This window comes from Haliotis rubra, unplaced genomic scaffold (assembly GCF_003918875.1).
Source record: "Haliotis rubra isolate DU_JTF1 unplaced genomic scaffold, ASM391887v1 Scf1243, whole genome shotgun sequence".
Lineage (NCBI taxonomy): Eukaryota > Metazoa > Mollusca > Gastropoda > Lepetellida > Haliotidae > Haliotis > Haliotis rubra.
Genome location: NW_025765163.1, coordinates 127,501 through 243,497, shown reverse-complemented (window position 1 = coordinate 243,497; position 115,997 = coordinate 127,501). Strand labels below are relative to the sequence as shown.

General features: G+C 40.6%; 4 protein-coding genes and 2 long non-coding RNA genes across 7 annotated transcripts; all 6 read left to right on the top strand.

Annotated features, from left to right (window-relative positions):
* Window positions 1-2,279: 2,279 nt before the first annotated feature.
* Window positions 2,280-81,524, top strand: LOC124266289 (scavenger receptor class F member 1-like; the record flags this gene model as incomplete). Its single annotated transcript, XM_046701106.1, has 3 exons — window positions 2,280-2,315; window positions 10,172-10,229; window positions 80,821-81,524. Coding segments are annotated over exons 1-3 (798 nt in total), but the record flags the coding sequence as incomplete, so codon positions are not given.
* LOC124266277 (scavenger receptor class F member 1-like) lies at window positions 28,900-76,072 on the top strand. Of its 2 annotated transcripts, none has more exons than XM_046701098.1 (3): window positions 28,900-28,973; window positions 29,445-30,392; window positions 30,732-30,882. In XM_046701098.1, the coding sequence occupies exons 1-3, from the start codon at window positions 28,940-28,942 to the stop codon at window positions 30,836-30,838; spliced, it is 1,089 nt and encodes a 362-aa protein (XP_046557054.1). In that variant the 5' UTR covers window positions 28,900-28,939; the 3' UTR covers window positions 30,839-30,882. The 2 variants fall into 2 exon arrangements, with proteins under 2 accessions (XP_046557054.1, XP_046557055.1); XM_046701099.1 differs by lacking the exon at window positions 30,732-30,882 and adding an exon at window positions 75,115-76,072 and having other exon boundaries at window positions 28,902-28,973.
* Window positions 48,421-51,042, top strand: LOC124266285. Its single transcript, XR_006895719.1, has 3 exons — window positions 48,421-48,432; window positions 50,265-50,320; window positions 50,783-51,042. It is a non-coding gene; the product is annotated as an uncharacterized LOC124266285 (long non-coding RNA).
* A 52-nt stretch (window positions 81,525-81,576) lies between the features above and the next one.
* On the top strand, window positions 81,577-83,193 carry LOC124266283. Its single transcript, XR_006895718.1, has 2 exons — window positions 81,577-81,759; window positions 82,104-83,193. It is a non-coding gene; the product is annotated as an uncharacterized LOC124266283 (long non-coding RNA).
* A 4,857-nt stretch (window positions 83,194-88,050) lies between these two features.
* On the top strand, window positions 88,051-89,791 carry LOC124266288 (scavenger receptor class F member 1-like). The gene is made up of 3 exons (XM_046701104.1): window positions 88,051-88,581; window positions 89,294-89,420; window positions 89,548-89,791. Exons 1-3 carry the CDS (start codon window positions 88,059-88,061, stop codon window positions 89,789-89,791), a joined length of 894 nt encoding a protein of 297 aa, XP_046557060.1. The 5' UTR covers window positions 88,051-88,058.
* Window positions 89,792-100,769: 10,978 nt separating this feature from the next.
* On the top strand, window positions 100,770-113,544 carry LOC124266287 (platelet endothelial aggregation receptor 1-like; the record flags this gene model as incomplete). The annotated part of the gene is made up of 7 exons (XM_046701103.1): window positions 100,770-101,068; window positions 101,538-102,456; window positions 108,601-108,826; window positions 110,806-110,882; window positions 111,184-111,284; window positions 111,991-112,414; window positions 113,501-113,544. Coding segments are annotated over exons 2-7 (1,560 nt in total), but the record flags the coding sequence as incomplete, so codon positions are not given.
* Window positions 113,545-115,997: the final 2,453 nt, after the last annotated feature.

The following is a 115,997-nucleotide window of genomic DNA, read 5'->3' as shown; positions in this document are numbered from 1 at the left end:
ATATCGTAGAGCAGTTCGTGCAGAACGTACGTCGAAAAGCATTGGCTAAATGGACATTAATTAGATGGTCTACAAGACCTGCACTCCAACTTAACACTCACCTTTGTAATGACTTATAATTCCTGCTGACACTTGCAATCAACAGTGCACTTGCTATTTGTTTAGTCAGTCCTGCAGCAATCTCCAAACACCCTTCGTTGTATCCTCAGGGACGCGGCTCGACGGTGTCCCAGGGGTTTCTTCTTGAAAACAAACATTGAAGCTGGGTTGATTACAACTGATAAGTTATAAGGTTACTTCATGACACAATCTTTGACATATAGAGCTCTAGTAACTATAGTATGACCAGAAATTATTGAGAATTTTAGGAATATGTTTAATTGGATTTCTAGTATAAACAACCTTGACCAGCTATCAAGTGCTTGGTTTCATTCAAGAGAGACAACTCCGTTAATCCTTTTTCATTAGTTTGTGAAGAGTTATCCCCCTTTGTTTACTTGCTAGCAGACGACATTTTCAGTGATCCTCAGTATGGATGATTTAGAGAAGAGGAAGTTGATTTTAGAGTATTATAACAAGGACATCAGATCAGCTAAAGTGATTTCAAGTAGAACAGGCATCCCTTTGTCCACTGTTTATCGTGTTTTGAAAAATATTGCAAATGGATATGGCATTGAGCACCAGGGAGGCGCAGGTAGGCCCAGAAAATTGACTGTCGGTGACAGGAGGCGGCTTGGTATTCTTGTTTCTAAAAACAAACGAAGGAGTTTAGAAACTTAAGGCTGGATATGATTGATAGAGGAACTGTGGCTGTCTGTAAGGAGACAATTAGAACTGAGCTGCATGCAATGGGTTGGCAGAAAAGTCGAGGAATTCCATCACCGATCATGAAACCTGAAACAAAAGGAGCGAAGGTTGAACTGGTGCTTACAGCATAGAAATTTTAACTGGGACAATGTGATTTTCTCAGATGAAAGTTCTGTGTGGCTGTTTCCTAATACACTGAAATTCTGGACCAAACAAACTGAAAAACCTTTGTATCAGCGCCCAAAGTACAGTCCGAAATTTAACGTGGGGTGGCATATCTCGTGTTAGGGCAACGCCCCTCTGTGTATTTGAAGGGAATATGAACAGTGAGCGGTACACAGATATTCTCGAGGGACATTTACTTCCATCTGCTCACGTGTTCTATGGAAATGTTTTGATTTTCCAGCAGGACAACGACCCAAAACATCGTTCAAAGCATTCACAGGCCTGGTTTCGACCCAAAATATGACATTATTAGATTGGCCAAGCTTATAGCCCTGACCTAAATCCAATAGAAAATGTTTGGGACTTATATGAAGGAAAGTGTCAATAAGAAAAATCTGACAAATATTGCTGAAATGAAAGAAGAGGTGGTCCGATATTGGGACAGCATGGACCACGACTTTCTAACTTCTTTGATCAGTAGTATGCCCCGCCGCATTGAAGCCTGCATTGCTGCCCATGGTGACTTGACAAAATACTAACTGTTCACCTTGTCTTTGAATCTGAGTTATGTTCTGCTAATATTCACATTTAATACGTGAGTAATGAGTGAAAAAATAAAAAATTACAATCTTTAAATTCTCAATAATTTCTGGTTGTAGAAAACTGCCAGACGGCTGTGGGGAGACTCGGCAGGAGAGGAAGTGCCGTGCGGATGTGGAAGACACAACCCTGCTACTTGGGACGGTCGCGCTAGAGGATGCAGGATGGCTGGGCTGGTGACAGTTGCATTTAATTCAGGTGTCTATGGGGTGTCACGGTGACATGTGAGAGGGGGTAATGGCAAGCCATAAGTGCACACAAGGATGTAAACACGGTGTCTACGGACATCAGTTTACAAGCAGTGTAACAGACACTGTAGATGATCAGGGACTGTTTCTCGCCAAATTCACGGTATGAAGCCCCACGTCTGCAAACAGGGCTGCGGATGGCTGATGTCTTTCGACCGCAAGATGAGGTGTCCTGCAGACTGTGAGGCATGTTCAAGAGACTGGGAATGTACTCCAGATGCAAGCCAGGCTATTTCGTGGATCTGACTGCACTAATCATGTAGTGACACGTGTTTAAATAGGACATGTGGACCAGATGGTCGATGCAGCAGATGCCAGCCTCGGTTAAAGGCCTGCGCGGGGGACAGGCGTGAAACATATTGTGATGCTGATCGTATCGGGTGCCTGGGATAAGAGGGAGGATGTAGATGGTAGTGGGCGTGCACTCCATCCCGTCTGCATCACATGCTACCCGACACGATGGCGCCCACGGTAACCGAAGGAAAAGTCACACAGGTACGAAGCCCACCTTCAGCACCTCTTGTGTAACCGTGCCCAATCAGATCACTAGGTGACGATTGTTACTGAATAGCACTCTAAGTCCAGAAGTCTCTGACATTTGACTTGATATGTACTTAAAGATGTTTCCCTCAAATCATGGCTATACGACTTACATATTAACAATAGTTTTATATATTATACCTTGACAGAAGTAGAACATGTATTTGAGGTCTCCATTCTTTCCCCAGAAGTCTGCTATGGGATCAGTAATTGTTGATATCATTGCTGCTGTTGGCGGGTTTTCTCCAGCCCATGGGCGAGATATTTTAATATCGCTCTAAATTAGCCGAATTAAGCCAAAATGAGTTGAAATTGTGTCATGATGCTTATAAACATACACTCATATGCCTGCAACCTCCAAAACATGACCCTGCATGAAAAGTAAACATTCTGCCCATGCCGAGTTTCAATTTTGAGGCCTCAGAAAACAATTTTAAATTTGTTTCATCCTTAGTATATATTCATAAATAACTGCATGCTTGAATTTGTCGAAATCCGTTGTCCAGTGTCCACGGTGCGGAGGAGTTTTGACTTTTAGAGTCCAGAATTAAATTGTGACGTGTTTATTGTATCTGTACTGATGGAGGAACAAATTATGCTTCAGATGACAACATCCACGAAATGACATCGAGGAATGGATCCAGCTTTTTGATTTACTCCATCGGGGTCTCTCTCTATATATGTGTTATAATCAAAAGCCGAATTCTTTTCACCCACCTCGCTGGATGCCTCATCTATTCATTCATTGTACTGTAAATATTCATATGTTATTGATACTGTTGTGTATGGAAGAACTAGTGTTATATGGCGTGTGCTCTCTTAATCCGTATCTCGTCAACAATTTGTCCTTATTACACTCGCAGGATTAGGGGCTAACAATACACCCATATAAATATGAAAAGATATGAAAATGGCGAAAAAATGCAGAATTATCTTGTTGTACCGCAGGTTTGTACTCGAGACAAACAGGGAAGGAGCTGGTCAGCCTAAGGTAAAGGTCACCTCTGCAGCACCTCAGCCGTATAGCGAGGGACATAACGCGTAATAGATAGTTCGTTTGCGGTACTCAATCGCCCTCTCATCTGCAACCACCTTCCCCCGTTTTAGTGTCGCTCAGTGTGTGTGTGTGCTTCTGTGTGTAAAAGTGTGGCGTGTGTCTGTGTTCATTGAAAGTACACCGGCATATGTACAGATATACGACAAGAATATACTACAATAAAGGAAAAAGAAACTTCCGTGATATTATGCATCGGTTCTGAGCATTATTAAATTCCTTTAATTGCTCAGGCCTTGTTTTATGTGTGGGCTGGAAGAAAGCTGATTCCCAATATAATTGGCGTCTTAACACATCCTAGGTTTCCGACAACTCGCCATCAGTGAAAGAATTACGATATGCGTGGACAAGCAATAAATTGCGGGAAGCTACTTCAAAACAAAGCAGTAGAGTTGAATACGTCGAGCCATGCAGGACATGACAGCGCCAGATCTACTTGAGGGGAACCTCGAGGGGAACCTTCTAAGTAGATCTAGCACTATCACTTCACGGTTACAGATTTCCCACCTGCACTCGATTTATGGCGGCATATGCTGTGTGGCCTTGTCAGTTGGAAAGCCAGCATAATTAAGGGGTTGCAAAAGCAAAACCTGAGCTGGACATACTGGCCATGGGCCAAAAACTAAGAGATGAGTGTTTTCGCCATTAAAACATCATCTAAATGGGTAATATATTGTATAATCAGGTCATATCGTATGTTATATAGACATGTTCAGATATGGATCAACCCCAAGATTGTCCGAGAAAGCGGTGGTTAAAGAGTGCTACATGCTACTGCTGACCCTGGTTTGAGGAGAGTATCGACCAAACTCTTGATAAGAGGTGGACATTAGACCCATAAGTCCTCGGTATTTGTCCCTGTATTGACTTCTTCTCCAACGCCGAGATGGAACGTTCTGCGTTCGACAAATAATTTGTTGGAGAATGTGTAGAAAGTGGATGATGTGGGCAGCCATATCCTACACAGGGAATTTGATACGGGTGGTGGTTCAGGGAAACTGATATCAAAAGGGTAAACGAGCACGTTATCAGCGTCTCCATCTTCCGATCTTCAAGTGATAGAGGGAGCTATAGTAGCATGACACAAATACACACCCACACACAGCTCGTATCTTGTTGACTTGACTCATGACACAAATACACACCACACACACCTGTATTTTGTTGACTTGACTCATGACACAAATACACACCACACACAGCTCGTAATCTTGTTGACTTGACTCATGACATAACCGGCACAATTGGCCACGGTATTCAAGATCTCTGATCTGAAACCGACAGAGCTTCCTTTGAATGAAATCCACAGACGTGTACGTCAACGTCAACATTCTCCACAGACTGTTAAACAATGACCCAACTCGAGGCAGGAAGTATGGAGAAGGTGCTCAACATGTTGAGTTCATCCTGGTATCAGTGAAAATACAAATGAAATATGAACGGTACATATAAAATAATCAGTTTTGCTAGTTGCAAGGAATATCTTAGTTATGCCAAAGGAAGACATATGTCCACTAATGAATTTAAATGGAATATATATGTTTAATATGTCACCACACACATATACACATCTATTTTCTGTGATATGACTCAGTGCCATTATAGGCGAAACAAATTGTTTGAAAACGACCTTTGAAAACATCACAGATATCGCTTCTTTTGGCATAATTATTACCAAGTTACCATTCACTCCGTTGTTTTCGGCTTTTTTCGAAGAATGCAATCACATATTATTAAAATTCAACGGTAAGCGTCGCCAATGGTAAACGTAAACTTCGCCATAGCGTAGAATCGTTTTAGAATCTTTCAAAATACCTCCAAACATGAGGTGAATGTTCCCTCATAGTGGGCTCTGTTTACAATATACACTTATATGTCAGCTATGCTTGCCATGTTACATCTCATTTATTTCAAACCCAACTGTGATACTTACATCTGTAATTTCTCACACATTTTAGAATCTACGCAATACAAACTAAACGATACGCTATTTACAGACTTATGATTTGATTAAAAACTTACTGTAATACAACTGGCCAACGTTCGCCCTGTTCCGTCTTCCATACACGCCTACAGACAAAATTATGGTAATTTATAACAATTGGCTATATAAAACCTCAATAGAAGCAAGGTCCAGTTTTGCATGCTGCAAAGGGTTAACATAAGGATACATTTTGGACTGACTGATCAAGCGAGCGAGGTAGGGGCTGAGGCGAAGTTGGGGTGACTTCACCCTAACTCACTCCATGTCGTTAACAGTTTTCAGTTTACATGCCGTCTTGTCTTATAACCATTGTCTCTGGCCATCCTCATCATGGGTTTGTATAGCTAGTTGTAAACGCTGGTAAGGTGGCGACTGTAGTTCTTTCTGCGGCTGTATTTTTCAAAGTAGAGCCAAATGCACTGTGAGTAGGAAAGCTCAACTCAAACTTCTCATAAGGGTACATTTATAGGACCACCGCTGACGTTTGTGTGTCTGTCTGTCTACGTGTTGTAGAGTATCCCTGGGTATAGGTAAGTGGAGTCGGTAAATGACAACACTACATATTAGTCAGTGAGTAGAAATGCAGGCAAGTGAAACAGAGTTATTTCCCTTGTATTGCAGCTCAGAACTTTAGGTATATGTACCTCGTGTCGGTAAATGACAACACTACATATTAGTCAGTGAGTAGAAATGCAGGCAAGTGAAACAGAGTTATTTCCCTTGTATTGCAGCTCAGAACTTTAGGTATATGTACCTCGTGTCGGTAAATGACAACACTACATATTAGTCAGGGAGTAGAAATACAGGCAGGTGAAACAGAGTTATTTCCCTTGTATTTCAGCTCAGAACTTTAAGGGATATGTACCTCGTGTCGGTAATTGACAACACTACATATTAGTCAGTGAGTAGAAATACAGGCAAGTGAAACACGTTAGTGGTCGTCACTGAGTTATTTCCCACGTATTTCAAGTTAATATGTGTCTTTGATCCGAGGCGATATGATAACAAATTGGGTTTTCTTTTGTGATGGGATAAACGTGTTTGTAAAACTTTCACGCCTCAGACGTAGCAGATTTACGAACTGTAAATACAAGACAATATCATGACGTACCCATGGAAGAAATACTCGTCCCTATTATAAACCCATATGTTGGTGCCAAACCGGTCCATACATTTGTAATGGTGTCAAGTACGAACAGAATCCTTAAACGGTGACAGGTTTTATCGAGGCATGGTTTGTCAGTGGCCAGTATAATGAATATATGTAGGTGTGTTTCACGCCGGATAACCTGGCTCTAGGTGACCAGTTGTAGTCGTTTATGATGCTTCTACAACAAATAATAACAATGAATAAACATATGGAAATCAAGTACAATCCATAAAAGTGCTCATTTGAAACATTTTAAAATTACGAGGATATATTTTGTGTTGGTTAAAAAGAACACAAAACACAAGGTAACAATGTTATGCAATGAATGTCCCTGCGTGTTTTGCACCTAGTTGTTAATGGGTTGTTTGTAGTTTAACAATATTTTCATCAAAATGTTTTCTACTGTAGCGGAGTCATGAACAACGATAACCCGAACAACTACATATCAACATCGAAGTGAAATGATAGAAGGGAACCATTTCGTTATATAACAATCATTCATATCATGTCCGTCTGTGAAATACATGTTGTATACAACACACACATGTCACTAAGACGTTGGAGTTGTTTCCCCTTCATTACACGGAGCTATGAAAGGACGAGATTGCTCAGCTGATGGTGACACGAAGTAACGCATAGTCCAGGAAGTATTGTCCGATTTCACAACAGTTTACACAGCCTTGTGTTTAGGTGGTATCGTCAATACTCATTGTGAAAATATATTTTGTAATTAAATTTGGACTATGCTCACAGTCATTTTTGTATTCATTTATTCATATTCGGGCTAAAATCCTTCTTGCACATTGATATTAAGATGTTTCAACACCAGTTATATTACAACGTGTTAGTGACAGAGGGGAGGAGAGGTGAAAGTCTCAACAAGGAACACATGACCACGTTGACGAAAAGCATGGGTGATATCAACCCAAGGTTCATAATACAGACTGGCTACCAGTGACCCGTTTTGATTGGAGCAAGCAGATTCTATGTCTTTCTGAAATACGTCTCTATGATTCCACTAAATGCCATGACATGACCTGCGAGATGAAGTTATGACGCACGTTAAGACGGTGGTAGAACATACTGTCCACTTGGGGATTTGAACGCACCATCACAGATACATGATGCGTATTAGTCAAATACATAACTACATGCATTTGTTACGAACTTTTTTGGTATATTTGTGAGATAGGTAAGGTTCTTTTGTAACCCTAATACTACACTAGTAACATACACTTACGACAGTCGTAGAGCTAGAGGTATTTCGACAAGGACACCCAGGACTGTGTCTATGACAGTATGAAGTCTGCAGACATGGTTGTGTGGATGGACGTCTGTCGACTATAAGCAGATATGCCTGGTAACTGTGTGACAAGTTCAGGATAATAGTCGAATGTTGAGAACAACGTCATAATTGTGTACAGTGTTCAACGTCAGTACAGACAGAACATGTCATCAAATGAATGTCATTCAACAGTATTTGTATTTATTTAAATAGGCAGTAGGATATAGACGGAAGCATTAGTCTTAGTGACGCACTATTTATACTTATATGTATTACTCTATACTATACTACCCATCAAAAGTTTAGACTCGCTTAAATCAATCACTATAAGTTATGTATGTACATATGGTTACAACGAAGATGAATTTCTCCACTAACTTGGGGGAAACATCTGCAAACCTTATGCAGATTAATTGCACGAGGATCATGCATCAAATTGCTGAAAAGCATGTGCAAATATCGTGCATGTGAACAGCTGCGTTTTGGTGTAAAGTTTTGATAAAAATCGCCATTTTTCACCGAGTTTCATCATTTACTGAACAGATGCCAATAAACTTTTCAACGTCACGAATTTGTTTTACAATACACCAGCTCATTTATAAACAGTACCTTTAAACTGTATGGATTATTTTACAAAATCTAGTTCAGAACAGTTGACTGAAGTAAGTGGCTACGCATTTACACTAGTGAGTCTAAACTATTGATGGGGAGTATATTTGAGACCGCTTCTTAGCGTCCTCGACCCGTGAAGATCCGGGTTAGAATTGATCTTCAGCAACCCATGTTTGTCGTAAGAGGCGACTAATGGGATCGGTGTGGTCAGGCTCGCTGACTTGGTTGACACATGTCGTCGTATCCTAATTGTATAGATCGATGCTCATGCTGTTAATCACAGGCTTGTCCGATCCAGACTCGATTATTTACAGACTACTTCCATATAGCTGGAATATTGTTGAGTGTGGCTTTAAACAATAAGCGGACCAAATCGTTGCGTCCCTCTGATATGACTTGAACATCCTTTAAACACACGCACATATTTGTACAACATATTGTGTAACATACGTACTGTATTTCCTAAAATATCTGCAATGAATACCTACTTCCTGATTGATATTGCATTTCGTTGGAAACCAAATATATATACGTTTGCACATCTATCTTATACACTGTGAATATCCTGGGTGAATAATCCCAGATATTGATTGCTACACGAACAAATTAAACTTACAAAGATTCATGTCACTGATGAAGCTACGATTACTTATATGCATGCCCCCTATGTTGTCGTTTCTTTGCGTAACATGCACGATACAAGCCCTTAAGTAAATAGTGTTATCAAGCTCTATCCACTTATCGATCTTTGTGAGGACATACCTGGGGCCACTTGCACAAAGATCTAGCGCTATGACCATCTTAGATCTATTTTACAGTATGTGAGTTTCGAGCGTTGTAGCACTAAGATCGCTTTGTGCAAGTGGGCCCTGGTCTGTTTTGTAGATACAGGTGAGATAACAGTGTAACAGATATAGACACCAAGCACATGTCTGCTCTGACAAGCTTGGGGTCAGAAGGGCTAAAGTCCCTGTTGCATACCTTGATTGCATTAATCTACACCATCAACAAAACGTGACATAATCTTTTAGAAACCTTTTGTTTCATAAATGAGGGCAAATATACTTGGGCGTGGTGGGTGGGTGGTTTGACGGAATATTTTCTATATCATGAACGAAAATATATCTCAGTAGAGAGGATTGTGTATGAATGTAATTGTTTTCGTGAAAAGTATTGATACATGGACAACACAACATTAATTCGATCGTTAACTGACCCCATACTCAGCTTAATTACCTTGTAATGACTAAGCTTATAATTCCTGCTGACACTTGCAGTCAACAGCACTGTTATTTGTTTAGTCAGTGCTACATCAACTTCCAAACACCCTTCGTTGTATCTCCGGGGCACTTGGATTGACGTGCGTCTCAGGGATTACCTTCTCCTCGGAAAACAACACGGAAGCTTTGAGTTGATTACAACTGCTGATAAGTTATAAGGACACTATCATTGACATAGTAACTATATACAAGATATCCCCATGCAAAGTTGACGCTTACAGGAATATGAATCACAACAGATAATTTAGCATCGTGGGTACTTGGGACGAAGTGGTGATTTCCCTTGATCATTGTCTCACTGCCTATATATTGGACGGACCAATTCTAATCAACGAAAAAAGAAGGCAAGGTAATTGCGGAAATTTGTTCTTAAAATTCAAGTAATATAGGAGATGATGATGATGATGATGATGATGATGATGATGATGATCCTTTTTTCATTCTAGGACGAAATGACCTTGATCATGTCAACAGTAACTCTTCTACTACAGCTGCTATGTTCAGGTAAGCACTTTTATACTTTTGAGGATATATCTATTTCTATTTGTATCTATATATCTATATCCCATTGAACACTTTACAGTTTCAGGTATACCTGAGCGTCCCATTGCCTCTGGCCGTCTGTGTCAAACCCCTGCCCTGCCTGCGAGATAGGATGGTATGGTGATGTCTGTAACTTCAACTGTTCCTTCTGCGACAGCGGCGGCTGTCACAGGGACACCGGGATATGTAAACAGTGCCGAGCCGGCTACTTCTCTCACACCTGTAACGTGACATGTCCCCCCAACTGTAGATACAGTCACGGTGACAAGCCCCACTGTAGTCGGGAGGCAGGGCACTGTCTGGAAAACTGTCAAGACGGCTGGTGGGGAGACTGGTGTGAGAGGAAGTGCCGTGGTGGATGTGAAGACAACTCCTGCTACTTCTGGGACGGGTCGTGTGTGCTAGAGGATGCACGGATGGTTGGGCCGGTGACAGTTGTGACACCAGGTGTCCAGGGGTGTCACGGTGACACATGTGAGAGGTACGGCAGCCATAAGTGCACACAAGGATGTAAACACGGTGTTCACGGACATCACTGTGACAAGCAGTGTAACAGACACCGTAGACATCAGGACTGTTTCTATGACCACGGTATGAAGTCTACACTCTGTAGACAGGGCTGTGTGGACGGCTGGATGTCCCTCGACTGCAAGATGAAGTGTCCTGATAACTGCGAGGCATGTTCTCAGGAGACAGGGGAATGTTCCAGATGCAAGCCAGGCTACTGGGGATCTGACTGCACTAGACCATGTAGTGACACGTGTTTAAATAGGACATGCGGACCAGATGGTCGCTGCAGTAGATGTCAGCTCGGTTACCATGGGGACAGGTGTGGAACATATTGTGATGCTGACTGTATCGGGTGCCTGGAGGCAGAGGGAGGATGTAGATGTAGGAGGGTGTGCACTCAATCCTGTCTGCATCACAAGCTGCCCGACACGACATGTCTCCATGTAACTCAGAAGGAAAGTCACACAGGTACGAAGCCTTACTTTCAGCATTCCTTGTGTAACGGTGCCCATTCAGATCAGGTGACGATGGTTGTTGAATAGGACTCTAAGTCCAGAATATGTATGTATGTATGAACTTGATATGTACTTAAAGATGAGCCTTTCATCTTGGCTACATGACAATGTATTTTTATATTTTATACCTTGGACAGGTACAGCATGTAAGGTCTCCACATTCTTTTCCCCTGGTAGTTTAGTTGTTGATATCATTGCTGCCTTTGGCGAACGTTGAATATGTTTCATATCTGTTTTCAAACGTACAAAGAGAATGCAGTGGAAAATGTATGTGTGTTGTATCTGTACTGATGGAGAACAAAATATGCTTTCAGATGCCAACATCCACGAAATGACATCGAAGAATGGATCCAGCTTGTGTAGATTTACCTTCTCACCCTTCATATATCTAGCCATCGTGTTGACGTTGTCACCCACCTCTGATGTTATCTGTTCTTTCATTGCACTGTAAATATGTTATGTCATTGGCTGTTGTTGTGTATGGAAGGACTACTGTTATATGACGTGTGTTTCCTAATCTGTAGCTCATCAAACAATTTGAACCTATTACACTCGCAGCATAAGTTAACAATACAACCATATAAATGTGACAAAGATATGAACATGGAGAAATTATACCCAGATAAATTAGATTTTCTTATTGATAATCACTGCCATTATTACTTTCCTTCACAGTATTTATTGTTTTGTACTCAAACGTTTTAATTGTTTTGTTGTACTGTGTTTGTACTAAGGACAAGTAACAAGGGAGGAGTCAGTTCGGCTTGCGGTCACCTCTGCAGCTGTATAGCGAGGGACAAAACACGTAATAGATAATGTTTGCAGTACTCAATCGTTTGTTCTAATCTACAACTGCCTTCCGCGTTTTAGTGTCGCTCAGTGTATGTATATATAAATATATATGACAAGAATCTAAAAATAATAATCACATATAGTTCACAGGAATTGTCAACTACAATAAAGGGAAAAAAAAGTCCCGTTACATGAAAGACGTTCTGAGCATTATAAGAAGTAGCATAATAACCCTCCCTTGGACCTGGTAAGTCTGTGAAGGTATCCTCGCTTGTCAGTCAAGGCAACGTGTGTGTTGAATCTGGGATGATCTTATATTTGTGTTGCTGAGCGGTGACTGCAGTCGGAAGTCATAACTAATGAGATTTCACATGATGTGAACTAAATGTACAGGTTACACTCGAGGTAACGTCCTCTGAAAGAACATGTGTTGTCAGTTAACAAGTGTTTGAGAGAGGGCTAGGACATGAACATGTATGTTTCAGTTTGAATACTGTTGTGGATACTGTGGAATATACTGCTCACAAAAAGTAGGGGATATTGAAAAGTTGAGACTAATAAAAGCAAACGTATGTTCAATTGTCATTTGAAAACAATGTTCATGTGGAAATAGGGATGTCTAGCATCAGTTGTCAACCAATTAACTTGATAACAATGCCGATGTTCTTTGTGGATATTGCGAAGTTCTTAAGGGGTGATAACCCAAATGTCACAAACCTGTCAATAACGGGCGGGCCCACCATTAGTTGCTTAACAAGCATGGCATCGACGTCTCATACTCCTAATGAGGTCACCAATGTCAACTTGAGGAATCCTCTGCCATTCCTCTTGAAGTGCCACGCCCAGTTCTGCCAAATCTAGGGTGCCGCCCCTCCACTCGTCGTACGAGCATATCCCACAGATGTTAAATGGGTGAGAGATCGGGGGACATCGCTGGCCATGGAAGAGTTTGGATTTGGTTCTGCCAGAGATGATCAATGACAACGCGAGCACGGTGAGCCCTGGCGTTATCATTATGGAAAATAAAACCTTGCCCGTGGCGGGGTGCACACGGCAGGACGTGTGGCGTGATGATGTGGTCACGGTAGTAGACAGCGGTGACTCTCCCTTGGCAGATGTGGAGATCAGTCCTGCACGTCATCATGATTCCATCCCACACCTTACAGACCCCCTTCCATATCGATCATGAGGAATCATGGCGACTGCCTGGTGGCGTTCACCAGGGCGTCTGCCAGACACGATGACGTCCGTCACTGAAGTCCAAGGTGAACCGTGACTCATCGACGAACACCACATGGGACCACCGGGCATTGTTCCACCGCTGGCAACGGGATGAAACGTCGCCTTGCTCGAAGGTGTGCAGCATGGAGACGGTTCCGTATATAGAGAATACTACACGAGGTCTCATTACATACGAATTATACAGAGCAGTGTCCTTCCTATGGTATCTGACCGAGCGAAAGCGAGTCGAATAACTATAGGAAGGTCACGAGTTCGTATAATTCGTATGTATGAACCGAATGTGTATATTATTTATTACCTACGTCTTACATGCATTTAAATTGACAAAATAGCGTATTTTTGTTATGTTTTTGGTTTCAAACCGAAACCGGTTTCATAAAGAGGTTGCGGAAGAGTTTTGTACTGTAGTACAATATTTGCATGACGTCACACTAATGACGTCACTGACATGGTAACCGACGTCACGATGCATGTCAGTTGTAATCGCCTCGTACAGCCTCCTACAGTAAACTACTCCGTTGCACCTCGTTTCTTGGTTTCCAGTTGCTTCATTCGGCTAACATCACTGGTGGAAACATTGCGTTTATGTTTTTCGACGGATATAATGTCTGAGTTCAGCTCACAATTAAACAGCGACACGGCAACGTTCGCAATGTTTACATTCCACAATGCATTTAAGTTGTAGAATGAATGAATTCACGTGTTTGTTATGAATGAAAAAATAGTAACGTCAGAATGTGACCTAATTGAGAGGTCATCGGTTATCCAATCAAATCGTTAGAATTTCAGGTCAAGTCGTTACGACACAGGTCAACGCGATACGACACTCGTGTGACGTACGAGATTAATAATGCAACTACCCATACGTTGACCACGTGGGTAATAAAGAGATGCGGCTCCCAGTGGCCTGTCTGTGTACTTGCTGCAGCTGTGTCGCATTTTTCGTCGATCACGGAGGGCTCCAGTGATGATCCGCCGGTCATCGCGTCTTGTGGTACATCCTAGGCGACCACTTCGAGGCCTATCCTGGACTCTTCCAGTGGCTGTGTAACGTGCCCACGACCTGCTGACTACAGACTGCGAGACACCCGGTTGTGCTGCTGTGTGGGCTTGTGTTCTTCCGGCCTGGAGCATTCCTATGGCTCTCAATCTTTCGTCTTCTCGTAATCTTCGCATGGTGGAAAGTGGTGAAATGGTGGATGGCCATGGTCTTAACCCCACATGGAAAGCAAACCTTGCATTTTGCCACTTGCACGTGTGAAACATGGTGGGATGTTTCATACCCACCCCCTGGTGCGTTTGAGTTCAATGTTTTCGGATCTATGGACACCTGGTGGTCACCGTGCAACATGCTAAGGTGGACCAATGGTTATACTCAAACATACTTAAAGTAATCGGAGGAATCTTTATTCCTGTGTCTTTGCCCCTGTGTTTAACTTCAGTACCCGCTACTTTTTGTGAGCAGTATATGAATGCTGAAAAGACCGGAATATGATGTGATGCGATTTGATATCATATCATATCAATATCACGATGGGAGAGACCAGAAATAGACTTTATACATTGTACTCATGTGGAGAATCGAACCTGGGTCTTCTTCGTGACGAGCGAACGTTTCAGCCATCAGGCTAACCAACCGCCCAGTAGAATATAAAAAAGAGCTGAATGAACTATATGTGGATGTATTTAATCTAACTACAGCTGTAGAGCTGTGTCTTATTGATTATTCAGAAACATCTCAGGACTCAAATCAAATACTGTTTAGGGACTTACGAAAATGAAAGATCAAACTGAAACTGATCTCGATACTTAAGTTTGTTTCCGCCTAGATTACTCATGTGACTCCCCTCCCCATATTGGGCAGTTAGAGGTCCCAAGGTTAATGTCACTATCTAACCCAGGTGGCGTTACTGACACGCACGTACATGTGATGGTACGTGCAACTGAACCTACATCTATCCAGACACAGTAGAGGCCAGCGGAGGCCCAGTCGCAGTTCGAGTTACGTCCCTTTATCACAGAATCACATATTTAACCATCCTTGGTTTACAAATACGGTCACTGTGGTGGACATCTTAGACATGCATAATCTAGGAATTTCCTCAAACATTACACATTGGACACTCATACATTATGCAGTTCAGTGGAGACTAACATCAGTAATTTGACGATCCATTACAGTTCAGAATGAGCACCTGTTAAATGTTGCTGATGCCCTGATGCCCTGATGCCAGACAGGACGCCAAGTAGCACATCATCCTGCATGATCTGAGCTTTAGGTTGGTTTGAAACATAAGTTTTGGTAGCGTGTAACAATACAAGTATGTGTTTCAACCGGCACCAATTTACTCAACTGAATTAATATACAATTTACATCAGTTCATAAACACCAATTGTTAATATCATAATATTTTAGATGAATACGTTGCTCAAGTCCCAAGTCTGAAATTGATACATTTCATTTTCTGATCACAAAGAGACCATTATTTATTTACCACCTCCATCACATCATCAATATTACTACTGCTATCAGACATTATACAAGTGTAAATGTGTTCAAATTATTGAGAAATGTTTACTTATTGCATAAGAAAATATCACCCCAATTACTTTTGACGATCATATTGAGTACTCCTTGCCACCGGTAACATTTCTTTAACTGTCACGTGGTATTTTATAGCATACATAGTGCTCAATGGGTGCATTAGTGACAGGAACTGTGGAGGTGTCTCTGGTAAGTACGGCAATCCACCTGTTTCTACATCATTCACTTGGAGGTAATAACGATACCTATGTACAACTGAGTATTTGTCCGCATAGTGTTAGGATAAGGTTGTATATTCGTAGTTTTGTTTGAGGCACGAGTCGTCCAATCGTTTAGTGCACCGCTGTCGGTATTGCTGGGTCCCATGTTCCTGCTTTGGTAAAACAATTCCTTGATTCACAACTACCGATTTTGCTTCTCAGTCATCAGTACCATGTTATTGAGCTTTACCAAATGGGAAAACTTCCAAGACTTGTATCACTTTGGGGTTTCGGAACACATTGTGCCAACACAGCTCCAAATAACTGAAATAATGGTCAACGTTAAACTCAACTCACTCCACAGACACTACGTTGTTTCAGTTGTGACATCGACGATCTAGGAATGGACATGACGTATATGTTGGTGGCGTTCTTCTGTGTGTCAGGCCTACGAGGAGGTACGTCCATTTTGATTTAAAATGGGTTATCGCGAGAAAAACAGAACACAAAAATAGAAAATTAATAGAAATGTTGTACAACTGGAGCATTATGAAAACGTACTTTTTTATATGTCCAAAAGCAGTTATTTGTTACATAAACAATAAAGCTCTTTTTAGAAAAATAATCAATAAAACAAAATACGTGTCAACATGTTTCACTTATTACATATTCATAAGGAAATATAATAATACTCTCTGCACAGTATTATTCAGACAACACTCTGTGGTATAATGTCACTACTTCCAGTGCTCTTGGTGCCATGCTGTGACAACTGTGAGGGCCAACCTACAGACGCTGACTGTCAAATATGCGTGAATAGAACCAGGACCTGTTCTGAACCTTCGCAGGTTGGTACAGTTTAACGTTCGATTTCTGTTTCCTTACGATAGAGATGACTGCTAAACATCATTGTAGCAAAACAGGACATGTGTGTTGCAGTACAAGGCTTATTGGAGAACATGTATTTCCCTTGCCGTTGAGCCAATCATATCTTACATGTAAAATATTTTTGCTTACAACATTCGACTAATTTGTAAACGGTTCTTTCTGTTCTTTACGAAATATTTAGTGTTTGACAAATTAGGAAACAAAATCGTGAAACCCAATTTTCAGTAACCATTACCATAGTCAAGAGTGAGTAATGCCATAGCTGCATCAATCATTCACTCACAGGCCTACAGATCTCTGAGTGAGTGACTATGACATAGCTGCATCAATCATTCACTCACAGGCCTACATATCTCTGAGTGAGTGACTAATGACATAGCTGCATCAATCATTCACTCACAGGCCTACAGATCTCTGAGTGAATGACTAATGACATAGCTGCATCAATCATTCACTAACAGGCCTACATATCTCTCAGTGACTGACTAATGACATAGCTGCATCAATCATTTACTCACAGGCCTACAGATCTCTGAGTGAGTGACTAATGCCATAGCTGCATCAATCATTCACTCACAGGCCTACAGATATCTGAAACATATTCGGATTGATGTAAACATAGCAAAGCCCTCCAATTAAACTACATTTGCATCAGGATGTTCTTGTAAAACGAGTGTAAACAAGTTCACACCAAAATGTGCACATTGAGCTACGAGCACAACAATGTCTTTTCACCGAACCAAAATCTTTATTCATATATGGAGAGACTGTTGCCTCGTCTTTTATATTTTACGTATTTTAATCCTCAAGTTTGGAAAAAATGTATTTCTCTTCCTCTTACAACAGACAACACCGGGTGAAATGGTACAGCCTTACGTATTTTCATCCTCAAGTTTGGAAAAAATGTATTTCTCTTCCTCTTACAACAGACAACACCGGGTGAAATGGTACGGCCTTACTTGTGTCCAGATCCGCGTTTCATTGGCACAGATTGTGACAAGAACTGTTCTGATGCATGCGTGAACTCCCGCTGTGAACTACAGGAAACAACCCTGGTCTGTACAGACGGATGTATTGGCGGTAAGAAGGGAATATACTGCCAGGAAGATTGTCTGTCGACATGCTCCAAGTGCGAACGCTACGGTAGTGTTTGTCTACAGTGTCAGGAGGCACTTAGCTATGGAAAGAAGTGTGACAAACGTTGTCCTCCAAACTGCAAAGGTGGATGCGCGTCATCATGATTCCATCCCACACCTTACAGACCCCCTTCCATATCGATCATGAGGAATCATGGCGACTGCCTGGTGGCGTTCACCAGGGCGTCTGCCAGACACGATGACGTCCGTCACTGAAGTCCAAGGTGAACCGTGACTCATCGACGAACACCACATGGGACCACCGGGCATTGTTCCACCGCTGGCAACGGGATGAAACGTCGCCTTGCTCGAAGGTGTGCAGCATGGAGACGGTTCCGTATATAGAGAATACTACACGAGGTCTCATTACATACGAATTATACGAAACGAGTGTCCTTCCTATGGTATCTGACCGAGCGAAAGCGAGGTCAGATAACATAGGAAGGTCACGAGTTTCGTATAATTCGTATGTAATGAGACCGAGTGTGGTATTTTATTTATTACCTACGTCTTACATGCATTTAAATTGACAAAATAGCGTATTTTTGTTATGTTTTTGGTTTCAAACCGAAACCGGTTTCATAAAGAGGTTGCGGAAGAGTTTTGTACTGTAGTACAATATTTGCATGACGTCACACTAATGACGTCACTGACATGGTAACCGACGTCACGATGCATGTCAGTTGTAATCGCCTCGTACAGCCTCCTACAGTAAACTACTCCGTTGCACCTCGTTTCTTGGTTTCCAGTTGCTTCATTCGGCTAACATCACTGGTGGAAACATTGCGTTTATGTTTTTCGACGGATATAATGTCTGAGTTCAGCTCACAATTAAACAGCGGCACGGCAACGTTCGCAATGTTTACATTCCCACAATGCATTTAAGTTGTAGAATGAATGAATTCACGTGTTTGTTATGAATGAAAAAATAGTAACGTCAGAATGTGACCTAATTGAGAGGTCATCGGTTATCCAATCAAATCGTTAGAATTTCAGGTCAAGTCGTTACGACACAGGTCAACGCGATACGACACTCGTGTGACGTACGAGATTAATATGCAACTACCCATACGTTGACCACGTGGGTAATAAAGAGATGCGGCTCCCAGTGGCCTGTCTGTGTACTTGCTGCAGCTGTGTCGCATTTTTCGTCGATCACGGAGGGCTCCAGTGATGATCCGCCGGTCATCGCGTCTTGTGGTACATCCTAGGCGACCACTTCGAGGCCTATCCTGGACTCTTCCAGTGGCTGTGTAACGTGCCCACGACCTGCTGACTACAGACTGCGAGACACCCGGTTGTGCTGCTGTGTGGGCTTGTGTTCTTCCGGCCTGGAGCATTCCTATGGCTCTCAATCTTTCGTCTTCTCGTAATCTTCGCATGGTGGAAAGTGGTGAAATGGTGGATGGCCATGGTCTTAACCCCACATGGAAAGCAAACCTTGCATTTTGCCACTTGCACGTGTGAAACATGGTGGGATGTTTCATACCCACCCCCTGGTGCGTTTGAGTTCAATGTTTTCGGATCTATGGACACCTGGTGGTCACCGTGCAACATGCTAAGGTGGACCAATGGTTATACTCAAACATACTTAAAGTAATCGGAGGAATCTTTATTCCTGTGTCTTTGCCCCTGTGTTTAACTTCAGTACCCGCTACTTTTTGTGAGCAGTATATGAATGCTGAAAAGACCGGAATATGATGTGATGCGATTTGATATCATATCATATCAATATCACGATGGGAGAGACCAGAAATAGACTTTATACATTGTACTCATGTGGAGAATCGAACCTGGGTCTTCTTCGACGAGCTTAACGTTTCAGCCATCAGGCTAACCAACCGCCCAGTAGAATATAAAAAGAGCTGAATGAACTATATGTGGATGTATTTAATCTAACTACAGCTGTAGAGCTGTGTCTTATTGATTATTCAGAAACATCTCAGGACTCAAATCAAATACTGTTTAGGGACTTACGAAAATGAAAGATCAAACTGAAACTGATCTCGATACTTAAGTTTGTTTCCGCCTAGATTACTCATGTGACTCCTCCCCCATATTGGGCAGTTAGAGGTCCCAAGGTTAATGTCACTATCTAACCCAGGTGGCGTTACTGACACGCACGTACATGTGATGGTACGTGCAACTGAACCTACATCTATCCAGACACAGTAGAGGCCAGCGGAGGCCCAGTCGCAGTTCGAGTTACGTCCCTTTATCACAGAATCACATATTTAACCATCCTTGGTTTACAAATACGGTCACTGTGGTGGACATCTTAGACATGCATAATCTAGGAATTTCCTCAAACATTACACATTGGACACTCATACATTATGCAGTTCAGTGGAGACTAACATCAGTAATTTGACGATCCATTACAGTTCAGAATGAGCACCTGTTAAATGTTGCTGATGCCCTGATGCCCTGATGCCAGACAGGACGCCAAGTAGCACATCATCCTGCATGATCTGAGCTTTAGGTTGGTTTGAAACATAAGTTTTGGTAGCGTGTAACAATACAAGTATGTGTTTCAACCGGCACCAATTTACTCAACTGAATTAATATACAATTTACATCAGTTCATAAACACCAATTGTTAATATCATAATATTTTAGATGAATACGTTGCTCAAGTCCCAAGTCTGAAATTGATACATTTCATTTTCTGATCACAAGAGACCATTATTTATTTACCGCCTCCATCACATCATCAATATTACTACTGCTATCAGACATTATACAAGTGTAAATGTGTTCAAATTATTGAGAAATGTTTACTTATTGCATAAGAAAATATCACCCCAATTACTTTTGACGATCATATTGAGTACTCCTTGCCACCCGGTAACATTTCTTTAACTGTCACGTGGTATTTTATAGCATACATAGTGCTCAATGGGTGCATTAGTGACAGGAACTGTGGAGGTGTCTCTGGTAAGTACGGCAATCCACCTGTTTCTACATCATTCACTTGGAGGTAATAACGATACCTATGTACAACTGAGTATTTGTCCGCATAGTGTTAGGATAAGGTTGTATATTCGTAGTTTTTGTTTGAGGCACGAGTCGTCCAATCGTTTAGTGCACCGCTGTCGGTATTGCTGGGTCCCATGTTCCTGCTTTGGTAAAACAATTCCTTGATTCACAACTACCGATTTTGCTTCTCAGTCATCAGTACCATGTTATTGAGCTTTACCAAATGGGAAAACTTCCAAGACTTGTATCACTTTGGGGTTTCGGAACACATTGTGCCAACACAGCTCCAAATAACTGAAATAATGGTCAACGTTAAACTCAACTCACTCACAGACACTACGTTGTTTCAGTTGTGACATCGACGATCTAGGAATGGACATGACGTATATGTTGGTGGCGTTCTTCTGTGTGTCAGGCCTACGAGGAGGTACGTCCATTTTGATTTAAAATGGGTTATCGCGAGAAAAACAGAACACAAAAATAGAAAATTAATAGAAATGTTGTACAACTGGAGCATTATGAAAACGTACTTTTTTATATGTCCAAAAGCAGTTATTTGTTACATAAACAATAAAGCTCTTTTTAGAAAAATAATCAATAAAACAAAATACGTGTCAACATGTTTCACTTATTACATATTCATAAGGAAATATAATAATACTCTCTGCACAGTATTATTCAGACAACACTCTGTGGTATAATGTCACTACTTCCAGTGCTCTTGGTGCCATGCTGTGACAACTGTGAGGGCCAACCTACAGACGCTGACTGTCAAATATGCGTGAATAGAACCAGGACCTGTTCTGAACCTTCGCAGGTTGGTACAGTTTAACGTTCGATTTCTGTTTCCTTACGATAGAGATGACTGCTAAACATCATTGTAGCAAAACAGGACATGTGTGTTGCAGTACAAGGCTTATTGGAGAACATGTATTTCCCTTGCCGTTGAGCCAATCATATCTTACATGTAAAATATTTTTGCTTACAACATTCGACTAATTTGTAAACGGTTCTTTCTGTTCTTTACGAAATATTTAGTGTTTGACAAATTAGGAAACAAAATCGTGAAACCCAATTTTCAGTAACCATTACCATAGTCAAGAGTGAGTAATGCCATAGCTGCATCAATCATTCACTCACAGGCCTACAGATCTCTGGTGTGAGTGACTATGACATAGCTGCATCAATCATTCACTCACAGGCCTACATATCTCTGAGTGAGTGACTAATGACATAGCTGCATCAATCATTCACTCACAGGCCTACAGATCTCTGAGTGAATGACTAATGACATAGCTGCATCAATCATTCACTAACAGGCCTACATATCTCTCAGTGACTGACTAATGACATAGCTGCATCAATCATTTACTCACAGGCCTACAGATCTCTGAGTGAGTGACTAATGCCATAGCTGCATCAATCATTCACTCACAGGCCTACAGATATCTGAAACATATTCGGATTGATGTAAACATAGCAAAAGCCCTCCAATTAAACTACATTTGCATCAGGATGTTCTTGTAAAACGAGTGTAAACAAGTTCACACCAAAATGTGCACATTGAGCTACGAGCACAACAATGTCTTTTCACCGAACCAAAATCTTTATTCATATATGGAGAGACTGTTGCCTCGTCTTTTATATTTTACGTATTTTAATCCTCAAGTTTGGAAAAAATGTATTTCTCTTCCTCTTACAACAGACAACACCGGGTGAAATGGTACAGCCTTACGTATTTTCATCCTCAAGTTTGGAAAAAATGTATTTCTCTTCCTCTTACAACAGACAACACCGGGTGAAATGGTACGGCCTTACTTGTGTCCAGATCCGCGTTTCATTGGCACAGATTGTGACAAGAACTGTTCTGATGCATGCGTGAACTCCCGCTGTGAACTACAGGAAACAACCCTGGTCTGTACAGACGGATGTATTGGCGGTAAGAAGGGAATATACTGCCAGGAAGATTGTCTGTCGACATGCTCCAAGTGCGAACGCTACGGTAGTGTTTGTCTACAGTGTCAGGAGGCACTTAGCTATGGAAAGAAGTGTGACAAACGTTGTCCTCCAAACTGCAAAGGTGGATGCGCCAAAGAGACTGGTATTTGCGCAACGTGTGCATCGGGATTTAAAGGAACCAAATGTGAAACACCTTGCAGGCCAGGTTGTGAGGTATGTCCTCTTTACACGGACGGATGTTTCACGTGTTTGTCTGATCGCTATTACGGCAAGGACTGCAGGTTTCCTTGTCCACAGAACTGTCTTCAATGCAAGAAAGACACGGGAGACTGTACTGAGTGTGTGCATGGATACAGCGGGACAAGTGTAAGGGTTACTTTATACATCCCTGTTTACTGCATGTACTCTATTCTATTGGGATTTCAACATTTGTGTAGAAACTGGAATTTAGAACAGCTTCCTCGTGTGATGGATTTTTGATACTGCTGAAGTTGTACATTGTGGGTGTTTTCATATTAAATTTCATGAATTGAATACATATTACAAACAGTAGTTGTACATTTGATTTTTATCTAATTTTGGTTTGTGATGCATACAAAGTTTAAGTTATACAATGAACTGACAAGGAAATATTGTAATTTATAATATGAATAATCCTGCTAATGAGAGACTAAGGAATAGAATGAATGCACCAGGCAATAAATAAATACACACGTGAGCAAATACGAACTCATAATGATAAAAAAGAAACTAAAACACAGTAGGTTGATATTCAAATGTGCAGAATATAGTAATTGAAATGTACTGGCAGTCATCGCTTTCCTGTTGTCGTTTGTCACTACACGTATGTGAACAACTATTTACATGAATATTTCATTTGTATTTAGGCACCGAACATGTACAGAAACTGGACCCTAATACCGTCCTCATCACGTATTCGGTCCTGGGAGTTGTCTTGTTCGGAGGAGTCTTGTTGTTCCTCCACAGACTGTGCACTAACAGACACCACAGGAGGTAAGTTATCGTTACTGAACATCTGTGTACTGAAATAAACGGCAGACACTTTTGACTCAAACAAATGTAAGCGGTTAAATCAATGACATACGGATATGTATGCAATAATCCTAACCTTATATTTCAGACCGGAGACAAATCCACCAACTGGCAATCAGAATACGTCAACCATGGACGTGAGGGCGAGACATGGAACGCTGAATAATGAATCCAGAGATTATGATGTCCCTCATAAATACTGGGAGATCCATGATACTGACCTAGACACAGTTACACAGTCAACTGCATCTGTACAAACTGGAGACATGGGTGGAGCATCTAATACAATGAGGTATCACCCCAAACCAGATATCCCCAAGAAACGACGTGAAGATGATTGGTTTCATCCAGTAAAGAGTCCAACAGAACGAGCTGCTTCAGGAGATGCAGATAATCATCCTATGGCTGCCCATTTTGGCAACAGCAAGATGGATGGAGATGCATGGCCTTCTGATTTGGACAGTTTGTCTGAAGATCGTGCGATTTCCAATTCCAATGGTGGTTTACAACTGTCAAGGTGTATTCAAACAATACATGTGGACATGGACAGCTGTGAAAATTCTAGAAGTATGCCAATGTCTGTAAATAAATACTTAACAGCAATAGGTTCAGACATCTCCCATGTTGAGAAAAGCGTTGATGTTGAACATGTGTATGAACTGGGATTGTCCACGGTGTGAACACTGAACACTTGTTTTATTTTGATGATTTTGTGCTGTGAACTGCGTGCTTAAGCCGGACAAACTAAAAATGATTCAAACTGAAGGACGCCCTATTGTGTACAAATGTGCAATGAACAAAATGGCTTTTAGTTAGCTTGTGTGAGGTTACTATTACAAGAATTATAATAGATTATAATAATTATCATAACACATCTTCGTAAAGTACACACGCTGGACATTATCACGGTGGGTATATTACTTATGCGAGTTAGACACCTGATGAAAACACACTCTAGATTCTTGGCCAGACGCTTGGCGTGAATGACTAGCCGAGCAGACACTTGCTGCTTCAATTTTGTCGACCCGTTGTAGATTAGCTTGAGGAAAAGTTCCAGAACCGGACATGCAGTAGTGTGTACGGGAGCGACGCTTACCCCAGCATTGCCGACAGAAGTTGTTTACATAACGGGTGGTATGATCCGATATCTGTTAGACTATTCAGACAATTAATGCCTATGTGTATGTGTATTAATATCTGGGTGTCTTTGTACAACGCGATTTAGCGCTAAGGTGATCGTACCTCCCATACTTTATATTGACTAACGACAACTAGTAGCGCTTAGGTCGTTGTGTACCACAGCACCCTGGGCAACTGTACTGAACTGGCGGGTTGAAATCTGAGCTGCCAACCTTTGATGTATTCACGTACTTAGGTGTATTCAGGTTGTGAGTCCATGTTAAATGTACTTACAGTTCACATATGGAGGCATAATGGTCTCAGAACATAACTCATGTGTTGATTGTATGTGCAGTTTCTTTTCTATTGAGATAGAAGAACTAAGTTTGAAGTGAATATGGCTTACTTAAAAAGAGCGATTTTCATAAATATTTAGATGACTTCCAATCCTTGGTCATTAATACGTTAGTAGAAATAGAGGAGTGAACAGAACACCTCAGTCCCATTATTTGGAAGTGTTTACATCACAAATACCTAACTTATGCATGGCGAATCAGATGAACTTCAACATATCAGGTGACACAAACGTATTTGTATATTAACGTATGGCCCTTATTAAGATTTATAGCTTATCAATTACAGGACATGCAAGTTTCGGGTACAAAAAGTCTAGTTTCAGAAAAATGAAATACTTTCGAAATGTTTACAATACATTCTTTCGAATAGGTCTAATACACTTCCCAAACATGAAGATCCGAGTTAAAATTAAGCTTTAGTAACCCCTGCTAGTCGTAAGAGGCGAATATCGGGATCGGGTGGTCAGGCTCGCTGACTTGGTTGACACATGTCACCGTATCCCAAAGGCGGGGATCGATACTCATGCTGTTGATCACTGGATTGTCTGGTCAAGACCCGATTATTTACAGACCGTTGCCATATAGCTGGAATATAGCTGAGTGCGGCTTAAAACGAAAGTTTAACTCACTCCGTAACTAATACACTTCAATATGCTTTTGTGTTGTTAAAAAATGTGCAGATCGAGAAGTGGACAATCACAAACATAGACACTTTCTAAAGTCAATACTTACTGTGTACATCAGCACATACACGTGGCGAAATAGATGATTATGTATAGGACAATACCACGCATTATATACCTTCGGAACTATATGTAAGACATTCCTATTTTAGGTCAATACTTCCCTGTGTGTTACATATGCAGGTCGAACACATTGAGTCGACAACTTCTTTTAAACCTCAGGCAATATTTAATTCAACGATCGTGTCTTGCACAATGTGCACGTTAAAAGCATCTTTGTGGTGTCGTGTAGTATACACCACCAGTTGTTGTCCCTGTGAACGAACACTCACTGCGTGAATCTTACCTGAAGAGTCACATCACGATTTCCTTAAGGTGGTGAGTTATACATTTAGATATTTTCTCCACCTTTCCTTTTTGGTTCCCTCTCACTCACTCACTCACTCACTCACTCACTCACTCGCTCGCTCGCTCTCGCTCACTCACTTATCAGATATATTACTTCCTAATAACTTTTATATGAAGAACATAATATCATAATAAGTTGACAAAAACTATGCATTTACGGCATATATTCAATCATTATAAATAAATTTGAACAAATTAGAATGAATGACAAAATTTGTTGGGGCATTTTGTAGCTGGGGCAGTTCGAGTTGTACACATGAGATATATATTATCAAAATCAGTAAGATATTTCACATGAGCTTGAAAATGTTTCGCTATAACGTTCTTTTCGGTTTGGAGCCCTAAATGATGCAGTCAACTCGAAACATTGCCGAATACAAAGGCAAATCATGAAGTATTTGTTGCTTTCATTATTTTCCATTGTGTCCAATTACGCACGTCGGCATCAGACTCGCTATTTGTCAGTAGTGGTTGTCCTGACTAGTATTTTATAATTCACCAGTTTTCGGGGAATAACTTATCTGCGTCGCGAATATTATCTCTGCTCGACCAGGCTGGGATCTTGTATCGAGACTTGATACGTTATTAATGAGAACTAGGATCCTAATTTTTTCAACAAAATAATTCCAGTGTAATTTTTGAAGCAGATAATTTTATTTTCCCTCGTCTGAAGCATAATTATTTTGTTTTTAAATCCCAGACACCCTACAGTCACCCATTTGACACAAAATGAACTGTAATCACATTTTTTTAAAATAATTCTTAGTGACTGGTCATATATTTATAGGGGTGAGTTTGCTGGCTGGAACTGTATGACATTTTGCTGACAAATAGTAATCTTGTTAAATGATATGGTCTATTTTAAATTTATTTTGACCTCAAGCGGTGCCTCCGTTTCGCTTGATTCTTCTTCTTCATCTTCAGTGGAAGATTGTCTTGCAAGATGTAAAATCGGATCGTATTGATACGGTCTAACATCCATTTCAGAAATGACATCAGGAACATCTTTTACTGCTTCAGAATCCACGGACACTGTTAAGTTGTGAGGTAAAATCAAAGAGGAAGCCATCAGCAACAGGCACTTATGACGTCATGTCACGTGATACCCCTCTGCTCATTAACTGTCGGGTGTTTCCGTAATAGGCGGAAATACGAGTACGTTTTTGTGTTTTTATTGCTATTTTACAAACTTTTTGTTCAATTTTAATCACGGAATGTGACTTTTAGAATATCCTTTACAATATATCAAAAGTTTTGTTTTCGTTCGTATTCTCCTTTGGTGCTTTTGAGATAACAATAAAATCTCTTATGTCTTTTTTTAAAAGTGTAAATAAGTATGGTTTGTTTGTCCATTTTGAAGATATGCATTGAACAAAATATAACCGAGAGCGACGCTGACCGATAAGACCATGTACGTGTTTGAATGAAAAGGGACTCCTTCAAAAGGGAACCCATAGTGTCAAAGGAATACAGAAAATGCATTTAGAAAGTTTTAGCACACTGAAAGGGCTACTGCTGTAAGTAGGCGGGCTTTACAAACTGCTTTCATGCTGCCTATCCTGCATAAGAAGATATCACGATGTAATTACAACTGGAGATTACTGTTAAGTCATGATATGATTTCATGTGTGAGTTGTTCTCTGCCCGAAATACAATGAAGATATTTACAGTATCATAACTTCGTCTTCAATTCTGAAAGATTAAAACTACCTACCATATTACGATTGATAATCACTTTATTACAATGACAATTATTTCTACCTGATTCCTTGTATATGCACATGTGTTCGTCTCCATCCCTGCAACCGTTATAATGCATCGAGTCTATACGTACACTAGTGTTCTATTGCTGGTGTCATCAAGTGCAACTAAGCACGTGTTTCTTTTACTTTAATTTTAAGATGCCATGTTCGTAATTCGGCCTTGATTACATCATCAGAAGAGAATTTGATGGCGTGGGCGCATTTAGCACGGATGCACATCCAGACATTATAACTCCATAAACACAAATTACCATTTATTATCGATTACGATTATAACAATACCATCTCCATAGACTCCATGATCAAGACGTAGACATTCAATCATTGATGGAAGAAAACTTGACACAGCAGTACGACATCGATGACATACATGATTCAGGGCTATACTACAACACATCGAGTCAGTCAGTCGGGAAACAATAGTCCCAGAAACAAACGCCCCCAAACAGCCGCCCATATACATGTTGGTAAGTCACGAAATCACTTCCACTTGATGTTCAGTTTCAGTTGATGCTTTATCAAGATGGAAATGGCGAGAATCCCGCTATTGGTACTGTGTAAGTATTAGGGACTTATATTTTTACTTAATCCATTTAAGTGTCATTAAAGTAATTCATCAAATAATTCAACACGGTTTGGAAGGATTTATACAAACAGGACAAGCATATTCTTGTGTTAGGATAGGATGGTATGACAGGGTATAATGTGCACACAGACTGCATTATATCTGGACCGTGATTCGCCATGAAAAACATCCGAAATATCACGCTTGGGCGAATTAAGGTGATTCTAAAAAAAAAATAATCTTATATTATGTTACATTTATTGAAATACGACTTTAGAATTTCAACAATACAAAGACTTATACTTTATTGGGTATGGAAATGATGTGCACATCGTTCCCTGAGTAACATTTGTTCCATAATATGTCTGTCGCATAAGTTATATACCTTTATATGTAAAATAATAATCTCTAAATTAATCCATGCATCAAACCAATGTGAACAATACCAGTTTATCTGTTTCAGTATTCTTCATGCGTCAGTCATCAGCTGACCCCCACTGTTTCTGGTCATCAGACGACGGTCGTTGTATTGACTGTCACATGGGCTGGTATGGGGACTACTGCAACTACAAATGTCCCGGCAACTGCGACATCGGCGGATGTCACAGGGACACCGGGATATGTATACAGTGCAACGCTGGTTATCATGGCATCAACTGTACAGTAACTTGTCCCGCCAACTGTAGATACAGTCACGGTGATAAGCCATACTGTAGCCGGGAGACAGGGCACTGTCAGGAAAACTGTCTAGAAGGCTGGTGGGGAAAGAAGTGTGAAAACAGATGCAGTGACAGATGCATAAACAACTCCTGCTACTTCTGGGACGGGTCGTGTGCTAGAGGATGCAGGGATAGTTGGGCCGGGGACAGTTGTGACACCAGGTGTCCAGGGGGGTGTCATGGTGACACATGTGAGAGGTACGGCAGCCACAAGTGCACACAAGGATGTAAACACGGTGTTCACGGACATCACTGTGACAAGCAGTGTAACAGACACTGTAGACATCAGGACTGTTTCTATGACCACGGTATGAAGTCTACAGTCTGCAGACAGGGCTGTGTGGATGGCTGGATGTCCCTCGACTGCAAGATGAAGTGTCCTGGTAACTGTGAGGCATGTTCTCAAGAGACTGGGGAATGTTCCAGATGCAAGCCAGGCTACTGGGGATCTGACTGCACTAGACCATGTAGTGACACCTGTGCCAACAAGACATGTGACAGAGGTGGTGGAAGATGCTCTGGTTGTATACCTGGTTACTATGGAAACACCTGTGATACGGGTTGTGGGGCTGACTGTATGAGATGTCTCCAGGTGGACGACGGCTGTGGATGTAGGGAGGAATGCCACACGATGTGTCTGCAGCATCATCAACGGGGAGGGGCATGTGAGGATGTAGACGGAGGAGGGGAATGTAAGCAAACAAAATTTAATACTCGAGATACAGACACGTCCTCAGATATCCATAGATATGTGTTGTTAAAAAATGATGCTACAAAGGCATGTTCTACTATAAAATGCATTTTTGATACATGGCACAAAATGTAAATATGAACATCACGGGGTTTTTTTTTAGTCGCAATTTGTATAATATTCAAGCAGGTTATATTTCAGATCACTGTCCTCCCACGTCTACCTGACATGCGTCATATGACTGTCTGCAAGTGAATACTTTTTCAAAGTAGTATATAACTCACTCATGCCTGATTGGCAATTTGTATTGGTACTTCTTGATATTTCATTTCTCTTGCAGACAAAACGAACGGATCACAGAGACGTGAAGCTGAAGACATACTGTTTACATTATCTGTAGGTCTGCTGGTTCGACATGGATTTCTTCAAGCCTTGAACTTGATATAACCAACATGTGACATGTTCTGGTGACACCGGGCGGTTTGCTGATATTCTTCATCATGGCAGCAAGGATCTTTCGGTGTCTCCATGCATGTGACAATGCATTATTGTTGTACAACATCACTTGACTCTCCTCCAACAGCAAGCATATCACATAATATGCTGTATTACAGCAACCGAATAAATCGCAAAGGACAAAGAGTAGCTAGTCGTGGTATATTTCACTATAAAGCATTGTCCTATCATGAAATGTTGGTATCTCATGTAAGAAATAAAGAGTTCCTAGTCGTTGTTTTTGGTGTATTTAAACACTACAGTGAGAATAAACCACTACTGTCGTTTATATCATTAATAATTAACACCATTTGTTGACATTAAGTTTACTCTAGTCTGAGATAACAGTGCAGGCAGACACAAAAACCTGGACGTAGAACCTGACTGTCATGAACTTAAGACACGAAACACAATTGTTATTGTAAACAAAATAAGAAATAAGTAAAGTGCTCAACACAGGGAACGTCAGTTGCATTACATGCATTATCAAGTGGCATATTGTGATATCGCAATGTAATATACAGTAATAAAACTGTTCGTAGTGTTTGCTCATATCAGACATTTGTAGGGGTATTTAAACTGTTTATGCCATGTGTCCCTTTCTTGTACAGTTTGTTTAGTAGCCACAGACGTTATGTATTCAACATTATCAAACACTCACACAATTCGCACAATCCCCTTTGATCGACAAAACGTGGAAGATGAATGCATACAGCAACGTATAAAAAGAGCTCGGGTCATCCCCGTTCCACATGTTCTATTCAAGGACATACACTGAATAATGACACCGTGGTCAACGACTTTTGGACACTTACTACATTCTTCATTTACCACGTTGTTCCTGTTTCCTGGTACACTGATCAACATACAAAATGGCTGCGATATTAAACACAAAAGTTCCCTTTGGATACCGTTACCTCATTGTAGCCAGTCATTCTCCCTGATATATACACGATGGACAACCTGCCTGAATGGTCTTCTGCCGGTTGCATTGAATCCCATTAAGGTATATGTAACTGGAGTCGGTAATTGACAACACTACATGTCAGTCAGTGAGTAGAAATACAGGCAAGTGAAACAGAGTTATTTCCCTTGTATTGCAGCTCAGAACTTTAAGGGATATGTACCTCGTGTCGGTAATTGACAACACTACATATTTGTCAGTGAGTAGAAATACAGGCAAGTGAAACACGTTAATGGTCGTCACTGAGTTAATTCCCTTGTATTTCAAGTTAATGTGTGTCTTTGATCCGAGGCGACATGATAACAAATAGGGTGTTTCTTTTGTGATGGGATAAACGTGTTTGTAAAACTTTCACGCCTCAGACGTAGCAGATTTAACGAACTGTAAATACAAGACAATATCATGACGTACCCTTGGAAGAAATACTCGTCCCCATTATAAACCCATATGTTGGTGCCAAACTGGTCCATACATTTGTAATGGTGTAAAGTACGAACAGAATCCTTAAACGGTGTCAGGTTTTATGGAGGCATGGTTTGTCAGTGACCAGTATAATAAATATATGTAGGTGTGTTTCACGCCGGATAACCTGACTCTATGTGACCAGTTGTAGTCATTTATGATGCTTCTACAACAAATAATAACAATGAATAAACATATGGAAATCAAATCAATCCATAAAAGTGCTCATTTGAAACATTTTAAAATTGCGAGAATATATTTTGTGTTGGTTAAAAAGAACACAAAACACAAGGTAACAATGTTATGCAATGAATGTTTTGCACCTAGTTGTTAGTGTGTTTTTTTTAGTTTTACAATAGTTTCATCAAAATGTTTTCTACTGTAGAGGAGTCATGAACAACGATAACCCGAACACCTATATATCAACATCGGAGTGAAATGATAGAAGGGAACCATTTCGTTATATAACAATCATTCATATCATGTCCGTCTGTGAAATACATGTTGTATACAACACACACATGTCACTAAGACGTTTGAGTTGTTTCCCCTTCATTACACGGAGCTATGAAATGACGAGATTGCTGAGCTGATGGTGACACGAAGTAACGCATATGTAGGTCCAGGAAGTATTGCCCGATTTCACAACAGTTTACACAGCCTTGTGTTTAGTGATATCGTCAGTACTCATTGTGAAAATATATTTTGTAGTTAAATTTGGACTATGCTCACAGTCATTTTAGTATTCATTTATTCATATTCGGGATAAATCCTTCTTGCACATTAATATTAAGATGTTTCAACACCAGTTATATTTCAACGTGTTAGTGACAGAGGGGAGGAGAGGTGAAAGTCTCAACAAGGAACACATGACCACGTTGACGAAAGCATGTAAGCATGTGGTTATATCAACCCAGGCTTCATAATACAGACTGGCTACCAGTGGCCCGCTTTGACTGGAACAAGCAGATTCTATGTCTTTCTGAAATACGTCGCTATGATTCCACTAGATGCGATGAAATGACCTGCGAAATAAGTCATCACGAACGTTAAGATAGTGTTAGAACATACTGTCCACGTGGGGATTTGAACGCACCATCACAGGTACATGATGCGTATTAGTCAAATACATAACTACATATATTTGTTACGAGCTGTTTTGGTATATTTGTGAGATAGGTAAGGTACTTTTGTAACCCTAGGACTACACTAGTAACATACACTTACGGCAGCCGTAGAGCTAGAGGTATTTCGACAAGGACACCCAGGACTGTGCCTATGACAGTATGAAGTCTGCAGCCATGGTTGTGTGGATGGACGTCTATCGACTACCAGCAGATATGCCTTGTAACTGTGTGACAAGTTCAGGATAATAGTCGAGTGTTGAGAATAACGTCATAATTGTGTACAGTGTTCATTGTCAGTACAGACAACATGTCATCAAATGAATGTCATTCAACAGTATTTGTAGACATTTAAATAGGCAGTAGGATATAGACGGAAGCATAAATCTTAGTCACGCACTATTTATACTTTTATTTATTTACTCTATATTATTTAAGACCGCTTCTTTGTATCCTCGACCTGTGAAGATCCGGGTTAGAATTGGTCTCCATCAACCCATGCTTGTCGTAAGAGGCGACAAACGGGATCGGGTAGTCAGGCTCGCTGACTTGGGTGACATATGTCATCGTATCCCGATTGACCGATGCCTATGCTGTTGTGTATAAAATATGACATGGGATACATTTGACCACTTTTTAAATGACATTGTGTATTTAATTGCGGAGATCGGTGATCATGCTGTTCATCACAGGCTTGTGAATCTTTGTGTTCCCTCTGTGATTACTTGGACATTATTTAAACACACGCACATATCTGTACAGCATTTTGGAATCTTAACGTGCATGGAATGTATTCCCAAAAATATTTACACTGAATACCTACCTCGTGATTGATAGTTGTTTCATTGGAAATCAAATATATTTCGTCTGCATATCTACCTCGTACGCTGTGTATATCCTGGGTGAATAATGCCAGATATTGATTGGTACCCGGACAAATTAAACTTACAAAGATTCATGTCACTGACGAAGTTACGATTACTAGTACTTATATGCATGCACGAACCCTGTCTGTGTAACATGCACGATACAAACCTTAAGTAAACAGTGTTATCAAGCTCTACCAACTTATCGATCTTTAAAGGGACATACCTTGGGCCACAAAGGTGGTGGTGGTGTGTGGGTTAGTGTTAGTGTGCGTGATGATTTTAGGGGGAGTGGTGGGGTGGGGTGGGGGGTGCATCAATTTTGTACACGTGTACTAGTAGGTTGAGCTATTTTGAGGGCAAATATACTAGTTCTCTGAACTATATATTTTTCATATCGTAGAGTAGTTCGTGTAGAACGTGATATGGTCGTGAAAAGTATTGGTTAAATGGACATTAATTAGATGGTTCACACGACTCCGTACTCAACTTAATTACCTTGTGATGACTTAACTTATAATTCCTGCCGACACTTGCAGTCAACATTTGTCTTTGTTTGGTCACTCCTGCAGCAGCTTCCAAACACCCTTCGTTGTATCTCAGGGACAAGTGGCTCGACGGGAGTCTCAGGGGGTTTCCCTTCTTGGAAAACAATACGGAAGCTTTGGGTTGATTACAACTGATAAGTTATAGGGTTACTTCGCTTCATGACACAATCTTTGACATAGAGTCATAGTACCTATATACAAGAGATCTCCCATGCAAAGTTTACGCTTCCAGAGAATATGAATCACAATAGTTAATTTAGTATTGCGGGTACTTGGGACGAAGTGGTGATTTCCCTTATTCTGTGTCTCACTGACTATATATTGGGCGGACCAATTTAAATCAACGAAAAAGGAAGGCAAGATAATTGCAGAAATTTGTTTTAACATTCAAGTCATATGGGAGATGATGATGATGTTGATGATGATGATGATGATGATGATGATCCTTTTTTCATTCTAGGACGAAATAACCTTGATCATGTCAACAGTAACTCTTCTACTACAGCTGCTATGTTCAGGTAAGAACTTTTATACTTTTAAGGATAGATCGAGTATATATCTACTATTATCTATTTCTATTTGTATCTATATATCTATATCCATTGAACACTTTACAGTTTCAGGTATACCTGGAGCGTCTCATTGCCTCTGGCCGTCTGTGTCAAACCCCTGCCCTGCCTGCGAGATAGGATGGTATGGTGATGTCTGTAACTTCAACTGTTCCTTCTGCGACTGCGGCGGCTGTCACAGGGACACCGGGATATGTAAACAGTGCCGAGCCGGTTACTTCTCTCACACCTGTAACGTGACATGTCCCCCCAACTGTAGATACAGTCATGGTGACAAGCCCCACTGTAGCCGGGAGGCAGGGATCTGTCTTGAAAACTGTCAAGATGGCTGGTGCGGAGACTGGTGTGAAAACAGATGCAGTGATGGATGTGAAGACAGCTCCTGCTACTTCTGGGACGGGTCGTGTGCTAGAGGATGCAGGGATGGTTGGGCCGGTGACAGTTGTGACACCAGGTGTCCAGAGGGGTGTCACGGGAACACATGTGAGAGGTATGGCAGCCATAAGTGCACACAAGGATGTCAACCCGGTGTTCACGGACATCACTGTGACAATCAGTGTAACAGACACTGTAGACATCAGGACTGTTTCTATGACCACGGTATGAAGTCTACAGTCTGCAGACAGGGCTGTGTGGATGGCTGGATGTCCCTCGACTGCAAGATGAAGTGTCCTGGTTACTGTGAGGCATGTTCTCAAGAGACTCGGGAATGTACCAGATGCAAGCCAGGCTACTGGGGATCTGACTGCACTAGACCATGTAGTGACACGTGTTTAAATAGGACATGCGGACCAGATGAACGATGCAGTAGATGTCAGCTCGGTTACCATGGGGACAGGTGTGGAACATATTGTGATGCTGACTGTATCGGGTGCCTGGAGACCAAGGGAGGATGTAGATGTAGGAGGGCGTGCACTCAATCCTGTCTGCATCACAAGCTACCCGACACCACATGTCTCAATGTAACGCAGGAGGAAAGGCACACACGGGTAGGAAGCCTTACCTTCAGCATTCCTCGTGTAACCGTGCCCAATCAGATCAGGTGACGATGGTTGTTGAATAGGATTCAAAGTCGAGAAGTTTTGACATATGACTTGATGTGTACTTAAAGATGAGCCTCTCATCATGGCTACATGACAATGTATTTTTATATTTTATACCTTGGACAGGTACAGCATGTACGGTCTCCACATTCTTTTCTTCTGGTAGTTCAGTTGTTAATATCATTGCTGCCTTTGGCGAATGTTAAATATGTTTCATATCTGTTTTCAAACGTACAAAGAGAATGCAGTGGAAAATGTATGTGTGTTGTATCTGTACTGATGGAGAACAAATTATGCTTTCAGATGCCAACATCCACGAAATGACATCGAGGAATGGATCCAGCTTGTGTAGATTTTCCTTATCACCCTTCATATATCTAGCCATCGTGTTTACGTTGTCACCCATCGCTGATGTTATCTGTTCATTGCACTGTAAACCCGGCGGGCACACAACGTTCAATCAACGTTGAATCAACGTTGAATTTTGTTTGTTTGGTTGATCAACCTTTCATAAACGTTGATTCAACGTTTATCATGCGACCAAAGAAAGTTAGTCGAGATTCGTTTAGTTGTCAACGTTGTTTCAACGTAAGGAGCCAACAAAATGTCAACTAATTGTTTCCTTGGCAAATTTGATACATAATTCATATTGGTAATAGGTATCCAACTTAGCAACTATCATTTCGGAACATTAATTTCATAAAAGATCAAGATCGAGCTAGTGACACATGTAATCCACATTGTACATGCTTCTTCATAAAAATTATCATCACCCCCAAGCCATACATTATGAACGGTCCCTTAGGGCAGCTATACAAAATCGAATATAATTTATCAACAGTTTATATTGCATCACATTATTTTGAACATTTGTTCGTTTGAATAAGTCTATCAGTAAATTATGCATTGAGCAAGCTCTGAACGCTGTCAACATATTCATATTATTTTGGGGGATTGGGGTGGGGGGTGGAGAATAGCGAAAGGAAATCTTTCTCAGATCATGCAACGAAAATTCACATCAAAATGCCGCCGTGATATTGCTGGAATATTGCTAAAAGCGGCGTGAAACTAAACTCAGTCAGTCAGGCACATCAAAATGTCTTGTGCAAGTCTTTGTTAAGGATGAAATTGCATATTTATTTACAAAATGTGTAACTTCACTGATGATGCTTTGATGGGACAATTAACAAAACTGCACTCACAGACTTTCATTCTTAGACTTGTTTCGAAGGGATGTGATGATTCATGTCTCTTAAAGGTTAAAATGTTACATACAAAAGAAGTAATTTAGTAAGGAACATATAATTATGAAATAAGATATAATTTTAATGGAATTTGCAGAAATCTCATCTTCGAAGACTGGGTGGCATCAATTTCATGGATCACATAAAAAGGAGCAATGCTAAGGTAACAAGTTTTTAACATTTCACTTGTTTCCAGTATATCCACCACAAACGTTGATCATGTAACAGGATAATTTGACAATGATTTCTCCCGGAGATGTTTAGTTTAATGAGCACTCCCTTGCTTGGCGCCATATTGTTTTTCGCCGTAAAGAGCTGGATGCGAGAAAGCACGCGAGAGGACAGAAGTCATAAATATATAGAGATATATAGATGTTTATTGCTGGGAGACACACTTTTCAGGTATTTGGTCAGCTGTAGAATTTGAATATGATGTTTCTTTATTATGGTCAAAGTGTAGGTTTTTCATTATTTTGCATTTAAATGTGTGTGCAGTGAAACATACTGAGATTTGGAAGAGTCCATTATTTAGAGTACAGGTATTGTCAGATATCAGCATTTTATGTACATGTTCCCTTGTCAAGATCATCTATCGAGTATATTAGAGAGAAGGTGTATATTTGTAGTGTTTAAAATCAGAGTTATTTTCAGTGTATGACCTACATTTCAATATGTTTTGGCCACCTGTCACCCCTTTGGTCAAATAGAGTAGGACTTCCATTTCTTGGAATTGAGAGTCAGAGATACACTGTTTCCAAGAATTTGCGTGTGCCAGCGATGTTTGTTTACGACTACATTTAAGTCTATTTGAGTGTAGATTGGAGTTGTAAGAGATGTTATTCAGTGTCTTATTGGTATGATAGATTATTTCTGGCAGTGTAGAGTTTAACTGTTTAATCTCATTATTTTATTGTTCATGATTCAGAGAAGCATAGTTATGACGTCGCAGATATTATAGGCACACATAATTCATTATATGAGAGATTTTCTAAGCGTTCCTATAAGAGATTAAGTGTAAACATTTCTGAATTATGAAGAAGTTATTTGTCTGAGTTTTATGAGTGTACAAATGACAAAGTAGATGATATGGAATATACTGTATACTTATGAGAGCTCATTATTGTTTTCAGAACTCCATGATCCATACTTCCTTGTGTTTGGGAATAAATGGTGTTGGAAGACCACCCACAATAGACTTGTTCTTTGACCTGTGAACCACCACCCATTTTGTTTTCTTATCATTTAATGTAAAATGGCTTTTGTTACAATTTATGACTCCTGTTAGCAAAATTGCTACATCAGTACAACTCATATTTAATTTGAAATAATCGTTTCCGAGAATCTCCAAAGAAAACTAAATCTGACAGAATAACAACAATCTTCCATTGTTTTGCAGGACAATGTCAAACAATTTGATGTCAAGAATGAATGTTGATGGGCAGAACGGCAAGTTTTCTTTTAAGAATACAAGGTTGTATTCAATCATCTCTGGTAATTTAATTACAAAATGCAGTATTTTCATCATGACCATAGCAAATAATATATGACAGTAAAGCATCGTCTAATTCATCCTAATTCATAGTCTAATTGAATAATCAACTTGCAGTTGAGGATTTTCTTTGAAAATGTTTAAGAAAACTTCCATTCCTTTAGTTGAAAATATAAATTGTTTACATTTTTCGTCACATTTTGTATTGATGCTGTTCATATGTTCACATGGCAAGTTACAGCAGTGAAATGAACCTTTCAAGTGATTGATTAAACAAATACTTGAATCATTTAAGACAAAATATCTTCCATATAAAATTATTCATGTATTTAAATATAAAATTTCAGAAGGTGTCCTATCTCATGGGAATGAGATGGGAATGCATCCGAAGCAAATTTCAAGAAAGAGTTAGGAACGTTTCTGAAGTATCCACCTGACCGCCAGGCAGAGAGTGGCAGAAAGAAGAGAAGCTGTATGTCAGTTTAATGCTATATGCAGATGATATTGTGTTATTATCACAACAGAGATCACCTACAGACTATGTCATGTGTGATGTTTTACATTATGCTTTAAACCACGTTTCTCTGTGTGCGTTTGTGTTCATAAAGATTTCATAAAAAGGGTCTTCAGGTATAGTTCCTGTTCACCTTGGATCCCTTTCATGGTGAAAGTAATTGCATTGTGTTTATTCAGGGATCTGTCTAATAGCTGAAATTCAGACAAAATGTCTTCTCGGGACAATTTCCACCTTTTCAAGATAACAATACAACAGTAAATAGTTTTTTTTAATTTGGAATACTCTTTTCTTCTTACTGGAATTACACGTCCAACTGACATAAAACTTAAATGAACATTATATTGAATGTGGAATTTTAACCAAGTATTTTATCAGGTAAATATTTTTACTGCAATTTTATGTTAGAACACTGTTTATTGCAGGTAGCTTTTGGGGTATTTTAGCTTGATGCATGAGTTTGGTGATACTTTAGTGTAGTTTAAAGATGAAGTGCGAGTCTATTTACAGGAAAGCGTAATACCTCCCAGACACAACCACGGAACAACCCATTTTCAACGTTAATAATATGTCAAACTTCAACGTTGATTCCACGTCGGATATCTACGTCTAACAAACTTTCATATACAACCATGGAACAACCCATTTTCAACGTTAATAATATGTCAAACTTCAACGTTGATTCCACGTCGGATATCTACGTCTAACAAACTTTCATACACAACCACGGAACAACCCATTTTCAACGTTAATAATATGTCAAACTTCAACGTTGATTCCACGTCGGATATCTACGTCTAACAAACTTTCATACACAACCACGGAACAACCCATTTTCAACGTTAATAATATGTCAAACTTCAACGTTGATTCCACGTCGGATATCTACGTCTAACAAACTTTCATATACAACCTTTTTTCAACGTTGATAGTAGGTCTAATTTCAACGTTGAGGACCAACCTATTCTCAACGTGTGTTTGCGTTTGTGTGTATCTTGTATTGAATGTACACCGATATATATAAATATATATGACAAGAATATATAATAATAATCACATATAGTTCACAGGAATTGTCAACTACAATAAAGGGAAAAAAATGTCCCGTTACATTAAAGACGTTCGGAGCATTATAAGAAGTAGCATAAAATGCAAATGAGAGTAGCCTCTGTTGGACCTGGTGAGTCTGTGAAGGTATCCTCGCTTGTCAGTCAAGGCAACGTGTGTGTTGAATCTGGGATGATCTTATATTTGTGTTGCTGAGCGGTGACAGCAGTGGGAAGTCATAAGTAATGAGATTTCACATAATGTGAACTAAATGTACAGGTTACACTCGAGGTAACGTCCTCTGAAAGTACATGTGTTGTCAGTTAACAAGTGTTTGAGAGAGGGCTAGGACATGAACATGTATGTTTCAGTTTGAATACTGTTGTGGATACTGTGGAATATACTGCTCACAAAAAGTAGGGGATATTGAAAAGTTGAGACAAATAAAAGCAAACGTATGTTTAATTGTCATTTGAAAACAATGTTCATGTGGAAATAGGGATGTCTAGCACTAGTTGTCAACAAATTAACTTTGATAACGGTGCAGATGTTCTTTGTGGATATTGCGAAGTTCATCAGGGGTGATAACCCAAATGTCACAAACCGGTCAATAACGGGCGGGTCCACCATTAGTTGCCAAACAAGCATGGCATCGACGTCTCATACTCCTAATGAGGTGACCAATGTCAACTTGAGGAATCCTCTGCCATTCCTCTTGAAGTGCCACGCCCAGTTATGCCAAATCTCGACATGAGGGTGCCGCCCCTCCACTCGTCGTACGAGAATATCCCACAGATGTTAAATGGCTGAGAGATCGGGGGACATCGCTGGCCATGGAAGAGTTTGGATTCGGTACTGCGAGAGATGATCAATGACAACGCGAGCACGGTGAGCCCTGGCGTTATCATCCTGGAAAATGACACCTTGTCCGTGGCGGCGAGCATACGGCAGGACGTGTGGCGTGATGATGTAGTCACGTTAGTAGATACCAGTGACTCTCCCTTGGCAGATGTGGAGATCGGTCCTGCTCGTCATCGCGATCCACCCCACACCATAACAGACCACCTTCCATATCGATCATGAGGAATCATGGTGGCGTTCACCAGGGCGTCTGCCAGACACGATGACGGCCGTCACTGAAGTCTAAGGTGAACCTTGACTCATCGACGAACATCACATGGGACCACCGGGCATTGTTCCACCGCTGGCAACGGGATGAAACGTCGCCTTGCTCGAAGGTGTGCAGCATGGAGACGGTTCCGTATAGAGATGCGGCTCCCAGTGGCCTGTCTGTGTACTTGCTGCAGCTGTGTCGCATTTTGTCGTCGATCACAGAGGGCTCCAGTGATGATCCGCCGGTCATCGCGTCTCGTGCTACATCTGTGGCGACCGCTTCGAGGCCTATCCTGCACTGTTCAAGTGGCAGTGTAACGTGCCCACGGCCTGCTGACTACAGACTGCGAGACACCCAGTTGTGCTGCTGTGTGGGCTTGTGTTCTTCCGGCCTGGAGCATCCCTATGGCTCTCAATCTTTCGTCTTCTCGTAATCTTCGCATGGTAGAAAGGGGTGAAATGGTGGATTGACCTGGTGGTCACCGTGCAACATGCTTAGGTTGGCCAATGGTTATACTCAAACATACTTAAAGTACTCGGAGGAATCTATATTCCTGCGTCTTTGCCCCTGTCTTTAACTTCAGTACCCGCTACTTTTTGTGAGCAGTATATGAATGCTGAAAAGTCCGGAATATGATGTGATGTGATGTGATGTGATATCATATCATATCATATCATATCCATATTACGATGCGAGAGACCAGAAATAGACTTTATACATTGTACTCATATGGAGAACATACGTCTTCGTGACGAGCGAACGTTTCAGTCATCAGGCTAACCCACCGCCCAGTAGAATATAAAAAAGAGCTGAATGAACTATATGTGGACGTATTGCAGTTCAGTGGAGACTAACACCAGTAGATTTGACGATCCATTACAGTTCAGAATGAGCACTTGTTAAATGTTGCTGATGCGCTGATGCCAGACAGGACGCCAAGTAGCACATCATCCTGCACGATGAGAGCGTTAGGTTCGTTTGAGACATTAGGTTTGGTAGCGTGTAACAATACAAGTATGTGTTTCAACCGGCACCAGATAGTATCATCCGCAGTCAGTTTACTCAACTGAATGAATAAACATTTTACATCAGTTCATAAACACCAATTGTTAATATCATAATATTTTAGATGAATACTTTGCTCAAGTCCTCAGTCTGAAATTGATACATTTCATTTTCTGATCACAAGAGACCATTATTTATTTACCACCTCATCAATATTACTATCTGAAATTATACAAGTGCAAATGTGTTCAAATTATTGAGAAATGTTTACTTATAGCATTAGAAAATATCACCCCAATTTCTTCCTTTTGACGATCATATTGAGTCCTCCTTGCCACCCGGTAACATTTCTTTAACTGTCACGTGGTATGTTATAGCATACATAGTGCTCAATGGGTGCATTAGTGACAAGAACTGTGGAGGTGTCTCTGGTAAGTACGGCAATCCGCCTGTTTCTATATGATTCACTTGGAGGTAATAACGATACCTATGTACAACTGAGTAATTGTCCGCATAGTGTTAGGATAAGGTTGTTTATTCGTAGTTTTTGTTTGAGGCACGAGTTGTCCAATCGTTTAGTGCACCGCTGTCGGTTTTGCTGGGTCCCATATTCCTGCTTTGGTAAAACAAATCCTAGATTCACAACTACCGATTTTGCTTCTCAGTCATCAGTACCATGTTATTGAGCTTTATCAAATGGGAAAACTTCCAAGACTTGTATCACCTTGGGGTTTCGGAACACATTGTGCCAACACACCTCCAAATAACTGAAATAATGGTCAACGTTAAACTCAACTCACTCACAGACACTACGTTGTTTTAGTTGTGACATCGACGACCTAGGAATGGATGTGACGTACCTGTTGGTGGCGTTTTTCTGTGTGTCAGGCCTACGAGAAGGTACGTCCATGTTGATTTAAAATGGGTTATCACGTGAAAAACAGAAAACAAATATAAAAATAGAAATGTTGTACAACTGGAGCATTATGAAAACGTACTTTTTTGTATGTCCAAAAGCAGTTATTTGTTACATAAACAATAAAGCTCTTTTTAGAAAAATAATCAATAAAACAAAATACGTGTCAACATGTTTCACTTATCACATATTCATAAGGAAATATAATAATACTAGCTTCACTGCATAGTTTCTGTGGTGGCACAGTATTATTCAGACAACACTCTGTGGTATAATGTCACTACTTCCAGTGCTCCTGGCTCCATGCTGTGACCACTGTGAGGGCCAACCTACAGACGCTGACTGTCAAATATGCAGGAATAGAACCAGGACCTGTTCTGAACCTTTACAGGTTGGTACAGTTTAACGTTCGATTTCTGTTTCCTTACAATAGAGATGACTGCTTAACAGCATTGTCGCAAAACAGGACATATGTGTTGCAGTACAAGGCTTATTGGTGAACATGTATTTCTTACATGTAAAATAATTTCGCTTACTGCATTCGACTAATTTGTAAAAGGTTCTTTCTATTCTTTACGAAATATTTAGTGTTTGACAAATTAGGGAACAAAATCGTGAAATCAATTTTCAGTAACCATTACCATAGTCAAGAGTGACTAATGACATAGCTGCATCAATCATTCACTCACAGGCCTACAGATCTCTGAGTGAGTGACTAATGCCATAGCTGCATCAATCATTCACTCATAGGCCTACATATCTCTGAGTGAGTGACTAATGACATAGCTGTATCAATCATTCACTCACAGGCCTACATATCTCTGAGTGAGTGACTAATGACACAGCTGCATCAATCATTCACTCACAGGCCTATAGATCTCTGAGTGAGTGAGTTTAGTTTTACGCCGCACTCAGCAATATTCCAGCTATATGACGGCGGACAGATCTCTGAAACATATTCGGGTTGATGTAAACATAGCAAAAGCCCTCCAATTAAACTACATTTTCATCTGGATGTTCTTGTAAAACGAGTGTAAACAAGTTCATACCAAAGTGTACGCATTGGGCTACGAGCACAACAATGTCTTGTCACCGAACCAAAATCTTTATTCATATGTGAAGAGACTGTTGCCTCGATTTTGATATTTTATTTATTTTCATCCTCAAGTTTTGAAAAAAATGTATTTCTCTTCCTCTTACAACAGACAACCCCGGGTGAAATGGTACAGCCTTACTTGTGTCCAAACCGTAGTGTTTGTCTACAGTGTCGGGAGGCACTTAGCTATGGAAAGAAGTGTGACAAACGTTGTCCTCCAAACTGCAAAGGTGGATGCGCCAAAGTGACTGGTATTTGCACAACGTGTGCATCGGGATTTAGAGGAGCCAAATGTGAAACACCTTGCAGGCCAGGTTGTGAGGTATGTCCTCGTTACACGGACGGATGTTTCACGTGTTTGTCTGATCGCTATTACGGCAAGGACTGCAGGTTTCCTTGTCCACAGAACTGTCTTCAATGCAAGAAAGCCACAGGAGACTGTATTGAGTGTGTGCCTGGATACAGCGGGAAACAGTGTAAGTGTTACTTTATACATCCGTATTTACTGTACTCAGCTGCATGTGATTCCAGTCTATACGTTCTGAGATAAATACATGGTATCCATAAACATTTCTGTCTTTTACGTATTTGAGGAGCACTGGCTTGGGTGAAAATGTATTAATCCATTGGGATTTCAACATTTGAACGGTAGAAATTTCTACATCATATTTATATCTATTTGATTCAGATTCAAAGTGTATGTGTTCAAATCAATGAAATTCAGATATGTATGCAATAATTTTAACCTTACATTTCAGACCGGAGACGAACCCTGCAACTGGCAGTCGGAATACGTCAACCATGGACGTGAGGGCGAGACATGGAACGCTGAATAATGAATCTAGGGGTTACACGGTCAACTGCATCTGTACAAACTGGAGACATGGGTTGAGCATGTAATACAATGAGGTATCACCCCAAACCAAGTATCCCGAAGAAACTATGTGAAGATGGTCGGTTTCATCCATTAAAGAGTCCAACAGAACGAGCTGATTCAGGAGATGCAGATAATCATCCTATGGCTGCCCAATTTGGAAACAGCAAGATGGATGGAGATGCATGGCCTGCTGATTTGGACTGTTTGTCTTAAGATCATGCGATTTCCAATTCAAGCGGTGGTTTACATCTGTTCAAGGTGGATTCAAACAATAGATTTGGACATGGTCAACTGTGAAAATTCTAAAAGTGTGCCAATGCCTGTAGATAAACAAATTAACAGCAATAGGTTCAGGCATATCCCATGTTGAGAAAAGCGTTGATGTGATATGAACTGATATTGCCCACGGTGTGAATACTCAACTCTTGTTCTGTTTTGATGATTTCTGTTGTGTTTTAGCTTGACACACTAAAAAGGATATGTGATTGCTCTATTACAATAATTTTACTGTGTTGAGAACTGTGTGCTTAAGCCGGACAAACTGGAAAATGATTCAAACTGGAGGACGCCCCACTGTGTACAAATGTACAATGTACAATGTGGTATTAGGTAGCTTCTGTGAGATAACTATTACAAGATTTATTATGATTATAACACATCTTCTTACAGTGCAGACGCTTGGCGTGAATGACTATCCGAGCAGAAGTTTGCTGAACGCTGTGTCGCCCCGTTGTAGATTAGCTTAATATTACAGTCTCGCAAGGAAAGGTTCCCGAACCGGACATGCAGTCGTGTGTACGGGAGCGACGCTTCCCCTTTCGCTGTCCAAGCTGTCCAGCACACAGGCCCTCGTGTCGTGCGAGGATTAAACATTAATAACAATATTTTTTTAGATGACCTCCGACTCGAGTCGGGGGGTCATCTCGAAATGTCTTTCTTCTTTTTCTTAAATCTTTAATCCTCGCAAAGACACGAGGACATGTGTCTAGCATTGCATACATAAGCTTCTAACATAACGAGTGGTTTGATCCGATAACTGTTACACTACTCAGACTGGGACAACTTCCACCTATGTGTAGGTATATTAATATCAGAGTGCGGTTGTACAATGGGATCTTAGGGCTAAGGTGATCGTAACGCTCATACCGACAATCGTAGTGGTTATGTCGTTGTGTACCACAGCACTCTGGACTGCTGTATAGTAGAACTGACAAGTTAAAAATCAGGGTCTCCTTTCACGAAGCAACCTTTACTAAGGTTAACCTTAACTCCCATTCTTTAACATTGCACTAAGGTTACCTTAGTGACTTACGGTCACCTTAGTCCTTTGTGAAAGGAGGCCCAGAGCTGCTAACCTTTGAGCATTAGCGTGTTTAGGTGTATTCAGGTTGTGAGTCCATGCTAAATGTACTTACAGTTCATATATGGAGGCATTATGGTCTCAAAACATAACTCATGTGTTGATGGTGTATGTAGTTTGTTTTCTATTAAGACAGAAGTACTAAATTTGAAGTGAATATGGCTTACTTAGAAAAAGCGATTTTCATAAATATTTAGTTGACTTCCAATCCTTGGTCATTAACACGTTAGAAACAGAACTCACCTCGATCCCATTTTTTTTAAAGTGTTTACATCAGAAATACCTAACTAATACTTAATGAGTCAGATGAACTTCAACATATCAGGTGACACATATTAACGTATTTCCCCTAGTAAGATTTACAGCATCCAGCATATCAAATTGCAGGACATGCAAGTATCGGGTTTCACAAAATATGACTGACTGACTGAGTTTGGTTTTACGCCGCTTTTAGCAATATTCCAGCAACATCACGGCGGGGGACACCAGAAATGAGCTTCACACATTGTACCCATGTGGGGATTCGAACGCGGTTCTTCGGCGTGACGAGCCAACGCTCACAAAATATGAAGTACTCCCGGGAATGTTTACAATACATTCTTTCGAATAGGTCTAATATACTTCCCACCCGTGAAGATCCGGGTTAGAATTGATCTTCAGTGATCCTTGCTTGTCGTAAGAGGCGACTAAGGGGATTGTGTGGTCAGACTCGCTGACTTGGTTGACATGTCATCGCGTCCCAATTGCGTAGATCGATGCTCATGCTGTTGCTCATTGGGTTGGTTGGTCCAGACCAGATTATTTACAAACCGCCGCCATATAGCTGGAGTATTGGCAAGTGCAGCGTAAAACTATACTCACCCACTCACTAATACACTTCCATACCCCTTTTGCGTTGTTCAAAATGTGCAGATCGCAAAGTGGCACAATCACAAACACAGACACTTTCACAGTGATTATCTTACAGTGTACACCAGCACACACGCGTGAAGAAATAGATAATTGTGTATTGGACAATGTACACTGGGACGGGAATAGGTTTTACATGATATATACATTTATACTATGCATTTTACACTTTAGGAACTGTATAAAAGACATTCCTCGCTAAGTACAATTCTTCACTGTGTGCAGGTCTACTATTTACACAAATAATCAAACACCGGTCACCTTGAGCAATGTAATGTGCAGTTGTCACGGATTGGTAACCTGAGTCAGCCAGGTGTAGTGTTACACCATTTGTAGTCCCTGTGAACACTCACTGCGTGAATCCTACCTGAAGAATCACAGCACAAATTCCTTAAGGTGGTGAGTTATATATTTAGATATCTTCTTCATGTTTCCTTTTGGTTTCAGTCTCAGTGAACCTCAGTATGGGATGATTTGTAATATTCAGGTATTACATACATACATACATACATACATACATATTCATACATTCATACATACATACATACAATACATACATACATACATACAACATACATACATATACATACATACATACATACATACATACGTACGTACGTACGTACGTACGTACGTACGTATACATACATACATACATATACATACATACATACATACATACATACATACATACATACGTACGTACGTACGTACATACATACATACATACATATTCATACATTCATACATACATACATACAAACACACACATACATACATACATACATACATACTGAGGTATCGTGTGCGTGTCTGTATGTAGTGTATGGAAGTCGATCCATCGTATTACTATGAACGTTGTTTGTTGATAGGATGATCATAGTCATTAGTGACGTCACAAGTTTATACATATGAGGCGTCACAAGTTTATACACATGAACTTTTGGACAGGTATGATAATGAAGAATACATTTCTTGAAATGGCTTTGGTGGAAATAGGAGAATTTAATGAACATCTATGAGCGTGGGGCATTGTCCGTACATTATTTACCATCTATACTATTTATGCTATATCCGAAATTTCCTCCTCGCTAAATGGGTCTTTACGCTTGGAATTTTGAAGAAATGACACTTGGTACATTTTTGGCATGGACTGGGACATCCCCACGAAAAAATCTGCCATCTCAAGTCAACCACACACCGAAAATAACGGAAAAATCACCCCATTGTTATGTAGATGAAAGCATGTGATAACAAAGGGACCACTGTGACGTCACTGCCCGAGCTCTGCCGAGGCTGGGATAACGATATGCATACCCGCAGGTTGTTGGATTAGTGCAGTTCTTCGGTGCTTTTTAGATTAACAATAAAATCACTTATGACTTTTCTTAAAATTGTAAATAAGTATACTTTCTTTTGTCCATTTGAAGATATGCATTTGAACAAAATATCACCAGAGCCCACAGTGACGCTGACCGACCAGACAATTTGTTATGAATGCAGTGTAGGATAAGTATGTAGTTAAATGTAATTCTTTGAACTATGACACCATAGCGACAAAGGAATACAGAAAAGGCGTTTCGAAAGTTTTCCTAACATACTGACAGGGCTTTGAGTAACTGACTGGTGTAAGTAGGCGGGATTACAAATTGATCACATGCTGAGTATCCTGCATAACAAGAATCACGATGTAATTACAACTGGAGACTATATGCACATATCTTCGTCTCCATCCCAGCAACCGTTACATAATCATGTCGACATTCTCATTGAGTCTGTACCTACACTAGTTTTCTATTACTGGTGCCATCAAGTGCAACTAAGCAACGGCTTCTATTAAATTAATTTTAAGATATCATGTTCGTAATTCGGTCTTGCTTACATCATAACAAGAGTATTAGAATTTGATGGTGTCGGCGCATTTAGCACGGGTGCACATCCGCACATTTCCACACATTATACCTCCATTAAGACAAAATACCATTTATTATCGATTACGATTATAACAATAACATCTACAGAGACTCCATGACCAAGGCGTAGACATTCAATCATTGATAGAAGATAACTGGACACAGCAGTACGACATCGGTGACATGCATGATTCAGGGCTATACTACAACACATCGAGTCACTCAGTCGGGAAACAATGTTCCTAGAAACAAACGTCCCAAAACAGCCGTCTATAAACATGTCGGGAAGTCACGGAATCACTTTCACTTGATGTTCAGTTTCAGTTGATGCTTTATCAAGATGGAAATGGCGAGAACCCCGCTGTTGGTACTGTGTAAGTATTAGGGACTAACTTAATCCATTTAAGTGTCATTAAAGTAATTAATGAAATAATTCAACACGGTTTGAAAGGATTTATACAAACAGGACAAGCCTATTCTTGTGTTAGGATAGGATGGTATGACAGGGTATAATGTGCACACAGACTGCAGTATATCTGGACAGTGAGCCGCCATGAAAAACATCCGAAATATCACGCTTGGGCGAATTAAGGTGATTCTAAAAAAACAACAAATCTTATATAATGTTACAATATTTTAAATACGACATTCGAATTAAAACAATACAAAGACGTATACTTTGTTAAGTATGAAAATGGTTTGCACGTCGATCGCGCGTAAAATGAGTTCCATAATATGTTGTCGCATTACGTATACGCATATAAATGTAAATTAATAATCTCTAAATTAATCCAGGCATTAAACCAATGTGAACAATATCAGTACATCTGTTTCAGTATTCTTCATGCACCAGTCATCAGCTGAGACCCACTGTTTCTGGTCATCATACGACGCGTACGGTCGTTGTATTGACTGTCACAGAGGCTGGTATGGGGGCTACTGCAGCTACAAATGTCCCGGCAACTGCGACATCGGCGGCTGTCACAGGGACACCGGGATATGAGTACAGTGTGACGCCGGCTACCACGCCACCAACTGTACAGTAACTTGTCCCCCCAACTGTAGATACAGTCACGGTGACAAGCCATACTGTAGCCGGGAGACAGGGCACTGTCTGGCAAACTGCATGGAAGGCTGGTGGGGAAAGAAGTGTGAACACAGATGCAGTGATGGATGTGAAGACAACTCCTGCTTCTTCTGGGACGGGTCGTGTGCCAGAGGATGCGGGGATGGTTGGGCCGGTGACAGTTGTGACACCAGGTGTCCAGGGGGGTGTCATGGTAACACATGTGAGAGGTACGGCAGCCATAAGTGCACACAAGGATGTACACCCGGTGTTCACGGATATCACTGTGACAAGCAGTGTAACACTCACTGTAGACATCAGGACTGTTTCTATGACCACGGTATGAAGTCTACAGTCTGTAGACAGGGCTGTGTGTATGGCTGGATGTCCCTCGACTGCAAGATGAGGTGTCCCAGTAACTGTGAGGCATGTTCTCAAGAGACTGGGGAATGTTCCAGATGCAAGCAAGGTTACTAGGGATCTGACTGCACTAGACCATGTAGTGACACGTGTTCAAACAAGACATGTGACAGAGGTGATGGGCGATGCTCTGGTTGTATACCTGGTTACTATGGAAACACCTGTGATACGGGTTGTGGGGCTGACTGTATGAGATGTCTCCAGGTAGACGACGGTTGTGGATGTAGGGAGGAATGCCACACGATGAGCCTGCAGCACCATCAGCAGGGAGGAGCATGTGATGATGTACACCGAGGAGGGAAATGTAAGCAAACAAAATTTAATACTGGAGATACAGACACGTCCTCAGATATGTCCATAGATATGTGTTGTTAAAAAATGATGCCACAAAGGCATGTGCTACTATAAAATGCATTTTTGATACATGGCACAAAATGTAAATATGAACATCACGGGTTTTTTTAGTCGCAATTTGTAAAATATTCAAGCAGGTTTTATGTCAGTATGTGATTAATACAGTGTTTTGTAATCCTTCTGTCCACATTACCTTATCCTTTGACGAGATCAGTCCTCCTTCGTCTACCTGACATGCGTCATATGACTGTCTGCAAGGGAATACATTTTCAAAGTAGTATATAACTCACTCACGCCTGATTGGCAATTTGTATTAGTACTTCTTGATATTTGATTTCTCTTGCAGACAAAACGAACGGATCACAGAGATGTGAAGTTGAAGACATACTGTTTACATTATCTGTAGGTTTGCTGGTTCGACATCGACTTCTTCAAGCCTTGAACTTGATATAACCTTGATATTATTCCTTGTGTTATATTTTGGTACATTTAAACACTACAGTGAGAATTAACTACTCCATACCGTCGTATATTTAATGAATAATTAGAACCATTTGTTGACATTACGTTAATTCTTGCCTTAGAAATATAATGGATCAAGAAACTAATTTTCATAAACAATATACATCAAACACAGCTGTTGTAAACAAAACAAGTGAAGTGCTCAACACAGGGAACGTCAGTTACATTACATGCATTATCAAGTGGCGAGGTAGCACATTGTGATATCGCAGTGTAATATACAGTAATAAAACTGTTCGTAGTGTTTGCTTATATGAGACACTTATTGGTGTATTTAAACTGCTTATGTTATATATGACTTGTATGTGGAGTGGGTGGGCTATGTTTGTTGGTCACACACGTCATGTATTCCACTTGATCAAACACTTACATAGTTCTCCTGTTAACCTTTGACCGATTTCGAAACGTGGAAGATGAATGACAGAAGAGCTCGGATCACCATTGTCTGTCATGTTCTATTCAAGAACATACACTGAATGATGACACCGTGGTCAACGTCTTTTGAACACTTACCACGTTGTTCCTGTTTCCTGGTGACAGAAAAAATGACAGAACATTCCACACTTTAAAGGCTCATTTGGTCAATGCAAAGACGTGTAGAAGCTTGCATCTGTGCTCATGGTGGTCATACTGGACACTGCTTCACTGTCCAAAACTGACTTGAACCTTAATGTTAACATTTTGCTCCATCAATGCAGCTGCACGACTGTTTCGCGGGTACATGCTGTTGATGATTTGTAAGTCTATTATTGCTCAATACCATTTCATTTCATTTTGTTAATCGTGTGTACATATGTTTCACCTTTCTATTGCATCATTCCATGATTTGTAATTTCAATAAATGAAAATGTAATGAGACTACACATTTGCATTGCTTAACTTTTTGTGAGGAGTATATATACACGATGGGCAACCTGCCTGAATGATGTTCTCCTGCTGGTTGCATTAAATCCCATTAAGGTAAAAGTACCTCGTGTCGGTAACTGACAACACTACATATCAGTCAGTGAGTAGAAACAGACAAGTGAAACACGTTCGTGGTCGTCACTGAGTTATTTCCCTTGTATTGCAGGTGGCAGCTTTTTGATAACAAGACGTGTGCGTCCTTGTAGGGTATCTTGTGTGATTGGATAAACGCGTTTGTCTCCTTGGAGATAAATATTAGCTTGAAACATGAGTTTCATATTTTATTTGAATCATGTGTTAATTTACGTACAATTGTTCTTGAAATACACACGCGCGCAACACACATGCACAAACACATACATATATTCCATTGCGTTAGACAATGAATTACACCTGAAAAATATGAAATATTGCATGACTAGTTTAACTGAATGCATTATGAATGGAATATTCCGAAGGTCAGCCATCGTGACAATGGGAATGTATTCAGGGCAAAATTAAAACTTCGGAATGTATGAGCCATCTACAAAATGAATAAAAATATGAATATTCAATAAGTCCTTGAAAGCTCTCAAATGAAACATTTGAACATTGCGAGGATATATTTCGTGTTCATAAAAAAACCCAAAAAACAAATAACAAAACCGAAAAAGGTATGCAAAAAACGGCCCTGTGTGTTTTAGAATTTTTCACCTAGTTGTGAATGTTTTTTGTAGTTTAACGCCGCTTTCAACGGAGCCAATCCAATGGCTGATAGTATGAACAACTATCAACATCGGAGTGAAATGATACGCATTCAACCACGTCGCATTGTGTGCCTGTTTATAAGAAGGGAATCATTTCGTTATATAACAATCACTTATATCATGTCTTTGACATACATGTTGTATACAACACACACATGTCAATAAGATGGCGGAGTTGTTTCCCCTTCATTACACAGAGCTAGGAAATTACGAGATTGCTCAGCTGATGGTGACACGAAGTAACGCATAGTCCAGGAAGTATTGTCCGATTTCACAACAGTTTACTTATTAACAGCCTTGTGTTTAGATGGTATCGTCAATACTCATTGTGAAAATATATTTTGTAATTAAATATGGGCTGTGCTCACATCCATTTTGTTATTCATTTATTCATATTCGGGATAAAATAATCCTTCTTGCACATTAATATTAAGATGTTTCAAAACCAGTTATATTACAACGTGTTAGTGACAGAGGGGAGGAGAGGTGAAAGTCTCAACAAGGAACACATGACCACGTTGACGAAAGCATGTAAGCTTGGGGTGATATCAACCCAAGGTTCATAATACACACTAGCTACCAGTGACCTGTTTTGATTGGAACAAGCAGATTCTATGTCTTTCTGAAATACGTCGCTATGATTCCACTAGATGCGAAGAAATGACCAGCGAGATGAAGTTATCAAGAACGTTAACACGTAGAACATACTGTCCAAGGGGATTTGAACGCACCATCACAGATACATGATGCGTATTAGTCAAATACATAACTACATGCATTTGTTACGAGTTTTTTTGTATATTTGTGAGATAGGTAAGGTTCTTTTGTAACCCTAATACTACACTAGTAACACACACTTACGACAGCTGTAGAGCTAGAGGTATTTCGACAAGGACACCCCGGACTGTGTCTATGACAGTATGAAGTCTACAGACTTGGTTGTGTGGATGGACGTCTGTCGACTATAAGCAGATATGCCTGGTAACTGTGTGACAAGTTCAGGATAATAGTCGAATGTTTAGAACAACGTCATAATTGTGTACAGTGTTCAGTGTCAGTACAGACAGAACATGTCATCAAATGAATGTCATTCAACAGTATTTGTATACATTTAAATAGGCAAAAGGATATAGAAGGAAGCATTAGTCTTAGTGACGCACTATATATACTTATATGTATTACTCTATACTATACTACCCATCAAAAGTTTAGACTCGCTTAAATCAGTCACTATAAGTTATGTATGTACATATGGTTACAGGGGCGGTGGGGTAGCCTAGTGGTTAAGGCGTTCGCTCGTCACGCCGAAGGCCCGGGTTCGATTCCCCACATGGGCACAATGTGTTAAGTCCATTTCTGGTGTCCCCCGCCGTGATATTGCTGGAATATTGCTAAAAGCGGCGTAAAACTAAACTCACTCACTCACATATGGTTACAACGAAGATGAATTTCTCCACTAACTTGGGGGAAACATCTGCAAACCTTATGTAGATTAATTGCACGAGGATCATGCATCAAATTGCTGAAAAGCATGTGCAAATATCGTTCATGTGAACAGCTGCGTTTTGGTGTAAATTTTTGATAAAAAACCGCCATTTTTCACCGAGTTTCATCATTTACTGAACAGATGCCAATAAACTTTTCAACGTCACGAATTTGCAATTGTTTTACAATACATCAGCTCATTTATAAACAGTACCTTTAAACTGTATGGATTATTTTACAAAATCCTGTTCAGAACAGTTGACTGAAGTAAGTGGCTACATTTACGCTATTTAGTCTAAACTTTTGATTGGGAGTATATTTGAGACCGCTTCTTAGTGTCCTCGAACCGTGAAGATACGGTTAGAATTGGTCTTCAGCAACCCATGTTTGTCGTAAGAGGCGACTAATGGGATCGGGTGGTCAGGCTCGCTGACTTGGTTGACACATGTCGTCGTATCCTAATTGTATAGATCGATGCTCATGCTGTTAATCACAGGCTTGTCCGATCCAGACTCGATTATTTACAGACTACTTCCATATAGCTGGAATACTGTTGAGTGTGGCTTTAAACAATAAGCGAACCAAATCGTTGCGTCCCCACTGATATGACTTGAACCTCGTTTAAACACACGCACATATTTGTACAACATATTGGAAACGTAACATACGTGTACTGTATTTCCTAAAATATCTGCAATGAATACCTACTTCCTGATTGATATTGCAATTCGTTGGAAACCAAATATATTAAGTTTGCATATCTTACCCATACACTGTGAATATCCTGGGTGAATAATGTCAGATATTGATTGCTACACGAACAAATTAAACTTACAAAGATTCATGTCACTGACGCAGCTACGATTACTTATATGCATGCATGCCCCCTATGTTGTCGTTTCTTTGTGTAACATGCACGATACAATCCCTAAGTAAACAGTGTTATCAAGCTCTATCCACTTATTGACCTTTGTGGGGCCACTTGCACAAAGTTAGCGCTATGACCATCTTAGATCTATTTTACAGTATGTGAGTTTCGAGCGTTGTAGCACTAAGATCGCTTTGTGCAAGTTGGTCCTGGTCTGTTTTGTAGATACAGGTGAGATAACAGTGTAACAGATATAGACACCAAGCACATGTCTGCTCTGACAAGCTTGAGGTCAGAAGGGCTAAAGTCGCTGTTGCATACCTTGATTGCATTAATCTACACCATCAACAAAACGTAACATAATCTTTTAGAAACTTTTGTTTCATAATGAGGTCATATACTTGGGCGTTTTGACGGAATATTTTCTATATCATGAACGAAAATATATCTCAGTAGAGAGGATCGTGTAGAATGTAATTGTTTTCGTGAAAAGTATTGATACACAACACAACATTAATTCGATCGTTAACTGACCCCATACTCAGCTTAGTTACCTTGTAATGACTAAGCTTATAACTTCTGCTGACACTTGCAGTCAGCAGCACTGTTATTTGTTTAGTCAGTGCTACGTCAACTTCCAAACACCCTTCGTTGTATCTCCGGGGCACTTGGCTTGACGTGCGTCTCAGGGGATTACCCTTCTCCTCGGAAAACAACACGGAAGCTTTGAGTTGATTACAACTGATAAGTTATAAGGACACTATCATTGACATATTAACTATATACAAAAGATCTCCCATGCAAAGTTGACGCTTCCAGAGAATATGAATCACAACAGATAATTTAGCATTGTGGGTACTTGGGACGAAGTGGTGATTTCCCTTGATCTTTGTCTCACTGCCTATATATTGGACGGACCAATTCAAATCAACGAAAAAAGAAGGCAAGGTAATTGCAGAAATTTGTCCTTAAAATTCAAGTAATATCGGAGATGATGATGATGATGATGATGATGATGATGATGATTATCCTTTTTTCATTCTAGGACGAAATGACGTTGATCATGTCAACAGTAACTCTTCTACTACAGCTGCTATGTTCAGGTAAGAACTTTTATACTTTTAAGGATAGATCGAGTATATATCGACTATTATCTATTTCTATTTGTATCTATATATCTATATCCATTGAACACTTTACAGTTTCAGGTATACGTGGAGCGTCTCATTGCCTCTGGCCGTCAGTGTCAAACCCCTGCCCTGCCTGCGAGATAGGATGGTATGGTGATGTCTGTAACTTCAACTGTTCCTTCTGCGACTCCGGCGGCTGTCACAGGGACACCGGGATATGTAAACAGTGCCGAGCCGGCTACTTCTCTCACACCTGTAACGTGACATGTCCCCCCAACTGTAGATACAGTCACGGTGACAAGCCCCACTGTAATCGGGAGGCAGGGCACTGTCTGGAAAACTGTCGAGACGGCTGGTGGGGAGACTGGTGTGAGAGGAAGTGCAGTGGTGGATGTGAAGACAACTCCTGCTACTTCTGGGACGGGTCGTGTGCCAGAGGATGCAGGGATGGTTGGGCCGGTGACAGTTGTGACACCAGGTGTCCAGGGGGGTGTCATGGTGACACATGTGAGAGGTACGGTAGCCATAAGTGCACACAAGGATGTACACCCGGTGTCCACGGACATCACTGTGACAAGCAGTGTAACAGACACTGTAGACATCAGGACTGTTTCTATGACCACGGTATGGAGTCTACAGTCTGCAGACAGGGCTGTGTGGATGGCTGGATGTCCCTCGACTGCAAGATGAAGTGTCCTGGTAACTGTGAGGCATGTTCTCAAGAGACTGGGGAATGTACCAGATGCAAGCCAGGCTACTGGGGATCTGATTGCACTAGACCATGTAGTGACACGTGTTTAAATAGGACATGCGGACCAGATGGTCGCTGCAGTAGATGTCAGCTCGGTTACCATGGGGACAGGTGTGGAACATATTGTGATGCTGACTGTATCGGGTGCCTGGAGGCCAAGGGAGGATGTAGATGTAGGAGGGTGTGCACTCAATCCTGTCTGCATCACAAGCTACCCGACACGACATGTCTCAATGTAACGCAGAAGGAAAGGCACACAGGTACGAAGCCTTACCTTCAGCATTCCTTGTGTAACGGTGCCCATTCAGATCCGGTGACGATGGTTGTTGAATAGGACTCTAAGTCCAGAAGTCTTGACATTTGACTTGATATGTACTTAAAGATGAGCCTCTCATCATGGCTACATGACAATGTATTTTTATATTTTATACCTTGGACAGTACAGCATGTAAGGTCTCCACATTCTTTTTCTCTGGTAGTTCAGTTGTTGATATTATTGCTGCCTTTGCCGAATGTTGAATATGTTTCATATCTGTTTTCAAACGTACAAAGAGAATGCAGTGGAAAATGTATGTGTGTTGTATCTGTACTGATGGAGAACAAATTATGCTTTCAGATGCCAACATCCACGAAATGACATCGAGGAATGGATCCAGCTTGTGTAGATTTACCTTATCACCCTTCATATATCTAGCCATCGTGTTGACGTTGTCACCCACCGCTGGTGTCATCTGTTCTTTCATTGCACTGTAAATATTCATATGTCATTTGTGCTGTTGTGTATGGAAGGACTACTGTTATATGACGTGTGTTTCCTAATCTGTAGCTCATCAAACAATTTGAACCTATTACACTCGTAGCATAAGTAAAAAATACAACCATATAAATGTGACAAAGATATGAACATGGAGAAATTATATCCAGATAAATTAAATTTTCATGTACAAGTATTATTGATAATCACTGCCATTATTACTTTCCCTCACACTATTTTATTGTTTTGTACTAAACGTTTTAATTGTTTTGTTGTACTGTGTTTGTACTAAGGACAAGTAACAAGGGAGTGAGTCAGTTCGGCTTGCGGTCACATCTGCAGCTGTATAGCGAGGGACAAAACACGTAATAGATAATGTTTGCAGGACTCCTTCCGCGTTGTCGTGTCACTCAGTGTATGTGTGTGTTTGTGTTTGTGTGTATCTTGTATTGAATGTACACCGATATATATAAATATATTTGACAAGAATATAAAATAATAATCACATAAAGTTCACAGGAATTGTCAACTACAACAAAGGGAAAAAAGTCCCGTTACATTAAAGACGTTCTGAGCATTATAAGAAGTAGCATAAAAAGCCTCCCTTGGACCTGGTAAGTCTGTGAAGGTATCCTCCCTTGTCACTCAAGGCAACGTGTGTGTTGAATCTGGGATGATCTTATATTTGTGTTGCTGAGCGGTGACTGCAGTCGGAAGTCATAAGTAATGAGATTTCACATGATGTGAACTAAATGTACAGGTTACACTCGCGGTAACGTCCTCTGAAAGTACATGTGTTGTCAGTTAACAAGTGTTTGAGAGAGGGCTAGGACATGAACATGTATGTTTCAGTTTGAATACTGTTGTGGATACTGTGGAATATACTGCTCACAAAAAGTAGGGGATATTGAAAAGTTGAGACAAATAAAAGCAAACGTATGTTTAATTGTCATTTGAAAACAATGTTCATGTGGAAATAGGGATGTTTAGCACCAGTTGTCAACAAATTAACTTTGATAACAATGCCGATGTTCTTTGTGGATATTGCGAAGTTCATCAGGGGTGATAACCCAAATGTCACAAACCGGTTAATAACGGGCGGGTCCACCATTAGTTGCCAAACAAGCATGGCATCGACGTCTCATACTCCTAATGAGGTGACCAATGTCAACTTGAGGAATCCTCTGCCATTCCCCTTGAAGTGCCACGCCCAGTTCTGCCAAATCTCGACATGAGGGTGCCGCCCCTCCACTCGTCGTACGAGCATATCCCACAGATGTTCAATGGGTGAGAGATCGGGGGACATCGCTGGCCATGGACGAGTTTGGATTTTGTGCTGCCAGAGATGCTCAATGACAACGCGAGCACGGTGAACCCTGACGTTATCATCCTGGAAAATAAAACCTTGTCCGTGGCGGCGTGCATACGGCAGGACGTGTGGCGTGATGATGTGGTCACGGTAGTAGACACCAGTGACTCTCCCTTGGCAGATGTATAGATCGGTCCTGCCCGTCATCGTGATCCACCCCACACCATAACAGACCCCCTTCCATATCGATCATGAGGAATCATGGCGGCTGCCTGGTGACGTTCACCAGGGCGTCTGCCAGACACGATGACGGCCGTCACTGAAGTCCAAGGTGAACCTTGACTCATCGACGAACATCACATGGGACCACCGGGCAACGGGATGAAACGTCGCCTTCCTCGAAGGTGTGCAGCATGGAGACGGTTCCGTATAGAGATGCGGCTCCCAGTGGCCTGTCTGTGTACTTGCTGCAGCTGTGTCGCATTTTGTCGTCGATCACGGAGGCCTCGAGTGATGATCCGCCGGTCATCGCGTCTCGTGCTACATCTCGCGTCTCGTGCTACATTCGAGGCCTATCCTGCACTGTTCCAGTGGCAGTGTAACGTGCCCACGGCCTGCTGAGTACAGACTGCGAGACACCCAGTTGTGCTGCTGTGTGGGCTTGTGTTCTTCCGGCCTGGAGCATCCCTATGGCTCTCAATCTTTCGTCTTCTCGTAATCTTCGCATGGTGGAAAGGGGTGAAATGGTGGATTGCCATGGTCCTAACCCCACATTTATAGCCACCCTTGCACATGCGACACGTGCATTTTGCCACTTGCACGTGTGAAACATGGTGGGATGTTTCATACCCACCCCCTGGTGCGTTTGAGTTCAATTGTTTCGGATCTATAGACACCTGGTGGTCACCGTGCAATATGCTAAGGTGGGCCAATGGTTATACTCAAACATACTTAAAGTACTCGGAGGAATCTATATTCCTGTGTCTTTGCCCCTGTGTTTAACTTCAGTACCCGCTACTTTTTGTGAGCAGTATATGAATGCTGAAAAGTCCGGAATATGATGTGATGTGATGTGATATCATATCATATCAATATCACGATGGGAGAGACCAGAAATAGACTTTATACATTGTACTCATGTGGAAAAACGAACCTGGGTCTTCTTCGTGACGAGCGAACGTTTCAGTCATCAGGCTAACCCACCGCCCAGTAGAATATAAAAAGAGCTGAATGAACTATATGTGGATGTATTTAATCTAACTACAGCTGTAGAGCTGTGTCTTATTGATTATTCAGAAATATCTCAGGACTCAAATCAAATACTGTTTAGGCACTTACGAAAATGAAAGATCAAACTGAAACTGATTTCGATACTTAAATTTGTTTCCCACCCACCGCCCAGTAGAATATAAAAAGAGCTGAATGAACTATATGTGGTTGTATTTAATCTAACTACAGCTGAATTTCCTCAAACATTACACATTGGACACTCATACATTATGCAGTTCAGCGGAGACCAACACCAGTAGATTTGACGATCCATTACAGTTCAGAATGAGCACTTGTTAAATGTTTCTGATGCGCTGATGCCAGACTGGACGCCAAGCAGCACATCATCCTGCACGATGAGAGCGTTAGGTTGGTTTGAGACATTAGGTTTGGTAGCGTGTAACAATAAAAGTATGTGTTTCAACCGGCACCAGATAGTCTCTTCCGCAGTCAGTTTACTCAACTGAATGAATAAACATTTTACATCAGTTCATAAACACCAATTGTTAATATCATAATATTTTAGATGAATACGTTGCTCAAGTCCTCAGTCTGAAATTGATACATTTCATTTTCTGATCATAAGAGACCATTATTTTTTTTACCACCTCATCAATATTACTACTGCTATCTGGGGGCGGTGGGGTAGCCTAGTGGTTAAAGCGTTGGCTCGTCACGCCGAAGACCAGGGTTCGATTCCCCACATGGGCACAATGTGTTAAGCCCATTTCTGGTGTCCCCCGTCGTGAATATTTGCTGGAATATTGCTAAAAGCGGCGTAAAACTAAACTCAGTCAGTACTACTGCTATCTGAAATTATACAAGTGAAAATGTGTTCAAATTATTGAGAAATGTTTACTTATTGCATTAGAAAATATCACCCCAATTACTTCCTTTTGACGATCATATTGAGTACTCCTTACACCCGGTAACATTTCTTTAACTGTCACGTAGTATGTTATAGCATACATAGTGCTCAATGTGTGCATTAGCAACAAGAACTGTGGAGGTGTCTCTGGTAGGTACGGCAATCCGCCTGTTTCTACATCTTTCACTTGGAGGTAATAACGATACCTATGTACAACTGAGTAATTGTCCGCATAGTGTTAGGATAAGTGTGTATATTCGTAGTTTTTGTTTGAGGCACAAGTTGTCCAATCGTTTAGTACACAGCTGTCGGTTTTGCCGGTCCCATATTCCTGCTTTGGTAAAACAAATTCTAGATTCACAACTACCGATTTTGCTTCTCAGTCATCAGTACCATGTTATTGAGCTTTATCAAATGGGAAAACTTCCAAGACTTGCATCACTTTGGGGGTTTCGTGACACATTGTGCCAACACAGCTCCAAATAAGTGAAATAATGGTCAAGGTTAACTCAACTCACTCACAGACACTACGTTGTTTAAGTTGTGACATCGACGATCTAGGAATGGACATGACGTACATGCTGGTGGTGTTCTTCTGTGTGTCAGGCCTACGAGGAGGTACGCTCATTTTGATTTAAAATGGGTTATCACGACAAAAACAGAACACAAAAATAGAAATAGAAATGTTGTACAACTGGAGCATTATGAAAACGTACATTTTTGTATGTCCAAAAGCAGTTATTTGTTACATAAACAATAAAGCTCTCTTTAGGAAAATAATCAATAAAACAAAATACGTGTCAACATGTTTCACTTATTAAATATTCATAAGGAAATATAATAATACTAGCTTCACTGCATAGCTTCTGTGGTGGCACAGTATTATTCAGACAACACTCTGTGGTATAATGTCACTACTTCCAGTGCTCCTGGTGCCATGCTGTGACAACTGTGGGGACCAACCTACAGACGCTGACTGTCAAATATGCAGGAATAGAACCAGGACCTGTTCTGAACCTTCGCAGGTTGGTACAGTTTAACGTTCGATATCTGTTTCCTTGCGATAGAGATGACTGCTAAACATCATTGTAGCAAAACAGGACATGTGTGTTGCAGTACAAGGCTTATTGGAGAACATGTATTTCCTTGCCGTTGAGCCAATCATATCTTACATGTAAAATATTTTTGCCTACTGCATTCGACTAATTTGTAAAAGGCTCTTTCTGTTCTTTACGAAATATTTAGTGTTTGACAAATTAGGAAACAAAATATCGTGAAATCAATTTTCAGTAAGCATTACCATAGTCAAGAGTGACTAATGACATAGCTGCATCAATCATTCACTCATAGGCCTACAGATCTCTGAAACATATTCGGATTGATGTAAACATAGCAAAAGCGCTCCAATTAAACTACATTTTCATCTGGATGTTCTTGTAAAACGAGTGTAAACAAGTTCATACCAAAATGTACACATTGAGCTACGAGCACCGCAATGTCTTGTCACCGAATCAAACTCCTTATTCATATATGAAGAGACTGTTGCCTCGATTTTTATATTTTACGTACTATTTTCATCCTCAAGTTTAAAAAAATGTATTTCTCTCCCTCTCACAACAGACAACCCCGGGTGAAATCGTACAGCCTTACTTGTGTCCAGATCCGCGTTTCATTGGCACAGATTGTGACAAGAACTGTTCTGATGCATGCGTGAACTCCCGCTGTGAACTACAAGAAACAACCCTGGTCTGTACAGACGGATGTATTGACGGTAAGAAGGGAATATACTGCCAGGAAGATTGTCTGTCAACATGCTCCAAGTGCGAACGTTACCGTAGTGTTTGTCTACAGTGTAAGGATGCGCTTAGCTATGGAAAGAAGTGTGACAAACGTTGCCCTCCAAACTGCAAAGGTGGATGCGCCAAAGAGACCGGTATTTGCACAACGTGTGCATCGGGGTTTAAAGGAGCCAAATGTGAAACACCTTGCAGGCCAGGTTGTGATGAATGTCCTCGTTACACCGAAGGATGTTTCACGTGTTTGTCTGATCGCTATTACGGCAAGGACTGCAGGTTTCCTTGTCCACAGAACTGTCTTCAATGCAAGAAAGACACGGGAGACTGTAGTGAGTGTGTGCATGGATACAGCGGGAAACAGTGTAAGTGTTATTTTATACATCCGTATTTACTGCATGTACTCAGCTGCATGTGATTCCAGCCCATACGTTCTGAGATAGATACATGGTATCCATAAATAGTTATTTCTTTTACGTAGTTCACGTATTTTCACCCAGTATTGGCTTGGGTGAAAATGGGACACGTCCTTGTATTAATCTATTGAGGTTTCAAACATTAATAACGTCGTCATATGAGCGAAATATTCTCAAGCACGACGATAAAGCCAATTTCACCTCACCTTCAACATTAATGTAGACACTGTGATTAAGAACAGCTTCCTGGTTTGTTGGATTTATGATACTGATGGACTTGTACATTGTGGGTATTTTATATTCAAGTTCATATATTGAATGAGTATTATTACATTTGATTTTTATCTATTTTTCGTTTGTGGTGCATACATAGTTTGAGTAATACAATGAACTGACAAGAAGGAAATATTGTAATTTATAATATGAATAATCCTGCTAATGAGAGACTAAGGAATAGAATGAATGCACCAGGCAATAAATACATACACGCGTGAGCAAATACGAACTCATAATGAACAAAAGATACTAAAACACACTAGGTGGATATTCAAATGTGCAGAATATAGTAATGGAAATGTACTGGCAGTCATCGCTTTCCTCGTGTCGTTTGTCACTACACGTATGTGACCAACTATTTACATGAATATCTCATTTGTATTTAGGCACCGAACATGTACAGAAACTGGACCCTAATACCATCCTCATCACGTGTTCGGTCCTGGGAGTTGTCTTGTTTGGAGGAGTCTTGTTGTTCCTCCACAGACTTTGCACTAACAGACACCAGAGGAGGTAAGTTATCGTTACTGAACATCTGTGTACTGAAATAAACGGCAGACACTTTTGACTCAAACAAATGTAAGCGGTTAAATCAATGACATACGGATATGTATGCAATAATCTTAACCTTATATTTCAGACCGGAGACAAATCCACCAACTGGCAATCAGAATACGTCAACCATGGACGTGAGGGCGAGACATGGAACGCTGAATCATGAATCCAGAGATTATGATGTCCCTCATAAATACTGGGAGATCCATGATACTGACCTAGACACAGTTACACAGTCAACTGCATCTGTACAAACTGGAGACATGGATGGAGCATCTAATACAATGAGGTATCACCCCAAACCAGATATCCCAAAGAAACGATGTGAAGATGGTTGGTTTCATCCAGTCAAGAGTCCAACAGAACGAGCTGCTTCAGGAGATGCAGATAATCATCCTATGGCTGCCCATTTTGGAAACAGCAAGATGGATGGAGATGCATGGCCTTCTGATTTGAACAGTTTGTCTGAAGATCATGCGATTTCCAATTCCAATGGTGGTTTACAACTGTCAAGGTGGATTCAAACAATACATGTGGACATGGACAACTGTGAAAATTCTAGAAGTGTGCCAATGTCTGTAAATAAATACTTAACAGCAATAGGTTCAGACGTCTTCCATGTTGAGAAAAACATTTATGTTGATCATGTGTACGAACTGGGATTGCCCACTGTGTGAACACTGAACACTTGTTCTATTTTGATGATTTTACTGTGCTGTGAACTGCGTGCTTAAGCCGGAGAAACTAAAAATGATTCAAACTGAAGGACGCCCCATTGTGTACAAATGTACAATGTACAAAATGGCTTTAAGTTAGCTTATGTGAGGTTACTATTACAAGACTTATAATAGATTTATTATCAGAACACATCTTCGTAAAGTACACACGCTGGACATTATCATGGTGGGTATATTACTTATGCGAGTTAGACACCTGATGAAAACACACTTCTTGGCCAGACGCTTGTCGTGAATGACTAGCCGAGCAGACATTTGCGGCTTCAATGTTGTCGACCCGTTGTAGATTAGCTTAAAGGAGAATACGAACGAAAACAAAACTTTTGATATATTGTAAAGGATATTCTAAAAGTCACATTCCGTGATTAAAACTGAACAAAAAGTTTGTAAAACAGCATTAAAAACACAAAAACGTACTCGTATTTCCGCCTATTACGGAAACACCCGACAGTTAATGAGCAGAGGGGGTATCACGTGACATGATGTCATAAGTGTCAGAACGAGACATGCAGTAGTGTGTACGGAAGGACGCTTACCCTTTCGCTGCCCAGCTGTCTAGCATTGCCAACAGAAGTTTACATAACGGGTGGTATGACCCGATATCTGTTAGACTATTCAGACAATTTATGCCTATGTGTATGTGTATTAATATCTGGGTGTCTTTGTACAACGCGATTTAGCGTACATCCCATACTTTATATAGACTAACGGCAACTAGTAGCACTTAGGTCGTTGTGTACCACAGCACACTGGGCAGCTGTACGGAACTGGCCGGTTGAAATCTGAGCTGCCAACCTTTGATGTATTCACGTACTTAGTAGCGGTGTTCCAATTAATTGAAATAATCGAAGATTGGTCGCAGTGACCAAACGACCAAGCAATCGATCACATTTTCTCATAATCGAACATAAACGATTTTGGAACTACTGTTTTAGTCTTTGAAACACTTGACAATGTCCAAGAGCGTTCGTTGTGGTACTCTCGGATGGTAGTTCAAGAGGCGGAAGACAAAAGTCAGCAGTATAGTTGAAGACAGCAGCAGCCATGTTTATTATGGTTGGGAATAATGGTAGAAATGGTACATAAGATGGAAATCACGTGACAGAACGCACATCGGGACCGAGTGGCCAATGTTCCGATGTGGAGACCCGCTCTGTCACTTACACACATTCAGAAGTCGGACGGCGATTCTTCATCGTCGACGTAGTCGTTGGTGAGGCGACGGCCTTGGCCGACGCCCCGACTAGCCGCACAGTCCGTCCGCTTCGGTGGATGATCTGGGCCCGTTTCGTCGCGTCGTCTCTGACTGGTCTCCCTGTTTGGTCTCCCTGACTGACCATGTGAGTCCGGTTTTATGCATAGGGACATTACGCCACGTTGTGCAAGGTCACTGACCTGTGCACATGTACATACATAAGATCCGCCGACGTGGGGAGATGTTAATTGACATTTACTGATGGCATTGAGAATTAAGGGTCCTGCCCTGAGGGGGGTTTATGATAAAAGGGCTACACCGAATGATTGCTGAATACATTAAACAGACAAAGGGGATAGAATTTCGGTGCACTTTGGATATATATGGAAACAATTATGTTGTTTGAATATATGAAGTTTTACAGAAACTTATTGAAATGGTTTACTCTATGACAACACCCCTGAACGTCGTGGAGCTTTTGTCCTCAAAAGCGTTTTTTTTTGGAAAATAGTGACAATATTGGATGTACAAGTATACAGTAAAATACATGGGACATTGACGGGTTGACAAATATTTGGTACAGGCATTGATCATAAGTCAAATGATCGTAATGGCATTAGATTAGTTATACAGGAACGTCAAGGTAATACATGAATCGAATTGTCAACATTGGTCAGGTGTATACACAAAACACAAGTGAGCGGAGATTCCAGCTCGTACAAAAATACAGGTGAGCGGCTGTCCAGCTCGTACAAAACAAACATAATATTGGTCGTTTCCACCGAGCGGCAAACTCCTGCTCGCGGTCGTCCATACAGTCGGAATACCTGACTGATAAGTACACACAAAAACATAATGTGCGTAATACGTCGTCGTTTGCATATGAATGTAATATTTTCATGACAACAGTAAGATCTTTGAAATTGGGAGTCTTATATTGGTGAGCCTAGACTCGGCAAGGCTAGCAGATGTAGATGTGATCTGCACTAAAAGTAGAATTGGCATGAGAAAAAAATAAACCTAACCAACTTCAAAAGTCTAACCGAAAGTTAATGAAAAATTAATTCAAGTGAAATTGGCTCGAAGATATTTTAGCGAATTGTATATTGTGTGCCAGAGACCATAAAAGTATTATGCACAAGGATACTAAATTTTCGCCGGTATCATAATTAAGCACAAAAACACGTTGGCAAAACGAAGAAGTAGGATATAGACTGGATAATCAGTCTCCACTAAATAAGCTTGGTAAGCCATAACTTATTATACTTCTACGACTACTATTACCACATGAAAAGATTTAGCCGTTTTTCACAAAGAGTAAATATGGTATTGCATAACTCGTTATAAGCTATTGTCTATAGCAATAGTTATAGAGGAACAAATTATTAGAAAAATCCTTGAAACCGGGAGTCTGATTTGAATGGGACGACTCGGAACCCGCAGATAGCGTTGATCTGCATTAAATGCGTATATGCGTAGGGCGTAGTATATGTAGTAGAGTAAGAGCCTAACCGATTTCAAAACTTAATCTAATAAAGATGTACGTCTCATAACATCACATACAGATTGCAATATATACTCAATAGATGAAAAATACGACAAATATAAACGCACGTGAAACAATGACTGGAGAGGATTCCACATACCTGGCATGAACAAGAATGCCCGAGAGAAAACGTATATAACACAAAAACGTTGAGAGAGTTCGAACAAAGTTCACATACATTGTCACACACACATAACGGGAAGCACTTGCTGAAGAATCTTGACGCTTGATGACTTGATCTTGAAGGATGGTTTGAAAGTTGTTGTACTCACAAATGGACTTTGCTCGGTCTGGTTGTTGTTGTGGATGACTTTGTGAAGTTTGCTGGCTATGGGCTGCTGTCTCGCTGATGATCGTCGGGTCGGCTGGTCTGTCTGCATGTTGTCTTCTCCGTTCTTCCGCCAAGATGGCGGCCGGCGTTGACGCTGCTCTTGTCTACCACCATCTCTGAACTACCCGTTGCTTTGCTGCGAGTTAGGGTAGGGGAATCGTGCGTGAGTCACAGCAAACTCACGCTACCCGGATATTTCTCCACCATCTGTCCAAGAGCGTTCGTTGTGGTACTCTCGGATGGTAGTTCAAGAGGCGGAAGACAAAAGTCAGCAGTATAGTTGAAGACAGCAGCAGCCATGTTTATTATGGTTGGGGAATAATGGTAGAAATGGTACATAAGATGGAAATCACGTGACAGAACGCACATCGGGACCGAGTGGCCAATGTTCCCGATGTGGAGACCCGCTCTGTCACTTACACACATTCAGAAGTCGGACGGCGATTCTTCATCGTCGACGTAGTCGTTGGTGAGGCGACGGCCTTGGCCGACGCCCCGACTAGCCGCACAGTCCGTCCGCTTCGGTGGATGATCTGGGCCCGTTTCCTCGCCTCGTCTCTGACTGGTCTCCCTGCTTGGTCTCCCTGACTGACCATGTGAGTCCGGTTTTATGCATAGGGACATTACGCCACGTTGTGCAAGGTCACTGACCTGTGCACATGTACATACATAAGATCCGCCGACGTGGGGAGATGTTAATTGACATTTACTGATGGCATTGAGAATTAAGGGTCCTGCCCTGAGGGGGTTTATGATAAAAGGGCTACACCGAATGATTGCTGAATACATTAAACAGACAAAGGGGATAGAATTTCGGTGCACTTTGGATATATATGGAAACAATTATGTTGTTTGAATATATGAAGTTTTACAGAAACTTATTGAAATGGTTTACTCTATGACAAGCAATCGATCACATTTTCTCATAATCGAACATAAACGATTTTGGAACTACTGTTTTAGTCTTTGAAAAACTTGACAATGGAACATATTTTAGAAGTTGTCAGGGCCTGAAAACGTGTTTAATTCTTAGAAAACTCACTTCACTAACTGAAAAGCCATGACTGAATAGTTCTCTAAGACTCAAGGAAGTTTATGTTCATGATATATTAGTCATCACTTTAAAGTAGCACGTTGCATCATGTTATACGTACCTGCAATAACAACCTGGATAGGAAAATCTGAAAAATGACGCTAACCAATTTTTTTCGATGATTGTTCGTTGGTAATGAAGCAATCATCAATTGTGAGATTTCAACCAATTCCCAACACTAGAACTTAGATGTATTCAGGTTGTGACTCCATGTTAAATGTACTTACAGTTCACATATACAGGCATAATGGTCTCAGAACATAACTCATGTGTTGATGGTATGTGCAGTTTCTTTTCTATTGAGATAGAAGAACTAAGTTTGAAGTGAATATGGCTTACTTAAAAAGAGCGATTTTCATACATATTTAGTTGACTTCCAATCCCTGGTCATTAATACGTTAGTAGAAATAGAGGAGTGAACAGAACTCACCTCAGTCCCATTATTTGGAAGTGTTTACATCACAAATACCTAACTTATGCATGGCGAATCAGATGAACTTCAACATATCAGGTGACACAAACGTATATGTATATTAACGTATGGCCCATATTAAGATTTAAAGCTTATCAATTACAGGACAAGCAAGTTTCGGGTACAAAAAGTCTAGTTTCACAAACATGAAATACTTTCGAAATGTTTACAATACATTCTTTCGAATAGGTCGAATACACTTCCCACCAATGACGATCCGAGTTCAAATTAAGCTTCAGTAACCCATGCTAGTCGTAGGAGGCGCAAATCGGGATCGGGTGGTCAGGCTCACTGACTTGGTTGACACATGTCACCGTATCCCAAGTGCGTAGATCGATACTCATGCTGTTGATCACTGGATTGTCTGGTCCAAACTCGATTATTTACCGACCACCACCATATAGCTGGAATATTGCTGACTGAGGCTTAAAACTAAAGTTTAACTCACTCCGTAACTAATACACTTCAATATACTTTTGTGTTGTTCAAAATGTGCAGATCCAGAATTGGACAATCACAAACATAGACACTTTCTAAAGTCAATACTTACTGTGTACATCAGCACATACACGTGGAGAAATAGATGATTGTGTATAGGACAATGTACACTGGGGGCGCAAACAGGACTTAGATGATATATATATACTACGCATTATATACTTTCGGAACTGTCTGCTAGACATTCCTATTTTAGGTCAATACTTCCCTGTGTGTTACATATGCAGGTAGAACAGATTGAGTCGACAACTTATTGTGAACGTTAGTACAATACTCGTGCGGCAATATTATAATACAACTGACGTGTCGTGCACAATGTGTCGTGTCGTGAGACGCCTCTTTGTGGTGTCAGCCAGGTACCGGTGTAGTATGCACCAGCAGTTATTGTCCCTGTGAACGAACAGTCACTGCGTGAATCCTACCTGAAGAGTCACAGCACGATTTCCTTAAGGTGGTGAGTTATACATTTAGATATCTTCTCCACGTTTCCTTTTGGTTCCCTCACACTCACTCACTCACTCACTCACTCACTCACTCACTCACTCACTCACTCACTCACTCACTCACTCACTCACTCACTCACTCACTCACTCACTCACTCACTCACTCACTCACTCACTCCACTCACTCACTCACTCACTCACTCACTCACTCATAAAGTGTCCGTGTTATGGGTTTCGTTTATCGTTTCAGCACTTGAAAAAGATTCGTACGCTACCCGATACATCAATTAAGTGTATGTAAGACGATCAATTACTGGGAACGTTGTTTCTTGACAGGGTTAGCCATTACTGGCGTCACAAGTTTATACATATGAACTTTTGAGCAGGTATAGTTGCGATGATAATGAAGAGTACATTTCTTGACATCGCTTTTGTGGAAAAAGGAGCATTTAATGAACATCTATAAGCGTGGAGCATTGTCCGTTCATTATTTACCATTTATACTATTTTTGCTATAGGCGAAATTTCCTTCTCGCTATATTGGTCTTTACGCTGGGAATTTTGAAGAAATGACACTTGGTACCTTTTTGGGTTGGACTGGGACATCCAACGAAAGAAATATGCCATCTCAAGTCAACCACACACCGATAGTAACGGGAAAATCAGCCCCATTGTTATGTAGATGAATGCTGTCATAACAAAGGGAAATGGCAGACGTCACACCATGCACTGTGGCTAGACAGCCCGAGATCTTTACAAACTCCTTCCATGCTGCCTATCCTGCATAAAAAGAAATCACGATGTAATTAAAACTGGAGATTACTATTAAGTCATGAAAAGATTTCATGTGTGAGTTGTACTCTGCCCGAAATATATACAATGAAGATATTAACAGTATCATAACTTCGTCTTCAATTCTGAAAGATTACAAATACTAACCATATTAGGATTGATAATCACTTTATTTCAATGACAAATATTTCTACCTGATTCCTTTTATATGCACATGTGTTCGTCTCCATCCCTGCAACCGTTATATTACATAATCATGTCGACATTCTCATTGAGACTATACGTACACTAGTGTTCTATTGCTAGTCTCATCAAGTGCAACTAAGCACCGGCTTCTTTTACTTTAATTTTAAGATGCAACGTTCGTAATCCGGCCTTGATTTCATCATCACAAGAGAATTCGATGGCGTCGGCGCATTTAGCACGGATGCACATCCAGACATTATAACTCCATAAACACAAATTACCATTTATTATCGATTACGATTATAACAATAACATCTCCATAGACTCCATGATCAAGACGTAGACATTCAATCATTGATGGAAGAAAACTTGACACAACAGTACGACATCGGTGACATACATGATTCAGTGCTATACTACAACACACCGACTACGTCAGTCAGTCGGGAAACAATGGTCCCAGAAACAAACGTCCCGAAACAGCCGTCTAGAAACATGTCGGGAAGTCACGAAATCACTTTCACTTGATGTTCAGTTTCAGTTGATGCTTTATCAAGATGGAAATGGCGAGAATCCCGCTGTTGGTGCTGTGTAAGTATTAGGGACTTACTTAATCCATTTAAGTGTCATTAAAGTAATTAATCAAATAATTCAACACGGTTTGAAAGGATTTATACAAACAGGACAAGCCTATTCTAATGTTAGGATAGGATGGTATGACAGGGTATAATGTGCACACAGACTGCATTATATCTGGACCGTGAGTCGCCATGAAAAACGTCCGAAATATCACGCTTGGGCGAATTAAGGTGATTCTAAAAAGAAAATAATCTTATTTTATGTTACATTTTTTTAAATACGACATTAGAATTTCAACAATACAAAGACTTTACTTTATTTGGTATGGAAATGATGTGCACATCGTTCGCTGAGTAACATTTGTTCCATAATATGTCTGTCGCATAAGTTATATACCTTTATGTAAAATAATAATCTCTAAATTAATCCAGGCATTAAACCAATGTGAACAATACCAGTATATCTGTTTCAGTATTCTTCATGCACCAGTCATCAGCTGACACCCACTGTTTCTTGTCATCAGACGACGGTCGTTGTATTGACTGTCACATGGGCTGGTATGGGGACTACTGCAACTACAAATGTTCCGGCAACTGCGACACCGGCGGCTGTCACAAGGACACCGGGATATGTGTACAGTGTGACGCCGGCTACCACGCCACCAACTGTACAGTAACTTGTCCCCCCAACTGTAGATACAGTCACGGTGACAAGCCATACTGTAGCCGGGAGACAGGGCACTGTCTGGAAAACTGTCTGGAAGGCTGGTGGGGAAAGAAGTGTGAAAACAGATGCAGTGATGGATGTGAAGACAACTCCTGCTACTTCTGGGACGGGTCGTGTGCCAGAGGATGCAGGGATGGTTGGGCCGGTGACAGTTGTGACACCAGGTGTCCAGGGGGGTGTCATGGTAACACATGTGAGAGGTACGGCAGCCATAAGTGCACACAAGGATGTACACCCGGTGTTCACGGACATCACTGTGACAAGCAGTGTAACAGACACTGTAGACATCAGGACTGTTTCTATGACCACGGTATGGAGTCTACAGTCTGCAGACAGGGCTGTATGGATGGCTGGATGTCCCTCGACTGCAAGATGAGGTGTCCCAGTAACTGTGAAGCATGTTCTCAAGAGACTTGGGAATGTTCCAGATGCAAGCAAGGTTACTGGGGATCTGACTGCACTAGACCATGTAGTGACACGTGTTCAAGCAAGACATGTGACAGAGGTGATGGGCGATGCTCCTGTTGTATACCTGGTTACTATGGAAACACCTGTGATACGGGTTGTGGGGCTGACTGTATGAGATGTCTCCAGGTAGACGACGGTTGTGGATGTAGGGAGGAATGCCACGCGATGTGCCTGCAGCACCATCAACAGGGAGGAGCATGTGATGATGTACAACGAGGAGGGAAATGTAAGCAAACAAAATTTAATACTGGAGATACAGACACGTCCTCAGATATGTCCATAGATATGTGTTGTTAAAAAAATGATGCCACAAAGGCATGTGCTACTATAAAATGCAGTTTTGATACATGGCACAAAATGTAAATATGAACATCACGGGGGTTTTTTAGTCGCAATTTGTAAAATATTCAAGCAGGTTTTATGTCAGTATGTGATTAATACAGTGTTTTGTAATCATTCTGTCCACATTACCTTATCCTTTGACGAGATCAGTCTACCTGACATGCGTCATATGACTGTCTGCAAGGGAATACAATTTCAAAGTAGTATATAACTCACTCACGCCTGATTGGCAATTTGTATTAGTACTTCTTGATATTTGATTTCTCTTGCAGACAATACGAACGGATCACAGAGATGTGCAGTTGAAGACATACTGTTTACATTATCTGTAGGTCTGCTGGTTCGACATCGACTTCTTCAAGACTTGATATAACCAACACGTGACATGTTCTGGTGACACCGGACGGTTTGCTGATACTCGTCACCATAGGTCATGGCAGCAATGATCCTTCGGTTGCAAGCTTGTTGTTCTACAACTTCACCTTCACAAGCAGGTTTCATGGCATAATCTGCTTTATCATACTATTAGCTACGGGATAAATCGCTAAGGACAATGATGAGCTAGTCGTGGTTTATTTTACGATAAGGCATTGTCTTATTATGACCTTCTAGAAAAGTAAAGATTCCCTCGCAACTCGATGACGTTGAAAAATCGTGGACGCTATTTTGGAGACGGTAATGAGTGGTTTGGCTTAGATGTAGCCTGGCAAATTGGCTAACACAGATGAATGCATTCAATAATTTTGAATTGTGAGAATATTCAGGAATATCTCAAACTGAACTCACAGTTCATAAAATGGACTTGTCCGACATTGCCAAGATCGGATTATATTCAGGGCGTGATCATTATCTGAATAGACACCTGTCGATCCATGCTTGTCGCATGAGGCGAGTATTGGCATCGGTTGGTCAGGTTGGGTGAACTGGTCTTCTTTTGACATGGTACCCACATTGTGTAGATCGATGCTTATGATATCAATCACTGGATTTTGATCCAGACTATTGTGGTTGTGATTGTGATTTGTACAGCGCGCAACCACAGACAAGCATTATTTGTAAATAATAATTATAATGGTAAATTCTATTAACAATCTGAATGTTGTTGCAAATATTGTTGTCTCATGTAAGAAATAAATAATTCCTTGTGTTATATTTCGGTGCATTTAAACACTACAGTGAGAATTAACTACTCCAGACCGTCGTATATTTTCATAAATAATTAGAACCATTTGTTGACATTTCGTTGATTCTTGCCTTAGTAATATAATGGATCAAGAACCTAATTTTCATAAACAATATACATCAAACACAGCTGTTGTAAACAAAACAAGTTAAGTGTTCAACACAGGGAACGTCAGTTACATTACATGCATTATCAAGTGGCGAGGTAGCACATTGTGATATCGCAATATAATATACAGTAATAAAACTGTTCGTAGTGTTTGCTCATATCAGACAGTTATTGGCGTATTTAAAACTCCTTATGCCATATACTTATGCCGTATATGACTTCTATGTGCAGTCGACGGGCAATGTTTGTTAACCACACACGTTATGTATTCCACAAGATCAGTCAGTGAGCAGAAACACAGGCAAGTGAAACAGAGTTATTTCCCTTGTATTGCAGCTCAGAACTTTAGGTATATGTACCTCGTGTCGGTAACTGACAACACTACATATTAGTCAGTGAGTAGAAATACAGGCAAGTGAAACAGAGTTATTTGCCTTGTATTGCAGCTCAGAACTTTAGGTATATGTACCTCGTGTCGGTAATTGACAACACTACAGATTAGTCAGACGCCTCAGACGTAGCAGATTTAACGAACTGTAAATACAAGACAATATCATGACGTACCCTTGGAAGAAATACTCGTACCCATTATAAACCTAAATGTTGGTGCCAAACTGGTCCATACATTTGTAATGGTGTCAAGTACGAACAGAATCCTTAAACGGTGACAGGTTTTATGGAGGCATGGTTTGTCAGTGACCAGTATAATGAATATATGTAGGTGTGTTTCACGCCGGATAACCTGACTCTAGGTGACCAGTTGTAGTCATTTATGATGCTTCTACAACAAATAATAACAATGAATAAGAATATGGAAATCAAATCAATCCATAAAAGTGCTCATTTGAAACATTTTAAAATTGCGAGGATATATTTTGTGTTGGTTAAAAAGAACACAAAACACAAGGTAACAATGTCATGCAACGTCCCTGCGTGTTTTGCACCTAGTTGTTAATGTTTTTTTTGTAGTTTAACAATATTTTCATCAAAATGTTTTCTACTGTAGCGGAGTCATGAACAACGATAACCCGAACAACTATGTATCAACATCGGAGTGAAATGATAGAAGGGAACCATTTCGTTATATAACAATCATTCATATCATGTCCGTCTGTGAAATACATGTTGTATACAACACACACATGTCACTAAGACGTTGGAGTTGTTTCCCCTTCATTGCACGGAGCTATGACATGACGAGATTGCTCAGCTGATGGTGACACGAAGTAACCATAGTCCAGGAAGTATTGTCCGATTTCACAACAGTTTACTTATTCACAGCCTTGTGTTTAAGTGGTATCGTCAAAACTCATTCTGAAAATATATTTTGTAATTAAATATGGACTGTGCTCACAGTCATTTTAGTATTCATTTATTCATATTCGGGATGAACCCTTCTTGCACATTAATATTAAGATGTTTCAACACCAGTTATATTACAACGTGTTAGTGACAAGGGAGGAGAGGTGAAAGTCTCAACAAGGAACGTATGACCACGTTGACGAAAGCATATGGTGATATCAACCCAAGGTTTATAATACAGACTGGCTACAAGTGACCCGCTTTGACTGGAACAAGCAGATTCTATGTCTTTCTGAAATACGTCGCTATCATTCCACTAGATGCGAAGAAATGACCTGCGAGATGAAGTTATCACGAACGTTAACACGTAGGACATACTGTCCACTTGGGGATTTGAACGCACCATCACAGGTACATGATGCGTATTAGTCAAATACATAACTACATGTATTTGTTACGAGCTTTTTTTGGTATATTTGTGAGATAGGTAAGGTACTCTTGTAACCCTAATACTACACTGGTAACACTTACGACAGCCGTAGAGCTAGAGGTATTTCGACAAGGACACCCAGGACTCTTTCTATGACAGTGTGAAGTCTATAGTCTGCAGACATGGTTGTGTGGATGGACGTCTGTTGACTATAAGCAGATATGCCTGGTAACTGTGTGACAAGTTCAAGATAATAGTCGAATATTTAGAACAACGTCATAATTGTGTACAGTGTTCAACGTCTGTACAGACAGAACATGTCATCAAATGAATGTCATTCAACAGTACTTGTATTTATTTAAATAGGCAAAAGGATATGGACGGAAGCATTAGTCTTAGTGACGCACTATATATACTTATATGTATTACTCTATACTATACTACCCAGCAAAAGTTTAGACTCGCTTAAATCAATCACTATAAGTTATGTATGTACATATGGTTACAACGAAGATGAATTTCTCCACTAACTTGGGGGAAACATCTGCAAACCTTATGCAGATTAATTGCACGAGGATCATGCATCAAATTGCTGAAAAGCATGTGCAAATATCGTTCATGTGAACAGCTGCGTTTTGGTGTAAAGTTTTGATAAAAAATCGCCATTTTTCACCGAGTTTCATCATTTACCGAACAGATGACAATAAACTTTTCAACGTCACGAATTTGTTTTACAATACACCAGCTCATTTATAAACAGTACCTTTAAACTGTATGGATTATTTTACAAAATCTAGTTCAGAACAGTTGACTGAAGTAAGTGGCTACATTTACACTAGTGAGTCTAAACTATTGATGGGGAGTATGTTTGAGACCGCTTCTTAGCGTCCTCGACCTGTGAAGAGTGAGTGAGTTAATATTTAACGTCACATCGGTAATATTTCAGCCATATCGTGACGAGAATATTTGATATTGAAATGAAATATATGTAAATTATAAAAACCTGCCGACGAAGGGCAGTAAAACAACTAGAATATCACAGATATACATGTAAAACTAGTAATAGAGTCTAAAACATTTTAACCATAGGGGACAACACAATATAAAACTAGGCTATAGATCACCAACAACTGAAAGTAGGTCACCATACTAGGGTCCATGGGGACTTACAGTACCTTTGCTACCTGCATGGACCCTAGTTGGATTTCGACCCGTGAAGATCCGGGTTAGAATTGATCTTCAGCAACCCATGTTAGTCGTAAGAGGCGACTAATGGGATCGGGTGGTCAGGCTCGCTGACTTGGTTGACACATGTCGTCGTATCCTAATTGTATAGATCGATGCTCATGCTGTTAATCACAGGCTTGTCCGAGCCAGACTCGATTATTTACAGACAACTTCCATATAGCTGGAATATTGTTGAGTGTGGCTTTAAACAATAAGCGAAACAAATCGTTGCGTCCCCTCTGATATGACTTGAACCTCGTTTAAACACACGCACATATTTGTACAACATATTGGAAACGTAACATACGTGTACTGTATTTCCTAACATATCTGCAATGAATACCTACTTCCTGATTCATATTGCATTTCGTTGGAAACCAAATATATTACGTTTGCACATCTACCTCATACACTGTGAATATCCTGGGTGAATAATCCCAGATATTGATTGCTACACGAACAAATTAAACTTACAAAGATTCATGTCACTGACGAAGCTACGATTACTTATATGCATGCATGCCCCCTATGTTGTCGTTTCTTTGTGTAACATGCACGATACAAGCCCTAAGTAAATAGTGTTATCAAGCTCTATCCACTTATCGATCTTTGTGAGGACATACCTGGGGCCACTTGCACAAAGTTAGCGCTATGACCATCTTAGATCTATTTTACAGTATGTGAGTTTCGAGCGTTGTAGCACTAAGATCGCTTTGTGCAAGTTGGTCCTGGTCTGTTTTGTAGATACAGGTGAGATAACAGTGTAACATATATAGACACCAAGCACATGTCTGCTCTGACAAGCTTGAGGTCAGAAGGGCTAAAGTCCCTGTTGCATACCTTGATTGCATTAATCTACACCATCAACAAAACGTGACATAATCTTTTAGAAACTTTTGTTTCATAAATGAGGGCAAATATACTTGGGCGTTCTGACGGAATACTTTCTATATCATGAACGAAAATATATCTCAGTAGAGAGGATCGTGTAGAAATATAATTGTTTTCGTGAAAAGTATTGATACATGGACAACACAACATTAATTCGATCGTTAACTGACCCCATACTAAGCTTAATTACCTTGTAATGACTAAGCTTATAATTCCTGCTGACACTTGCAGTCAGCAGCACTGTTATTTGTTTAGTCAGTGCTACGTCAACTTCCAAACACCCTTCGTTGTATCTCCGGGGCACTTGGCTTGACATGCGTCTCAGGGGATTACCCTTCTCCTCGGAAAACAACACGGATGCTTTGAGTTGATTACAGCTGATAAGTTATAAGGACACTATCATTGACATAGTAACTATATAGAAGAGATCTCCCATGCAAAGTTGACGCTTCCAGGGAATACGAATCACAACAGATAATTTAGCATTGTGGGTACTTGGGACGAAGTGGTGAGTTCCCTTGATCTTTGTCTCACTGCCTATATATTGGACGGACCAATTCTAATCAACGAAAAAGGAAGGCAAGGTAATTGCAGAAATGTGTTCTTAAAATTCAAGTAATATAGGAGATGATGATGATGATGATGATGATGATGATGATGATGATGATTTTTTCATTTCTAGGACGAAATGACATTGATCATATCAACAGTAACTCTTCTACTACAGCTGCTATGTTCAGGTAAGAACTTTTATACTTTTAAGGATATATCTAGTATATATCTACATATCTATTTCTGTTTGTATCTATATATCTATATCTATTGAACACTTTACAGTTTCAGGTATACGTGGAGCGTCCCATTGCCTCTGGCCGTCTGTGTCAAACCCCTGCCCTGCCTGCGAGATAGGATGGTATGGTGATGTCTGTAACTTCAACTGTTCCTTCTGCGACAGCGGCGGCTGTCACAGGGACACCGGGATATGTAAACAGTGCCGAGCCGGCTACTTCTCTCACACCTGTAACGTGACATGCCCCCCCAACTGTAGATACAGTCACGGTGACAAGCCCCACTGTAGTCGGGAGGCAGGGCACTGTCTGGAAAACTGTCAAGACGGCTGGTGGGGAGACTGGTGTGAGAGGAAGTGCAGTGGTGGATGTGAAGACAACTCCTGCTACTTCTGGGACGGGTCGTGTGCTAGAGGATGCAGGGATGGTTGGGCCGGTGACAGTTGTGACACCAGGTGTCCAGGGGGGTGTCATGGTGACACATGTGAGAGGTACGGTAGCCATAAGTGCACACAAGGATGTACACCCGGTGTCCACGGACATCACTGTGACAAGCAGTGTAACAGACACTGTAGACATCAGGACTGTTTCTATGACCACGGTATGAAGTCTACAGTCTGCAGACAGGGCTGTGTGGATGGCTGGATGTCCCTCGACTGCAAGATGAAGTGTCCTGGTAACTGTGAAGCATGTTCTCAAGAGACTGGGGAATGTACCAGATGCAAGCCAGGCTACTGGGGATCTGACTGCACTAGACCATGTAGTCACAAGTGTTTAAATAGGACATGCAGACCAGATGGTCGCTGCAATAGATGTCAGCTCGGTTACTATGGGGACAGGTGTGGAACATATTGTGATGCTGACTGTATCGGGTGCCTGGAGGCCAAGGGAGGATGTAGATGTAGGAGGGTGTGCACTCAATCCTGTCTGCATCACAAGCTACCCGACACGACATGTCTCCATGTAACGCAGAAGGAAAGGCACACAGGTAAGAAGGAGTCCTTGTGTAACGGTGCCCATTCAGATCAGGTGACGACTGTTGTTGAATAGGACTCTAAGTCCAGAAGTCTTGACATTTGACTTGATATGTACTTAAAGATGAGCCTCTCATCATGGCTACATGACAATGTATTTTTATATTTTATACCTTGGACAGTACAGCATGTAAGGTCTCCACATTCTTTTTCTCTGGTAGTTCAGTTGTTGATATTATTGCTGCCTTTGCCGAATGTTGAATATGTTTCATATCTGTTTTCAAACGTACAAAGAGAATGCAGTGGAAAATGTATGTGTGTTGTATCTGTACTGATGGAGAACAAATTATGCTTTCAGATGCCAACATCCACGAAATGACATCGAGGAATGGATCCAGCTTGTGTAGATTTACCTTATCACCCTTCATATATCTAGCCATCGTGTTGACGTTGTCACCCACCGCTGGTGTCATCTGTTCTTTCATTGCACTGTAAATATTCATATGTCATTTGTGCTGTTGTGTATGGAAGGACTACTGTTATATGACGTGTGTTTCCTAATCTGTAGCTCATCAAACAATTTGAACCTATTACACTCTTAGCATAAGTAAAAAATACAACCATATAAATGTGACAAAGATATGAACATGGAGAAATTATATCCAGATAAATTAAATTTTCATGTACAAGTATTATTGATAATCACTGCCATTATTACTTTCCCTCACACTATTTTATTGTTTTGTACTAAACGTTTTAATTGTTTTGTTGTACTGTGTTTGTACTAAGGACAAGTAACAAGGGAGTGAGTCAGTTCGGCTTGCGGTCACATCTGCAGCTGTATAGCGAGGAACAAACAACGTAATAGATAATGTTTTCAGGACTCCTTCCGCGTTGTAGTGTCGCTCAGTGTATGTGTGTGTTTGTGTTTGTGTGTATCTTGTATTGAATGTACACCGATATATATAAATATATTTGACAAGAATATAAAATAATAATCACATAAAGTTCACAGGAATTGTCAACTACAACAAAGGGAAAAAAGTCCCGTTACATTAAAGACGTTCTGAGCATTATAAGAAGTAGCATAAAAAGCCTCCCTTGGACCTGGTAAGTCTGTGAAGGTATCCTCGCTTGTCAGTCAAGGCAACGTGTGTGTTGAATCTGGGATGATCTTATATTTGTGTTGCTGAGCGGTGACTGCAGTCGGAAGCCATAAGTAATGAGATTTCACATAATGTGAACTAAATGTACAGGTTACACTCGAGGTAACGTCCTCTGAAAGTACATGTGTTGTCAGTTAACAAGTGTTTGAGAGAGGGCTAGGACATGAACATGTATGTTTCAGTTTGAATACTGTTGTGGATACTGTGGAATATACTGCTCACAAAAAGTAGGGGATATTGAAAAGTTGAGACAAATAAAAGCAAACGTATGTTTAATTGTCATTTGAAAACAATGTTCATGTGGAAATAGGGATGTTTAGCACCAGTTGTCAACAAATTAACTTTGATAACAATGCCGATGTTCTTTGTGGATATTGCGAAGTTCATCAGGGGTGATAACCCAAATGTCACAAACCGGTTAATAACGGGCGGGCCCACCATTAGTTGCCAAACAAGCCAAACTCCTAATGAGGTTACCAATGTCAACTTGAGGAATCCTCTGCCATTCCTCTTGAAGTGCCACGCCCAGTTCTGCCAAATCTCGACATGAGGGTGCCGCCCCTCCACTCGTCGTACAAGCATATCCCACAGATGTTCAATGGGTGAGAGATCGGGGGACATCGCTTGCCATGGAAGAGTTTGGATTTGGTTCTGCCAGAGATGATCAATGACAACGCGAGCACGGTGAACCCTGGCGTTATCATCCTGGAAAATACAACCTTGCCCGTGGCGGGGTGCACACGGCAGGACGTGTGGCGTGATGATGTGGTCACGGTAGTAGACAGCGGTGACTCTCCCTTGGCAGATGTGGAGGTCAGTCCTGCCCGTCATCATAATTCCACCCCACACCATAACAGACCCCCTTCCATATCGATCAAGAGGAATCATGGCGACTGCCTGGTGGCGTTCACCAGGGTGTCTGCCAGACACGATGACGGCCGTCACTGAAGTCCAAGGTGAACATTGACTCATCGACGAACATCACATGGGACCACCGGGCATTGTTCCACCGCTGGCGACGGGATGAAACGTCGCCTTCCTCGAAGGTGTGCAGCATGGAGACGGTTCCGTATAGAGATGCGGCTCCCAGTGGCCTGTCTGTGTACTTGCTGCAGCTGTGTCGCATTTTTCGTCGATCACGGAGGGCTCGAGTGATGATCCGCCGGTCATCGCGCCTTGTGGTACATCCTTGGCGACCACTTCGAGGCCTATCCTGGACTCTTCCAGTGGCTGTGTAACGTGCCCACGACCTGCTGACTACAGACTGCGAGACACCCAGTTGTGCTGCTGTGTGGGCTTGTGTTCTTCCGGCCTGGAGCATCCCTATGGCTCTCAATCTTTCGTCTTCTCGTAATCTTCGCATGGTGGAAAGTGGTGAAATGGTGGATGGCCATGGTCTTAACCCCACATGTATAGCAAACCTTGCATTTGCCACTTGCACGTGTGAAACATGGTGTGATGTTTCATACCCACCCCTGGTGCGTTTGAGTTCAATGTTTTCGGATCTATGGACACCTGGTGGTCACCGTGCAATATGCTAAGGTGGACCAATGGTTGTACTCAAACATACTTAAAGTACTCGGAGGAATCTTTATTCCTGTGTCTTTGCCCCTTTGTTTAACTTCAGTACCCGCTACTTTTTGTGAGCAGTATATGAATGCTGAAAAGACCGGAATATGATGTGATGTGATGTGATGTGATATCATATCATATCAATATCACGATGGGAGAGACCAGAAATAGATTTTATACATTGTACTCATGTGGAAAATCGAACCTGGGTCTTCTTCGTGACGAGCGAACGTTTCAGCCATCAGGCTAACCAACCGCCCAGTAGAATATAAAAAAGAGCTGAATGAACTATATGTGGATGTATTTAATCTAACTACAGCTGTAGAGCTGTGTCTTATTGATTATTCAGAAACATCTCAGTACTCAAAGCAAATACTGTTTACGGACTTACGAAAATGAAAGATCAAACTGAAAATGATCTCGATACTTAAATTTGTTTCCGCCTAGATTACTCATGTGACTCCCCATATTTGTCAGTTAGAGGTCCCAGTGTTAATGTCACTATCTAACCCAGGTGGCGTTACACGCACGTTGATGTTGTGGCGCGTGCAACTGAACCTACATCTATCCAGACACAGTAGAGGCCAGTGGAGGACCAGTCGCAGTTCGAGTTACGTCCCTTTATCACAGAATCACATATTTAAGCATCCTTGGTTTACAAATACGGTAACTGTGGTGGATATCTTAGACATGCATAATCTAGGAATTTCCTCAAACATTACACATTGGACACTCATACATTATGCAGTTCAGTGGAGACTAACATCAGTAATTTGACGATCCATTACAGTTCAGAATGAGCACCTGTTAAATGTTGCTGATGCCCTGATGCCCTGATGCCCTGATGCCAGACAGGACGCCAAGTAGCACATCATCCTGCATGATCTGAGCTTTAGGTTGGTTTGAAACATAAGTTTTGGTGGCGTGTAACAATACAAGTATGTGTTTCAACCGGCACCAATTTACTCAACTGAATGAATATACATTTTACATCAGTTCATAAACACCAATTGTTAATATCATAATATTTTAGATGAATACGTTGCTCAAGTCCCAAGTCTGAAATTGATACATTTCATTTTCTGATCACAAGAGACCATTATTTATTTACCACCTCCATCACATCATCAATATTACTACTGCTATCAGACATTATACAAGTGCAAATGTGTTCAAATTATTGAGAAATGTTTACTTATTGCATTAGAAAATATCACCCAAATTACTTCCTTTTGACGATCATATTGTGTACTCCTTGCCACCCGGTAACATTTCTATAACTGTCACGTAGTATGTTATAGCATATATAGTGCTCAATGTGTGCATTAGCGACAAGAACTGTAGAGGTGTCTCTGGTAAGTACGGCAATCCGCCTGTTTCTACATCATACACTTGGAGGTAATAACGATACCTATGTACAACTGAGCTATCGTCCGCATAGTGTTAGGATAAGTTTGTATATTCGTAGTTTTTGTTTGAGGCACGAGTCGTCCAATCGTTTAGTACACCGCTGTCGGTTTTGCTGGCTCCCATATTTCTGCTTGGTAAAACAATTCCTAGATTCACAACTACCGATTTTGCTTCACAGTCATCGGTACCATGTTATTGAGCTTTATCAAATGGGAAAACTTCCAAGACTTGTATCACTTTGGGGTTTCGGAACACATTGTGCCAACACACCTCCAAATAACTGAAATAATGGTCAACGTTAAACTCAACTCACTCACAGACACTACGTTGTTTCAGTTGTGACATCGACGATCTAGGAATGGACATGACGTACATGTTGGTGGCGTTCTTCTGTGTGTCAGGCCTACGAGGAGGTGCGTCCATTTTGATTTAAAATGGGTTATCACGATAAAAACAGAACACAAAAATAGAAAATTAATAGAAATGTTGTACAACTGGAGCATTATGAAAACGTACTTTTTTGTATGTCCAAAAGGAGTTATTTGTTACATAAACAGTAAAGCTCTTTTTAGAAAAATAATCAATAAAACAAAATACTAGTCAACATGTTTCACTTATTACATATTCATAAGGAAATATAATAATACTAGCTGCACAGTATTATCCAGACAACACTCTGTGGTATAATGTCACTACTTCCAGTGCTCCTGGTGCCATGCTGTGACCACTGTGAGGGCCAACCTACAGACGCTGACTGTCAAATATGCAGGAATAGAACCAGGACCTGTACTGAGCCTTTACAGGTTGGTACAGTTTAACGTTCGATTTCTGTTTCCTTACGATAGAGATGACTGCTAAACATCATTGTAGCAAAACAGGACATGTGTGTTGCAGTACAAGGCTTATTGGAGAACATGTATTTCTTACATGTAAAATAATTTTGCTTACTGCATTCGACTAATTTGTAAAAAGTTCTTTCTATTCTTTACGAGATATTTAGTGTTTGACAAATTAGGAAACAAAATCGGGAAATCAATTTTCAGTTAACCATTACCATAGTCAAGAGTGACTAATGACATAGCTGCATAAATCATTCACTCACAGGCCTACAGATCTCTGCTGCATCAATCATTCACTCACAGGCCTACAGATCTCTGCTGCATCAATCATTCACTCACAGGCCTACAGATCTCTGCTGCATCAATCATTCACTCACAGGCCTACAGATCTCTGAGTGAGTGACTAATGACATAGCTGCATCAATCATTCACTCACAGGCCTACAGATCTCTGAGTGAGTGACTAATGACATAGCTGCATCAATCATTCACTCACAGGCCTACAGATCTCTGAGTGAGTGACTAATGCCATAGCTGCATCAATCATTCACTCACAGGCCTACATATCTCTGAGTGAGTGACTAATGCCATAGCTGCATCAATCATTCACTCATAGAGGTCTACAGATTCTGTGTGTGAGTGACTAATGACATAGCTGTATCAATCTTCACTCACCATTCTGAGCTGTATCAATCACTCCACTGATCTCTGAGTGAGTGACTAATGCCATAGCTGCATCAATCATTCACTCATAGGCCTACAGATCTCTGAGTGAGTGACTAATGCCATAGCTGCATAAATCATTCACTCACAGGCCTACAGATCTCTGAGTGAGTGACTAATGCCATAGCTGCATCAATCATTCACTTAAAGGCCTACAGCTCTGAGTGAGTGACTAATGCCATAGCTGCATCAATCATTCACTCACAGGCCTCACAGATCTCTGAGTGAGTGACTAATGACATAGCTGCATCAATCATTCACTCACAGGCCTACAGATCTCTGAGTGAGTGACTAATGACATAGCTGCATCAATCATTCACTCACAGGCGGACAGATCTCTGAAATATATTCGGGTTGATGTAAACATAGCAAAAGCTCTTCAGTGAAACTACATTTTCGTATGGATGTTCTTGTAAAACGAGTGTAAACAAGTTCATACCAAAATGTACACACTGAGTAAGGAGCACAACAATGTCTTGTCACCGAACCAAAATCCTTATTCATATAGAGACTGTTGCCTCGATTTTTATATTTTACGTATTTTCATCCTCAAGTTTTGAAAAATGTATTTCTCTTCCTCTTACAACAGACAACCCCGGGTGAAATGGTACAGCCTTACTTGTGTCCAGATCCGCGTTTCTTTGGCACAGATTGTGACAAGAACTGTTCAGATGCATGCGTGAACTCCCGCTGTGAACTACAGGAAACAACCCTGGTCTGTACAGACGGATGTATTGACGGTAAGAAGGGAATATACTGTCAGGAAGATTGTCTGTCGACATGCTCCAAGTGCGAACGCTACGGAATTGTTTGTCTACAGTGTCGGGAGGCACTTAGCTATGGAAAGAAGTGTGACAAACGTTGTCCTCCAAACTGCAAAGGTGGATGCGCCAAAGAGACTGGTATTTGCACAACGTGTGCATCGGGGTTTAAAGGAGCCAAATGTGAAACACCTTGCAGGCCAGGTTGTGAGGTATGTCCTCGTTACACGGACGGATGTTTCACGTGTTTGTCTGATCGCTATTACGGCAAGGACTGCAGGTTTCCTTGTCCACAGAACTGTCTTCAATGCAAGAAAGACACGGGAGACTGTAGTGAGTGTGTGCATGGATACAGCGGGAAACAGTGTAAGTGTTACTTTATACATCCCTATTTACTGCATGTACTCAGCTGCATGTGATTCCAGCCCATACGTTCTGAGATAGATACATGGTATCCATAAATAGTTATGTCTTTTACGTAGTTCACGTATTTTCATCCAGTATTGGCTTGGGTGAAAATGGGACACGTCCCTGTATTAATCTATTGAGGTTCATTAATAACGTCGTCATGTGAGAGAATTATTCTCAAGCACGATTATAAACCCAATTTCACCTCACCTTCAACATTAATGTAGACACTGTGATTAAGAACAGTTTCCTGGTTTGTTGAATTTATGATACCGATGGACTTGTACATTGTGGGTATTTTATATTCAAGTTCATATATTGAATGAGTATTATTATATTTGATTTTTATCTATTTTCCGAAACGATGCATACATAGTTTAAGTTATACAATGAACTGACAAGGAAATATTTAAAAAATTATAATAATTGTGAATAATCCTGCTAATGAGAGACTAAGGAATAGAATGAATGCACCAGGCAATAAATAAATACACACGTGAGCAAATACGAACTCATAATGATAAAAAGAAACTAACACACAGTAGGTTGATATTCAAATGTGCAGAAAATAGTAATTGAAATGTACTGGCAGTCATTGTTATCCTCGTGTCGTTTGTCACTTCACGTACGTGAACAACTATTTACATGTGAATATTTCATTTGTATTTAGGCACCGAACATGTACAGAAACTGGACCCTAATACCATCCTCATCACGTGTTCGGTCCTGGGAGTTGTCTTGTTTGGAGGAGTCTTGTTGTTCCTCCACAGACTTTGCACTAACAGACACCAGAGGAGGTAAGTTATCGTTACTGAACATCTGTGTACTGAAATAAACGGTAGAAACTTTTGACTCAAACAAATGTAAGCGGTTAAATCAATGACATACGGATATGTATGCAATAATCTTAACCTTATATTTCAGACCGGAGACAAATCCACCAACTGGCAGTCAGAACACGTCAACCATGGACGTGAGGGCGAGACATGGAACGCTGAATCATGAATCCAGGGATTATGATGTCCCTCATAAATACTGGGAGATCCATGATACTGACCTAGACACAGTTACACAGTCAACTGCATCTGTACAAACTGGAGACATGGATGGAGCATCTAATACAATGAGGTATCACCCCAAACCAGATATCCCAAAGGAAACGATGTGAAGATGGTTGGTTTCATCCATTAAAGAGTCCAACAGAACGAGCTGCTTCAGGAGATGCAGATAATCATCCTATGGCTGCCCATTTTGGCAACAGCAAGATGGATGGAGATGCATGGCCTGCTGATTTGAACAGTTTGTCTGTGATCAAACAATCACATCATCTGAACAGTTCATGATTCCAGCTAATGTTGTTAAACTACAACTAATCCTCGCACACGATGTAGAGACAAACCCAGGTCCACAATTGACAATGAAAGACCTTGATGCTGTTAAAGCCGAGATTAAAACCGATATACTGAATGAAATCCGCGAATTTCGACAATCGATGTGTACGGAAATGAATGCCATAAAATCTCAAATAAGCGAAGTAGCAGAAAAATGTTCTTCATTGGATAATTCACTGTCGGAATTACGGGCAGACGTAGATAGAGTGGCAAATGAACAAGTGTCAATCTACACTGACATAGACGCCATGAATCAAAAGTTTGAAAATCTTGAATCTGTAGTCTTAAGACACGAATCCGAACTTGATAAACTGGAGTCTTATAGCCGAAGAGATAACATTATTTTGTATGGAATAGATGAACAGCGGATGAAAACTACGATGCTTGTAAAACAAAGTGATTTCTGTTCTCAATAGCAATGTGGCAGTTAAGGTTTGGCAGGGGTCAGACATTATACGAGCGCATCGTGTAGGTCGTAGACAAGAAGGCCATGATAAACCCCGTCCGATGATTGCCAAATTCTCGACGACAGAGGATAAAATAGCTGTACTGAAGCATCGTGATGATCTGAGAAAGGTAAATATAGGTGTAGCTAATGATCTTACCAAGAGACAAAGAGAGACTATAGCGGACCGTAAGAGCAGAGGGCTTACAGCATATATTATAAAATGGTAAGCTTGTGACCGCACCAACTAATCCGCAGCTAGCCCACAGAGCTGATATCCCACGCAGATTAACCCCGTGCTAGGACTGCCGCATCCATACCAGTGACGAGCAGGGGTTCCGGACAGCCCGATTATAGGACAAGCATGCACCACAGCTCTCAAGCTTCTACTCCCGTACCAGCCCCAGCCTCAGCCGCAGCCACAGTCAACAGCTTGACATCTCCCCGGTCAGCTGACCTCGGCTCCTCTATGGACGACAGCTAGGGACTCGGCCAGGCCCACAACTCTACACGACCGCAATATCAGGTGCAGAATATTCCAGTTCTTTTTGTGATCTAAATATTTTAACTTGGAATATTGATGGTTTCCTCACAAAACTTAACGACAGGGATTTCGTTGAGTATATACAAAGCTATGACATCGTTTGTCTAGTCGAAACGTTTCTAGACAGTGTCATATCCATACCTGAGCTCTCATCCTATGTTATGTATATCTGTAAAGCACATAGGCTAGCTTGGCATGGTAGATTATCAGGTGGGTTGTAATGTTGGTTAAACGCACCATGGCGTCTCACTGCCAACAAGTCTTCACTGACATAAGCAATGTTGTATGTCTCAAGATAGAGAAAACATTGTCTTTAAACATAAAGAAATCATCATACTAGGAATGTATGCCCTCCCGCCAGCTCGACATTTTATGTTACAGTCGATAAATCCAACCCCATCGACGAGCTTGATGAATGGCTCACTCAACACCGTCACTCGAACGCAGAAGTTATTATCTGTGGGGACTTGAACGCCAGAGTTGGTAGTGGTAACAACCCACCTGAGACATTTGACACTGAACGACTTGACAGAAGTGCCTTCCCAGATGAAGATCCTGTGCTACTAGGCCAGAGACACTCATGCGACAATGTTATAAACTCGTTTGGTCGTAAGCTTTTAGACCTATGTTTTGCACACACAATCTGTACTTGTTTAATGGACGAACAAATGGAGATTGGGATGGCAGTTTCACTTATATTTCAAACCAAGGATGTAGTGTAATTGATTTTTTCATTAGTTCTGTTGATGTACATCAAATCTGTAAATACATACACATTGATACTCGTGTTGAGTCGAAACATATGCCAGTGAGTTTACATTTAAAGTGTATTACTGAAGTGACAGACAATAATGCTAACTGTAAACATGAACAATCACAAGATGAGTTTAGATATAGGTGGGACGATAACAAGGCTGATGCATATTTACAAGCTCTAAGTTGTCTGTGGAGGAATGAAGAACTCAAAGATCATATAGAGAACGATGTTAATTATGCAGTCGATGAATTTGTATCTGTCATTCTTGGAGCTGCTGATTGTATGAAAAAGCCTCTTGGAAACAAAAATATCGTCAATAATTCATTCTATAATCATCATTGTAAATCTGCTAAAAGAGAAGCAAGACGTGCTTTGAGAAGACTCCAGAACACATAAATCAAACGAAACAAGAAGCAAGTATTGCAAACTAAGGAATGACTATAAGAATATATGTAGAAAGTCCAAGGCCATGTTTAAGCTTAAAAGGAGAAACAGATTAAATACAACATTATCGGACCCAAAATCATTTTGGGAAAGAGCTCCGATCCATCTCTGAGGAAATAAGTTATCACCTCAGATCAATAAAGATGTGTGGCTTAATCATTTTAACACAGTTTTTAATAGACCTGTGCCCAGTGATACAGAAACCTGGGAATGTCAAGATGATAAGGATTGCGTTGATGATATTGATGCAACTATTCTTGAATGTGAGTTCTTCACTGATTCTGAAATTATATCAGCCTTAGATCATCTAAAAAGAGGTAAATCTCCAGGTAATGACTGTATAATTGTAGAAATGCTTACATGTTCTACAATATTATCATTTTACCATTTCTTAGAAAACTCTTTAATACATTGTTTCAAAAAGGTGTTTTCCCTGAAAACTGGACTAAAGCAATTATAATTCCTATACATAAAAAGGGTGACCGAAGTAATCCCGATAATTACAGAGGGATTTCCCTTTTAAGTGCACTCAGCAAAATATATACACGGATTCTTCATAGCAGACTTACAACCTGGGCTACGATAAGAGATAAAATACCTGAATTTCAAGCCGGTTTTAGAAAAGAGTATTCTACAACTGATCATGTTTTCACCTTAAATGCAATAATTCAGAAATGCTTATCAAGAAAAAAGAAGAAACTGTATGTTGCCTTCGTAGATTTTAAGAAAGCTTTTGATTCCGTCTCACGATATAAATTTTGGTACTGTCTTCAAAACTCTGGATTAAATGGCAAAATGTTGGCTGCAATAAAAAGTATATATGTATCTGTTACAGCATGTGTAAGATGCAATGATAATGTTTATACAGATTATTTTGATTGCCCAGTCGGTCTAAGGCAAGGGTGTATTTTAAGTCCACTTTTTTCATTTTTTATTGGTGAACTGTGTACTGATATTGTAGAAAGTGGTAAATTTGGTGTACAGCTGTTCCCTGATTTTTAGAGATATTGCTATTACTTTTGCAGACGATGTCATTCTCATATCTGACGTTGCTTCGGGACTACAAAACAATTGAACATCTTAGAATCATATTCTGATAAATGGGGACTTGACGTCAACCTCGATAAAACCAATATTGTTGTTTTAGAAGGGGTGGGCGATTATCAGCTAAAAGAAAATGGTATTATAAAGACTCTGTTATTGACGTTGTGAATTCATATAGATATCTTGGTATTATATTTTCATCCACGTTTAAAATGAATAAATGTACAGACGATCTAGCACTGAGAGGAAAAAGAGCATTGTTACAAATACTATATAACTTACGAAAGATTGATGTGGTTGATCCTAGGGTATTCTTTTTAAAATATTTGATTCACAAATTCAACCAATTTTACTTTATGGTGCGGAAGTATGTGGGATTAGCCGCTATGATAATATTGAAAAAGTTCATTTGCTTGCATGTAAGAGATTTCTAAATGTAGGATTACAAACGCCTAATGTTATAATATATGGTGAATGTGGACGATATCCTTTGTATATAAATGCCTTATGTCGAGTTATTAAATATTGGCTAAAGCTTACAGAAATGCACTCTGGTACAATACCAAAAAAATCATATGACATGTCAGTATATTTAGATAACATTGGGCAAAATAATTATGCTTCTCATATTCGTAACATACTTTTTTCACATGGATTTGGCTTTGTATGGTTAGCACAAAGTGTAGGCAATAAGGTCGATTTTCTTAGATGTTTTAAAGATGTATGTGTAAATATGTTCTACCAATCTTGGCATTGTACTACTCTCGACAACAGTTCACGCACAATCTGTATAGAGAATGTAAGTGTTTACTAGAACCGGAAAAATATTTAAGTGTTATACATGAAAACAAATATCGTAATATTCTTATAAAATTCCGGAGCAGGCCTATTACGATTAAAAATAAATGAAGGAAGATGGTTAAATATTGATGTATCTCTACGCACATGTCCTGTCTGTAAACTCGGTATAGAGGATGAATTCCATTTTCTTTTAGTATGCAAATATTATTCTGAAGAAAGATTCTATTATTTTCCACATATTTACAACCGCATTCCAAATATATTTATTTTCAAAAACCTGCTAACTTCTACTTCAAATGAAGCATTATTAAATCTATGCAAATTCATATATACTGCTTATATAAAGAGACAGACTTTGTTAAACTCTTAATTGTTTTACATCATGTTGCCAATATATTTTGATTGTACATATGTTATATGTATATGGGCCGGTGGCCTTCATGCATAATAAAGATCTTTGACCTTTGACTAACAGTTTGTCTGACGATCGTGCGATTTCCAATTCCAATGGTGGTTTTCAACTGTCAAGGTGGATTCAAACAATACATGTGGACATGGACAGCTGTGAAAATTCTAGAAGTGTGCCAATACCTGTAGATAAATACTTAACAGCAATAGGTTCAGACATCTCCCATGTTGAGAAAAGCGTTGATGTGGAACATGTGTATGAACTGTGATTGCCCTGTGTGAACACTGAACACTTGTTTTATTTTGATGATTTTGTGTTGTGAACTGCGTGCTTAAGCCGGACAAACTAAAAATGATTAAAATTGAAGGACGCCGCATTGTGTACAAATGTACAGTATACAAAATGGCTTTTAGTTAGCTTGTATGAGGTTACTATTACAAGACTTATAATAGATTTGTTATTATATCACAACTTCGTAAAGTGGACAATATCGTGGTGGTTATTGTTATGGAGTTATATTACTTATGCGATGAAAGACACCTAGATTCTTGGCGTGAATGACTACCCGCGGAGGTTTGCTGCTTCAACTCTGTCGACCCGCTAGATTAGCTAATATTACAGTCTCTCGAGAAATGTTTCCCGACCCGGACATGCAGTCGTGTGTACGGGGGCGACGCTTCTCTATTCGCTGTCCAAGCTGTCTAGCAAACAGGCCCTCGTGTCTTTGCGAGGATTAAACATTAATACAAATAATTTTGAGATGACCCCCGACTCGAGGTGGTCATGTCGAAATTTCTTTCTTCTTCTTCTGTTTTTAAAATTTTTAATACTTGATAGGACACGAGGGCCTGTGGTCTAGCATTGCATACAGAAGCTGTTTACATAACGGGTGGTTTGATCCGATATCTGTTACACTATACACGATTTTGAAAATTTATACACATGTGTATGTACAGGTTTATTAATATCAGGTTGCCGTAGTGCAACGCGATCTTAGCGCTAAGGTGATCGCAACTCCCATACCTAGAATAGACTTGCGACAATCGTAGTGATTATGTTGTTGTGTGCCACAGCATCCTGGGCAGCTGTATATAGTACCAGTTAAAAATCAGAGCTGCTGACCTTTGAGTATCAGCGTACCTAAATGCATTCAGGTTGTGATTCCATGCTAAATATACTTACAGTTCACATATACAGGCATAATGGTCTCAAAACATAACTCATGTGTTGATGGTGTATGCAGTTTGATTTCTATTGAGACAGAAGTACTAAGTTTGAAGTGAATATGGTTTACTTAAAGAGAGCGATTTTCATATTAAATATTTAGTTGACTTCCAATCCTGGGTCATTAATACGTTAGTAAAAATAGGGAGGTGAACAGAAGTCACCTCAATCCTATCATTTGGTACGCCTGGATATTGCCCTGATTTTCATATTGCGATATATTGCAATAATTTAAGAGATATTGCAATACATATTGTGATAAATTGACTGGAAGGTTTCTGCCCAAGTGCGTACATCATTAATTCATAATAGCTCTCTGTGTGCGACATCATCTTCTCAGTTGCTGTTACGACATACTTTCAGGCTCCCCGATCACATCGTGTATGGCTGTATGGCAATGGTTTACAGATAAATAGAATAATATAGAGCCTAAATGTGGAATATATTGCACCAACGTTTTGCGAACATGATGATAAAGGTAATAGTATAACATGATTTTCATAGTCACTGTTGTTTGCTTTAACAGAATGCACTTCAGTGCTGTATGTAATTATTGTTACTGTATGTGATTCATTCAGATTCAATGTGTTAACATGAACTGTTGTCAAATGAAACAAAAACAAGATCGCATGTGACCTCCAATAGCTAACATCCTACTGGAATGTCATTATACAGTCCTACAAATTTTCTAAGACTCAGACCTGTTTGATAAATTGATATCATATGCCCCATTATGAAACAAACAAAAATAACAAAATACTGTGAAATGGTCACTCAGAGCAAGAGGCTCTACTAATAAGTCCAAATAAAAATTGGTCCATTTGAGGCCACTGAATTCCTCCAAATGAAACCATGCAAACCCACAAAACGTAATTTTTATATTGGGTAGAATATTCGGCAATTTTGAAGCCACTTATAATGACACTTCCACTTGTAAAATGTTACATGAAACCAACAGATATAAACGTTTATTTGGCACTTTTAGAGCACATTTGTTTGCTATGGAAATCAAGGGCAGATAATTCAACTCTGGATGACCCAATATATTGCAGAATCTCAACCATATCGCGATAATCGTATTGCGAGATACTGTACCGGTATATTCCGGTTTACCGGTAATATTGCACAGCCCTATCATTTGGAAGTGTTTACATCACAAATACCTAACTTATGCATGGCGAATCAGCTGAACTTCAACATATCAGGTAACACAAACGTATATGTATATTAACGTATGGCCCATATTAAGATTTACAGCTTCGAGTTTATCAAATTGCAGGACATGCAAGTTTCGGGTATAAAAAGTCTAGTTTCACAAAAATGAAGTACCTTCGGAATGTTTACAATACATTCTTTCGAACAGGTCTAATACACTTCCCACCCGTGAAGATCCGGGATGGAATTGGTCCTCAGTAACCCATGCTTGTCGTAAGAGGCGATTAATGGGATCGGGTGGTCAGGCTCGCTGACTTGGTAGACACCTGTCCTCGTATCCCAATTGCGTAGATCGATGCTCATGCTGTTGATCACTGAGTTGTCTGGTCCAGACCCGATTGTTTACAGACCGCCGCCATATAGCAGGAATATTGCTGAGTGTGGCTTAAACCTAAAGTTTAACTCACTCCGTAACTAATATACTTCAATATGCTTTTGTGTTGTTCAAAATGTGCAGATCGAGAAGTGGACAATCACAAACATAGACACTTTCTAAAGTCAATACTTACTGTGTACATCAGCACATACACGTGGAGAAATAGATGATTGTGTATAGGACAATGTACGCGCGAACAGGTCTTAGATAGATAGATAGATAGATAGATAGACAGACAGACTACGCATTATATACTGTTATATGGACTAATTCAGGACAGCTGTCGTCCAAATATTTAAAAAGTCCAAAACTATGTACTCAAGACATGTGAGACTTTATTGTAATATATATGTGACGCTAAGCTGTATTTTTAATCACTACTGTACATCCTTATCACTACCGCATTGTACATTGACTTGTCAGGCCATTAATTATTGTATAAGACATTTATAACCTTAATTGGTAATCCCCCTTGGCTGTGTCTGCCATCACATCAACTGGTCAAGGAAGTGCTATTGTTTTTCTGTCTGTCCATTGATGAGTCGTCGCCTGTCCATTGTTGTCAAAAACTGTATATATACTTAGTATGCTCACATCTAGACAGTGAAGGAGTACGAGTTCGGTATTTGGACTGTCTATAGGGACGACCACGAGCAGGATAATGCCGCTTGTAGGAATCGCCCTGGGGTTGAGCAGGAACTCCGCTCACCTCATTTATGTCTTGTGTATTTGTTTGTCATGTAACTAAAGAAGTTTGATCTCTACGTATTCCTTCGTCTTGTCAACGTATTGTACGTACACCTCATCTTAAACATGAGCTAATTCCCCAGTCGACACGTATACCACGCGTTGACAATTTGTTGTTAGAATCCGGCTGGAGTAACTTTTTAGCTTACTCCCGATCTTGAAAACCTCTCTATGTGCCTACCATTAACATGATGTATCAAGGATAATTCCCCAAGTTCTACGTCTACTTGAAGAGATTACAAGCGCCTTGATCATCATGGCTCCTCAACGCCGCCATCTTCACTGGTGCATCATACAACAACCACCTGATGGACAACCTACAAGTTAAGGAAGAAACACCCAGATACCACAGTCCAAGCAAGTACTATACCCCGCGTTGACAATTCGTTTGGAACTATCTGCAAGACATTCCTATTTTAGGTAAATACTTCGTGTGTGTGTTAGATATGCAGGTCGAACACATTGCAGTGGACGGGTTACCGGCAATATATAATACAACTGTTGTGTCTTGCACAATGTGCACGGGAAACGCGTCTTTGTGGTGTGGTGTTAGCCCACTTGTTGTCCCTCTCAATAGTCACAGTGTGAATCCTACCTGAAGAGTGACAGGAGATATCCTGCAGGTGGTGAGTGACATTTACATGCTCTCTCTCTCTCTCTCTCTCTCTCTCTCTCTCTCTCTCTCTCTCTCTCTCTCTCTCTCTCTCTCCTCCTCCTCCTCCTCCCTCCCTCCTCCTCCTCTCTCTCTCTCTCTCTCTCTCTCTCTCCTCCTCCCTCCCTCCCTCCTCCTCCCCACTCCCTCCCTCCTCTCTCTCTCTCTCTCTCTCTCTGTCTCTCTCTCTCTCTCTCTCTCTCTCTCTCTCTCTCTCTCTCTCTCTCTCTCTCTCTCTCTCTCTCTCTCTCTCTCTCTCTCTCTCTCTCTCTCTCTAAGTCAATCAATTACTGAACTTTGTTTCTTGACAGGGTTAGCCAGTACTGGCGTCCAAGTTTGTACATATGAACTTTTGAGCAGGTATAGTTGCGATCATAATGAAGAATACATTTCTTGACATCGCTTTTGTGGAAAAAGGAGCATTTAATGAACTTCTATGCGGCATTGTCCGTACATTATTTACCTTTTATACTATTTTTGCTATAGGCGAAATTTCCTCCTCGCTAATTTGGTCTTTACGCTTGGAATTTTGAAGAAATTACACTTGGTACCATTTTGGGTTGGACTGGGACATCCAACGAAAGAAATATGCCATCTCAAGTCAACCACACACCGAGAGTAACGGGAAAATCAGCCCCATTGTTATATATTTGAATGCTGTCATAACAAAGGGAAACGGCAGACGTCACACGATGCCCCACGATTCGTCACATCTTGCAATGTCCATTCAATACAATGTACAGATTTCTTTTACTCTTTTATTTTTGACGAGTCTACACATCTAACTAAACATCTTTAATAGAATGGTTTAGTTTCACTGAGAAAATATCCAAAAACATGTAACACTATTTCGATTTGGGTAGCGATCCTTTGTTTACATAGGTTGTACGGCTCCACGTGCTGTCATCGAGGCTGATGGAGAGCAAACGATGCAGCCAGTTTGATATCTAAATATGTACTGTCATAGACCTTACTGTCGTAGTTGTGGAAGAATATATATGTAACAATGTAAAACATTATGAAGAGAGCGCAAAAAAGCTTTCGTGAGTCCAGTCTCTTCTTCTTATGAATATGCGCGTTTGATTACAAACAAAGTCCGGTCACGTGATATGCAATTTAGCCTGTGGCAGTTATGTTAAGTCATCGCTGTGTCGGAGTGTGACCATGCACTGCATTCGTAACCAACTCGTGTTATTCCGGGACAAGCCGAATAGCGATCTTCTTGGAGGTTACGGAAAGGGGCGAGTGGTGACGAATGCATGCACTGTGGCGACACAGCCCGAGATCTGCCGAGGCTGGGATGACGATATGATTACCTGCAGGTTGTGGGATCAGGGCAGTTGTTTGGTGCTTTTGAAAAATCTCTTATGTCTTTTTTTAAAAGTGTAAATAAGTATGTTTGTTTGTCCATTTTGAAGATATGCATTGAACAAAATATAACCGAGAGCGACGTTGACCGATGAGACCATGTGTTTGAATGAAAAGGGACTCCTTCAAAAGGGAACCCATAGTGTCAAAGGAATACAGAAAACGCGGTCAGAAAGTTTTCTTAACACACTGAAAGGGCTACTGCTGTAAGTAGGTGGGCTTTACAAACTGCTTCCATGCTGCCTATCCTGCATAAGAAGAAATCACGATGTAATTACAACTGGAGATTACTATTAAGTCATGAAAAGATTTCATGTGTGAGTTGTACTCTGTCCGAAATACAATGAAGATATTTACAGTATCATAACTTCGTCTTCAATTCTGAAAGATTAAAACTACCTACCATATTAGGATTGATAATCACTTTATTTCAATGACAATTATTTCTACCTGATTCCTTGTATATGCACATGTGTTCGTCTCCATCCCTGCAACCGTTATATTACGTAATCATGCCGACATTCTCATTGAGTCAGTACGTACACTAGTGTTCTATTACTGGTGTCATCAAGTGCAACTAAGCACCTGTTTCTTTTACTTAATTTTAAGATGCCATGTTCGTAATCCGGCCTTGATTACATCATCACAAGAGAATTTGATGGCGTCGGCGCATTTAGCACGGATGCACATCCAGACATTATAACTCCATAAACACAAATTACCATTTATTATCGATTACGATTGTAACAATAACATCTCCATAGAGTCCATGACGAAGACGAAGACATTCAATCACTGATGGAAGAAAACTTGACACAACAGTACGACATCGATGACATACATGATTCAGCGCAATACTACAACACATCGAGTCACTCAGTCGGGAAACAATGGTCCCAGAAACAAACGCCCCAAAATAGCCGTCTATAAACATGTCGGGAAGTCACGGAATCACTTTCACTTGATGTTCAGTTTCAGTTGATGCTTTATCAAGATGGAAATGGCGAGAATCCCGCTATTGGTGCTGTGTAAGTATTAGTATTAGGGACTTACTTAATCCTTTTAAGTGTCATTAAAGTAATTAATCAAATAATTCAACACGGTTTGAAAGGATTTATACAAACAGGACAAGCCTATTCTTGTGTTAGGATAGGATGGTATGACAGGGTATAATGTGCACACAGACTGCATTATATCTGGACCGTGAGTCGCCATGAAAAAAATCCGAAATATCACGCTTGGGCGAATTAAGGTGATTCTAAAAAAAAATATAATCTTATATTATGCTACTTTTTTTTAAATACGACATTAGAATTTCAACAATACAAAGACTTATACTTTATTGGGTATGGAAATGATGTGCACATCATTCGTGAGTAACATTTGTTCCATAATATGTCTGTCGCATAAGTTATATACCTTTATATGTAAAATAGTAATCTCTAAATTAATCCAGGCATCAAACCAATGTGAACAATACCAGTATATCTGTTTCAGTAATCTATATACATCAGTCATCAGCTGAGACCCACTGTTTCTGGTCATCAGACGACGGTCGTTGTATTGACTGTCACATGGGCTGGTATGGGGACTACTGCAACAACAAATGTCCCGGCTACTGCGACATCGGCGGCTGTCACAAGGACACCGGGATATGTGTACAGTGTGACGCTGGCTACCACGCCACTAACTGTACACTAACATGTCCCCCCAACTGTAGATACAGTCATGGTGACAAGCCCCCAATGTAGTCGGGAGACAGGACACTGTCTGGAAAACTGTCTGGAAGGCTGGTGGGGAGACTGGTGTGAGAGGAAGTGCAGTGAGGGATGTGAAGACAGCTCCTGCTACTTCTGGGACGGGTCGTGTTATAAAGGATGCAGGGATGGTTGGGCCGGTGACAGTTGTGACACCAGGTGTCCAGTGGGGTGTCATAGTGACACATGTGAGAGGTACGGCAGCCATAAGTGCACACAAGGATGTCAACGCGGTGTTCACGGACATCACTGTGACAAGCAGTGTAACAGACACTGTAGACATCAGGACTGTTTCTATGACCACGGTATGAAGTCTACAGTCTGCAGACAGGGCTGTGTGGATGGCTGGATGTCTCTCGACTGCAAGATGAGGTGTCCTGGTAACTGTGAGGCATGTTCTCAAGAGACTGGGGAATGTTCCAGGTGCAAGCCAGGCTACTGGGGATCTGACTGCACAAGCCATTGTAGTGTCACGTGTTCAAACAAGACATGTGACAGAGGTGATGGAAGATGCTCTGGTTGTATACACGGTTACTATGGAAACACCTGTGATACGGGTTGTGGGGCTGACTGTATGAGATGTCTCCAGGTAGACGACGGTTGTGGATGTAGGGAGGAATGCCACACGATGTGCCTGCAGCACCATCAACAGGGGAGGGGCATGTGATGATGTACACCGAGGAGGGGAATGTAAGCAAACAAAATTTAATACTCGAGATACAGACACGTCCTCAGATATGTCCATAGATATGTGTTGTTAAAAAATGATGCCACAAAGGCATGTGCTACTATAAAATGCATTTTTGATACATGGCACAAAATGAAAATATGAACATCACGGGGTTTTTTTAGTCGCAATTTGTAAAATATTCAGCAGGTTTTATTTCAGTATGTGATTAATACAGTGTTTTGTAATCCTTCTGTCCACATTACCTTATCCTTTGAAGAGATCACTGTCCTCCCACGTCTACCTGACATGCGTCATATGACTGTCTGCAAGGGAATGCATTTTCAAAGTAGTATATAACTCACTCACGCCTGATTGGCAACTTGTATTGGTACTTCTTGATATTTTATTTCTCTTTCAGACAAAACGAACGGATCACAGAGATGTGCAGTTGAAGACATCCTGTTTACATTATCTGTAGGTCTGCTGGTTCGACATCGACTTCTTCAAGCTTTGAACTTGATATAACCAACATGTGACATGTTCTGGTGACACCGGGCGGTTTGCTGATATTCTTCATCATAGGTCATGGCATTAATGATCCTTCGGTGTCTCCATGCATGAGACGATGCAGTGTTGTTGTACAACATCACTTGACTCTCCTCCCACAGCAAGCATATCACATAATATGCTGTATTACAGCAACCGAATAAATCGCATATCAGACATTTGTTGGGGTATTTAAACTGTTTATGCCATGTGTCCCTTTCTTGTGAAGTTTGTTTAGTGGCCACAGACGTTTTGTATTCCACATTATCAAGAGTGGCATATTGTGATATCGCAATGTAATATACAGTAATAAAACTGTTCGTAGTGTTTGCTCATATCAGACATTTGTTGGGGTATTTAAACTGTTTATGCCATGTGTCCCTTTCTTGTGAAGTTTGTTTAGTGGCCACAGACGTTTTGTATTCCACATTATCAAGTGGCATATTGTGATATCGCAATGTAATATACAGTAATAAAACTGTTCGTAGTGTTTGCTCATATCAGACATTTGTTGGGGTATTTAAACTGTTTATGCCATGTGTCCCTTTCTTGTGAAGTTTGTTTAGCATAAGGTATATGTACCTCGTGTCGGTAATTGACAACACTACATATTAGTCAGTGAGTAGAAATACAGGCAAGTGAAACAGAGTTATTTCCCTTGTATTGCAGCTCAGAACTTTAAGGTATATGTACCTCGTGTCGGTAATTGACAACACTACATATCAGTCAGTGAGTAGAAATACAGGCAAGTGAAACAGAGTTATTTCCCTTGTATTGCAGCTCAGAACTTTAAGGTATATGTACCTCGTGTCGGTAATTGACAACACTACATATCAGTCAGTGAGTAGAAATACAGGCAAGTGAAACAGAGTTATTTCCCTTGTATTGCAGCTCAGAACTTTAAGGTATATGTACCTCGTGTCGGTAATTGACAACACTACATATTAGTCAGTGAGTAGAAATACAGGCATGTGAAACACAGAGTTATTTCCCTTGTATTGCAGCTCAGAACTTTAAGGTATATGTACCTCGTGTCGGTAATTGACAACACTACATATTAGTCAGTGAGTAGAAATACAGGCAAGTGAAACAGAGTTATTTCCCTTGTATTGCAGCTCAGAACTTTAAGGTATATGTACCTCGTGTCGGTAATTGACAACACTACATATCAGTCAGTGAGTAGAAATACAGGCAAGTGAAACAGTGCCAAACTGGTCCATACATCTGTAATTGTGTCAAGTACGAACAGAATCCTTAAACTGTGACAGGTTTTATGGAGGCATGGTTTGTCAGTGACCAGTATAATGAATATATGTAGGTGTGTTTCACGCCGGATAACCTGGCTCTAGGTGACCAGTTGTAGTTATTTATGATGCTTCTACAACAAATAATAACAATGAATAAACATATGGAAATCAAATCAATCCATAAAAGTGCTCATTTGAAACATTTAAAAATTGCGAGGATATATTTTGTGTTGGTTAAAAAGAACACAAAACACAAGGTAACAATGTTATGCAATGAATGTCCCTGCGTGTTTTGCACCTAGTTGTTAATGTTGTTTTTGTAGTTTAACAATATTTTCATCAAAATGTTTTCTACTGTAGCGGAGTCATGAACAACGATAACCCGAACAACTATCAACAATGGAGTGAAATGATAGAAAGGAACCATTTCGTTATATAACAATCATTCATATCATGTCCGTCTGTGAAATACATGTTGTATACAACACATATGTCACTAAGACGTTGGAGTTGTTTCCCCTTCATTACACGGAGGTATGACATGACGAGATCGCTCAGCTGATGGTGACACGCAGTAACGCATATGTAGGTCCAGGAAGTATTGCCCGATTTCACAACAGTTTACACAGCCTTGTGTTTAAGTGGTATCGTCGAAACTCATTGTGAAAATATATTTTGTAATTAAATTTGGACTATGCTCACAGTCATTTTAGTATTCATTTATTCATATTCGGGCTAAAATCCTTCTTGCACATTAATATTAAGATGTTTCAACACCAGTTATATTACAACGTGTTAGGGACAAAGGAGGAGAGGTGAAAGTCTCAACAAGGAACATATGACCACGTTGACGAAAGCATATGGTGATATCAACCCAAGGTTTATAATACAGACTGGCTACAAGTGACCCGCTTTGACTGGAACAAGCAGATTCTATGTCTTTGTGATATACGTCGCTATGATTCCACTAGATGCGAAGAAATGACCTGCGAGATTAAGTTATCACGAACGTTAAGACGTAGGACATACTGTCCACTTGGGGATTTGAACGCACCATCACAGGTACATGATGCGTATTAGTCAAATACATAACTACATGTATTTGTTACGAGTTGGTTTTTTTTATATTAGTGAGATAAGTAAGGTACTTTTGTAACCCTAGGACTACACTAGTAACATTTACGACAGTCGTAGAGCTAGAAGTATTTCGACAAGGACACCCAGGACTCTTCTATGACAGTATGAAGTCTATAGTCTGCAGACATGGTTGTGTGGATGGACGTCTATCGACTACCAGCATATATGCCTTGTAACTGTGTGACAAGTTCAAGATAATAGTCGAATGTTGAGAATAAAATAATAATTGTGTACAGTGTTCAGTGTCAGTACAGACAAATGAATGTCATTCAACAGTATTTGTATTTATTTAAATAGGCAGTAGGATATAGACGGAAGCATAAGTCTCAGTCACGCACTATTTATACTTATATATATTACTCCATACTATTTAAGACCGCTTCTTTGTGTCCTCGACCCGTGAAGATACGGTTAAAATTAGTCTCCATCAACCCATGCTTGTTGTAAGAGGCGACTAACGGGATCGGGTAGTCAGGCTCGCTGACTTGGTTGACACATGTCATCGTATCCCGATTGACCGATGCCTATATGCTGTTGTGTAATCCCAAATATGACATGGGATACATTTGACCGCTTTTTAAATGACATTGTGTATTTAATTGCGGAGATCGGTGATCATGCTGTTCATCACAGGCTTTTGAATCTTTGTGTTCCCACTGTGATGACTTGGACATTGTTTAAACACACGCACATATCTGTACAACATATTGGAAACTTAACGTGCATGGAATTTTTTCCCGAAAATATTTACACTGAATACCTACCTCGTGATTGATAGTTGCTTCATTGGAAATCAAATATATTTCGTCTGCATATCTACCTCATACGCTGTGTATATCCTGGGTGAATAATGCCAGATATTGATTGCTACACGGACAAATTAAACTTACAAAGATTCATGTCACTGACAAAGTTACGATTACTAGTTCTTATATGCATGCACGAACCCTCTCTGTGTAACATGCACGATACAAACCTTAAGTAAACAGTGTTATCAAGCTCCACCAACTTATCGATCTTTAAAGGGACATACCTTGGGCCACAAAGGAGGTGGTGGTGTGTGTTAGCGTTAGTTTGTGTGATGATTGTTAGGGGGAGGGGTGGGGTGGTCGCGGGGGATGTCCATCAATTTTGTACTCATGTATTAGGAGGGTGAGCTATTTTCGTGCATAAATATATTTTAAAATTATGGGGGTGGGTGATTTTGTAGGGGGAGTCACTTACGTTGCTTTGCTTAAATTTTAGAGGGGGTCATTCACGTTGTAAACAACAACAACAACACAACAACAAACACACACACACACACACCATACCCCCACCCCACCCCCACCCACCCCGAGCCATAAATTATGAACAGTCCCTAAATGAGGTCAAATATACTAGTTCTCTGAACTTTATATTTTTCATGTCGTAGAGTAGTTCGCGTAGAACGTGATATTGTCGTGAAAAGTATTGGTTAAATGGACATTAATTAGATGGTTCACACGACTCCGTACTCAACTTATTTACCTTGTAATGACTTAACTTATAATTCCTGCTGACACTTGCAGTAAACATTTGTCTTTGTTTGGTCACTCCTGCAGCAACTCCAAACACCCTTCGTTGTATTTCCGGGAGAAGTGGCTCGACGGGAGTCTCAGGGGGTTTCCCTTCTTGGAAAACAACACGGAAGCTTTGGGCTGATTACAACTGATAAGTTATAAGGTTACTTCATGACACAATCTTTGAGATAGAGTCATAGTAACTTTATACAAGAGATCTCCCATGCAAAGTTTACGCTTACAGAGGAGATTAATCACAATAGCTAATTTTAGCGTTGTGTGTACTTGGGACGAAGTGGTGATTTCCTTTGATTTCTTTCTCACTGCCTCTATATTGGACGGACCAATTTAAAATATAAAATAATAATCACATATAGTTCACAGGAATTGTCAACTACAGTGGGGAAAAAAGTCCCGTTACATTAAAGACGTTCGGAGCATTATAAGAAGTAGCATAAAAAGCCTCCTTTGGACCTGGTAAGTCTGTGAAGGTATCCTCGCTTGTCAATCAAGGCAACGTGTGTGTTGAATCTGGGATGATCTTATATTTGTGTTGCTGAGCGGTGACTGCAGTCGGAAGTCATAAGTAATGAAATTTCACATAATGTGAACTAAATGTACAGGTTACACTCGAGGTAACGTCCTCTGAAAGTACATGTGTTGTCAGTTAACAAGTGTTTGAGAGAGGGCTAGGACATGAACATGTATGTTTCAGTTTGAATACTGTTGTGGATACTGTGGAATATACTGCTCACAAAAAGTAGGGGATATTGAAAAGTTGAGACAAATAAAAGCAAACGTATGTTTAATTGTCATTTGAAAACAATGTTCATGTGGAAATAGGGATGTCTAACACCAGTTGTCAACAAATTAACTTTGATAACAATGCCGATGTTCTTTGTGGATATTGCGAAGTTGATCAGGGGTGATAACCCAAATGTCACAAACCGGTTAATAACGAGCGGGCCCACCATTAGTTGCCAAACAAGCATGGCATCGACATCTCATACTCCTAACGAGGTGACCAATGTCAACTTGAGGAATCCCCTGCCATTCCTCTTGAAGTGCCACGCCCAGTTCTGCCAAATCTCGACGTGAGGGTTCCGCCCCTCCACTCGTCGTACGAGCATATCCCACAGATGTTCAATGGGTGAGAGATCGGGGGACATCGCTGGCCATGGACGAGTTTGGATTTGGTGCTGCCGGAGATGCTCAATGACAACGCGAGCACGGTGAGCCCTGGCCTTATCATCCTGGAAAATAGAACCTTGTCCGTGGCGGGGTGCATACGGCAGGACGTGTGGCGTGATGATGTGGTCACGGTAGTAGACACCAGTGACTCTCCCTTGGCAGATGTGGAGATTGGTTCTGCCCGTTATCGTGATCGATCCCACACCATAACAGACCCCCTTCCATATCGATCATGAGGAATCATGGCGGCTGGCTGGTGGCGTTCACCAGGGCGTCTGCCAGACACGATGACAGCCGTCACTGAAGTCCAAGGTGAACCTTGACTCATCGACGAACATTACATGGGACCACCGGGCATTGTTCCACCGCTGGCAACGGGATGAAACGTCGCCTTGCTCGAAGGTGTGCAGCATGGAGACGGTTCCGTATAGAGATGCGGCTCCCAGTAGCCTGTCTGTGTACTTGCTGCAGCTGTGTCGTCGATCACGGAGGGCTCCAGTGATGATCCGCCGGTCATCGCGTCTCGTGGTACCTCTGGGGCGACCACTTCGAGGCCTATCCTGGACTCTTCCAGTGGCTGTGTAACGTGCCCATGGCCTGCTGACTACAGACTGCGAGACACCCGGTTGTGCTGCTGTGTGGGCTTGTGTTCTTCCGGCCTGGAGCATCCCTATGGCTCTCAATCTTTCGTCTTTTCGTAATCTTCGCATGGTGGAAAGTGGTGAAATGGTGGATGGCCATGGTCTTAACCCCACATTTATAGCCACCCTTGCATTTTGCCACTTGCACGTGTAAAAACATGGTGTGATGTTTCATACCCACCCCTGGTGCGTTTGAGTTCAATGTTTTCGGATCTATGGACACCTGGTGGTCACCGTGCAATATGCTAAGGTGGACCAATGGTTATACTCAAACATACTTAAAGTAATCGGAGGAATCTATATTCCTGTGTCTTTGCCCCTGTGTTTAACTTCAGAACCCGCTACTTTTTGTGAGCAGTATATGAATGCTGAAAAGTCCGGAATATGATGTGATGTGATGTGATATCATATCATATCATATCATATCAATATCACGATGGGAGAGACCAGAAATAGACTTTATACATTGTACTCATGTGGAGAATCGAACCTGGGTCTTCTTCGTGACGAGCGAACGTTTTAGCCATCAGGCTAAGCAACTGCCCAGCAGAATATAAAAAGAGCTGAACTATATCTGGATGTATTTAATCTAACTACAGCTGTAGAGCTGTGTCTTATTGATTATTCAGAAACATCTCAGGACTCAAAGCAAATACTGTTTAGGGACTTACGAAAATGAAAGATCAAACTGAAACTGATCTCGACACTTAAATTTGTTTCCGCCTAGATTACTCATGTGACTCCCCATATTTAACAGTTAGAGGTCCCAATGTAATTGTCGCTATCTAACCCAGGTGGCGTTACTGACACGCACGTTGATGTTGTGGCGCGTGCAACTGAACCTACATCTATCCAGACACAGTAGAGGCCAGTGGAGGCCCAGTCGCAGTTCGAGTTACGTCCCTTTATCACAGAATCACATATTTAACCATCCTTGGTTTACAAATACGGTCACTGTGGTGGACATCTTAGACATGCATAATCTAGGAATTTCCTCAAACATTACACATTGGACACTCATACATTATGCAGTTCAGTGGAGACTAACACCAGTAGATTTGACGATTCATTTCAGTTCAGAATGTGCACTTGTTAAATGTTGCTGATGCGCTGATGCCAGACAGGACGCCAAGTAGCACATCATCCTGCATGATCTGAGCTTTAGGTTGGTTTGAAACATAAGTTTTTGTAGCGTGTAACAATACAAGTATGTGTTTCAACCGGCACCAGATAGTTGTGTTCCGCAGTCAATTTTCTCAACTGAATGAATATACATTTTACATCAGTTAATAAACACCAGTTGTTAATATCATAATATTTTAGATGAATACGTTGCTCAAGTCCTCAGTCTGCAACTGATAATTTCATATTCTGATCATAAGAGACCATTATTTATTTACCACCTCCATCACATCATCAATATTACTACTGCTATCAGACATTATACAAGTATAAATGTGTTTAAATTATTGAGAAATGTTTACTTATTGAATTAGAAAATATCACCCCAATTACTTTCTTTGACGATCATATTGTGTCCTCCTTGTCACCCGGTAACATTTCTTTAACTGTCACGTGGTATGTTATAGCATAAACAGTGCTCAATGTGTGCATTAGTGACAAGAACTGTGGAGGTGTCTCTGGTAAGTACGTCAATCCGCCTGTTTCTACATCATACACTTAGAGGTAATAACGATACCTATGTACAACTGAGTAATTGTCCGCATAGTGTTAGGATAAGTGTGTATATTCGTAGTTTTTGTTTGAGGCACGAGTTGTCCAGTCGTTTAGTACACCGCTGTCGGTATTGCTGGGTCCCATATTCCTGCTTTGGTAAAACAATTCCTAGATTCACAACTACCGATTTTGCTTCTCAGTCATCAGTACCATGTTATAGAGCTTTATCAAATGGGAAAACGTCCAAGACTTGCATCACTTTCGGGATTTCGTAACACATTGTGCCAACAAAGCTCCAAATAAGTAAAATAATGGTCAACGTTAACTCAACTCACTCACAGACACTACGTTGTTTCAGTTGTGACATCGACGATCTAGGAATGGACATGACGTACATGTTGGTGGCGTTCTTCTGTGTGTCAGGCCTACGAGGAGGTACGTCCATTTTGATTTAAAATGGGTTATCACGACAAAAACAGAATACAAACATAGAAATAGAAATGTTGTACAACTGGAGCATTATAAAAACGTACTTTTTTGTATGTCCAAAAGCAGTTATTTGTTACATAAACAGTAAAGCTCTCTTTAGGAAAATAATCAATAAAACAAAATGCGTGGCAACTTACTTACTAGATATTCATAAGGAAATATAATAATACTAGCTTCACTGCATAGTTTCTGTGGTGGCACAGTATTATTTAGACAACACTCTGTGGTATAATGTCACTACTTCCAGTGCTCCTGGCTATATGCTGTGACCACTGTGAGGGCCAACCTACAGACGCTGATTGTCAAATATGCAGGAATAGAACCAGGACCTGTTCTGAAGCTTTACAGGTAGGTTCAGTTAAACGTTCGATTTCTGTTTCCTTTCGATAGAGATGACTGCTAACCATCATTGTAGCAAACAGGACATGTGTGTTGCAGTACAAGGCTTATTGGAGAACATGTATTTCCTTGCCGTTGAGCCAATCATATCTTACATGTAAAATATTTTTGCTTACAGCAACCGACTAATTTGTAAAAGGTTCTTTCTGTTCTTTACGAAATATTTAGTGTTTGACAAATTAGGAAACAAAATATCGTGAAATCAATTTTCAGTAAGCATTACCATAGTCAAGAGTGACTAATGACATAGCTGCATCAATCATTCATTCATAGGCCTACAGAACTCTGAAACATATTCGGATTGATGTAAACATATGAAAACCCCTCCAATTAAACTACATTTTCATCTGGATGTTCTTGTAAAACGAGTGTAAACAAGTTCATACCAAAATGTACACATTGAGCTACGAGCACAGCAATGTCTTGTCACCGAACCAAAATCTGTATTCATATATGAAGAGACTGTTGCCTCGCTTTTTATATTTTACGTATTTTCATCCTCGGGTTTTGAAAAAATGTATTTCTCTTCCTCTTACAACAGACAACCCCGGGTGAAATGTTACAGCCTTACTTGTGTCCAGATCCGCGTTTCTTTGGCACAGATTGTGACAAGAACTGTTCAGATGCATGTATGAACTCCCGCTGTGAACTACAGGAAACAACCCTGGTCTGTACAGACGGATGTATTGACGGTAAGAAGGGAATATACTGCCAGGAAGATTGTCTGTCGACATGCTCCAAGTGTGAACGCTACGGTAGTGTTTGTCTACAGTGTAAGGATGCACTTAGCTATGGAAAGAAGTGTGACAAACGTTGCCCTCCAAACTGCAAAGGTGGATGCGCCAAAGAGAATGGTATTTGCACAACGTGTGCATTGGGATTTAGAGGAGCCAGATGTGAAACACCTTGCAGGCCAGGTTGTGAGGTATGTCCTCGTTACACGGACGGATGTTTCACGTGTTTGTCTGATCGCTATTACGGCAAGGACTGCAGGTTTCCTTGTCCACAGAACTGTCTTCAATGCAAGAAAGACACGGGAGACTGTACTGAGTGTGTGCATGGATACAGCGGGAAACAGTGTAAGTGTTACTTTATACATCCGTATTTACTGCATGTACTCTATTCTATTGGGATTTCAACATTTGTGTAGAAACTGGAATTTAGAACAGCTTCCTCGTGTGATGGATTTATGATACTGATGAAGTTGTACATTGTGGGTGTTTTCATATTAAATTTCATACATTAAATACATATTACAAACAGTAGTTGTACATTTGATTTTTATCTATTTTGGGTTTGTGATGCATACATAGTTTAAGTTATACAATGAACTGACAAGGAAATATTTAAATTTATAATATGAATAATCCCGCTAATGAGAGACTAGGGAATAGAATGAATACACCAGGCAATAAATACATACACACGTGACCAAATACGAACTCATAATGAACAAAAGATACTAAAACACACTAGGTTGATCATTCTCTTCCCACAGAGGTTACTTGTCATATGTTCCTACGAACCTCTGTTCTAATACGGCCATATTTCCCGGTTCTCGTAAAATCCCCTAGCGGCAAAAGATCGCAACAAGAATTATCTCCCTTCTTTCTATCCAATCAGAACACGTGTTACATCGACTTAGATTCAACTTGACTAACACAAGCAAATGTGGGGCAACCAATATCCCCCATCTGCCGGGGACTTGTGTTGATGTTACACACAAGACCTTTAATGGCTAGCTTGTCCGTTGTCAACGAGGGCAATGGAGACGCCACTGATCCGCCATAACATGACTGAGTTCTGTCTAGAAGAAACGTTTGCGCATCGCGCAGGGGAGGAGGTTTAGTTTTCTCGAAGCATACGGAAATTACCGAGGCCTTGCGAATGATCACTTTTGAAACAACGTCGCTGATTGCACAACTAAATCTGATTGCCTCCAATCACGAGTCTTGAACGCTCACACCATGAAAGGGCCGTATTAGAACAGAGGTTACGTAGGAAGATATGACAGGAGTAACCTCTGTGGGAAGAGAATGTAGGTTGATATTCAAATGTGCAAAATATAGAAATTGAAATGGCCTTGCAGTCATGGCTTTCCTCATGTCGCTTGTCACTACACATATGTGAACAACTATTTACATGATTATTTCATTTGTATTTAGGCACCGAACATGTACAGAAACTGGACCCTAATACCGTCCTCATCGCGTGTTCGGTCCTGGGAGTTGTCTTGTTTGGAGGAGTCTTGCTGTTCCGCCACAGACTGTGCACTTACAGACACCACAGGAGGTAAGTTATCGTTACTGGACATCTGTGTACTGAAATAAACGGCAGACACTTTTGACTCAAACAAAGGTAAGCGGTCAAATCAATGGCATACGGATATGTATGCAATAATCTTAACCTTATATTTCAGACCGGAGACAAATCCACCAACTGGCAATCAGAATACGTCAACCATGGACGTGAGGGCAAGACATGGAATGCTGAATAATGATGTCCCTCATAAATACTGGGAGATCCATGATACTGACCTAGACACAGTTACACAGTCAACTGCATCTGTACAAAGTGGAGACATGGGTGGAGCATCTAATACAATGAGGTATCACCCCAAACCAGATATCCCCAAGAAACGACGTGAAGATGGTCGGTTTCATCCAGTAAAGAGTCCAACAGAACTCGCTGCTTCAAGAGATGCAGATAATCATCCTATGGCTGCCCATTTTGGCAACAGCAAGATTGATGAAGATGCATGGCCTTCTGATTTTGACTGTTTGTCTGAAGATCATGCGATTTCAAATTCCAATGGTGGTTTACAACTGTCAAGGTGGATTCAAACAATAAATGTGGACATGGACAGCTGTGAAAATTCTAGAAGTGTGCCAATACCTGTAGATAAATACTTAACAGCAATGGGTTCAGACATCTCCCATGTTGAGAAAAGCGTTGATGTGGAACATGTGTATGAACTGGAATTGTCCACGGTGTGAACACTGAACACTTGTTCTATTTTGATGATTTTGTGTTGTGAACTGCGTGCTTAAGCCGGACAAACTAAAAATGATTCAAATTGAAGGACGTCGCATTGTGTACAAATGTACAATGTACAAAATGGCTTTTAGTTAGCTTTTATGGGGTTACTATTACAAGACTTATAATAGACTTCGTAAAGTACAAACCCTGGACATTATCGTGGTGGATATATTACTTATGCGAGTTAGACAGACAACTGATGAAAACCCCTCTAGATTCTTGGCGTGAATGACTACCCGCGGAGGTTTGCTGCTTCAACTCTGTCGACCCGCTAGATTAGCTAATATTACAGTCTCTCGAGAAATGTTTCCCGACCCGGACATGCAGTCGTGTGTACGGGGGCGACGCTTCTCTGTTCGCTGTCCAAGCTGTCTAGCACACAGGCCCTCGTGTCTTTGCGAGGATTAAACATTAATACAAATAATTTTGAGATGACCCCCGACTCGAGGTGGTCATGTCGAAACTTCTTTCTACTTCTTCTTTTTTTAAAATCTTTAATACTTGATAGGACACGAGGGCCTGTGGTCTATCATTGCATACAGAAGCTGTTTACATTACGGGTGGTTTGATCCGATATCTGTTACACTATACACGATTTTGACAATGTATACCCATGTGTATGTATACTGTATATATTAATGTCAGGTTGCCGTAATACAACGCGATGTTAGCGCTAAGGTGATCGTAACTCCCATACCTAAAATAGACTTGCGACAATCGTAGTGATTATGTCGTTGTGTACCACAGCATCCTGGGCAGCTGTATATATTAGAACTGACCAGTTAAAAATCAGAGCTGCTAACCTTCGAGCATTAGCGTACCTAAATGCATTCAGGTTGTGAGTCCATGCTAAATATACTTACAGTTCACATATACAGGCATAATGGTCTCAAAACATAACTCATGTGTTGATGGTGTATGCAGTTTGATTTCTATTGAGACAGAAGTACTAAGTTTGAAGTGAATATGGTTTACTTAAAGAGAGCGATTTTCAGATTAAATATTTAGTTGACTTCCAATCCTTGGTCATTAATACGTTAGTAAAAATAGGGAGGTGAACAGAACTCACCTCAATCCTATCATTTGGTAGGGCTGGATATTGCCCTGATTTTCATATTGCGATATATTGCAATAATTTAAGAGATATTGCAATACATATTGTGATATATTGACTGGAAGGTTTCCAAGTGCGTACATCATACATTCATAATAGCTCTCTGTGTGCGACATCATCTTCTTAGTTGCTGATACACCATACTTTCAGGCTCCCGATCGCATTGTGTATGGCTGTATGGCAATGGTTTACAGATAAATAAAATAATATAGAGCCTTAATGTGGAATATTGCTCCAACGTTTTGCGAACATGATGATAAAGGTAATAGTATAACATGATTTTCATAGCCACCGTTGTTTGCTTAAACAGAATGCACTTCAGTGCTGTATGTAATTATTGTTACTGTATGTGATTCATTCAGATTCAATGTGTTAACATGAACTGTTGTCAAATGAAACAAATACAAGATCGCATGTGACCTCCAATAGCTAAGATCCTTGACTGGAATGTCATTATACAGTCCTACAAATTTTCTAAGACTCAGACCTGTATGATAAATTGATATCAT

What these genes read in the sequence shown, in the direction of transcription:
- LOC124266277 (XM_046701098.1), top strand. Translation starts at nt 28,940, where the DNA reads ATGGAAATGGCGAGAATCCCGCTATTGGTACTGT. An exon ending in AATCCCGCTATTGGTACTGT is followed by an intron (nt 28,974 to 29,444) that starts GTAAGTATTAGG and finishes TATCTGTTTCAG; the next exon opens with TATTCTTCATGCGTCAGTCA. An exon ending in TGTAGACGGAGGAGGGGAAT is followed by an intron (nt 30,393 to 30,731) that starts GTAAGCAAACAA and finishes TTTCTCTTGCAG; the next exon opens with ACAAAACGAACGGATCACAG.
- LOC124266288 (XM_046701104.1), top strand. Translation starts at nt 88,059, where the DNA reads ATGGTACAGCCTTACTTGTGTCCAGATCCGCGTTTCTTTGGCACAGAT. An exon ending in TGGATACAGCGGGAAACAGT is followed by an intron (nt 88,582 to 89,293) that starts GTAAGTGTTACT and finishes ATTTGTATTTAG; the next exon opens with GCACCGAACATGTACAGAAA. An exon ending in ACTAACAGACACCAGAGGAG is followed by an intron (nt 89,421 to 89,547) that starts GTAAGTTATCGT and finishes CTTATATTTCAG; the next exon opens with ACCGGAGACAAATCCACCAA.